Source organism: Blennius ocellaris (assembly GCF_963422515.1).
Source record: "Blennius ocellaris genome assembly, chromosome: 17".
NCBI classification, from domain to species: domain Eukaryota; kingdom Metazoa; phylum Chordata; class Actinopteri; order Blenniiformes; family Blenniidae; genus Blennius; species Blennius ocellaris.
Window position 1 is genome coordinate 3,665,780 of NC_137666.1, and position 141,150 is coordinate 3,806,929.

Genomic DNA, 141,150 nt, shown 5'->3' on the forward strand with positions numbered 1-141,150 from the left:
TGTGTTCCAGGAAACAAATTTAAATTCAAACAAAAAAAAAACAAAAACAATGGAAATGTGAAGAATTATCAGTCAAAAGGTAAAAAAAAACATATTTTTTGTTCACAGCAATTTTCAACTACTACCACCTGTCGCTGTTGCTGACCACCCTGAACTGCGTGGCCGACCCCGCCCTCTACTGCTTCGTGAGTGAAAGCGCACGCCGCGGCCTCTACAGGGCCATCTTCCGACCCATGGCCAGGATACTCTGCTGCTGCTGTCGCCGTGGCAACGCCAGTCCCGGAAACCGGGGCAACGACTCCCACGAGGTGGCCACGGACGAAAACAACGGCCACCCGACGGTGACGTTGCTCACGCACACCAGCACGCTGAACAGTGCCAAGACGGACGGCGTGTGCAAAAACACGATTTTAGTCGTGCAAACCGACGAGAAGACGATCGTACCGCTCATTGTGCCAAACAGCGGACTCTACGGCAAGCAGGTGGACGTTGACGGGCGGCTCGGCTGCGTGACGGCCGCGGGAGGAAAGAGGCAGGCGAAAGGGAGGACTGAGGAGACGGAGAAGTCCACCGGACACAGTCACCGCTCAGGACCCGCTCTGGTGGCGACCACGGGGCAGCGCAGCAAAACTCAAAAAACTGTGCCGAAGTAGAGCGAGAGAGATCGAGACCCAACACACCATGTTTACATTATTACTGTTTATTAGCATTTGATTAAAAAAAAAAAAAAAGGTTTTATTTTTTACTTTTTATCATCTTTGAGATCCAAACTGACATTGCGATTAGCATTAGGGTGGCGATCCCTAAAAGAGACATGGCCGCCTGTGGGCCACATGCAGGTTCCCTTATTTTGATGAACATGAGTTAATTTCCAAGTGAGTATTGGTCAGGTAATGGTTATTTTAAACACACGTCAACCAGCTGAATTTACACAAATGCATGCAGGCATTTAAAGAGGTCACATGATGCAAAATTCACTTTCTAATTATTGTCCAACAGTAATATGCCTCACCGTACCCGGGAATGACGCCCCAAATCTGTCATCTCTCACTGGGTTGATTCAAATTTTAAAAGGTTTGTTGCTCCAACGATCAAATCAGAAATCAAACCCTATATAGTGTCATTGGGGGTTTCAGCCAATCCCAATCAAGGTAGGCTCCTCCCTTTGACTCCTCCCACAATTAGGCAGCTCTGCTCTGGCACATGGCGCCACGAGAGGAAGTACTTCCTCCTTGCCCAAGATGGGCGTGTGTGGGCGGAGCCAGTCCAGCTCACACAGACACAGCAGATTCTGACTGCAGCTCCTATTATCAAATATTCAAATGAAGGAAAAGATGGATTTGGGGCAGTAAACTTTGAATACAACGTTTTTGGACCAATATAATATAATATAGTTTTATAATATAACCTGTTTAAAATCAGAAACGTACAATTTGGTCACAAAACTGATGGTATCATATCTGCAGCGATCACAATAATCAATGTTGCTCCCCTCTGCTCTCGATGGAAACTGTTTGGGAACAACAGCGGGTCTTGTGTTTGTAGTAGTGGGAGAACCTCGGCTGCAGGTTAAGTTTGAGGCAGCCTTGAGCCACTGCATTAACCATTAGGAGTTCATTTGCATTGATCTGAAGGAAATGGTCTCATTACCAAGTGAACGCGACCATTAACTGACAGATGAAGGACTCGTTAAGTATCCAAACTGCTTTGGGTGGATTTGACTTCTCCTTGCCGTTGTTTCTGACGTCATTCTGAAGAGATCGACTCCTTTATCATCAACCAAACTGACTCTTTTTTTTATCTCTGCTTGTTTCATGACTTAGTCAAACTATCACCATTTCAACAAAAAAAACCAACCCAAAACATAAGTTGTTTTGACAAAGTGTTGCTATTCATTAATCAGCATTGGAAAGAAAATGTGTTGTTATGCAGAATGAAGCAGTTTAAAAATCGGCCAATTACTTGATATTTTAATGTTGGTGTCCGTGAATGCAGATTGATTGATGTTTGCATCTTAGAATTTCTTCGTGGGAGGTGGAAATAAGACATGCTTTTATCGAATACGCTTGGTAACAGTTGAATGTGTTGAAGGAAAACTGGTTAAGCTTTGGAGTCTTCCAGTCTGGTAAAAAAAAAGTGAATTTAAATGAAATTCAAAATGCGTTTCAGTAATTAATCGTGACTCAAAGTTTGTGCAAGACAAATGTTGAGCGTAACACTAAAGGGTGCTACAGTCGACCCTTCTGAGGCGACAGCAGCACGTGCCTGCTCTCTCTGTCGTGTCCAGGTCTGCTTCTGTGGCAATAATGCCTTGGGAATGTGCAAGTGATGTGACATGCATGGGAATGCAACGAATTTGTCAAAAAAACTGCATCTAAACTGTGTGCTCTTTTATTATTGATTGGTGATGCTATGCTTTCTACCTATGGCATATTGTCATACCTATTGTAAAGGAGTGTAATTATGGTTGAAACTGAAGGTGTATTGTTTCAATGTTTTCAAGATATACGTTTATTGCAAGTGTAAGCAAGTCTCACGTGGTACAATATTTTTTTTTTTCAGAATATGAATGCACACGGTAAGCATAAGTCAAAGTGGTGGTCTAACTCTTAACGCTATATCCTCACAGTGATGAATGTGATATAGAGTATTTTTTATAAACTCTGAAAACTATACGCTTGAATGGAAGGCCTCTTTCTTGAACGACGTGTGATTGCATTTTGGGTTTTATTATATATATATATATATATATATTTTTTTTTTTTTTTTTTTTTTTTTATTACATTTTGAGGTCAGCACTTTTGTTGCATTATCTACCAGCTATTACATTTGGTTTTATTACATTCGATTTTTTTCAACAATTTGGGTCACGCTTGCATATGTGAAGAGCCTTATCAAAATAACCAACCAAAATCACCCTATTCTCTCAGGGGGGCAACTTATCTAACATACAAAACAGTAAAGTAAACACAAAGTCTTGCCTCCTTGTCTAAAATGACCAAGAGAAAATATTTAACTTTAAGTTTTCCTTCTTATTTTTTACTCTTTTTTTCCTCATATTTTTTATTCTCGAAGAAAAAAGAGGAAGAAAAAGAAAATAAATAAAAAAACAAACAAACATTATTTACTCGACGTAGATTGAGACGCGTTGAAAGATGGCCACGCCCATCGAAACCATTTTGCCACGCGTGACGTCATCCTCCCCTAATTAAGGGCCGTGTACTTGGTGGATTCGGCCAATCAGGCCTTCGGGACGGCACAGCCTGGTTTACATATTTAATTGGCATTGGACATGGAATATAAGTAGAAACGACGGCGGTAATGAAAGTTGACCTGTGCGATCTAAAGACATCGCTGCAGGTAAGATGACGATACTCCTAAGTCTTTTAATTGCTGAGCAGTCTGAAAAATATTAAAAAGTAATGATTGAGGCAAATGTTTGGATAGGTGGCTGTTGAACGTGCTGGGGAACTTGTTTTCATAGTAAAGTGCTTGAACGATTTGGGAGTGTTGTTTCGTTAGGAAATAGGCAGTGTTGGGATTTGTTTAGATTGACAGCAGCATATTAGAATTTTGTGGAATGCTGGAGGAGCTATATAAATATTTACTAAATGTAATCTCATTGCAGTGTAAAATCGTTTTCCTCTGTTGTACTAAATATATTGTTTATTTTATTTTGAGACATATTGAACTCTTAAAAAAGGACAAGATCCCAAAATATAGCCCACATTTCATTAGTTAAACTAACTGGATGTGACTTACTGCACTTTATATTCCAAAACATAAAAACAAAGAGCCTCATGTTGATCAAGAAGTTTTTAGAAACAGGTTTTTAGAAAACTAGATGAAATGAAAAAGTAGAAGAAAAACAAATTTTTATACTCAAGGTTATGGGAATGCATTGCATCAAATCTCTACAAGGACAGAGTCACAGTTTGTGTGTGTGTGTATGTGTGTGTTTATTACGGCTGTGTGAACCTGTTTAAACAGTCTTTCCTGTGAGGATAACCGTTTCTATGACCCATTCATAACTTTAAATAATTAAATGTCATACTGAATACATGGTTTAGGGTGAGGCTGAGGTCTGACACGTGTGTATCTGTCCTTCTCCCCATGTTATCCCTGTGATGGACGACCAGCAGGTCCAGAGTATGAGCTGTGGTGAGTTCAGGCAAAAACGTTAATTCTATTTTCAGGGGAAAAAAACCCAAAACTAATGTCAACATATTGATTGTTCTGACAATGCCCACTGCTCAATAGGCCTTTTGAGAGGCGGTGATGCTCATGATGTCAGTTGCTGCTCAATCAGGATTCGATGAGTCTGTTTCATTCTATTTGACAGAAATTACAGAGAAAAAAGCTGCCATTTTCTAAGAAGGGGAGGGTAACTGAAATACATATACAATATCAAGCCTCCTGGAGACAATACATTGAATTATATTTCCTCATGGCTTTGAATAAATCCAATGGTTTCCTTTAGGGACCACAATTTCTGTCCTGGTGGGTCAACGTGCAACAAAGTTGACGTCTCAAAAAGAACAACAATGCGCACATACCCACATAGCCTCAATTTAGAAACACAGATTTACCCAACATGCATGTTTTTAGAGTGGAATATCTGGTCAACGATGGCAGAGTCAGACCATGCTAATTTATTTATTTTCAAATCAGTATTATTGTGCCTGTCAAGAAGTAATGTGATGCATTTCTTTTCACCATGTCTGCTTGTGTAGAATTTAACATGTGTGATGCCATTTTATGTCACATTAATGCAGAAAACTGGAAGAAAATCAAGTAGTTTCACTGATGGCAAATCAACATCTTACGAGGAAATCTAGTTCAAGAAGAAACAAAATAAGACGAGTCTCTTGATGAATGCAGCAATACGTTTCTGAGGCTCGGTAGCTGCGTTACTACTTCAGCGTCTGGGGAAGCACCGGAATTATGTGACTAGCTGGATGAGTGTTTATTGGTTTTGGGAGTTTAATAATGACAATTTTCAGGTGACTCCAAAGCTGAGAATGAAAACGAGCGTGAGTGGAAAAACCAAAAGTGTTCATCTGTGTGTGAATGTGTTTGTTTTTGTAGCGGAGTCCTTCCTCTGGAGGGGCCTGCGGTGTCAAATGAGAGCGAACAAGTGCAGAGAGAGAGTGTGTGTGTGTGTGTGTGTGTGCGTGCGTGCGTGCGTCAGTGTGTATATTAATCTTGGCAGTATCGGCTGCCGGCCAGCAGGAAGTCGCCTTTAGCTCGTGTCACGTGAGGGTCAAAGGTCACAGTTGAATAAGAGATGAGGGGAGGTGAGAACGACAGCAGGACGTCACAGTAGAAGAAAATCGAGTTAAACTAAAAAAAATCTGTCTTCCATTCTGTCGCTTTTACACATAAAACATTTCCTGGATCTGCGTTTCTTCTGCCTCCCTGAGGGGTTATTAAACTGGAGGAGGATGATGATGATGATGAAGCACCAGCAGCAGCTCATCAATTCTTACATGTCAGTCCTCGTTTTCCTCTTGTGCAAACTGTTGCTCGAGGGCGGTGAATTGAGGAACCGCATTGCAATGGAGCAGAAACCACAGCGGCAGGCCGCCGGCCAACGCTGTGCGGGGGTGGGGCTTAGAGCCACGCATCCCATCATGCACCCTGAGCCTCCCAGGTACCGCCAGCCGACATGTCAGGGCGGCGCCGCCATGCGACGTCGACCTGCTTTATTCTAATGTCACTATACATAGACGCCCCGGCCTAACTGAACCTTCCATGCAGAGTCTGATTAGTTCCTGTTATTGCAGCCACAGTCTAGAAATACTCGGCGTAGTTGATGTTTTGGAGAACGCAGCTCGTCTAAACCACGTCTGGGAAAGGCGACCTCAGTTGTTTACAGCGCCGTCTCTCCTCCAACATTGTCGCATCAGGGTGAATTACAAGTGCCGTAAACCTATAGAGGGAACGAAACGACATTTCATATCTTTTTTTTTCTGGTCCTTTGCAAAAACTCTTTTTCACTGCAGAAGAGTGTTTGTATGAAAAGCAGTGGGGTTATTTTGTAAAGTCATGCAGCGGTTTGCACTGTCGCCTCACCGCGACTCCCTGGTTACTCCCGCGTCTATGAGCTGCACAAGACCCCAGATCGATGGACGGGATAGACGCCATTTAAAACGGGCTCAAGTAAGTCGGCGTCGATTAGAATTCTGCACGCTTAACAAGATCTGTTTGCTGCATCAGCGCTATGCATTTTCATTTAACTTTTAACTGCCAGCAGCTGAGGCTTCGGCAGTTTGACTTAATGCATGAAGAGTTTAGTGTCACTACGACCTGCATCGACATGAATGAACCCTCGTCTGTTAGCGTTAAGATTTAAAATTTAAATGCAATAAAATATAATGGAAAATACCACAATAAATTATTTGAATATTTTACACCATCTCTGGTAATGGTTAAAATAACAATTCCCTGCAGTAGAAATTAACTCTACATGTTGAGGATGAAAAAGAGGTTTTGGTTCTTTCACTGGTTTTCATACAAAACTTAATTAGCCTCTTTCATACTTTATGCTGATTGACAACAAATATTCTTGATTCTCGTCGATGGTCACCGTTAACTTCGATATAAAAACGAGCATGCATCAAATGTTAGTTTTCATTTTTATTAAAATCACAATCTACATTTTCCATGAACTAGTAAAGATTTTGTAAATAATGAAATGTGAGAAGGAGTAGCAGATTTATACAGTCGATCAGATTTCCTTTTCACAAAAATATACTCATCAGAATATTTCATCTGCTTAAAAAAAAAAAAAAAACAGTTCCTAGAAAAAAAAAGCTGAATTATTGGCAAAAGAATTTAATTAACTTTTCAAAAACACAAACTTGAATTCAAGAACAAACCACTGTGTTACGAAATTTAACATAAGCACAATGACGTACCTGTAAGTTATACTTTTGGGAGTTAAATTAAGATTAAGCTGAAATATCAATGCATACCCTCTGGGACCTCTAGAGGGCACTGTACGACAACGGAATCGTGAAAGCAAAATGTTGCAAAAATAAAAAGCTACACAGCAGAATTTGAACTGAATATTATAGAAAGAAATACACTTTGACATGTTGTACGTTGTTAGGTAATTATTACAAAAAATATGCCTATTGCATAGTTTTTCCAAATGACCAACAAGTGAACAACTTATTTTTAATTTAATTCTGTGGAATTGAAAAAGATTTATCTCCTGTGGAAGAAAAAAAAGTGCTATAAAATTAGTTTTTATGCATTATAGTGAAAAGTGTAAAATAAAAGTACAAATGCACCAGCGCTATCTATTTATGATTTTACTTCGTCTTCATAAAACATCAGTTACGATGCAGATTTTTAAGTTTCCATGAAAGGTCTCCAAGACACAATAACAAGGGTTAACCAGGCAATTAATTAGTCAATTAATAACTTACCACTGAGGTAAAACTGTTTGGTTCAATAAATGCCCCTTGACTTTTCACTCTTCACTTCTTCACTCTCCTGTGGGGCGACGGAGTGTGACATGAAAGGAGTTGGAAGCGCCCTCTACTGGATATGTTCCACAATGACATCAGAAAAAAACACCATATTGCCTGTATTTTCTTAGTTAAAAAAAACAAACATTGGCGTTGTGCAGCCGATTATTGATTTTTCTTCAACGGCTATAATCGTCCGATTAAGTCGGTCAGGCCCTACAAGGCAGCCGTGAAAATCTCAGTGCAACACTCATTAACCGAGGACTAGAGTTGAATCATTTCCCAGGATGATCCGATGACTCGTTTGTAAAACACAGAAGAGGCTGGTCTAGGGGCCCGTTGTTGCGTCCAGCAGTCTGGTGATGATGTCGGAGTGAGTGGGGTGAAAGGTCAAGCCGTCCACTTCCATGGCCAGGTGACCCGTCTTCCCACTTCGGATTCCGAAACTCACCAGGGTGGAGAGGAAAGACTCCTCCTGGTGAAGACAAAACCGCACAGACGAGTGTTATACAACTGTTGTTATACACTCGACGGGCATTTTGAGAGGCAGAAAAGGAGGCTGAGGTCGACTGTGGAGTCGAGCTGCAATTTTCTTTAATCACTTCAAGCAACACTTTCCACATCAAACGCAGTCACTGGAACCAAAATGATTGTTTAGTTCAGTGACTCACTGCTGCTTGGAAAAGAGAAGCTGATGTGCTTCTTTTTGGGTTTTCATTTTACAGTCGAAAACTAAATACTCTTTGCTACTTTTGGTATTTTCCCTTTGCTTCTTTGAAAAACTGTTAGTATTACTTGTGTCACACTGGTTTTGCTGTCGTAACTTGTATTGTTTAAACTGTGTGGAGGAGAAGCCATGAAATCTGTGTTCAGCTTTTATATTGGGTTTCACTTTGACAGAGTTCATGTTGCAGTAACATTAGAAACGCTGGTTCCTTTTACTCCTAGATTGTTCCAAAAATATTAAGGCCACGTTTACACATACCAGGTTATTACAAAAACTGAAATTTCCCCCTCTTCATTGTGAAAAAAAAAAAAAACCTCTTCATTGTTGGGGACCTGCACGTTCACCTGGTTCAGAGCTGCTATGAGCAACTGCACCTGCAGGGGGCAGTGTAATGAGATATGTGATAGCTAATCAGAATCTTGGAAAAACAATAACGAAGTCCCAAATTGTGATATAAATATCCGTCTGCCCCCCCCTTTAGATGCAAACGGAGACAGAGTTTTTCTAAAGCTCCACTGTGGCCGGAGTTTTCGGGAATTATCGTTTGTGGTGAGTCGTTGCTGCGTTTATGTGTAAATGCGTGGCCCAAACGCAGAACAATCTCAGTTTTTTTTAAATACCCGGGTACATGTTTTAACTGATCCGAACCAAGACCCATGCAAGTAGAGGGGTGGTGGAAGTGGCTCTGTTACCTTTTCCACAGATGGCAGGTTTGAAGTCCAGTCCTGCAGGTGTTCTTCTGGGGTCTCGCCCTCCGGTCCCAGTCCTCTCTTCACGTAGCGCTGGTGCGACGGACACATTCGGAGCAGGTAGAGCCCACAAGCCACAGCATATCCTCCCCAGTTAGACACACCTGCAGCAAGAAGAAAACGACAAGTTAATTCATTGAAGTTTTTGGTTTTTTAGAAGAACACAAAAAAGATCAAAGGTTCACAAGAGAAACGGATGTAGAAAAACATTCTTCTACATTTTAAAGCAGGCAGCATATCTTCAAATAAATACCTGGAGGTAGTATACAGACCGGCCAGTTGCGGCTGGTTTCGTTGTTTATCTACAGTGTTTGTGGTTTTGTGAGTGGAAGTCTGCTTTATCTTTATCTACAAAGTCGGTTCAAGAGTGAAGGATGTCTGTGTGTGTGTGTGTGTGTGTATTGCTCTGATCATTATCCAGTAATCTGACCTGTTTACATTCACATGTGCACTCAGTGTGGAGTCTGGACGTCCGTACCAGCAGTAATGGCGTAGTCGGCGGGAACATCACAGGCTATGAGGCTCCCTTTGGGCATCAGGCTCACCACTCTATCCTTCACCTTGCCCATCCCCAACTCGTTGCCGCCGTCTCCGATTCCTGCAGGAACGCATAGGACACCTGCTGAGGCAAACTGACGCCATGACAAGGAGGAGGATACAAACTCCCGTTAACGTCAAGAGCGGAGGCCACAGGAAAACAGTGCCCTCTGGTGTTACGAATGGCTTCGTACGACATTTTCAGGAAGGCGTGAACGCAACAGGTAACCTGTAGTGATGATTCCCGGGATGTCCTTGGCAGCGATAAACAGATCATCTATGGGATCCACCAGATGTTTGATGTTCACCGCCCTCATGTTGTAATAATTTCCATCGGCAGCGCGTCCGCTGCGCTCAATCGCCAAAAGGTGGTCGTACCTGTTGGGTCCAAAAAGTCCAACATCGCCACTGAAGCCGCTTCATGTTTAATTATAGACGTTTCCACGAGGAGCACAAGGTTTGAATCCGCTAATCAGCCGACCTGGGTTTGTCCGGGTCTCCGTCGACGCACAGGAAGTGCAGTGCAGATTCTGGACCACTGTCTTCAAAAGTGACCAATGGGATTTGAGATTTCAGCACTCCTGCGGATACAAGGAAAGACGGGTCATATTCCGTATTAACTTGCAGCTCCGGATGCGGGGTCACTGGTTTGTCCCTCACCTGTGGCCACAGCCTGATCGATGAGCGCCTTGTTCATCTCCACCGCTCTGCTGTCTGTCACCATCGTCACCCGTTTCCCCAAAGCCTGCAGCATGGTGGCAATAGCGAGGGCTCCGGGGGGCCCGTCGGTCTCATCGGGGGGACTGAGCCAGACACAAATAACATGATCAGGACATGAAACTGGATTTGTTCAAATTGATTTATTTGGTGGGGGGGGGGAGTGAAAGTGTTCCCAGTCTGCATTGGTCTTTATTGATCGAACTGGTGACGACCTTTTGATGGTCTAAATCATTGTTTTGTGTGTTTATTGAATCAGTTTCTTTTCTTTTATTTAGCTGTGAACCACTTTAAAACATGTAATTTCTGTTGCTATATCAATTTGGTTCATCTCGAGAAGAAATCTCAAGATTCACTTGGAACAAAGCAAATCAATTAATGCATAAAGTAAAAAGATCACTGCTGGGAACTGACGCTACCTTTTCTTTTCCACGTGGATAGTTTCGTCGGTTGATCCCGACCGCAGCCGTTTGGGAACGAAATGCCTTGCGGCGAGATTACAGCCCGCATTCCCATTTACACATATATGAAAATCAGATCACTTCACCGTCTCACTATAACGATGGCAGTCTGTCAACTGTGTGCATCGAATAATGAGATGTTGCACCAGTTCTATTCCTGGTTGCAACTCGGGTTCATAAAAGTTGCCCAGTGTAGGAAGAAGAGATGCATTACAGACCACCCACCACCACCACACCCAGGTACTGAATAATTCACAAGAGCTGCACAATAAATGTGAAAGTACATCTACCGCTGACGGCGTGTTCAGGTGGAAATGTACGCACTTGTGCATGTAGTGCGTGGGAAAACCCGTTGTTATGGCAACAGAGGAGGAGTGCGAGAGGGCCAGGCAGCAGCGCAGAAGTTCGTCCTGAACAAACAAAGCCTTGATTCCTCGTTGACCTGGTGGCGGAAAGAAAACGGAGGCGTTACAACCGCCTCGTGTCGAAGCGGAACTTTAGTCTTAAAAATTTCGATGGCGAATTAAATCAGAAAGCACAGAAATGGAGGTTTGTTCCCCAGAATACGAGTCAGTACAGTGGCAATACGTCTGCAACGTGAAGTCCACAGTATCAACAAAGTAAGATTTAATAACCAGCAGATACTGAAAGCTCAAGATATCAAAAAAGTAGAATGACTTGCCTCCTGCACATTCTAGACATTTCCACCCCTGCGAAATCTTTTTTTCCCTAATTGACAAAAATGCCTTTTTGTGCCTAATCATGCATAGAGACCTTTAATGCGTGTTTACCTGGGTCCTCTATGATGATATTCTCCAGCTGTCTGATCTTCTCCACTGCGAGTTGAGACGCCAGGCTGTAGAGCGACGGACTGCGAGACACCTCGAAGCAGAGCGGCGTGAGCTCCGGCGCCAGTTTGACGCTCAGAACATGCTCGGGCGGAGGAGAGTCTGGGACGTCGGTCAGGAACATACAACCTGGAGAATGACTGAACGCCAGCGACGGCTCTGGAAATGAAAAAAACCCCCAAAAAAGACATGTTAGATTCTCAAAGTGGGGCACTTTAAAGCTCCATCGATTCTAAAACGCGCTTGAAATGAGAACATCGCTGCCTGCTATTATCCAAATACTAAAACCATTTCTGCCAGAGTTTGTGCTTCGGGACAATACGACCATAAGTTGGATACGCGGTAGAGAAGATGGACGGGAGAATCGTGCTGCTCACTGCTGCTGAGAATCGCCTCTATAGCCGTCACGCCACATGCCCAGAAGGCCGGCACGTCACCGGGCTGCAGCTCCACGCTGTCCCCGTACTCCGGTCTGGACAAGTCCTTTATGCCTAAGAAAGCTGCACACAAGCAGTCATGGAGTGTTGCAGACGTCGTTTTCATGCCCTGGTGAGTTATGTGTATTGAGTCACAGTTTACCTGGGTCTCCTATGTGTACAGGAGCTCCATGTGCGAGTGGGTTATGATGCGTCGCCGCCACCGCTACGTCCAGCATGCCGGCTGGGATCGGGAGCATAGTGACCACTAGGGGGCAGCTGAATGCTCCTGCAGGAACACAGCGAACCGCAGTCTGAAAACAAATAAAGATGCTGGGGGATTGCAGGTAAGACACAACGTTGAATGAAAGACAGCAGAGGTGATGGTTTCCCAACATATAATGACTAGATTCATGTTTTGCATGAAAAAAAACACCATGTAATTCTGACTGTTGTTTAAGATCTTTGTCTTACAGTTCTCTGTGTGTACACTGAATCCCCGCTCTGTGATCAACGCAGTAGCTTACACTGAAAAATGCTTCAAAAGAGATCAACAGTCTTTATGAGAAAGAGAGTGTTTAGTTGCTAAGGTGATCTTAGTGCTGCTCAGTGTAAAGTTAAACGGGAGTTTAACAGTGATGGGAATTTGCATCGTACCCTGTACATGCTGACATTTCTGCCTTTCTCCATGTTCCTGATCGGGACTCCGGCCTTCTTCAGCTTCCCTTCGGAGCCAAAGCTGCAGCCCAGATAGAAACACACCATGTCGGACAGAGGACCGGCTCGCTCGTCCTGCTGCTTTGACACGGTCCTGAAAGTAGGGAGGGACGAGAGGATGAAAAATAAGTGGGACCCTGTTAAAAGATTGATCTGAATCACTACTTCTAACTAAACGTACAGAATATTCTTTAAGATTCTTGCTCTTAGATTGTTGGCCCTCATGTGCTACATTTGCCCTCAAATCATACTGACTTTTATTAAATAGAGTTGTATGTTTACAAGAATGTATTTCTGAATGAAAGGACAAGTTCAGCTTCTCAAAGCCCACATGTCTTTATACCCAGGATTCCTTTCAGGAACAATTATAACGGGGAGATGGAACTGCTCAGTGTGTTTACGTACCTCTGATCACTGTCATAACTCAGGAGGCTGGACACGGATTTGACCAGGCGACCCTCCTGGTACACGCAGTACTGTGAGATATCGGTCCTGTTGACACAGAAAACACACTGAGAAGTGCAAAAATATTCAGATTAAACACCAATGAGTGAAACAAAAAAGTATGTAAAGCCAGATTGCTGTGTGTGAGAGAGGGAGAAATTATGGGTTAAAAAAATTCCCACCAAAAACATGAACAGACACGAGTGGAACGGTTGCATAACGGAGGAAAACTAGAAGGCAGCTGAAAGTGAGTTAATAAACAATCTGCAGAAGGAAAACATTTACGAGGCACTAAAAACATTTAAATAATGTTTTACTGATGTTTGTCCCTCAGGTGATTTGATTAAAACCCATTGCTTTTATGAATTGAGGGTTTATTCCAGTATATTAGTTGAAAAAAGTGTTAAAACTGATCTGTGTGTGTGTTGTTCTCCCTCACCTTATGTCGGCACATTCAGCCAGAGGTGGACAGGCGGTCTCTCCCAATTTACTGCGATAGAGGAGCGGCAAGGGCGCCGGGTTACTGCGGCAGAACGCTTCGAAGTCATCGGCCAGGTGATGCGGCAGGACGACGGCGTTGGCCTGTTGGTATCCTGACAAACAGGTTAACGCACATCACAACAGGCAACGTTGCAAACTGTGGAAGGAAAAACAAAACGTCCCGACGGTTTCGGGGGGAACCAGACCGTCTAAATAGAAAATCACACGACGGACGCATGAGGCTCGGAGCTCGACACGCCGTCGTCTCTCACCGTTGGCGAGCCCACTGGTCGTGGTTATCCGGGCGTCCTGTCGCCTGATTAACAGCCTCAGTTGAGCCGGACTCAGGCCGTCTAAATGAAGGGAGCGCTGCATCTCGGCAGCTCAACACTCTAGAGTGAGCTACTCCAACCTGGATGAGCGGGTTAGTCCCGCTGTCGTAGAGGCTGGTCTAACCTGAAGAGTCACCAGGGTTAATGTTTGTCTCAACGCGAGTTTGGAGTGGATTAGTCTTTGAAAAACAGCGGTTGAAATCTGTATGAAAGATGTAAAAGAGAAAAGCAGGGGTACGTGTTCAGCTTTGATTTTCACGCTATTTCTATACACAACCTATGTAGGCGATGACGCATGATCCCTGATGACAACTGTTATTTTCCATCTTGTCCTCGGTGTCAGTGATGCAATGCACGTAATGTGAAAATACACTTTTTCCCCATGTGTATGTTTTTCTTCCCACAGTCCAAACATATATGCATTTGAGGTGAATGCAAGTGTGAGTGTTTGTCTCTCTGTTTGCCCTGTGATTGGCCTGGAGGAATGGAACTGGAGGTGGATGGCAGAAAAACATCTTCATCGCCACCTTGTGGCTCACAACAGTGTGTGCATATATATATATATATATATATATATATCTCATGAACTCTGTCAGAGGATAAACCACAAGTCCAAACTGAAAACATGAACGCTTCAAATAAGTGTTATTTGTTTTTAAGGTGATTACTGATACATTGCTTGATTGTTCAAATGTGTCGCAGCCAAAATTTTAAAGTAGACCCGATTTTGAAGTTGAGACTTTCCATAGGGTCGAGCGTGCAGTGGGAAGAAACAGAAATGTGTCGTCCTTATAAATCTTCTACCTGTGTTTGTGCGTCTCACCTTTCTCCATGGCAGCACTACAGATGCCCCTGAAGAATCTGGGGGAACGTCTGGCAGCTCTTAATGCAGGCAGCATGTGTCACCTGGACGTAAGCACAAAGGGGATTGTTCCCAGCAGTAGAGTGTGGCCGGGGGGGGGGGGAATCTGGAGGATCTGCCAGACTGAAGGTTTACCTGTGAGTTAGTGGAACTGGTGTATGCTGTGTGTTGGTCGCCTTCCTCTTTAGAGATCGGTAAGAGATCCCCTCTCCCGTCACATAGATCAGCTAAACGGGTACAAACAGAAGATATACCTCATGAGATGAATCCAAAAACAAAATCATATAAGTATTTAACAATGGCTGGAGCCCCTACATTAAAAAAAAAAACAACAAACACCAAGGTACAATGAATAAAGCACAATTAATAATAAAAAGTATATTGATAAATAATAGCCAACTATGCTTAAACTTAAAGGCAAATAGCAGTTTCTCTATAAAGCATATTGGGTGAAAGACATATGGTATAGACGTATAGTCTATTAAATATTCCCTTGTCAAATGTACATATTAAATACTGCTTGACCAGCTTTGCTGTTATTTTTCCTTGAGATTCTTGCAGACACATCACAGACATGATTACCATTTCCTGTCACATAATGTGATGAAGCCACGTGAAGAATGAAATAAAAGTTTAGTACTTGAAGGCTTGAAGCTGCTGTTTCCTACATGACTGCAAAACCAGCGAGATCTCAGTCGTACAAACTCGGCGGAAGTCGGGATGAAATATTTAAAAAAATAAAGGCATATGAAAACATAACTATTTTATAGTTTGTGGGTGTCGCACCTGCGACACCCACAAACTATAAACTAATAGTATACTAAAGTATTAGTTTGTGACAGCGGTAATCCCAATGCATTTTAAAAGTTCGATGAGTAAAAAAACAACGAGCAGAAAATCAATGTTTATCAAAAAGAAGAGACGCGACTCTGTAACGGTATTCATCGTCGCTACGCGGTTATTTGCTAGCATGTAGCACGCTAATGACTTTAAACGGTAAGGATTTTAACTCAAACTTTGTGTGTTTGTTATTTGCATACCTTTAAACGGCGTTTTTCTCGGTTTTCAGATTCGCTAACAGCCAATATAGTCAGAACTACAGACGCACGACACGGCGGCGGAAACGTCACACTTCTGGTGAACTTTCAGAGTAAAAGTCCTCAGCCACGTTCTGTATTAAATCTGTAACCACAACCTCTAAAAAGTCTGTAAACACAATCTGTAAACAGTTTCACACAATCTTTACTCAGCCTGTGCACACGATCTGTACATACAGTCTGTAATGCAGTCTGTACACACAATCTGTACGCAGCAGTAGAGAAAACGTAACTTCCGGTTTCACAGTCAAAACAGTCTGCAGGAGAGATATATTAGTGGCACGTGATCGTGACAAATGAATGCTTTGAAAGTGGCAAAGAAAATCTCACTAGAATAAAGACTAGTGTGTTTACATTTTTTTTTTAAATGCTTCGGTTTCAAATGTTCATTTCCTCCTGATGACATTGTCAGAAAATCTTTTTTTTTTTTTTATTGTTATCACACAAATTATTAAAAGAGGGTTCATTTTCATCACCACATTGCTTTATATTTCAAGTTTAAAAAGGGTGTACTGTTAAATCTGCAAACTTGGTCTAGATTTGGAGAAATATGAATTCTAATGTATTGATTTAATTTCTCTGTTCCTATTGAGACTGGATTGACATAATAATTTGAACCCATAAGCCATGTTTACTGTACATGTACTGTAACTTATATGATATTGCCTTTTTAAATTATTTATCAGCATTCAGTACAAAAGATGATTCAGAAGTGCATTTGCAAAAAAAAAAAGAACATACAAAAAAAAACCACCAAAAAAACCGGCCTTAACAGAGTTTGAACTAGCATGACTTGGATGTCTTTTAACTTCTGGTTGTAGACCTTTTTTGTTTACCTTTTGAAACGACCGGTTCTTTTAATGTACAACCAAAGTCCGCCAAAAAAAAAAAAAATCCCAGCATTTGGGTTTGTGAGACAAGAATAACAGTGCCCTACTTTTTGCATGAGAAAATACAATGACTGCTGTAAAACTATTATATTTAAATGTATAATTGTTCATTTTTTTGGACAGGGTGGCTTTGCTTAAAACCTCTACAGTTTTATCATGTGATGCCTTTAGGTGTATTGATCATAAATAAAAACACAGTGGCATTAACAGGCTGCCCTTTAACCTTTACCACAACGGATTTCTGAGAATCCAATCAGGAAAAAGCTGAGGTCGGTCAGGGTTAGGGCTATTTGCATTTCCTATACAAAAATGAAGAAAGAAAACTACAAGCCCCACTCACCGACAGTTGAGTGGCAAGTTGGTCAATAACATTGTTGGTATAGAACAACACAGAGAAGATGTCAAAATGTAAACCGATGTTTAGTCCTTTTTGCACCACTGCACTGTAAAATGAACACAACTATGTGGTGGAAACCACTGAATGGGCAGAGGGACAGGCCTGACACACCTTTATCATTGGACGCGGTTCGTCAAAGCATTCACAGAGGTGAATTGAAACCTTGACGATTATATAAGAAGATGCAGTTTCACTTCGCCCTTTGACCACCCATTTCAAATCAGAGTATCTTGGAGTGAAAGTAAAAGTGTGGGAAGTGTTAGAAGAGTGAACAAGATTAAAAGATATCCAGAAGAACTGCAGAACGAAAATGTCGCATGCTGAAATTACAATGCGAGTACTCTTGATGTTTAAACATACAGTGCAATGATAGTTGTGAAATAAAGGTAGTATACATACTGTACCTAAGCCAGATCTTTATCTTTAGAGTCCATATACACCTGCCAGTATTTACCCTGAATACACTCTGTGACCTATTTTATTCATCGGCGAGTTATCACAGTGACCCACATGGACAGGAAATGTAACCGAAATAAACGTGAACTGTGACACTGTACAGTTAATTATTAAAACAAACTTCACAGGGAAATATTGAAGTAAACGGTGATGCAGAAAGAGGCAGGACTCTCCATTCCGCTGTTTAAAACCAGTGTGGTACAGCCATGAGCGTACAAACAGTGTTGTTGTTCCAGCAAAACAATGTTATTTGCCATGAGATAGCATCTCTTCTCTGCTGCTGCCACCAAACGACTCCATCCATCCATCCATCTGAGCAGAAATACATATGAAACCCAATTTTGCAAAAATACAGTAAACATACGTAACACCTCCACACAATATTTTTACTTTTCTGATGCAGTTATGTGCGCTTGCAGTAAATTCAAACAATAGTGCTGGAGGATGAAAAGATGAAACTACAATTTGACTTGAAGTAGAAAATGCATTAATTTTTGTGATTTAAAAAAAATTTAAATGACTTATTTGCATTGTCGTATGATGGAACTACATATGATGATCTGATTTCTGTATCCACTTGTGCTGAGCGTAGATTACACATCAGGTTGAATCAGTATTTGTATTTTTTTTTTTAAAGAAAGCAATTGTATTTATTCTAATGAAAGCATTTCAATTATTTGATTTGTAATCTTTAATTCTGGTGAGTGTTGACAGCCGATCCCTTCATTCTCCTTGCAGAAGAGTAAAAAAAAAAGAAGCCTTTAGCTCTTGTCAGAGTTTGAACTTTGAAATAACCTCCTGGTCTTCGCTGTGCGTGATGTCACTGGTCCACAGGGGGACACAGAAGAGGGGCTTTATATAAGCTCTGAACGGAGGTGTTCGCTCTGCTTGTTCATCTTGAGAGGACTGGAGATCAGAGGAGAGCGTTCTATATTCTCTTTTTTTTTTCTCTTTTGGCCCGTAATGGGTTACAAGCTGTGTCTGCTTCTGCTGCTGAGCAGCTACACTGTGGCTCGTGAGTAAAACACACACTTTTAATTCTATATTATAAAAAAATCTGCAATAAATCCCTGTGGCATTATTTATAAATGAAGGATCTTCTCTTTCAAAAAAAAAGAAGTTGTAATTAATACTCATGATGCATCAAATGCCTAAAAATATGATGTAAACACGTAACACATGGAATTAATGTTTTCTTTGGTTATTTACACTTAAAGCCCAATATATTAGTAATAATTCAGCTTCGCTTGACATCCTGGTTTACTGTCACTTACTTTGATATTCACATTCAAAGTAATATTTAGAAACTCAGTTTGAGTATGTGTGTTTGCTTATAACGCACTGAAACATATAAATGTGTAAAATACTGGGTGAAATACTGAGGTGTAAATAGATTGATGTTATACGAGCCCATAAGGAACTATGATGGTGCCGCTGCCATGTATCCATTAAATTATCCTGAAAAGTTCCTCATACAGCTTTATTCTTGACTTTTAACTCATGAATTGTTTTTCTTTTGTATATCTTATACACATAGAGATGTTGTATTCAAAATATCCCAAAATGCTGTTGCTGGGTTTTCCACAAGATTCTGCTTCAGGAAGCTTGTCCACAAGACAATATTTGAGATACAAACCATTAAAAAAGTAAACAAATCCCCCCAAAAACAGGATAAAACATTAAAATGTAATATTGCACTCATGTGTCATTATAAAATATGTTGATTTTTATCTCCACAAAATAGACGCACTTCGAGTAAAGTTTGTGAAACACGCTTTGTGCAGTGAACTGTGCTGTTTTGTTCTTTACCACACTGAGTTAATCCTTTATCCCAAAACACTGAGTCCAATCAGACCCACACAACTTGTTTTGTTTGCACAGATAACATGTGCTGCTGCTCCATCAGGCCGACATTTCATCATACAGACCGCCTATCTGTCATGAACCCAACACGAGGAAGTCATTTTACATAGTGATGTGGGCAGAAGACGTCCATCAATGCTGAGCATCAATACAAAAAAAAAAAAAAAAAGATTTTGCTTCATTTATCTTACAAACTGTTTTCTAATTTTTGTAGAAACATCTTCAACTATATATATTAACTCCATGTCTATCGACCATCATCCTGTCTGTTTCTTTGTTTTTCCAGAGGACAGTATTGACAGTGAGCGAACTCCAACATGTGTGTGTAAGTTGTGATTTACTCATCCGCACACCTTTCAGTGTCTGTATAAAAACATCCATCCGAGCATCGTTTAAACATTTTTTTGTTTTTAATGTTTTCTTCAGGTGTTAATCATTTAAACAAAAAAAGTTATTTTCCAGAATGCTTGTAAACAGCGAGGGGAGGGAAGTGATACGCTGCTGCAAACAGACACATTGACCTGCTAACGGATCAATGGTGGCTTCTAAACACATGACCTGTTTTCTGGAGATAACGCCGAGGCCTCGTGGACTCTTGCTCCTTGCTGTTTGTGATTTCGGACAATAGTTAATGCGTCGTATTTAAAAACAAAACAAAAAAAAAAAAAAATCACTTCCCTGCTGTTGTGTCCAAAGTCTGCGGCCAGGTGATGATGTGGAAATTTGATGGTGAACTAAAGACTATGAGAGACTTTAAACACCTTCTATATTGTCAGAAAATAACCAGCTCATAAGTTATTGTGATTATTAAATTGGTTAAAGTGGTTGGCAACCGTTTCTGAAGTTCCAGTGGTGAAAACATTTACAACTGTTGTCTTTCTCCATCCTTCTGACCAAGCCGACTGTTTGCATTACTCTTACTAATTAGTTACTATTTCACTAAACTCTGGAATACCAGGGTCTCATCCTCAATTCATACGCTTAATTGTCGTTATCACACTCAAATTTAAGTTATATTCATTTCATAAGCTCAGTCTGCTCCTGTGTGCAGGCTGGTAGTTTGTTTTCCTTTCATTTATTATTTTCTTTGAAGCACTAAAATCCAGATTATCGAGTTTCTCACCTCGAATTAAGTGTTGTCCAAAAATGATGGAATGCAGGACTTGGTAAAAAAAAAAAAAAAAAATTAGCTATGTGATCGTGCTAATGTGTTGCAGTGGCAGCCAGATTTAAGCCCCATAAGAAATATGTGTACCGGTACACCACGGAGAGTCAGAATGGCGTGGTGGGCACGTCCAACCTAAGAAATGGACCAAAAGTCTCATGTCAGGTATTTTATTATTATTTTTTTTCACAAAATGTTGTCTGTTTACCTAAAAACCACCGGTTATCTCTCTGCTTTCCCCCTGACCGTGCATCCGCCATCATGTGTTTTCAGGTCGAGATCGAAGTCCCGCAGACGTGCCGCTTGGTCCTGCACACGGCGGACTGCTCTCTCGGCGAGGTGTCTGACGTGGATCCCCAGGGCCAGCCGGTCTACAGCCCGGCCCCCACTTCGGACGCCTTCAAGGCTGCCATGGAAAAGTCAGTGTTGACTCCTTTTCTCGCAATTATCTGGTTCACTATTCAGAGAAGAGACTTTAAGTATGTGTGGGAGTACAGTGAGATTTAAAAGCCGTCGGTGTTTTGTTTGATATGTAAGTATTGGGAAAATCCCAAAAATGAAACGATCATCGCTGAGACACGCCGTGAGGCGACAAGCTGATTGTGTGGCTTTTCAGATGCAATGTCTTCTATAGTATTACAGTAGCTGTAGTTGGAAATAAATTCCCAAAATGTAATCAATAGCACTTTTAAAGTGAATAAAGAAGCAATATATAAACACATATCGCCACCCTTTATTGGCTTATAGGTTTTGCCTTCACAATTTTGGGTACTTGACTTGTTTTACATATTCTTGTGACGCTTTTGTCACATCAAAACCAATAAAGCAACACGATGAACCAGACAAGCAGATGATTGGTTGAGTGGAACAAGACAAATTGCTCGACGTTCCGCGATTCACCAATAAATAAGATAGGATCAAGAATAGATAAAGAGAAACCACAATAGAACCTTACAGTGACAAAAAGCAGTCACTAACATAAATCAGGATAAGAGCATTAAATGAAGAGTCGTAATAATAAATGGAGCTAAATGTGGATAAATGTATAGAATAAATACGATAAAGTGCGATGTCACTGGGTCTTGTTCAGTTCAGCGACGGCAAGAGGAACAAAGCTGAAACATAAAGTCACAAACATTTATTTCAACAAAGGACATACAAACTGAATCACTGACTGACAAATAAATAAATAATAAATGTCAACACCAGATGGGTCTGGCAGTATGATTTTTAGTGGGAGTTCCGAAATTAATAGAGCACTTCAAAAACAAATGGGGAAAAAAAAATGCACCAACCAGTATAACAAAGATGTATTTTCATATCCCTTGTGCTTTGAAACCTTCAGGAACACTCTGAAGTTCACAGTGGATGGATTCCCCAGCGTGGACCTTTTCCCCGAGCCGGACGAGCCGGTCAACATCCTCAACATTAAGAGAGGAATCGTTTCTGCCCTGATCGTGCCCATTCTGGAGGAGGAGAGGGAGACACGGCTGGTCAGTGTCTTTTCCTCAACGTGAAACTGGACAAACCACCTGAGAATCTCCGGAGACAACATGAGAGACCGCTTTAATCTTCTCTGCTGAACAGTTCACATTCACGAGGTGGCTTCATGCTTTGTCACTTTTGTCATTCCCCAGGCAACGGTGCATGGGGATTGTTTCACCCACTATTCGTTCGACCGCGCTACCATGGATGTGACGCTGTCGAGGGATCTGTCCAAATGTGACGAGTTTTACGGCAGGGAGCGTCCCAGCAGCCCTCTCGCCCTGGTGCAAAAACTGGTGCGCGTTTCTCCACAATTTAATTTGTGTCCACATGTAGTATTTGTCCGTTCGTACTGTTTTAACAGAAAATAGGTATGTGAACCCTTTCCCGCTTTAAATAATTAAGCATTAAATGGGATCCTCTAAGCCTGTGCAGTCGATTTGGATTTCAACAACTAGGACTTTTCAAATAGTTTGTATAATTTTATTGCTAATCTACTTGGATTTTATGAACGGACGATGAAGTACCTCTGACACACATTTATCAAAAGATCTTATTTCTCATTTCAACCACTTTTCAGATCTTTTTTTTTCTCTTTCTATTATAATTTTAAAAAAAAATGTAAACTCTCAACTCCACTGCTCAGCTGACCAGTACTCACTCCATCTGAAAGCAGATTGTCTTTACCAATCTACATCTGTCAGCGTGGTCAAGTCAGCCTGATATAGTAGTCAAGCCAAAAAAAGCTTTCCATATTTGTTTGCACACTTACATTTATTATTTCAGTTAGCAAATGAACTTAAACGTGTATTTCTTCGTTTGCAGCATGGCCCCTTGATGAAGCTGATTACAAGCTCCCAGGACTGCAAGTATCAGTTCGACATAAAAGGAAAACACATCACCACCGGGAGGTGCACAGAAAAACACCTTTACTTGCCTTTCTCCAATGGGTAAGTCAATATCGAGGTCCATATCGTTATGTTTGGATCATTCGGGACTCTTTTGCATGTTTCCTCTTTCTTCTTTTCAGGGAAAGCGGAATATCATCAGTAGTGACTCAGGAGCTCGTCTTACAGAACTCCAAAAGGATCAGCAACCGAGCCGTTGGTGAGCTCATCTCCTCGAGCCTCCGTATTCGTATGTGGTGTTGCGTCTGATTTTATTTTGGATTTTGTTGCAATTCATGTTACATACAAAAGAGTAGGCTATCTTTGTCAAAGTGTGAGATAGAAAGGTCAACCACCTGTTTCATGACATGATGCAAACTTCAAACTGCTGTAAATTGTGTTATTTGGAAGAGATTCCAAGCTGAGGTATGGTCAAGCATAGAGTTTCTCATATGGTGAAAAGCCGTTTTCAGGAATGGAGGCCTTAAAGAGGCCAAACCCGAGACCTTCTTTCATCAAATAATGAAAATATGTTTCATATATATTAATTTCCGTCATTATCAACTGTGTGTACGCGCAGATGTGAACCCCAACCACAGAAGGCCACTCCACTTTGAAGACCCTGATGACAAAGCTCCACTCCAGACAAAAGAGACGGTTCTGAGCACGTTACGGGAACTTGCAGCTCTGGCCGACACGGAGCAGGGCCAGAAGAGGACCGGCCTGTTCCACAAGCTGGTGTCCAGCATGCGCGTCCTGAAGAACGAGACTCTGAGCTCAACGGTAGCCGAGATGTTTGATACGTCCGGCTGGCTCACCTGGCAGGCCCTCTTCCAGTGTGGCACCTCGGAGTGCACCAGCGCCATGCTCCAGATCATCCGGACCATCGACGGAGTGTCGCTGGAGGTGGACGCGCTGGTCTACGGCCTGGGCCTGCAGGCGGACCCCGATGAGGCGCGTGTCCGCGACATGCTCAGCATGGCTCAGTACAAACAGAGCAAAGCAATCATGTACGCCCTGGCCAACACAGTTGAGAAGTAAGTCAAAGTGCGTACGTTATTTGTTCCCGACATTAAGTCCAACATAACAGCAATAGGCCTACAATCAAGAGCAGTTGGCCTTGGAAGGTAAAGGGAGATGTTCTCCGAATTGGCATTTTTGTCATTACTTCCAAAACATGGCCTTTGACCCATTATAAGATTAAGTGGAAAAACTTTATAGCATGTGCATACTTGTATGTGCATTATCTATTTAAAAAGCTGCCACAACCATGGACAACAAAAACTCAATGCACCTTGGATGAAACCTTTAACACTGAAGTCACAAGAAAAAAAACAAAAACGACCTTTTCTTTTTCTCATCCACAGGTTCCACAATTCAGAAGTCACCCCAGTGGTCACAGACGTGTCAAAGTTTATGGAAACACTCCTGGATGACTGCTCAGGAGAAATCAGAGACACAGATGTTGATTATTACGCCGACCCTGAGGAGACGTACTTCCTCGTTCTCAAGGTACATCAGTCATCATCACACAAGCCTTTCACGGGGATTGAAGTCGAGCGACGCGTCAAGAGTCTGACCTGGTTTGACGACGATTTTTGTCTCCAAATCTCCAGGTTGTTGGTGTCATGGGTCGCGCCATGCAAGATGTCAGCCCCGGCCTGATTAATTCTATTTCACAGTGTGCAAAGAAAACAGATTTGTCATTGGCGACTCAGAAAGCAGCGATAAAGGCCTTCAGGATGATGAACATGAATGATGAGGTGGAACTAAATATCTAAATACTATTCTTCATTGTTTTTCTATTCCAAAATGACTGAATAATTTTATCACCTGGTTGATCACAGATCAAAAATGTTCTCATGGAAGTGTACCGGGACACTAAGAACCCTGCTGAGAAACGCATCGCAGCTTACCTGATTCTCATGAAGAAGCCAGGCGTCGGACTGGTTAGAGACGTGACAAACAACTTTGAGAACGAACCAGACGAACACCTCAAAAGTTTTGTGCTCTCCCACCTAAACAACATCCGTTTGTCAAAAACTCCAGAGTAAGTGATCAGTTGGCACTTTTATCATGTTTCCTGTTCAAATGAAGTACCATCACCTCTGAAATGATTGTTGACATTCAGAATGGCTTTTTGGCGCATTCCCATGCTGACTTGGATGAAAGTTCTGGCACAACCTACATCATTTACTATTTCATATGGAGCAATAATGACAAAATGAAGACATGATTAGCAATTCTATCCTGTTTCTGGAATATTTTTTGTGTGAAATCCAGTAATAATAGTTAGATTACATTTTGTAAAATATGTCAAAGTACATGTAGGAACACTGAAATAGCAAAACAGGAGGCCAATTAAGATCTCAAGCTAAATTACCTTTGCTGAGATAACTGTTATATAACTGCGTTATTAAAGTAAACGGAACGATAGTTGGTCATAGCCACCAAAACTTTACAAAAGAACTGATCAAAACAAACAAAAAAACAAAACAATGAAAAACAGTTAAGTCTAAAGATAATAATGTAAAGGGGTCATATTTTGCAAAAGTCACTTTCTAAAGGTTTTCAAAGAGTAACAACCAGAAGTAAAGAAAGCCTTTTTTCAATTTTAAAATATGTGTTGCTCCAATGAGCCAATCAGAAATCAAACCCTATATAGTGTCATCAGGGGGTTCAGCCAATCCAAATCAAGGTAGACTCTCCCTTTGACATTGCTTTCAATACATTTACTTAATATGCTCAACTATCCATTCCAGTTTGTCTAATCTGCAACTTTATGGCTGATTTCTCATCATCAGGTCATGATATATAAAAAATAAATAAATAAATAAATACAAATGCTGTCTCTGATCAGCATACATTCAATATTTGGATTCCATGAAGATGTTTTTTAATTTTATTCTTAGTATTTTATTTTTTATCACAGTCTGTCACTGTTTACAGAATGTCTCAGTCCCAGAAAGGATTTAACCAAGGACAAAAGTAAACAAATCTACAATATGCCCGTGTGAATTTGCAACTTTTGTTGCTACAAAACCTTTTGACTGCAATAGAAATATTGTTCTTTTCTCGATGTTGTCTCAGTAGAAATGTTCCTCCTCCCTACAGGCTCAGTAGGTTCATTGAGGACGTCTTCATAGAAATGGCAATATCAAATGACTTCCCAAATAAAATGTCAGGCAACTACAAAGTAGACTCCGCATTGGGCTCCATACAGACTAACATTATCTTTGATGACGACACGTTACCTAAGGAGATGATGCTCGGAGGAAATATAAAAGTTTTTGAAGAGGACTATGACATTTTTGAGGTATGATATAAGGTCCTCGCTTAACATAAAAAATTTTTTTTTAAAAACCCTTCACAAATATGTTTATAAATTACTTTAAACTTTCAAATTCTCTCTCTCAAGGTGGGCATGGAAGGCGAAGGATTCAAGCCAACATTTGATGCGCTTTTTGGCAAGAACGGTTTCTTCCGTGAATCCATCTCCAAGATCATGAGCAGAGTTTACCCACAGAAAAACAGAATGAAGAGACAGGTACATCAATTCACTTATTGAGTTACAGTATTTTTTTTTATATGCATCAATGGAATCCACCTGACAGATTGTGCATGAGAACAAACCTAAAACGTATATTGATAATATCATTTCAGGCTCCAGAGAGTCTTTTCAGAGACATCACAAAAGCTTTCCAGAAGCTCTTGGACGATGTGCGTTTGTCATCTTCACCTGAAGCCATCGCCTATCTCCGGCTCCTGGGAAAAGAGATAGGATACATGAAGAGCACAGACATGAGACAAATGCTTCAGACTTTCCTCACGTACCAACATGTCTTCATGAGGCTGCTACCATCCAAGGTCAGTCCTTTAAATTTATGAAGCAATAACAGGAGAAGAAAAAAAAAAACATTTTTGCAGTATGTGACTCAAAAATACTAAAAATCAAAGGGGCATGTAGTGCTGTATTAAGTTATAATGGTGCAATATGTAACAATGTAATACATTTTCAACTCATTATGTAATAATGCTGCATTTTGTAATAAAATACTTGAATGCATTTTCTAACAAACATTACCGCATTTTGTAATAAATTGTTACATATTGCAACAGTTATTACAAAATGTGGGTGTTCCACTTTTTTTTTTTTATGTGATAATTTGGTGCAGTCTCTAAAAAATGTTGCACTTTATTTGTATGGCTGATTCTATTCATGGTTGTCTCAAACTACACACCATACTCTCTCTGAATGTATAATCTATTTCTCCAGAGGCAACTACTTGAATTTATGAAAGTAAGTCAACTTAATGTTACCCTGTATTATTTTCCAAAAGGCCTTTTTGGCCTTAACATCCAGCACTGAAAATCAAGTTTTTGGTCACTACATCTTCATGGAGAACGCCTTCTCTCTACCGACTGCCTCTGGCTTCCCTCTGAAATACTCTCTGGCAGGCGTCTTTGCGCCTGGTGCCAAAGGAGGTCTGCTTCCCTCAGCAAAGGTAAATTAGTGTGTGTTCAATGAAGTACTGCTCTAAGCAAAACTACTCTAAAAAAAAAATTATCCTCTACAGACCGAATTGTCCTTCATGCCTTCGGTCGGGCTGGAGTTCATTACCGAAATGGGAGTGCACCTCCCAGGCTATGTGGACGCCGGGATTGAGATGCACACCACCCTGTTCCATGAGAGCTCCCTCAATGCTAAAGTTACCTTTAACAAGAACCAAGTTAAGCTGTCCATTCCTGCTCCCACCACAAGCACTCAGTTGTTCAGCGTCAGGTAAGTGGCCGCGGCACCCTGGAATGATGCGTAACTCTATCGTTGCATACGTACCGTGGTACTCCCTCACCACTGTTTTTCTCCCTCGATGAAATACAGCAATGAGCTGCTTTCCGTCTCGTCTGGTAAAACGAGACAAGTGCCGTCTGTGGGGGACGACAAGGCCGAGTCGATTGAGTGCCAGCCTCTAGTCAGCGGCCTGAACTTGTGCACTATAGCGCGGTACCCCAACGCCACCTCAGCAGACCAAGCCCCGTATTACCCACTGACGGGAGAATCCAAGTAAGAGGAAGCTTATGAAATCGCATGTTGTCAGATTTCGTAATTTATTTATTGTGTGAAGAATAATGTCCGTGTATATTTACAAACAAATCCTATTGTTACAGTCGGGTTCAGTTCTACAGGGTTACCAAATAAATTGAATTAAAGATGGGATATAGGTGGTGACAGTGGGAAATATTTAGCTGTAGAAACTTGAATCCTTCTGTTTACACGGAGACCCGTGATTTCATATTCTTAGATTATATAATAAGTATGAAAAAAAGTCATTTTCAGGGTTTTCACAAACCACAATCTCAGGTGGAAACAACAGAATACATTGGGTTGGATCAATATCCAAATTAGAACACTCGTAATGCTCTCTCTACTGTGATTTTGTGTCATTAGACAGTTAGAGCTTCATAAGATTTATATGTCCCGATTATAAAGATTATTTATTTTAATACTAAATGATTGATTTTACCAAATTACCATAGTTTTATTTATTTATTTATTTATTTTTAATGACTGTATTTTAATACTACTGACTTCTATTTGCTCAAGCAACTTTTAAAACTATGATCTCTTTCATGATTGTCTAGTGTATAACCCACCCATGCTCTCTTATGTCAAGTTGCTGAATGGCATCATTTTTGCCATCAGAGTTCACTATAAATTGGTTTTATAGCCAGAAGACGTTGACCAAGAGCTTTACTTTCAAATAGAAATGAGATTTTGATACTAGTTCAGTTGCTGGGAACAAAATATTACAATAAAAATAATCCAAATGGGAGTCTTTTCAACTAATATCATGGTTTCGGAGGATCAATTTATAGTTCATCTTTATGGAGCTAATACTTTCTGTAATCAGTTGATACCTCAACTACCCTAAATGAGTCCCAGGTAATGAAACCCTTGTTACTTTCTCAGGTTTGCTGTCGAGATTCGGCCCACAGGGAAGGTTTCTGAATACACTGCCACCATCTCTGATGAAACTCTCAGAGAGGGTAAAAAGGGTCGTCACAAGGTGGAAACTCTGAGGCTGACCCTGAAGGCAGAAGGTACCGTGATCGCGTGTGAAAATGTGTATGAGCACTTTGCATGGCAGCTCTCATCACTGGCGTGTGTGTGAATTAATGTGTACGCAAATAGATGCATGAGACTGACCACATAAAGTGTGTTAATACTGCTCATGCTGTAACATGGTAAAGTCATTTCATTCATATCTTAAACATTCAATATAGTCCTTGCTAAGACGGAAGTCAGAGTATGAAATACTTGAACTGTAGCAGTGCAATATACATTAACTCTCAGCATAGGGCTTATAATGATGTGATGTTTATTTGGGAGCAATATGCATCAGTGGAAATTTCTACATAAAAAAACACTAAGAAGCTTTTCTTCTCGTACCTCAAGGAGACGAATCTACGGAGGCCACCATAGCCTTGAAATATAATCGGAATAAACACATCTTGTCCACTGAGGTCGTCATTCCCGACTATGACGTGGAAGCAGGCATCAAGCTGGCTTTGAGCGACACCAACAGTGATGGACGGAAGATGCGCGGCGTCACCATCGACGTCACAAACAAAAACATCCCCCAGGTGACTGTTGTTGGACGCGCAAGGTACGTGAGTCTGTCAACTGACCTTCGAGTCTTTCTATTGATTGATAACGTTAAAGAACCAGCTTGGCTTTTTAAGTTTTCCACAACGAAATAATGTATTTGCACAGAACTCTCGTGCGATTTTATTAACCTACATGCATTTGTTTTGAAACATAGACTTGACAAAATGAGAGATGCCATGCTGCAACTCCAGATGGTTATCCCGTCACTTAATACGGATGCATCTGTCACTGCAAATCTGAGGAAGGATGACAAAATGCTCATGGACTTTGAAACAGTCGTCCAACTCCCGGAAACATCCTATCAACAAAAGGCTTCCCTAAGATATGGTACCTCAAATCATCAACACAGAAAATCGAGTCATTGCAGTCTCCTTATAGACGAACTGAAAGGTGATTTGGGGATTTTACTCTTCACAGATGACGACAAGTTTGAACTGGAAATGAAATCAAACTTGGATTCAGAGATACAAAAAATGATACCAAATCTGGAAAATCATCACAGGCGGCTCCAACAGCTTATTGATAATATCCTGGACCATAAAGTCGCAAAGACTGACATGAAAGTACGACACATTGTCAACAAAGGAATTGAGGTAGGTTTTTGTTTTTTTCCATCAACAGGTTTTTGTTGTTGTTTTTTTTAACCGTATCTATCTAAACATGGAGACTGTTTTTAAGAAAAAACATTATCTAAACACCATATATTTTCTAAAGTATATTTGCAATGGACTTCATCCTAATAAGAGGTACAAAAATGTCCTTCTGCTTCCACATGCAGTTTCAACATCCCATATTGAGTCAGATTTTGTTCAATCCAATTAATTTCAAATGCTTTATTGTCATAAATACAACAACATTCTGTTAGAGCATCGCAACCCAACATAGTGTGTTGTAAGAAAAAAAAGTGCATTGATTACTCCAAAGTGATAAATAGAAGGAAAACAATATGTAATATGCTTCTTTTCCCCTTGAAATTTGCAAAATTATCTCTTTAACGATTTAGTTTTTTTCTTTTTTGTGGGTAATATGTTCCCTGTGATATAGCTATTACTTTACTTGCAGACGAATTAAGCAAACTGCAAATCATTTGAATAATAAATGTTTTCCTAAGACTCCAGTAAGTAATATAGTAATCATAATGTGAGTGTTCAAAAAAAACAAAAAACTCAATCAATATAGTGCATTCAAGTTCCACTATTACTGCATAATGCATTGTAATTTCTCTTTATGTTCCTCTGAAGGCAGGAAACATTTGGCTGGACAAACTGACAGCAAGCGTCCCCTATCTCACTAATCTTCGAAGTAAGAGGAGCTCATCAGACCTTACTCTGCCCGCCCTGCCTGAAAAGCTGTTTTTGCAGTCGTGAGTGTTTTGAAGTAATCATTAAAAACTCAATCACCTTCAAAATACCACTGAGCATTAACTGTATCCGATGTGTTTGTTTTAACTCAACAGTGACAGCTTGCTCCGATACCAGTTCAACAAGGAGAGAATAGACGTGTCGTTGCCTCTTCCATTCGGAGGCAAAAGGTCAGAGGAGCTGAACATCCCAAACACTCTTTCTGTCCCGGTCATAGATGTACCAGAATTAGGCCTGTACATCCCAGCCAACAGCTACCAGCTACCAACCTTCACCATTCCACCTTCTTTGGATTTTACCGTTCCGCTCCTCGGCTTGGCTGAGGCGTCCGCCAAGATCAACAGCAACTTCTACAGTTGGGAAGGGTCCGTCTCTGGTGGCAACAACACCGTCGATGTCCCCAGCTATGTGGCACACTACAAGATGATGGCTCAAACTCCCTTTTGCCTGTTGTCATACAAGCTTGAAGGTAAAGTCACTTTTAACAATGAAATCGTCAAAGATAAAAAAAAAAAAATGTTTTTTTAATGTTGACACTTAGAGTGATATCCTTTTTTCCCCCCTTTCGTTTCAAGGAACTGGGATGATGTCAGGAAGACCTGATGATAATCTCAAGTATTTAGTGAATAACTCTTTCAGTCATTGCCTCGTTGACACCAGCCTCAGTGTCTTAGAAACAGTAAGGGTAACAGATAAATTGAACGTCAGAGCTAATTACAAGTTTGAAGCGTCGAGTCCCTTAGGCCTGGAAGCTTCTCTCTACTACTCTGCCGAGTCAACTTCCACTCCAAATTCAGATGAGATCTCAGGAGACGGCACTGTGGACGGGTCATTTAAAATAGGCCCGTTCTACGCAAACACATCTTACATAAACAGTTACAATGTGCGTCCATTAGATCGAGTGGGGAGAGGGGAGTCCACCATGCGTTTTGATTCACCAATCATCCAGGTTGACAACACCATCCAAGGGGTTTATGCAAATGACGAGTTGAAAATAGTGTCCAAAACAAATTCCCAAAAAGACATTTTCAAACATGTAGCAGAGCTCAAGTATAAAAACGCACAATTGACCCTAAAGTGCAATGCCATTGCCAAAGCCTTGGGTAAATTGCTGAATAACAAAGTGGAACTTGGTGCGTCCAGTGACATGGCCCTGGTCCGAATTGAGTCGCAGGCAGAAGATAATACAAACAGGGCTTATTCACTCATCACTGGACTCCTGGACTCAAATGGGCTCGAGGTAAACTCTGAGGGTACCGTCATCTTTGACGCTGGTCGTGGATTGCACAAAGCTTCAGTGAACATCGGTAAAAATGGTCTCACCACAAGTGGAACTAACAGCATTCAGTGCAGTCCCATGACGTTGGAGAATATCTTCAGTTGTGGTATGGATAGCAATGGAGCATCCATGTCCTCTACTATGAAAGTATTGGCTGAGGAGGGCAAAGGAGAGATGAAAATTGAGGGTAAAATCACCCCGACCGAAGCCTCTTTTATTGGTGACCTTGAGGGCCACGCATATGACGGATCCACATCGAACAACGTGAATATGGCACTGAACAGAAGAGGACTTACCCTTACAGGCAACAACAGAGGAACAATGAAGCAGATGGAAACTGAGAACAGCCACACTCTAACCCTCACCTTGTGGACGCTCAATTTGCGCTCCAAGACCAGAAACGTCCTCGGTGAGGACGTCTACTACAAACATGATGCCGTGGTTGATATGAAGCCATTTGTTATGGGAGCTGACATGACAAACGACCTGAAGTTATATGACGTCAGTTTGAACAATGAAGGCCACGTGAAGCTCGAACCAGTTAAGGTGGATCTCAGTGGAAGTTTGAAGGCGGCGTATGGAGACGATCACAACATGAAACACACCTATGAACTGACCTATAACGACATGGCCGGTACGGTGAAAAGCAGCACTTCCGGAAACCTAAAGGACACCCAGCTGAGTCACAACTGTGAAGTGGAATTTGCGGGACTCTCTTCAACGTCAAACTGTGAGGCGCGAATAAATTCGGCTCCTCTTCGCTTCGACGGCACTATTCGCACAATGGCGCTGCCTTTCAGCCTCACGGTCGACGCTCTTGTGAACAGCGATGGAGAAATCCGCCTAAACGGGAAGCACACTGGACAATTGTACAGCAAGTTGTTGCTGAAAGCCGAGCCGCTGGCACTCGCTTACTCGCATGACAGCCGAGTATCGGCCACACATGAACTCTCGAACGGCGACACTACCACTAATCTAGACAACAAAATTGAAGGCCTCTTAACTCCGAGCGACCAACATTTGAAGTGGAATGTAAAATCTAAACTCAATGACCACAGTTACCAGCAAGATATAAGCGCTTACAATAATCCCGAGAAGGTTGGGTTGGAGTTTTCAGGCGTATTGTCGACAGGGATTTTAGGCAAATTGATGGAATCCACCCCGGAAATGCAAGAATACAGCATGGCTGGTTTCCTCAAATATGACAAGAACAGTGACTGTCACATAATTCACATTCCCTTCATTGAGAGTTTCCCTGCTGCTTTTGAACACCTCAAAAACACACTTGTACAAGCCTTGGAATCCCTACAGCAGTACATTAACAATTTAGATATGAATCAGCTCATCACTGATTTTAGAGTCAGCTTGGACCAGCTACCGAGGCGAGTGAGTGACCTCATGCAAGCAATGGATTTGGAAAACAAAGTGAATCAAGTAAAGGCCAAACTTGATTACATGATCAATGAATTTGGAATAACGATGGATGACTTGGAGCTTGCAGTGAAAAAGCTGATACAAAACTTGGAAAATGTTCTGAGGCATGTTTTTGCCAACACTCGTAACTTTCTCCTTGACGTCGCAGACTATATCAGAGGAGGACACTTTGCTGACAAGATAACATCCCTATTTGTGAATATTGGGAATCGTCTACAGGACTTTGATGATAAATATAAAATCATTGAGAAAGTCATCAAAATGCTCGATGTTATTGACGATATCATTAAGCAGATTGATTTACAGAAACTCGGAGAAACGAGCGCTGCTTTCCTGCAAAACCTCGATGCGAAATATGGAATTTTAAATGCAATGAGAACTAGACTGCCTGATATAAAGGATGCTATAGAGAATTTTGACATCAACAAGTCTTTACAAAACATCAAAAATCATCTTCTCTCAATTGATTGGGTGACATATGTTGAACAACTAAGAGATGTTGTCCCATCATTAGAAATAGCATCCGTTATGGAATCTATGAATGACGTTATTGTCAACTGGATTGATGAGTATGAAATACCCAACAAGCTAAATGCAGTGTATTCCTACCTCAAAGATTTAGTTTTGAAATACAATCTTGACAATATGTTTAAAGAATTCATGGATCAGGCCGTTGTTCTCGTAAATGACTTTAAGCTTGCGGAGACAGTGAAGTCAATGACTGAAACTTTGAAATCCGTCAATTATGAGTCTATTTATAACAACATAATGCAATTTCTGTATAGTCTCACAGACCAACTCAAAGCGATTGACTTCAAGAAAAGCATTGATGACCTTAACAAGAGTATTTCATCCACACTTAAGGCAATGAAGAGCTTTGACTACAATAACTTTGTTGACGAGGCTAACAACAAAATTGCTGAATTTACTCAATATGTCAATGACCAGATTAAAACATATGAGATTGTGCAGAAAATTGAGGCACTTAGGGATTTCTTCAGGGAAATTCAAAGTTCCCTCTTCACATACTTGGAAGAACTCAAACACACCAAGGTGGCTGATGCTCTAAAGAATCTGAAAAATGTGATTGACACTACATTTTACGATGACTTAAAAATAAAACTGCAGGACATGCTCGAGGATGCGAGGCAGAGAATCTCTGACATGGATGTTCGAGACGAAATTTACAAGTACCTCCGAAGAGCAAGTGAATCGTACAGCAACATCATCGCCTACATTTCTGCACAGTTTGACCAAGTAATGAAAAAGATAAGGACGTTGGACCAGGAAAATGTCCTTTATGGATTAAAACAAGCTGTAGATCGTATTCTGGCCAGGCTGAGAAAAGCTGAGATTGAAATTCCCTCTTTTACCATTCCGCTCACCAACCTTGTCATACCAGCATTTGCAGTGAATCTGAACAAACTCCAGGATATCACCATTCCAGCTAAAATTTCTCTCCCTGAATTCACCATCCTCAACAGATACACAATCCCTGCATTGACTATAGACTTTGAGGAGATCAAAGCTAAGGTAATTGCGTTCATAGATGACATCCGAGACTTTGAGCTCCAGACCCTTGACCCAGAGGACATCTTTGGTGATCTAAAAGTTCTCTACCTGTCCGATCTACCAGATGTCACACTCCCAGAAATAACTCTCTCAGAAATAAAAGTGCCAGTCATCACAATTCCTAAATTAAACCTCAATGACTTCAGAATCACAATGCTTCCAATTCCTGAAATCAAACTTCCCGCAGTTCCAACTGACATTTGCATCCCAGTTTTTGGAAAACTTCATGGAGAATTCAACCTGAACATCCCACAATACACTCTGTTGACCACTGCAAAAATTGAAAACTCGACTACCGATCTGAAGAGCCCACAGTTTACAGCCAGCCTCACGTCACAAGCCAAATCTTCTGTGGAGGCTCTGGAATACATGTTTGATGCCACTGCTCAGGTGGAAGCTCCCCGAATGAAAAAATTGTTGTTCAAGGAGACGGTCAAAGCGACACACGTGGCCTTCTCTTTTGACCACGAAGGATCCTTGTCACTCACTGGACCCTCTGCCGAGGCCTCTGCAAAGACTACTGCCAAAGCTACAATCCCAATGTACAACGCAGACTTGATTAACAATATGGCACTGACGTTATCCGATGGAATCCGTGCAACCATGGACACAACCTACAACCACAACATGAACATCCCATCAATTGAAACCTCAAGTCAGGCATCCATGAAGCAAAACGTAGCAGCTACAATCGAACCGGGCAAAATTACTGTGACTGCCGACACTACCGGTGATGGAAAGTGGACTATTCAAGACTACTCTGATGAGGGTACACATAAAAGCAATGTCGAATTTGACATCAATTCTAGTGTCGCAAAGTTAACTTTTGTCGAGGAAACGGACTCCAAGGCAGTCAAAATGAAGAAAAACCTGAAAGCTGAAGCTGTGAGTTTAAGTCATATGACTCTTGATGCCAGATGTGAAAGTGAACTTCCGTCCATCAAGAAGAGCGTTCTCGTTTTGAATGGGGAAGCTCATATTGGGGATTTAAAAGTTGCAATGACAGCCACTCATGATGCCGAGTTCAATGAAAATGTGATGGGGTCTATGTCTAACTCATTGGACTTCATGGCCCAACCCTTTGAGATTGTCCTCGATGTTAAAAACAAATTAAACTCAAAGATGTTCTTCCCCCTAAAACTCACTGGCAAACTGGATATCGCTCACGATTATGGTCTGGTCCTCAACTCTGACAAACAGCTTGCATTTTGGTTAGCTTCGGCACGGTTCAATCAGTACAAGTACAGTCACAACATCAAAGCTGAAAACAATGAAATGGACATCTTATTCCATGCGTTGGCAAATGGGGAGGCTAATTTGGACTTTTTGACTGTTCCCCTCTCTATACCAGAGACTACCATACCTTTTCTTCAAATCACCACCCCAGAGATTATTGAATTTTCCCTGTGGGAAAATGCCGGTCTCAAAAACTTGCTCGCCACCCCTCAACAGTCCTTTGATATGAACCTGAAGCTTCAGTACTCCAAGAACCCTGACGTGCACAGCTTCGAACTTCATCTCGAACCTTTCTATAATGCTTTCAGTGACAACGTCAACATTATCCAGACTCAGTTTGAAGGCTCCCGAGACAAAATGGTTGCACTTCTGCAAGATTCCTACAACCAAGCAAAGTCCCAGTATATCAAACACAAAATCGACACTTCCAGCATCCCTCCCAGAATCTTCAGAGTCCCAGGATATAAAATACCAATTTTGAATATTGAGGTTTCTGCTTTCAGGGCTGAAATGCCAGCTTTTAACTACTTTGTCCCCAAGGAAGTCAGTACATCAAGCTTCAAAATTCCAGCACTGGGATTCTCTGTGCCATCCTATACCCTTGTGCTACCAACTTTGAAGTTCCCAGTCATCCATGTTCCAGAAACTTTGAGTGATTTAAAACTACCCAGTTTCAGCCTGCCAGTCGTCCAGAACAGCATTGTGATCCCAGCTATGGGTAACATCACGCTTGACTACTCCTTCAAATCCACTGTGATCACCTTGACAGCTAATGCAGGCCTTTACAATCAGTCTGACATCGTTGCTCGGTTCGGTGGTTCGTCAACATCAGTGTTTGACATTCTGAACTCCAAAATCGATGGCACCACAAGTTTGACAAGAAAGAGAGGGCTAAAACTAGCCACAACTGTCTCCTTGGAGCACAATAACATGGAAGCAAGTCATGAATGTGCAATCAGCCTCAACAAAAGGAACATGGAAGCTTCTGTAGCTAACGCTGCAAAAATCAATCTGCCATTCCTCAATCTGGAAATTAATGAGGAGCTTGCTGGAAATACCAAGACCAAGCCAAACCTGTCATCTAAAAATAAAGTAAAGTACATGTTCAATATTCCCCTGATTGATTCAGTAGGCAAAGGGAATCTTGATATGAACTTGGAACTAGAAGCTCTTTCTTCTTATGTGTCTTTAGAGACTTCCACACAAGGGAAGTCAGACATAACATTAATGGACAGTCTCAATCTTGCTGGAGATCTTGAGAATATTGCGAGCTTCTATCTTAATGCCAATGGCCTTCGCTCCACTATGAGGACAACCTTAAACTCCAACACTGACAAGCAGGAGAGGCAAAAACGGAGCTCAAACAACAACATCTTACTGTTCAACGTGAATAAGAACATGGCTCTGGAAGTTTCCCTGCGTCGTATATTTGCAACCCTTGATTACTCAAGCAATAACAACATTGAGTTTTCATCTTTCAACTCGAATGGAAAGCACGTTGTGAAGGGAGAACTTGATTTTGTCCCTTTAACAACGCTCAAGACTAGATTGAACATTGATGCAAGCCAAGCCAGTAGTTTAGGTAACGTTGGACTTTTTCAGAACTTTAACCTTGTCGCCAGCCCTGAGAGGCAGTCTTTCTCCTGGAGCAGTAAGGAACAGCTGGCATCTTTCATCTATGCTTGTGACTTCCTCATGTCAAATGACGAATTTAATACACGAGTGGACATAACTGGATCCGTGGAAGGCCATCTTGCATTTTTGAAGTCAATAAAGCTTCCTGTTTATCAGAAGACTCTCTGGGATGTGCTCAAGTTCGACCAGGTCACGGATATGGACAACTTGCAATTCCTTAATTTCTCGTCGGGTATTGTATACACAAAGAGCATGGATGGTCAGGAGTTTGCGATACCGCTTAAGCTGTTTGAAAATGGTGTAACGTTTAGGGGTCCTGAGATTAGAATTCCAATATCCTCTTGGCAAAAATCAGTTCGAGACTCGTTACGGAACACTGACATGCGAGTTGAAAACTCTTATGTACCTGTTGAACTCAGTCTGCCCCCAGCAATTACAGTTCCGGCATTCGATATTCCTTTTACCACTCTCCATGTTGACGCATTCACGATCGATCCCAAGCATTTTGACATACCCAAGGTGATCACAACCGACGCCTTTGAAATCATGCTGCCTGGCTTGCCAACGTTATCAGTGCCCAGTTACAATATTGACATGGAATATCTGCAGGGTAAAACATCATTCCTTAGATTTAAGATACCACAATATGAAATCACAGTCTCATCCTTCACACTACCAAATTCTTTCACGGTTGGCGAGCATACCTTCAGCCTTAGTGAAATCGCAAACTCCATTTTGAACTTTGAGCTTCCAACCATCGTAATTCCAGAGCAAAAGATTGAAATCCCAGAAGTTGCCCTGAATTTGCCCACAAGTGTGTTCATACCAAACTTTGGAGCTCTCAGCACCACTTTTAAGGTTTCCTCCCCCATTTATAATGTGTCAACAACCGCTGCTGTGGAAAAAAAGGACTCTGATCTCGTAACTTCACTGAATTCTATATGCACGTCGACCCTGATCTTCTTGGAATATGACCTCACAGGTAAGCCTGGCAACACTACCTTTTTTGTGTGAATTGCCACTTCTAAGAGTTTCAGTCAATATTTTATTCTCCCTACTATTTTTACAGCTCTTGCAACTATGCGATATGAAGACGGAGTGATGAATCTGAATGGGAAATGCAACCTGATCCACAATGATCTGAATGTGGACTGGCAGCATGTTTTGGCACACAACCCAAGGTAAGGGGTCACCATGCAAGATAAAATTGTGTTATTAATCAGAAAGCCAAATTTGACCAACCCCCCCCCAAAAAAAAAAAAAAAAGTATGATAAATGGATCTTTAAACTGTGACATCGTCCAAATTTAACATCAAAACAGTGAAAACATTATATGCCTGTACAGCAGCACATAATAACTGAGATAAGGTTTCAGATGTGAAGTTACATAATATTGGTGCATGGGTTGATAGTTACAACCGGATTACGCCTTATTGTGATCATAAAATCTCGTTGCCATTGTTTGTCTCTTTTAGAACAAAGCGCCAAACCTCACCGGCTGAATCAACGTAAGTTCTGTTTTAAACCAAAGACTGGTGTTTTGTTTTTTTCCCCCCAAAATAGTTGGCAAACACAACCAAAACCCGACCAAATGCATTTCACAAAATATTTCTTCGGTGTCTTTATAAAGGGAATCTCTACATACACTCAATGTCGATGTCACAAGTCCAACGTTTGTCGATGGGAACTTCCGCTTTGCCTCGCGCAAAGATGGCATCACGGCATCTGTGTCTTCGCCATCATGTGGCTTTCTTGGATTGCACTTTCTGAAGAGATCTCCTTCGCAGCTTTATGGAAAACTCTTCAGTCGCTATCTGGTAATACAATCCTTACTGTCTTTTATTTGAACGTAGCACCAATCACTTCTTAAGTACATTGTAGATTGACGCACCGTGTCCTATCTCATGATAGTATCTGTTTCTTTTCTGTTTCTTTTCTCTCATTCAGTCTTCACCCGATCGGGATACTGATGTTCTCACGGCCAAAGCGACACTGAAAAACTCAGACAAGCTGACGTTTCAGACGTCGTGGAACTGGGAGGTCTTCAATGATGCGATTGAAGGCACCAAGGTCAAAATCCCCGCGGTGATGGACGCTGTGCTCAAGTTCATCAACAAGTATCACACCTACCACTTTGGTTTTGATGTCAACCGTGGCAGTATGAAGCTGAAAAACACGTTGTCCAATGTTGTAGAGCGAGCCTACCACGAGGCCCCCATGCCCTTTAACGCAGTGCAAGACGCCGTCCACAACCTTGGTGATCAGGGTAGAGATTTGTACAGGAAGGCATCGGACAGCCTGATGTCCACGACCAAGGAGGACGTTCAGGAGGGTGTCGCTTACGCGTTCAGACAAATTCAACGTCATAGTGAGGGGTTATTTATGACTCTGCAATATGGAGTCGATAATTTTTTACGAGACACAACCGTCGCAGTACCAGGGACGGACAAAAAGGTGTCCCTGCAGGAGATGCTCCGAGACACTCGTCGCTCTGTTTTAAGAGCCAGTGACGGAGCACTCAATGGGATCGCAAGTCTCCTTTCCCATATTAATCGACACGTCAGAGAAACCATATCTGGTGCTGATCATATATTCAGGGACATTGATGTGAAAGAACTGAAATCTTTTGGCGAGTCTGTGATGAGACCGATAAACCACTTCGTAGACGCCGTGTTCAATTTTCTTGCAACGGCAATTAAAGGTATTAATCAAGTCATTGAAGAAAATGCAGACGATGTCCTCATCTACCTAAAAGATAAAAACATGAAACTTTCCCCTCAAGTCAATACTATTCATGCCGATGTTCGCCAGTTTGCAAAACAACATTCCGGGGAAGCAAAGAACCTTGCGGCCGAGTATAAAGATCTCATCAAACTACAGATTCAAGACGCCTACAATGCCTTTACTATGGAGCGAGTGATTTATGGAGTCGCAGATCTGATCACTCAATTGCAGGTGCTTTTCATTAACGGATCTACCGAACTTGGAGATTCCATAAGAAAGGCTTCCCAGAGTACCGCTCCATACGTTCGAGTAAGTAATAAGAAAATGGACATTGAAGTTCCTCTACCCTTCTTTTGGAAGTCTTTCAGCGATTGGCCAACGCATTTCAGACAGTGATTAAACTTGGACCCCTCACCAAAGTGGTTGTGTGGAGAGAAAAAAACAGTCTGTGAAAAATAAAATAGTTTTATGCCAATAAAAAGTGCTTCAAAGATATTTTATTGTATGTGAAATATATGTGTTATTGTCATGTGAGATTCATGTAAAAACTATTACCAACCAGTGTTTTCTGGGGTAATTTCCTGTTTCTTTATGGTGTTTAATTAAAAAATTAAATGATAAATACAACTTTTTGTTATTGTGACGTCTCAATAATTGCAATGTGTCAATATAAATAAAGCAAGATCCCAATATCTGGAAAGGAAAAAAAAGCCTTTTTTTAACCTGTACTAGTTAAGCAAAAGACATTTTTCTGTTGTCTGGGCTTCACCTTTTTTTTTCTTTTTTAAATTGTGATTAAATACAGATAGAGATACATGCCTCTATGCAGAAGATTCTGTGACTTAAAACCAAAAACAATATTGCAGATTAAAGGGTGTTGCTGTTTCTGCCCACCTGGAAAAGTAAAACCCAAATCAAAATTTCTATGTTGTGTATATTGAGAAAATAAAAATGTTATGCCTTAAAATATTACTGAAATAATGTGACAGCATTATCACATAGCATACAAGAGGTTTAAAAAAAAAAAACTAAATAAAAGAGGACTTGATCATTAATATGGATTGCCTTTACAAAACTACAATTCAATTAGTGTATGAAATCAAAAGAATATCTCATTTAATCACTTGATTGATGGGTGACCTTTTTCCACGCGTTAGAGTGAGTGAGTATTTCACCTCAAATAACAAGGTTAACAAATAATGCTGCGGAATAAAGAAAAAAAAGTAATCCACTTTCTATCAAGTTGATTGAAAACTTTTTTTGTGTTGTGGCTTTCTGCGTGATAATGTTTTGTACCTAACATATTTTCCCACCGATAAGTGAAGAGAAGACCCTGCCCATGGAAAACGTTTTGTTTTTCATTCAAAACTAACACTAAAAGCAGAACACCGACATGGTGAAGTCGCATCATAAACCTAAACAAACAGATGGCCTTTGTCTGAACTTCTGTGATGGCAGAATGTTTAGACAACCAACACGAAATGGTCTGACTGGAGATTCTTTTCCTCCTCCATCAAATCAAAAGGGAAAAGATTTCAGCCGAGCAATGGCATTAACATAAAAAGACAATATGCTGGTCTTTGGAGAGAGAAAAGGGAAATTTAAGTTGGTTTTGGAAGACATATTATGAACTTCTCTGTGGTTTTTACCACATGACATCACGGTTCAGGGAGAAGGCAGGCTCTGTATTTTAATGATCTTCATGATTTATATTAAAGAATGATGTTCTTTGTCCATACGAGGTGTGGACAGCCATCACAGAGATGCTGTCATGACGAAGCCCAGACTGAACAAAAGGGATACTGTGCAACCTGTCGGAGGAAGTCCACGACCTGCATAAACAACAGGCCTCATGCACGACATGCTCCTGCAAACACTTTTCGCTTTTCACTGTTAAATGTGGGTGATTCAAGACGATTTAATCACTGGCAGATCAAGTCAAGACCAGACTGGGTGCAGAAGGTCAGAAGGTCATATCCTCCGTCCGGCACAGTTCATGTTTTAGAGATAACCGACGCAATTCTCTGTGCATTTACATGTTGAATTTACCGTAAATGTGAGAATAAACGAGCCACTCATGGAACTCAAAGACAGCATTTGAATATAGTTTAATATCAATGCTTATAACTGAATCTAACAATCCTCTTGACTGCAGCAAACTATCATCTCACACACACACACACACACACACACACACACACACACACACACACACACACACACACACACACACACACACACACACACACACACACACACACACACACACACACACACACACCAGCGTAATGTATCTGATACCACATGTTTTTTTGCAGTAGTAAAGAAGCAAATGGTATATATTTTTAGTAGGCCATGGTTGCTATGATTTATCTGCCAACGTTAAAATATGTTCGGTCTATTTTTAATCATGTAATCAAGAATGTAAATATAACAGAAAAAAATGGTTCCTGACTTTTCTGAAAATAAAATACATCATAAATTAATTTTCTATAGTACACTGAACAAAAATGCAAATAATTTAAATGACACACTTTTGGCAAATCGTAAAAATACGTTCATATGTAAATGTATTTCTTGAAAACTTTGATGTTTTGATTAAAGATGGCTGGAAACACTAAAGTCAAATAGTCAACTATTCATTAACACAATATCTTCTATGTTTTTGAATAAAAATGTTGTTTTTACTCCACGGTGACCTTTGTCATAATTAAAAAGTCTGCAGACTGTGGCATGCAGGTGTCATCGCCACCTTTCGGTTGTATCCTATTAGTCGAAATGTCATGTGTGTTTTTCTCTCTCTCTCTAATCCCTGGTGAACATCCTTTCTTTGTCACCACCTGCAGAAGTTCACCTGCTGACTTTCCACCAGAAACCAGTCCGCAATAGTACAGTGCACAATTATTTCACTAAAGGTCAGTCAAGCAGGCCGCAAGAAAGTGATTCTCAAGCCCACTCACATTCTCCTCGTTCACCACCTGAAGAGAGAAGTAAACACTGCCCCTCTTTTTGGTGTTTTGCGAAGTGAACCAATGATGACAAGAGTTTGGGCTCCCTTTCAGATGAGGGGGACAGAAGACATCCAAAATATAATAATATGTGTCACTTTTACATTGTTTTGTTATTTTACATCTGTTGTTTGGGGTCACATAAAAATTTCCTTTTGCGGCTTTTCCCAAAGTGTACGGAAATAGGTGGCAAAACAACTTTTAGTTCCAATGCCCCTAACCTGTGGAACAAATACCCTAAACACCCGAGGACTGCTGACACACACTTAATTTTTTCACTTTAAACACGAGTATTTGTTTGGGCTTTCCAATGAACAATAGGTTTTACTTATTTTATTACCTTTGTCTAAAAAAGCTTTTACATTTCCTATTCTTCCTTTTATGTCTTTCTTGCATGCTTTGTTTTTAATTTATTTCATATTGTTAGTAGCTTAATAGAGCTTATATATTAGTTTAATAGCTTATTCTTGTTCTTATTCTTATTCTTATTATTCACTAAACTGACAAATTAAGAATATATGATATAACAATATGACTATTTCATATTAAATCCTTATTATATGAGCAAGTATCCAGAGTTAAAAGGTAGGACTAGATACGTTTACACTTCCTCCAGCTGGAAGAAGATAAAGGAAGATTAAGGACTAACCTTTTGAGCGTATGAAAACACATATTATCATTGTTTCCTGTTTGTGTTGCATGTTTATTTTTATTCTTAAATTCATGGTTGAATTAGATAAATACATTTTTTTCAAAAAGCTTTGGAGGACATAACCATGTTTCTGTTGAGTTTCATAGCCTTACTATACAACTACACTTCTGAACACCAGGGGGCAGTGATGAACAATTTAAATGACGTAATCACGCTTTACGCGCAGCTGACCAATCAGAGTGCAGCAGGAAGCAGCAGGCGTTTCTTACACAGAGGAACTGTCAATGGGGAGGATAAACTTCATCTTTTGACGTGTTTTTATAAGGTAAACGATACTTTGACGAGCTTCACTCCCGCCTGTTTTCACCAAAAATACCTGCTACGGGTTTGAAAGCTAACGTCAGCCGCGACCTGGTTCGTTTTAACGAGTTTAAAGCCCGTGTTTGTGCTAATGTTGCTCACATGTCTGGAGATAAGATGCTGCATTGAGGATTCATACTGTAAATCTGAGCACCGACATATGTGGTATCAAGGCTGTTTGCATGGATTTAAAATGGTATACTAGGCCTGTTTTTACCAACAATTGTGTCCTAAGTAGTATAAACAACACTGGTGGATGTTTTAAAAGATTTAAATTGAATTTAAAAAAAAAAGATTTGATTTCAGTATCAGTTCACTATTGAGATTAGCTGGAATAGAGTTTTTTTTTTTTTTTTAAACAGAGCAGACTTTTTAACCTTTTGCCTCGATAACATGCATCACCTTTGGACCCTGCTGATAAACAGTACCACATCATTCATGTTATTTTATGGCCTAAGGATTATCACTACTGGAAAAGTCCACACAGATCCCAACTGGCCACATTGGATTAAATTATTGTGCCACAAATAAGTCATCAAATTGTTTAAAATTATAAATGGAGGATTACACAAAGTTTTATGTGCTTTAGTTCCTGAGAGGGTCGTAATATGTTAAAGTGCCATTACTCGTGTAGGACTGATACATGTGGTCATTTTGAAATTGCTGACTTTGGCAACATCTTTTAAGCAATATTTGTTTTTGTGAGTTTGCGTTTGAACCGAAATATCTCAGAACTGAAAGAAGGTATCATGTGAAAGTGCTACGTACTCGTTATTTAGGATATTTACAAGATTTATTTGAAATCTGTTGAAAGAATTTTCTGAAATCGAAAGAAGTGACTTGGAACAACTCACATGTAAGAAGTGTTTGATGGCTGTGTGTCCCTTAATTCTGGACATTACTTTAAGGAAAATGCTGAATCTAAAGTCTCAGTCGTTGTTTTCTCTCGTTTGTCGACAGCTAAGAGATGGACAGCGTGATGACAGACAGGAGGGATGCGCCGCACACAGACTTCATTTACTGCCGTGGAGCCGCCACAGAAGTCCTTAAATTTGGCTCCTGCCGCTTACACTCACAACGCAAGGTGCTCTTTCTCATCATTCCAGGTGAGATGTGAAAATCTTCTGTTATAAGGCAAGGCAAGATCATTTGTGTAGGACCGTTCATACACCAGGCTACAAAGCTAATAGAAATGCATTTTGAACGTAAATATGACTGAAAAAACCTTCACAATAGTCAATTTTCTCTTTCATATTCATTTGGGATTTACTGGAGATCCATTCTCTACCCCTCAGTTTTTTGTTTTGTTTTTTTTAATAGACCACAAATTAAATAATAAAAGTTTGTTTTCAGCCTTTAAAATAAGGCTGAATCTTCTTGGTCCAGCTGCAGTCACCGTAGATGCACAGGTGGACCTTGTGCAACATTGTGAAACATGCTATTCTTTCTGTCGTGTCGCGTAACAGGTAACCCAGGTGTTGTCGGTTTCTACAGAACCTTCATGCAGACGCTTCACAGCATGTTTGGATACAGCCACCCAGTGTGGGCTGTCAGCCATGCTGGCCACTGCGTGCCCCCAGTCTCCATGGACATGGTAGAAGGTGTGGATCCTCATTTTCCCACTGATTCACACAAATGGGAAGAAAATGTTCCACTCATGGGGGAGGGGGGGGAAATGTTGAGGTTTTTTTTTGATCGGCTGACTTTTTTGTTGGTTTTTTTTTTTTCAAACGCAGACGCCTCCTCGGCAGCCGAGAGCGACGTGTTCGGTCTGAACGGGCAGATCGAGCACAAGCTGGCATTCATCATGAAACACGTGCCCGCAGAAACCAGCCTGGTTTTGGTGGGACACTCCATCGGTTGTTACATTATTCTGGAAATAATGAAGAGAAATCCTGAACTCAAGGTGAACCTGATATTTTTTTTTGTGTGTGTGTGTGGGTGTCAACAAAATGGCAAATTTAGTTGTTGCTCATTTCGTGTCTTCATTCGATCGGACTCACAAACAGCAGAGCCTCGACTTCCTCTCACGTCGCATTATGTTTGAAGCAGGCCGATCAAATAACGTGAAAATCCCTTTTTATATATTCAGGGAGTTTCCCTCCAAATCTCCGAGCGAATATTTGCCCTCCTTTGTTGTCTGTCGCCCTGATTGTTGCTCTCTTTTTCTTTCTTGCCTTTGAATGAAGGTCCTGAAGGCCGTCATGCTGTTTCCCACAATCGAGCGCATGGCCCAGACCCCTCAGGGGAAGGTCATGACCCCCGTGCTGTGTCACATGCGCTACGTGGCCTACCTGCCCCTGTTCCTGCTCTCGCTGCTGCCCGAGAGCCTCAAAGCCGGTTTGATCAAACTGGTGTTTGGCGGCATTCGCTCCCTGGACCATTTTGTCCTCCAGCCCACTGTGGGCCTGCTCAGTGGGGACAGCGCAGGTGAGTGGTGTGTTGTTTTTCCCCACTCCACTGGCTCGTTGTGTCGCTGGTTAGTGCGGCGGCCGCCAAATGAAAAACATACTCGCATACTTTTTCAGATTAGGTTAGTCGACCCCGTGCTCTCTGTGGGCCCAGTCCACTCAAACTCATGAGAGCCAAATAGTGGCCCTAAAGCAAAAATATGGAACTCGGCCAATTTGACTGAATGTAGAAATGGGGATATAATTTCCAGAAACTCTCAAATTTGTGTCCTAATTTATTTTTGGAGAACAAGGTGATTAAATATGTGTATTTTCTTTCCTGCTTACAGCCAATGCCATGTACATGGGGGCTCAGGAAATGAGGGAAGTCCTGGAACGAGATAATAAAACCATCAAGGACAATCTGACCAAAGTAAGAAAACAGGAATACTGACTATAAGCACGTTTCGTGTTTGTTGAATGGAAGAAACGAGCAGTAAACTCTTGTTTATGGTTGCAGCTTATATTTTACTATGGAGCCACAGATCACTGGTGCCCAGTGCAGTATTATCACGACATCAAGCGGGCCTTCCCCCACGGAGACTTCAGACTGTGTGAAAACGGTTTCCGACACGCCTTCGTTCTGGATTCGGGGCGGCAAGTCGCCAAAATGGTGGCGGAGTGGATCCGAGGCGACGTGAGGACATGAGTTTGAGCTTCAAGCGTCTGTCACACGACAGCCAAACCTCCCCACAACGACCACGGAGTCTATTCACAATGATGGCTTAAGTGTTTGAGTACTGTCAAGAATAATTTATATACCTCATTTGTAAAAACGACACGTATTAGTTTAGAGGCAGTGCAAATCTTAAATGCATCTGTCATGGTAACCGTGGAGCAAAACTTTTTATTTAAGAGAAAATAATAAACTCTAAACAATCTTTTGTAAACAGCATCAGCCTCTAAACTGAAGGCAGAAACTGGAAAGCACTTTAATAAAATAAAATAAAATTAATAAAAATAAAAATAAAGAAACAAATTGTGGAGGCTCATCTGGAACACCTGGTTAGTTTTTCTTTCTTTTTTTTGAAAATGCCCCTGCTTTTGCATATTTGTCACGTTAAGTCTGTTTACCAGAATTTGTCTTTGCAGTAAAAGTTTTTTGCGATTCAGAAATTAATTTACAGACTTTCTGAGAGCCATTGTAAGTCCAAAAGGTTGGGAAACACTCTCAAAGGACAAAATAGCAGCCGGAAAACAATGAAAGAAAATGAAAATAATTGTTCTAGCTAAGACACAATATTCAATGAAAATACAAAATTTAAGCAATCATTATTGTATTTCCTGTTTTCAAATATTTTAGTGTCTTTTCTCACAGAGATAGTAAAAAAAAAAAAAAAAGAAGATACATTTTCCTTCAAACAGACCTGAAGTGTATGTAAGTTTACTTTCTGAGTCGCCCCTCCAGGAGTCGAACCTCAAACTCTAAATACCACTTCTCTAATTCTATTCATTCCTTTGTTCTTGTCTAGCATCTTTATCTATAATGTCTTTACTGGTGCCACGAAAAACCAGAGCTACCTCTTGTTATATACAGAGAATGAAATAAAAACACATGTACATTCCATGGACATACTTGCCTCTTTTTATTTTTTAAGCCTGTTTAGGCATATGATTTGAAACAGGATGTGTACATAAAGGTAAAGAAGCCACAAGAATAATTAGCTTTTTCTGTTATTTATTGAAAACTTTTATACAAAATGTTCTTGGTACAAGCATGTAGACCCTTGGCCTTAAGACAATAATGTATCTCCTTTCATTTAATCTTTATTTATGAGCCATTTTCATGCACAATGTGTTGTAAACAGAGCCCATTCCACAGACGTCCTCCCATCCCATCGTCCCCATGTAAACAGACACCAAAGCTGAAGTTTCCAAAATGTGTTTTCCAGTGTTGTGTTCATTACATTAACATTTCTAATTACATTTCAACATAAAGGTCAACATTTTCAGTTCAAGACTCATAATTGCAGTAAACATACTGATATATTTTTTAATGTTACTATACCAGTCTGTTGATATAAATAATATAATGAAAAATATTAAGTTAATAATATATATATATATATTTTTTTTAAGTTTGTGGGTGTGTATATACACACACACACACACACACACAATATAACAAAGGCACAATGGTAGTGGAAATATTTTCAGTGCATTTAATTATTACATTTGACTAATTCAGCTTTTCTTTTTCCAAATCAACTTGACAATCTTCACAATTCCGCCTATATTTGCTTCATTTTGACATTATTCCTAATAAATCAAATTAATTCTTACCCTTTTGGACTATTTTTGACGTTTTCGTTCTTTTCCCTAATGAGCTGTCGATTTGATCCAAGTAGAATGAACAAATATGGAATTTTCCCTGAAATTGTGGTTGGATCAAATAATACGAGGATATATCGAACATCTAAAGACCGTGGAAAAGTATCACCACGTTTAAAATCGGCGTCCTACGTCGTGATTGTCCGTGCTACCAGCATCCGCAGCTCTCCACCACCATGTCCTCGTACTGCTTGTAGACCACGTTGCTCCCCGAGTCGATGTAGAGGATGCTGATGGGACTGAGCTTGGAGGGAACGCAGCAGCTGGGCGGGCTGATGTCGGGGTCGATGGAGTTCATGAGGGTCTGTATGACGGCGTGGTTGGTGGGCTCCAGGTGGGCTCGCAAGGGGAAGTCGCACACCCCCTCGCAGTAGTGCGCCTCGTAGTCCAGGGGGGCAATGATCCAGTCGTCCCAGCCCAGATCTTTAAAGTCCACGCGGAGGGGTTTTCGGCCGCAGCGGGTCCTCCTGCGGCCGGATCTCCTCCCAGCTGCTCCTCTTCTCCCGGACGACGCGCCGAACGACCGCTTGGACATGGCTCTGTGGCCGTGGCCCCGCTTCTTCTTTTCGCGCGTCGGGGCAGGTTTCTGGGGTATCGGGAGCCTCTTCTCCATGATCTCGGTGAACAGATTCCCACTGGTGTCCGTGTGAAGGAAGGTCACCAGCAAGGCTTTCTCCTGCGGCAGCCGAGCGTGCCGGCCAAGCCCCAGGAGCAGCGGGTCGGCCACTTCGTTGGTAAGTTCAGACGTGGCCAGGAGGTGGAAGCAGGCCTGCGGCGGATCGGTGGGATTCCTTAAACGGACCTTCATGCTGGACCACGCGTCAAACACCTCCCACCTCGGGAGGCCGCCGTCCAGAACCTCCACGGTTCTCGAGTCCAGTAGCTGTCCCTCCGACGTGCCCTCCGGAGAGCAGGAGTACAGGCGGATGTTGTAAAGGTTTCCCCCGGTCGTGAGGGCAGTCAGGAGGTCGGTCGGGGGCTTCCTGAGGATTCTCAGCTCGGCCTCCACCAGCTCCTCCACCCTCACCAGGCTGGACAAGTCAAAGATGTACCGCTGACCACTCTCCCAAGATGGGAGATCTGCAAATGAAAGGGAGAAACCATAAAGGCTCTGGATTCATTAGCATTTAAACCATCCACCTGTCTTCTTTAGCCGCCTCATCCACGGAGGGGCTCCATCCACCTCCCATGTACCGGGGACCCGCTAGTCAGGGACTGAAACACTCAGAACTTCAGCCAATCCAGAGATCCAAATGATTACAAAGGATTTGTAGTATAAATTCTAAACTTAACTGTCCTCTTTTTGAAGACACACTTGAAGAAACGGTCCTCTCACCTTTCCCTTGGTCCACGAAGCTCGTCACCGTGTTGGCAAAGCCCGCGCCACCTGCAGCGTGCGCGTCCGTGGGCAGCAGCGTGGAAAGCGTCCGGTACAGGAACATCATGTAGTCGTGGAGAAACGCGGTGCCGTTGGCCGCGCGGTCTCGCCTCCCCGCGCCGGTGCGCGCGGCTCCGCTCCAGTGCGCCATGACGCACAGCGCGACGCAGAGCAGAGGGGCCGCGGTCCGCGCCGCCGTCTGACGCGCAGTCATCGCGTCAGGTGCGAAGCCACAGGTGGGACTGCGAGATCCGAGGATCCCGGTGAGATAAACTGGCTGACACGATGACCATCCTCATCGTGACGCTCTTCATAGGCCGGCCGACCTGTGGACAGGTGCACGTGCGCACAGCGCCCTCCCCGCGCCACCCGACACGAAACTCGATTTGGATGATTTTTTTCTCTCTCTCTCTACTTCTCACAAATAGGGCAACCACAAATCACATCTTTGATGCATTCTTGATTAAATACAGCTGCGTGATTTTAAACCAGAAATAACTACTTTCAAATAAATGGCCTTTAAGAATTAAATAAATTCCTGCGATGCCTCAGGTGAGAAGTAATATTTAGGCTGCGACCTGAACGTCTCGACCGCTGCAAGTCGTTGACACAGTAATAACAAAAACGTTTCATTTCGTTTTAATTAGAGCACTCATTTGTAGTCGAGAACTAACAGAGAACAACACTACAATAGTTGATGCTCGCCTCCGATTGTTGGTGAAATGACTCAGGATTATGATGTTTCTTCTTTATTTGGCTCACCGGGGTCATACAGACAGATTGTCTATTAAATATTCTGGTTTGCTTATATGTTGAGTCCTATAACAAGAAGGCCACAAATATTGAACCAATAAACCAGAGAATTAAAGGAACAAAATTGCATTCAGAACATCTTAAACCAATTCGGGATACAACATCAAATAAGTGACTTAGCTCTACCAAGTCAACAGTGACACCTGCTGGATTTTAAGTTAAACAACACGAGTCCCTTGGATAAATGTCAGTTGACAAGTGTTAACATAAAATACATTAATTTATGCTATTTGAAGACACACCTTTCTCACGTGGCCCCATTTGTTATTACAGTGACTCCAGTTTTGCTGCCAGTAGGTGGCGCACCAACACCACCAAATGATCATCTGCTAAATGACCGACAGTGTCGGTGGTTGCCGGTTTTTTTTCTTCAGCAATACTTTAGTCAATCTGTCTCCTCTGGAGTCGTTGGTATAATAATGAATGATAACATTGTTTATATTCCACTGTTACTTCGGTCCTGCGCATATTCCTAACATGATTATGCTTTTTACTAAAATATTTCGCATAAGACTAACTATAAAGTATTGTTATAATGTAAAGCGCAATTAAAAAGATTAAACTGTAAACAAAACATGTATCACAAGAAATATATTTGGGTGACACTCCTACTTCCTCCCAACTGAAATATGTCCACGTTCAGCTCTGCAGCCAGGAGCATGCGCACCTGTCCAGGACCTGTTGGCAGCTTTATTAGACCCCACAGAAATATGAATGAAGCCACTGGAGAAGAATGATAATTACCAAGGTGTCTTTATTGTTATACAGTAAAATATAAGCATCTGATTACACTTGATTATTAATGTGATAAGACCCCATGCATAAAATATGTGAATGATAAATGAGTACTCTTAATACTTGATTCTATTTTGGGGTAAAAAAAAAAAAAAAAGGAAAAAAAAGCGTTGCTTAAAACTAAAGTATTCATTAACAAGTGAGAGAAATCATCAAAATCTGAATAATTACTGTTGTAGATCCTCTATGTGTTCACATGAAAGCAATAAACATCCACCAGGGCTCAGAAAACAACTCACCGTCTCTTTAACCAAACTAACAACATAACCAACAAAACAAAAATCTACTTTTGTTACATGACTGCTTAAAAATGTCAACTGTATACTGAGAACAAAGAAAAACTGATTGCAAAATGAACAGCGTCTGGTTGTACAACCTCAATGACCACTAGAGGTCAGTGAAGACTTTGATAATATAAATCTGATTATTAGGCTGGTATTGCTGTTTCATTGATTGTCACCTGCCGTCAACATCACTTGCAAAAAGTGTTTGACATTACACTAATACATAACGTCATTGTTGTAACATACGAGTAGCCCTTACCATTACATACAGTCCACACAGATATTCAGCTCATACTCTTGTGTTCCACTCAGAATTAACTTCTATTTAATCAGCTCAGAGAAACAGGAGTGAACACGACTTTGACATGTGACACAGAATCACACTTCAGTGTTTTTTTGAACGGCCTTTTCAAACACTTTCTGAGCATCGTCAGCAATCAGGTCGAGCAAAAAATTCAGAATTCTGTATGTGGTATAACCAGAGAGGCACATTGCTGCTGGGATCCCAATGAAAAGGAAGAATCTGGAAGCTTCCTCTGCAGCCACTAATGCTGCTTCCATTGCAAGTGTGCTCAACACCTTCTTGATGAGGTCAGGGGTGATTTTTGTTGCTCCCAGTTGTGAAGTCATGACAGAAACCAGGTCGGCATATGGTACACCTGAGGAGTCAGCAAGCCTCTTCAGTGACTTTTCATCAAGCCCAAACCCGACTACATATTGCCGAACAATGTGCACCACCAACAACAGATCGACAGCAGTAGAAAGTCCAGGGATCGGTACGGCTGCTACAGCTGAAGAAATAGCAGCCTGATACTTGATTTGTGCTTGGTAAGCATCTTTCTTCTTCTTGATTATCTCCATGCTGACATTGGGCATTGCATAGAGAAATGCATTCCTCTTGTGTCGAGGAAGTTCTCGCTCTAATGTCTCCTGCAACAAGTGGAAATCAAAGAGGTGGAGATCAAAGCTGGACACCAGGAAGACCTGTGGCGCCTCAATGCCTTGAGCACGAAGACCTGCAGGTGTCAAAGAAACAGAAAAAACCACAAAGAGATAAAGTAATCAATTTGCAAACAGACAAGTATTTTGGATCGGGGTTGGGGGACTGATTAACATGTTGTGGAATTTAGTGAGACAGAACCAACAAAGAAATCATTTGAGTATTTCTATTAGCCTCTATTCAAAGTCTTGGCCCATTGTGGAGCAGGACATGTACAACAGGTTTGGGCATGGTGAGATGCTGTCAATCATTCGTTTACCTCAGTACTTTTGTATTCATCGAGAATGGGAGGAGGATTTTTTTTTTTTATCTCGTGGAATACGAGTGTGGCTTTGATTAAAAAAAAACTGGTTGTGTGTACAATGTGTACCACAAAGTGAAAGCATTTCAACTCTCGGTAAGGAAAAATGCTTTCTGGATTACAGTTCAGTCCATATCCTGATTCACTCCAGTGTAAATCTGAGTTATTGTTTCTCAAATGGACAAAACTCCTCTTATCCTCTTCAAAAAAAAAAAATCCTCTGGTGAAACATGAACACAATACACTCCATTAGTCATTTCAAAAGAATACATACCATCAATGCAGTCTTCTTTGATGACTTTGAGAGTCGTCTCTCTGTTGAAACTACTCTTCTGTTTTCTTTCCTCACTGTATAAATCGCTGTCGATCTTTGAGCGGAGAAAGTAGAACTTTTTGCCCATCCTCTTGATCTCCAGAGCGAGTTTCACGTCGTTTTCTTTGAAGCGAGTGGCTGAGATGATGATGAAGAAGTCAAACTTCTCAAATCCAACCATCTCCAAGTATTTAGCAGCTGGGAAGTTGGTTGTGCCAACACCAGGGAGATCCCATAATGTGACGTTGGGGTGGCTCGGATGAGGATAACCTTTAACCTCTCTGGTGGTTTCGACAACTCCAGTTGGGGCGGCTTCTTCATCGCTGTCTTCTAAACCTCTGAAAGCATTAATGAAGCTGGATTTCCCAGAGCCAGATTCTCCAGTGATGGCAATGTTTAGCGGAGTGTTCTTCTGCTTATCTAAATAAGCATTGATCAGTGCAACTCCTTGAGCAGGACTTTCCGTCATTGCTTCTTTAATTTCCCCGAGTTCTTCACTCGTAATAATTTCCCATTGATCACACATGGCTGTCCTAGAAGCTGAGAAAAACATGATCATCACTGTTTCAAGTTAAAGAAAGAAAGATATACAGTTTTGATTTGAACGATTTGACAAAGTGAAGTCTTGCACCTTGATAGATTCAGGACAAACATTTCTACAGGCTGATGTAACTCAATTATGTCTTTCATGCATTGTAACAAAAATGTAAACGCTTTAAATCATTTGAACGGACATTAAGTTTCTCGGATTTTACTATTTAAAAAAATAAGAAATTGGTGTATGGATCGCATTTTCAGGTAGGCCTATCTTCAAACTGAAATATCATTGGAAACATTGTGGTGGTGGCTGCACTACATTAAAACATTTTACAAATATTGAAACCTTATTTGATCTTTGAAATTCCAAGCCATTTTACTGAATGTGGTCTCATTTCCCACTGCAATTTCCTGCTACTGGATAAAACTTCTATGAGTGCCGACTTACTGGAGGTTCCTAAGTTTTCGAGAAGTAGAATGGGAAGCAGAGCCTTCAGCTCTCAGGCTCCTCTTATGTGGAACCAGATCCCAGTTTCAGTTAGTGAGGCTGACAGTCTCTACTTTTAAAGGCCAGACTCAAGACTTTGTCTATTTACTAAAGCTTCCAGTTATGGCTGTACTACTCACCCCCCCCCCCCCCCCCTCCTCTATACCTCCCCTACGAGAACAATCTGTCCTTTGCCCTCTTCTATCCTCTCTTCCCCACCTCTCTCTATACCCCCCCTCCCCCATCTCTCTCCATACCTGCCCTACCCAAACCAGGTTCCGTTTCTCGCTGACGACCCAAACCAAGGTTTGTAACCCCCTTAATCCATCTCTCCGTCTATCCTATCCTTTTCTCTCCTCTATTCCCCCACCCCACCCAGTCAGCAGAAAAGCCGCCACCTCCAAGTCTGGTTTCTGCAAAGGTTTCTTCCTACTAAAAGGGAGCGTTTCCTTTCCACAGTCACATTAAATCCTCTTGCTCATGTGGATTCTTTGGGTTTATCTCTGTTAAAAGCACCGAGAAATGACTGTGTTGTATTTGGTGTTATCTAAATAAAGTTGACTTGAATTGAAGTCCTGCGCACCTCTATGGGCAGTATGAGATCGTCTGAAGGCAATAAATCATTCGATAATGAGAAATGAACATTGCACATTTCTAAATACCCATATTTGTTTTTAAAAGAATAAAACGCTTTGAATGTTAACTTTAAGTTTTGGAACAACAAATACGGGGTGTATGTAAATTATTCCGAGCAGGCTGGAAGCAGTAAGACGAGTACAACTTTTTTTTATTTTTACAGGAAATAGCGAAAGAAAACTATTTTCTGCAGATTTCTCAAAGGAGAATGAGAATCGAAGCAATGAAGAACTCATGAAATTCTTCGTCTTCTCAGGCCTGTTTAGGAATGTTGCTGACATCAATTGTGATACATTCACATTCCTTTGTGGACTGGACAAACGGTTTGAGAGCGAAAGAGATCCACTCATAGGGAATGTGAGCTGGACTGAGACCGTCGTGAGACAGGTTAGTTTTACCCTACTGATGATGTGTTATTGCAATAGTAATCAGACTGACTGACTAACAATCTGTTTGATAAATTCAAAATGAGACTGAATATTACTTACTTGGATTTCCTCCACAGAGCAGAAGCTGGAGCAGAAGCTGGAGCAGAAGCACTGTACTGACGGAATGTTGATGAAGTTCGATGAGACCCGGAGGACAATGAGTTTTAGAATAGTTAGGAAGGAAGCAAGCTGCTCTGTATAACCACACACTGAGGAGACTTTTAGTTTCACTTTGACAATCTGGCTTTGTTCTACAGTTACACCCAGTCAGTGGCCAGCCTATCGCTATGGAAAGAACCAAACATTTGGTAAACAATATGATATAACGGTTGCTTACGTGGCTGTAACCATTCAACACTGTTATGTCCCCTTCAGTGGAAACGAATGTAACATGACAAAACAATTGAAAGGAGTCAAAGTGGTGTGACAAAAGAAAAAGTGATTTATGAATGATTGCAAACTAATACCTTGACTTTGATATCTTTCACTTCAAAACAAACAAAGCTTAAAAAAAAGAAGCTTGGCTGACCTCTGAGTGAAAAGTGTTCAGGGTACAATTTATGCAAGTTCCCAACTCATGTTACGCCACACCACAAACTTGCAAAACACTAGGGGACGTTCTCAGAGGGATCAGTTCTCCACACACACGCCCGACAAAGACAAACTAAAGACGAGACCCTCTTCCCTGCTGGAGCTTTTATAAGGACAGTTACTGGACATAATGGGCCAGTGCGGGAGACACAACACGAGCCACTGGTGCAGGCGACGAGACTGATCACACCTGAGAACAGACAGGGGAGGAGGGAGAGAAAAGTGCATGAGGGAAAATAACCCCCCCCCCCCCACAAACCAAGCTTAACTACTACATGCTGGGCGTGTAACAAATACAATCAGTACAATGTATATCAATGAGAGGGTAAACCTTTCTACACATTCTATAAAGGGACTGGAAGTCAAAGTAAAAAAAAAATCAGCACGACAGCCACCAACATATTGTACTTTCCAGAGATTAAAAAATAAATAAATAAATTGGAAAACTGATCCCAGCTTGTAGGATGGTGTAATAGTGCTGATTCGCGTCGCCAACATGCAGCAGCATGCTGACAGTGTTTCACCGTTATAACGTGTCAGAGGAATGTTTGTTGAACTGCGTCCTTCAAGTGTCAATAGCAGAAATTCAAGCACAAACGCTGTTTCCTGAAATCAAACCTTGAATTTCCAGGATGTTTCAGATTGTCTGGGCCGAGCTCGGTGAATGACACTGAGACGTCCTGTCACATTTACAGAACAGGAGATAATTTCATGGTCTGCCGACACGGTGTTTGAGGATCAAATCCTAAGTGACTATGTCCAGCTTTTCTTCATTCTCATCACTATTCACGGGTTTCAAACAGGACAGACGTTGCAAAGTGTTTTGAAAAATCAAATACTTAATTAAAGAAACATTTTATATTCAAGAAACGAGACAAAGCTGAAACAACTGCAATAATTACACTGTGAATAAAATTAATACATTAATGTACAGATATGTTATCGAAGATAAATACTCGTTAATGCATACTGAAATTCATCATGGAGTTCCACAAGGTTCAATGTTACTTCTGTCTATGATCACATTAGGTAAATTCCAGACACTCTTCTGTCAGCTGTATGATATCAATCAAATCGGGACTATATTAACTTAGAAGCTCGAGTCCATGCATTTTGACCTTAAGACTGAACATTTTTAATCCATATTCAGGATGTCCCAAAAAAGCATGAAAGATTGGACTCCTCTTATATTATTATTCTTTGCAATTTTCTCAATTTAAAGTACAAAATCGAACTTGAACCTATCGTCTTAATGAACAAAGACTAAAATGAACACTACCATTATGTCTGACAGAGGTGATAATCCTATATTATCCCAATATGAGCCAATCGCAGTATCGTTACGTGTCTTTAGACTATGAAGTTTAAGAAACTACTACTAAGTGCAGCGCCCCCTTGCTCCTGACATGAAACTCGATTTGGCTGATTGTTTTTTGTCTCTCTCTCCACTTCTCACAAATAGAGCAACCACAAATCACATGTCGCAACTTTTATTCATTCTTGATTCAATACAGCTGCGTGATTTTAAACCATAAATAACTTCTTTCAAAAAAACAGCCTTAGGAATAAAATAATTTCCTGCGAGGTGAGAAGTAATATTTGGACTGCGACCTGAACGTCTCGACCGCTGCAAGTCGTTGATACAGTAATAACAAAAACGTTTCATTTCGTTTTAATTAGAGCACTCATTTGTAGTCGAGAACTAACAGAGAACAACACTACAATAGTTGATGCTCGCCTCCGATTGTTGGTCAAATGACTCAGGATTATGATGTTTCTTCTTTATTTGGCTCACCGGGGTCATACAGACAGATTGTCTATTAAATATTCTGGTTTGCTTATATGTTGAGTCCTATAACAAGAAGGCCACACATATTGAACCAATAAACCAGAGAATTAAAGGAACAAAATTGCATGCAGAACATCTTAAACCAATTCGGGATACAACATCAAATAAGTGAATTAACTCTACCAAGTCAACAGTGACACCTGCTGGATTTTAAGTTAAACAACACGAGTCCCTTGGATAAATGTCAGTTGACAAGTGTTAACATAAAATACATGAATTTATGCTATTTGAAGACACACCTTTCTCACGTGGCCCCATTTGTTATTACAGTGACTCCAGTTTTGCTGCCAGTAGGTGGCGCACCAACACCACCAAATGATCATCTGCTAAATGACCGACAGTGTCGGTGGTTGCCGGTTTTTTTTCTTCAGCAATACTTTAGTCAATCTGTCTCTCTGGAGTCGTTGGTATAATAATGAATGATAATATTGTTTATATTCCACTGTTGCTTCGATCCTGTGCATGTTCCTAACATGATTGTGCTTTTTACTAAAAGATTTTGCATAAGACTAACTATAAAGTATTGTTATAATGTAAAGCACAATTAAAAAGATTAAACTGTAAACAAAACATGTATCACAAGAAATATATTTGGGTGACACTCCTACTTCCTCCCAACTGAAATATGTCCACGTTCAGCTCTGCAGCCAGGCGCATGCTCACCTGTCCAGGACCTGTTGGCAGCTTTATTAGACCCCACAGAAATATGAATGAAGCCACTGGAGAAGACTGATAATTACCAAGGTGTCTTTATTGTTATACAGTAAAATATAAGCATCTGATTACACTTGATTATTAATGTGATAAGGCTTCATGCATAAAATATGTGAATGATAAATGAGTACTCTTAATACTTGATTCTATTTTGGGGTAAAAAAAAACATTGCTTAAAACTAAAGTATTCATTAACAAGTAAGAGAAATCATCAAAATCTGAATGATTACTGTTGTAGATCCTCTATGTGTTCACATGAAAGCAATAAACATCCAGTTTAACATTGACATTACACAAATACATAACGTCATTGTTGTAACATACGAGTAGCCCTTACTATCACATACAGTCCACACAGATATTCAGCTCATTCTCTTGTGTTCCACTCAGAATTAACTTCTATTTAATCAGCTCAGAGAAACAGGAGTGAACACGACTTTGACATGTGACACAGAATCACACTTCAGTGTTTTTTTGAACGGCCTTTTCAAACACTTTCTGAGCATCGTCAGCAATCAGGTCGAGCAAAAAATTCAGAATTCTGTATGTGGCATAACCAGAGAGGCACATTGCTGCTGGGATCCCAATGACAAGGAAGAATCTGGAAGCTTCCTCTGCAGCCATTGATGCTGCTACCGTTGCAAGAGGGCTCAACACCTTCATGATGAGGTCAGGGGTGATTTTTGTTGCTCCCAGTTGTGAAGTCATGACAGAAACCAGGTCGGCGTATGGTACACCTGAGGAGTCAGCAAGCCTCTCCAGTGACTTTTTATCAAGCCCAAACCCGAGTATATATTGCCCAACAACGCCCGCCACCAACGACACATCGACAGCAGTAGAAAGTCCAGGGATCGGTACGGCTGCTACAGCTAAAGAAAGAGCAGAAAAATACTTGATTTGTGCTTGGTAAGCATCTTTCTTCTTCTTGATTATCTCCCTGCTGACATTGGGCATTGCATACAGAAATGCATTCCTCTTGTGTCGAGGAAGTTCTCTCTCTAATGTCTCCTGCAACAAGTGGAAATCAAAGAGGTGGAGGTCAAAGTTGGACACCAGGAAGACCTGTGGCGCCTCAATGCCTTGAGCACGAAGACCTGCAGGTGTCAAAGAAACAGAAAAAACCACAAAGAGATAAAGTAATCCATTACACTCCATTAGTAATTTCAAAAGAATACATACCATCAATGCAGTCTTCTTTGATGACTTTGAGAGTCGTCTCTCTGTTGAAACTACTCTTCTGTTTTCTTTCCTCACTGTATAAATCGCTGTCAATCTTTGAGCGGAGAAAGTAGAACTTTTTGCCCATCCTCTTGATCTCCAGAGCGAGTTTCACATCGTTTTCTTTGAAGCGAGTGGCTGAGATGATGATGAAGAAGTCAAACCTCTCAAATCCAACCATCTCCAAGTATTTAGCAGCTGGGAAGTTAGTTGTGCCAACACCAGGGAGATCCCATAATGTGACGTTGGGGTGGCTCGGATGAGGATAACCTTTAACCTCTCTGGTGGTTTCGACAACTCCAGTTGGGGCGGCTGCTTCATCTGTGTCTTTTACGCCTCTGAAAGCATTAACGAAGCTGGATTTCCCAGTGCCACATTCTCCAGTGATGGCAATGTTAAGTGGCGTGTTCTTCTGCTTATCTAAAAAAGCATTGATCAGTGCAACTCCTTGAGCAGGACTTTTCGTCATTGCTTCTTTAATTTCCCCGAGTTCTTCACTCGTAATAATTTCCCATTGATCACACATGGCTGTCCTAGAAGCTGAGAAAAACATGATCATCACTGTTTCAAGTTAAAGAAAGAAAGATATACATTTTGATTTGAACGATTTGACAAAGTGAAGTCTTGCACCTTGATAGATTCAGGACAAACATTTCTACAGGCTGATGTAACTCAATTATGTCTTTCATGCATTGTAACAAAAATGTAAACGCTTTAAATCATTTGAACGGACATTAAGTTTCTCGGATTTTACTATTTAAAAAAATAAGAAATTGGTGTATGGATCGCATATTCAGGTAGGCCTATCTTCAAAATGAAATATCATTGGAAACATTGTGGTGGTGGCTGCACTACATTAAAACATTTTACAAATATTGAAACCTTATTTGATCTTTGAAATTCCAAGCCATTTTACTGAATGTGGTCTCATTTCCCACTGCAATTTCCTGCTTCTGGATAAAACTTCTCAGAGTGCCGACTTACTGGAGGTTCCTAAGTTTTCGAGAAGTAGAATGGGAAGCAGAGCCTTCAGCTCTCAGGCTCCTCTTATGTGGAACCAGATCCCAGTTTCAGTTAGTGAGGCTGACAGTCTCTACTTTTAAAGGCCAGACTCAAGACTTTGTCTATTTACTAAAGCTTCCAGTTATGGCTGTACTACTCACCCCCCCCCCCCCCCCCCCCCTCTATACCTCCCCTACGAGAACAATCTGTCCTTTGCCCTCTTCTATCCTCTCTTCCCCACCTCTCTCTATACCTCCCCTCCCCCATCTCTCTCCATACCTGCCCTACCCAAACCAAGACTTTTTCTATTTACTAAAGCTTACAGTTATGGCTGTACCACCCTGTACCACCATAAAAAGGTTTCTTCCTATTAGGTTTCTTCCTATTAGCTTTTCCTTTCCACAGTCACATTAAATCCGCATTTTTCTCTGTTAAAAGCACCTATAAATGACTGTGTTGTATTTGGTGTTATATAAATAAAGTTGAATTGAAGTCCTGCACCTCTATGGGCAGTATGAGATCGTCTGAAGGTAATAAATCATTCGATAATGAGAAATGAACATCGCAAATTTCTAAATACTCATATTTGTTTTTAAAAGAATAAAACGCTTTGAATGTTAACTTTAAGTTTTGGAACAACAAATACGGGGTGTATGTAAATCATCCAGAGCAGGCTGGAAGCAGTAAGACGAGTACAACTTTTTTTTTATTTTTACAGGAAATAGCGAAAGAAAACTATTTTCTGCAGATTTTCAAAGGAGAATGAGAATCAAAGCAATGAAGAACTCATGAAATTCTTCGTCTTCTCAGGCCTGTTTAGGAATGTTGCTGACATCAATTGTGATACATTCACATTCCTTTGTGGACTGGACAAACGGTTTGAGAGCGAAAGAGATCCACTCATAGGGAATGTGAGCTGGACTGAGACCGTCGTGAGACAGGTTAGTTTTACCCTACTGATGATGTGTTATTGCAATAGTAATCAGGCTGACTGACTAACAATCTGTTTGATAAATTCAAAATGAGACTGAACATTACTCACTTGGATTTCCTCCACAGAGCAGAAGCTGGAGCAGAAGCTGGAGCAGAAGCACTGTACTGACGGAATGTTGATAAAGTTCGATGAGACCCGGAGGACAATGAGTTTTAGAATAGTTAGGATGGAAGGAAGCTGCTCTGTATAACCACGCACTGAGGAGACTTTTAGTTTCACTTTGACAATCTGGCTTTGTACCACAGTTACACCCAGTCAGTGGCCAGCCTATCGCCATGGAAAGAACCAAACATTTGATCAACAACATGATATAACCGTTGCTTACGTGGCTGTAACCATTCAACACTGTTTTGTCCCCTTCAGTGGAAACGAATGTAACGTGACAAAACAATTGAAAGGAGTCAAAGTGGTGTGACAAAAGAAAAAGTGATTTATTAATGATTGCAAACTAATACCTTGGCTTTGATATCTTTCACCTAAATCAAACAAAACTTAAAAAAATAAATAAAAAAAAGCTTGGCTGACCTCTGAGTGAAAAGTGTTCAGGGTATAACATATGCAAGTTCCCAACTCATGTTACGCCACACCACAAACTTACAAAACACTAGAGGAAGTTCTCAGAGGGGTCAGTTCTCCACACACACGCCCGACAAAGAAACTAAAGACGAGACCCTCTTCCCTGCTGGAGCTTTTATAAGGACAGTTGCTGGACATAATGGGCCAGTGCGGGAGACACAACACGAGCCACTGGTGCAGGCGACGAGACTGATCACACCTGAGAACAGACAGGGGAGGAGGGAGAGAAAAGTGCATGAGGGAAAATAACCCCCCCCCACAAACCAAGCTTAACTACTACATGCTGGGCGTGTAACAAATACAATCAGTACAATGTATATCAATGAGAGGGTAAACCTTTCTACACATTCTATAAAGGGACTGGAAGTCAAAGTAAAAAAAAAATCAGCACGACAGCCACCAACATATTGTACTTTCCAGAGATTAAAAAAAATAATAATAAATTGGAAAACTGATCCCAGCTTGTAGGATGGTGTAATAGTGCTGATTCGCGTCGCCAACATGCAGCAGCATGCTGACAGTGTTTCACCATCAGAGGAGTGTTTGTTGAACTGCGTCCTTCAAGGGTCAATAGCAGAAATTCAAGCACAAACTCTTGTTTCCTGAAATCAATCCCTGAATTTCCAGGATGTTTCAGATCGTCTGGGCCGAGCTCGGTGAATGACACTGAGACGTCCTGTAACATTTACAGAACAGGAGATAATTTCATGGTCTGCCGACACGGTGTTTGAGGATCAAATCCTAAGTGACTATGTCCAGCTTTTCTTCATTCTCATCACTAGTCATGTTATGCTTTGCTAAAACCTCTTTGCACCCCTAGATCACTGTGAGGAAAAGACAATATTCTTTCCTGGTAAGAATCATGGATGGTGTTCTTGGGCAGTGAGATCGGGTGTAGTTTGGTTTTTGCACCAGTTACCACTTTCAGCATCAGGAAGCAGCGATTAGAAGAGTTTGACCTTTTCACCAAGAAAGAACTCATCAGTTTCGATTGTTCGAACAGTTATTGTGCAAATTGGTGACAGTTGTACGGAGAATCTAAAAGGCAACTGAACACAAAATCCAGCACCATCAGGCCAATATGAAACAAGGAGTCAGGGGAGGAAAGGGGTTTCAAACAGGACAGACATTGCAAAGTGTTTTGCGAAATCAAATACTTAATTTAAAAAGAATGTAATATTCAAGAAATGAGACAAATCTGAAACAACTGTAATAATTACACTGTGAATAAAATGAATACATTAATGTACAGATATGACGTCATCAAAGAAAAATACTCGTCAATGCACACCGAAATTCATCATGGAGTTCCACAAGGTTCAGTGTTACTTCTGTCTATGATCACATTAAGTAAATTCCAAAGACACTCTTCTGTCAGCTGTATGATATCAGTCCATGCATTTTGACCTTCAGACTGACATTTTTGAATCCACATTCAGGATGTCCCAAAAAAGCATGAAAGATTGGACTCCTCCTATATTATTATTCTTTATAATTTTCTCAATTTAAAGTACAAAATCGAACTTGAACCTATCGTCTTAATGAACAAAGACTAAAATGAACAATACTATTATGTCTGACAGAGGTGATAATCCTATATTATCCCAATATGAGCCAATCGCAGTATCATTACGTGTCTTTAGTTTATGACGTTTAAGAGGCTACTACTAAGTGCAGCGCCCCCTTGCTCCTGTACAGGGAGCCTCCTGGCTGACCTTCACTTCTAATGTGACCACAGGCGTTGCTGACGGTGACTTTCAGTCGGACAGACGGAAGCAATGAACTAAATCGGAGTGCAACCCGGTGTGACTTTAAGCGTAAAGCAAAGACGCACAAGGAGGAAACTGAGCGTAAAAGGTGACCATGCCCCTCAAGTGCTGATATAAACATTTATTTAAGGGCTGAAGCCTCAAGCTGCTTAGCAATTCCCTGACAGTTGCATTATAAATGTACAGGTGCCAGTGGAAATAATCGTACTATGGCCCACCACCAGCCCAACAGTAGAGACGACGTATCTGTTGGCATCCTTTGGAGGGCAGCTCGGACATTTGGTTTTCATTGATCGGCACATTCTTATCTGTGGGGGGGGGGGGGGGCACAGCTCGTACAAACTGTCAATGAAGGGGACTGCGGCAATGGGGGGGGGGGGGGGGGATTAAAACAACAGCACGGATCAGTGCATGAATGTAACACAAAAACTCTGCTCAAGATTAAAACCACAAATAAAGACTGTTGGATAATTCTCCTGTTTAAAGACTTTCGATACTCGCCGCAGGATTGAATTGTGCACTCAGCACCTGCTGCGGTTTTTTATTGATTCTTTACCCAGTCACATTGATGCAGGAGTCATTACATTGATGCACGCAGCATGATGACGACTCGCACCGGATTAAACATCGAAACGGACTTTGAAACTAGATACAACTGAGACATGACTATTAATAGCAGGAAATGACTCCGGCTGCAGCATGGGGAAGGAGTACAACGTTGGAAGCACTATTAAAAACGTATCGCTGCGTCATCTATAAGGTGGTTGAGTGGCTACGAAATTAGTAGAATTCCTGGTCCGTTTGTTCCGGTAGCACCAGTTTGGTTGAAGTTTAATGACTTGATTGCAGTATCCTTTTAAATGTTGAGCCCAGTTGCACATTTCTGCAGACCATGCACACGTTCAGCGTTTACAACTAAAGGCTGCTGTCTTCCATTCATATCCATTTGATTCTCCTAACCTCTTTTGGACAAAGCACTCATATAGAAAGACATGCAACAAGGTTAAAAAGGTATTACTAAAGATTTTCATCTTGGAAACTGTAGCTCATATGGAGGTTAAAGTATGCAAACCTCCATAACTGTACAATTACTGCTATTTAGTTTGGCTTAATAAAGTTACTTCTACAGGCATGAAAAAACTGCAGTTGATTTTCTCTCTCTGCCAAGCTAATGAGCCATGAGTGGTGAAGCTGCACGGCCAAAATTGAGCCCAAAACACCTGCATAACCAAGTAATTTACGGATCGCTGTCAATCATGTCATATGTTATTACCAAATTAGAACAGACCAGAAATAAGGACACTAATATGTAAAATGGCATCATCTTCACACAGAAGTAAAAAAAAAAATCTTACTTGCACTTTAAATATCTAATTTTGCTTGTGTCTAATGTGCAAATATGCCAGGGGGCAGATCTAACGACCTATTTTATGAGGAGGCGTTCAGTGATATTTATATAGTTGAGGGTGTTAAACTGGTCCATCATGAAACTTTATAAGAGTCTTGAAGCTTCACATTTCTTCAAAACGTGAGGTATCGTCAACATCGACGACAGCAATCGTGTAAATGTGATAAATATTTCACAACGGGCCCCTTTTGAGTCACGTTTGCGGTTTATTTGGCAGCTTGTACAATTTTTCTGAACGTGCGGGGTTGTGAGTCTCGATGTGTCCTGGTTTTCATTTCAATCAGCCGTACTTGGTGGCTCACTTCAAGCTTTGCTTGAGTTCTAAGTGTCTCCGCTTCTGGTAAAACTTGGAGAACTTATTAAAGATGTTCGTGATGGGCAGCGCAACAATCAGCAGCCCGCAGATGATGCACAGAGTTCCTATCAGCTTCCCCGCCAACGTCACGGGAAACGTGTCCCCGTAGCCCACTGTGGTCATGCTGATGGTGGCCCACCACCAGCCAATGGGGATAGTCTGCAGCTCCGACTCTTGGGATTCCTTCTCCGCACAGTAAATGAGGGCGGAAAACACGGAGATGCCCACGGACAGGAAAAGCACGAGGAGCCCCACTTCGCGGGTGCTGTGTTGCAGCGTGGCGCCGAGGGAGCGGAGGCCCGCCGAGTGACGGGCCAATTTAAAGATCCGAAACACTCGCATCAGCCTCAGGATCTGCACCACTTTGCCCACGTTCTCCAGCTCCGTGCTGTCGTCCTCCATCAGCGCGTCGCAGGTCATCGTGACAAAGAAGGGTACGATCGACAGCAAGTCGATGACATTGAGAGGGCTGCACATGAACCGTCGGGCAGACGGTGCCACGAGCAAACGTACAACAAATTCCACGGAGAAGAACAGGATGCACAAGTACTCGAAGAAAGCCAGCGCTGGATTTTCAATCTCTTTTTCATCAGGATCCACTCCGTGGAAATCTGGCATGCTGTGCACGCACATGGCCACGATGGAGGCGATGACCACGCTCATGGAGGCGACGGCCAGCGCCTTGGCGGAGGTGGAGAAGCCGGGGTTCTCCAGGCGAAGCCAAACGCCCCTGCGGACGTCGCCGCACCAGGAGCCTTCGAACATTTCCTCGCCGTCCTCCGAAGACGACAGCTCTTCGACAGACGAGCCCGAGCTGTGAAGCTGCACTTCGTCGCTCCTCTGATCCCAGCACTTGTCCTCAGCCAGTTGCATCAGTTCGTGGAACTTGCCGCTGCAGCAGCAGTCCAGGTGACCGTTCCTGATGCCCCAGTACTCGATCTCCTGGCAGAACGAAACCACGCACAACCCTTCGACCAGGTGGATTTTCCCCGTGAGGTAGAAGTTGAGGACGTAGCGGAAGAAGCGCGGGTTGCGGTCGAAGTAGTACTCCATCTCGGACGGGCTGAAGTCGTCGCAGAGCTCCAGGACGGCTTCCCTGGAGCTGCAGCAGAGGAGGCGGCCGAGGCGGGTCTGCGGGAATCGTTGCAGAACGGCGTGGCCCAGCCGTTGCTTGAAACCTCCGACGTTAACGTTAATGAAGCAGTCGCGGGGTGGATGCAGTGCCTGACCGTACACCATGTTGAGGCCGTCGCCGCAGGCTGCGCTCTTGCGCCCGGTGAAAATCACAGAGGCGGTGCTGCCTGTGTACACAAACACAGTGACATTAGCACCCCTCACTGCTATGAAGTATCGGGTTGCATGTGGGTTTCTGTGACACCTTGCAGGCTAATGAAAAGGTGGAAGTGTCAACATCGCTTCCGGGTGATCACTTTAAACTAGGTTGTGGAGATGCAGTGTCTGCACCAGGTGTGACTTACACATTTGCTTACATTTGTGCAGCAAATTGTTTGTGAACAGTACACACTTAATATATTTATACATAATTAGCAATACTATTAACTTGGTCAACATGAGGCACATGCATAATGAAGTAAATCGTCCCAAATTTCTTTCAAAATAATTCAAGAGTATTACGTCAAATATCTACTTAAACTAAATCAGAAATAAATATGAGTTTGGTGACTCATTTCACTTCTGCACCTGCCACACAAAATGTCAATTTACCTGATTTTGCACTGCTGCACGCATTTTTAAGACACTGTGGAGTTAAACGATTAAAATCTGATGCCTCTTACGTTAAAAATCAAACAGCACTGACTTCCTTTGGTTTATGTTACGCACTGTAATAGAGCGTTTCAAACTGTAGTCAGAGTCGAGCCAAGGTCAGATTTTAAACAATTCTGCATAAACTCAAACTGCTGCACATTAAAACAAAACAATGCCAAACGACAAATAGCACGACTTATAGACTATAAATAAAGTAATATTCTAAATAAAACATGACAGAAAGAAGCACCTGTCCCAAATATTTTGCAAACGAAATAACGACCCAGTAAAGTAAAATGCGCCCCGTTTGCACGTGTTGTTGACCCAGATGCGTGCAGCGACTTACCTGGCCTCGCGCTCTTGATGCTGCGTCCGATCCCCCTACTGCTTTGACTTTTGCTGCTCAGCCGTTCCAGGGCGCGCACACACACAGCCTTGCACCGCGCGGTCCCGCGGAGGTCCTGGAGAGGCGCGCGCACGGCACTTGGCCGGCCGGGACTCACCGTCCGTCCGTGCGTCCGTCAGGTGCGCAGGTTCATGCAAACTGTGCAGTGTTTATCAGCGTAAATATTTTATCATTTCCTCCGGTTGAGTGCACACATCACTCTTTCTGGGGCTGATTGTGGGTTTTAATTGGTTTTCTTTAGAAAAATGAGCCGCAGCAGCTGAATATATAAAAGTAGGTGTAGGTATATCTGGTATATACCTACACCTGCTTTTATATATTCAGCTGCTATTCACTTTCTCTTATGCATAATGTTTTTTTGTTTTCTCTTATGCATAATGGGAAAGTGTCTTTTATAATCCAAGAGAAGTGGAACTTTTCAACTCTCATAATTCTAGTTAATTTTGCTTACACCTCTACTTTACGCTCTCTTTTCTCTGTCCCTTCCTGCAGGATCTCTCACTTGATTTGACATTCCCACCCCAATAAAGTCTGATGTATGTTGATGTAAACTTGTTAGTTCCACTTGATCTTTTACCCTCCTCTGAGCTGAATTGCCTGTTTTTTTGTTGTTGTTTTTAAAAGAGTTTTCCCTTTCTATTGTCACAAATACTAATGTTTCTAATATGAATGTACACATTTTTCAATGCAAATGTGCCATGATATGGCAGCGCTATTGGTGGTATCTTAATGAGACTCCAGTGATGAAAGCAGGAAGGCACACGAGTTTTGTTTCAGACAACTCATGGGTGAAATTTTAAGCTGTCTTATTTGGTATTGGAGGCAGTTTCTTTCATTATTCAATACATTATTAGTAGCAGGTTTACGTGTCATTTAACAAGGAGATGCAGAGAATTTGTTTTGTATTCCCTTTTATAGGATTCAACCAATTCTTATTATAATTTGTACAGTAGATCAACTTTTTTTTTTCATTGCTTCGCATTAAGAAAAGTGCTCTGTAAAAAAAAAAAAGTACTCGTAGCTGTTGTAGTTTTTTACGTGAATACTTGGACATAATAAATGCTGTTCAGCAGGTTTTTCCTGAAGCAATCAGAGTTGGAATAAGCTGCAGGCTCTCTCCCGGGTGAAGCGTGTCCTTTTCAAAGAAATAAACCCACAGTTTGAATCAGTGACTCCTTTTTATCCACATCCTCATTAAGTACCACACTGACCTCATGAGAGGTTGGCGTGAGGGATTTCATCTGCCCCGAGGGGCTTCGCAGCTCCAACAAATGGTCGATTTGCTTGTTAGTCAATATCCTCAAGTAAAGTGATGCCGGCAGTAAACACTGCTGATGGTGCAGGGTATCGATCGCCGCCTCCAAATGGACCCATTGGTGTAAAATGGGCTGAGAATCACGCGGTCAGTTGTGTAATGGTTGTTTTCTAAGTCATATAAAACGGACGCACAAAAGATCTGCAAGTGAGCTGGATATCATCCGCATCTGCCCCCCTCGTTAATTCCAGTGATGAGGGATGATGGCAGAAATGAGGGGGACCAGAGAGGGGAGGCAGAATTTGAGCAGATGTTTGGGGAGGAGGGGGGGGGTCTAGTTAACAGTTGGATGGTTTGAATTCTTGGGTGACTTCTGTGATTTCTGAGAGAGTTGGGAGCTGGAAGGAAGAGAACAAGTGTGATGATGTCGTTAAAGTGTCATGAATGTTTGTTCCAAGGCGATTTTGTGGAGTTTATTAGTGAAAAAAGACATTATGGCATCACAGAACGACGTTGTGTACAAATGAGGAGGGAGAGTCTTTGTTCAGATGACATCACCCAGCAGGATTATGTTGGGTGAGGGAGAGGAGAGATGGGTGAGGAAACCAGCAATTCAAAAAGTCCCTGTTCGGATTAGGAGGGGGTGGTAGACGGAATTGTGGGAGTGGGAACTGGACCGCCGACAGACGATGGACTCAAACAATCCAGAGACGGGGTCCAGACAGCGACGAGACTTTCCAGGATCACATGTCGAGATGCTCTTGAAGAGCAGAAATTGTCTGGTGGAACCGCATCGCTCAGCCCACAGGAGCGTGGCACAGGGGGCAGCAGTTGTATTTGCTGATCTCCTGCTCCGAGGCGCAGTGTTTGCAGGTGCCGCACATCCAGAGCTTGTAGTCCTGGATCGGCAGGCCCGTCACGACGCACGTTGGTAGTTTTCCCTCGGTCCTACAAGGAGAAAAAAAGAAAAAGAAAAGTTAAATCGATTTTTACAAATAGTTTCAAATAAAATCCTAATTTTAAAGTTAAATGGAAATCTAATTTTGCATCCAACTGGTCAAATGTACAGTGAAAGTCCCTGGCAAGATAACGGCCACTGAAATTCAACCAGACATTTCTGTTAGAAAGGCAGAAATTTGACTCCAACTGAAGACTTGCCACAGAAACTCAAATAAATGTAACAATGCATAAAAATGTGTTGACTAAATCTAAATCTCTCCTCATCGATTTACATCAAAACAAAATATAACATTGATCACAATCTAGTTTTGAACCCGGCGACTGGATGTCATGTGTGCTTCAAGGTATTTCTGGGGAAGCGTGCTGCCCTCTTCATGTGGTTTTGAAAAAAAAAAAAAAAAAAGGAACACATCTCCTTTCAGTATTTGAGGTGTGAATTCGACGTGGACTCGGCGGTTTCCTCACCCCTCCACCGAGCTCTCCAGCTCGAACATGCGACTGTCCCTCGGGGTGTGCTTGGTGAAGATCTCCAGGGCCAGGGTCTCGTAGAGCTGCCGCTGCTCCGGGTCCAGACTCTCCAGGGACTCCAGCTTGATGAAGGCCTGGGAGCACGTGCCGAAGGCGCGGCTGGCGGTGGCGCAGAGGGCGAGCAGGGAGTAGATCTCCACGGCCGGGATCACGTCCTCGTACTCCCGCAGGTGGAGCGCTTCAAATATCGGAGATAAACAGTGCAGACACATGTCAGGACCAACTCTCTGCAGTTCAAAAGGACCAAGTTAAAACATGTAAGGATTAATAAAAGAAGTGAAAATCATTGACAAACAAACAGTGGCCGTTTCACAATATAGGACAAAGGGAAGAGCGGCTTCTCAGATGTCAGCCACTGCCAGTGCAGACTGAAGCTGAGGCGGTGGGTGTCGTATTCAGCAGGGAGATCCACTGATACTAATGCAGCAATCGCATGAGAGCGTTACGAGCAGGGTCCTGGCTCAGAGATATTAGGTGTGTCACAATGGAACGTCGTAGGATGGACAACTTCAGTACAATACAAAAAGAATGAGGAGTCCTAATCCGTGTCTTTGGCTGCTTTTTTTTTTTTTTTTTCAAACATATGATATGTTGTGTTATACGGTGGAAAACATTCAGAGAATGGTCATTGAGTCTTCACACTCAACACTAACCTTGTGACACATATGCTGAACCGTCAGTGGCCTTCTCCATTACAAACATACTAATATGAACTCCAGAGTTAGAAGAAGAAAAGTGAGCAGACCTTGAATGCAGCTTGTTTCCGTGCTGTAGCCTGCTCACACACTAGATGGCAGTAAAGTCCTGCAAAGACATCTTTCCTCGGTTTTGTTCACACAATTCCTCCTTTAAGAGCAGTTTGTGTCTCAAAGAGACATAGACAAACTATTTAAAACACAGCTGTGTGAGGTACGTGTCAAAAGAACTGGTGTGAGATAATATTTCCTATGTTACTCCAGGTATTTTTAGGTTTCTATTTATCCTACATGCAGACATTTTATTCTCTCTCTCTCGTACATTTTGCAAGGTAACCAATTTATCTTGATTGTTATTGTATTGTATTGTACGTGTATATATACATACAACACACACACACACACACACACACACACACACACACACACACACACACACACACACACACACACACACACACGTGTATATATATATATATATATATATATATATATATATATATATATATATATATATATAATATCTCAGTTAGAGAATTTAGAGGATATCATGTCTGAACAAACACACAATCTGAACACTGTTCTGTCTCACTTGATATCCAAAAGATTCACTTGTACAGCAGCTTATCTCTCAAAAGGACCAATCAAAGAGTCCTTCCCTTTTTTTCCTCATAGAAAAACTACATGAATTACTACGGTTATGGAACTTCCTCATCAGTCATCTGACCGGTGAGTTCAAGCTGAGGCTGTGCTGAGGTGTACCTGTGCGCATGGCGTTCTCCGTGTAGCCTCCGAACAGCTGCCTCTGGGCCAGCAGGAAGAAGTGGTAGGCTTCCGCTCCACGCCAGGCGTTGTCCACAATACGACTGTCTGCGGGGGATGCGTCTTCCTCCAGCAGCCCAGCGAGAGCAAATGTGGCCTGTTTTGGCCAAAAGACGCAAAAAGACAACGACGCCCAGTCGCTTATTTCATATAAAGTGCAAGAATCTTACTTTCAAAACCAAATTACATCGATGCAGCCCGATCACTAAGCCTTGTTGCTCATCCTGCAAATGCATGTTATTAACCAATCCAGCACAATACAAAATACAAAAATTAAAGCTTTTTGAAAAATGAATACCTTCCCATATACATATTTCCTTATTCCTTTAGTGCTATATTTGTATTTAGAGCACAGCCTACACAAGTATAATGTGAGTGTGATGTATATTACCTCAGACTTCTTTTCCTTGGCTTTGCTCTGCTGTGACATCTTCACCTGCTCGTGGTAATTTTCCACCAGATGCGCTGCCAGCACATAGAGCTTCTTCACCCTCAGAGGTCGGGTTCTTTTCCTCGCCTCCTCATCTGCGATCTGCACTCAGTAGTTAAAAGTTCACGCTCCGCCGACTAATGAAACAGTCGTGTTCCCTCCTTAAGCTACACTCTGGAACCCATAATAACTGCATAAAACCTGTGTTTAGAAAAACTGTTACAGAGTCACTCAATTGAATAAAAGGGGATAAAAAAGAAGGAATCTCACAGTTCAGACCCAGATTACTGGAGTCTACAGAAGTAGAACCGGAGGCAGAGCTCTCAGCGATCAGGCTCCTCTCTTGTGCTACAAACTGTCCTGTTCAATAAGGTTTCGGCTTTTTTCAGGCCATGCAGGACCAGTTAGACCGGAGCAGCGTCGGGTTAACAACAAAGGCTCACATTATGATCACTGTTCACAGGTGAAGTGAAATTTGTCATCTAGTTGGCGGAAGATATTAGGCAGAAAATGAACATTTTGTGTGTTTCGAGATGGGAAAATCCTGTATGGAGAACAGTCTGAGTCTGAGCATCTCCAAATATGAAGATGAGTACCCATGCAGACCCCCACCCCACACCTCAACAAGGTTTTTTTCTCTCTCTCAAGATGAAAGTAAACACAACCTACCTTAAACATGAGTTTAGCTGCGTCCAGGAAATGGTGAGCTTTCCGGTAGAGTTCTACCGCCTCCAAAATCTTATTCTTCTCCAGAAGATGCGACGCATATTTGGAAAGAAGCGATTTGATCTCCTTCATGTTGAGGGTCCTGGCAAGTTCCACTGCTTTGTTCCACTGCAGAGGAGAACATCAGTATCAATACAAAGAAGGTGTTAATATAATTTTAATATGATAGCCTTTTTCATTTATTGTTGTTGCTTCATTTATATGATATCTGGTCAATGCAATTGAAATGACCATGAAAAAAAATACTTTTTAAAACGGTTCAGATCTCAATAAACATATAAAAACGGAATAATGTAAAACAATTATTGGAACATTCATTAAGCATTTATGATCCAGGTTAAAAGGAATAAGTTCAAAGTAGAAACTTTAGGTTAAAAAACAACAACAACAAAACAGCAGGATCTCATCTGCAAAAAGCAATAAACTCACTCTCTCATTCTATCAGTGCATTTGGCGGATGTGCAATTTTTCTTTAACTTATATAATTATGGAATACAAGTGATTATACCCCCCCCAAAAAAAAAAAAAAAAAAAAAGTTGAATTGCTTTTTTTCTAGAGCCAAATGTCAACATTCATGTTGGAGCAGCAGCAGCGTTCACACTGCAGAGTGAAATTTCCCTCAGGAAGAGGGCGGCAGTGGCGTCTCAAGCTATCAGTGAGGGTGGTGTATCGCGGCGTCGCCCGGGTTACCTCGGTGCCGCGGGCTTTTCTCGTCTGCCTCTCACCTGGTTCAGATGAACGCACGTGTCCACGGCGGCTTTGGGTTGGTTGCACTTCAGATAGGCTTTGACGGCCTGCTCGCACATGCCGACTGTTGCAAACATCTGTCCGATCTCCTGCGAGACGCAACACGGGTTCAGAGGGGGACGCCGCGGGTGGGGGGTGGGGGGGTTTGCAACACCGACGTTCTCAACTCTTCACGCACAGACCGAATGTGTCGCTCACCGGTAAAAGTTTGTGATTCTCCGGCAGAGTCGAGGTCAGCCTCTCCAGGCCGTCGTAGTCCTCCAACATGTAGTAGCTTTCTGCTAATCTCTCCTGGTTACGACCCTGCAGGTAGTACTGCACTGCGTTCACCCTGGAAACAGAAGCGTAACGTCAGCTTTTGTACCCACCGTTCCTGTGATCCATCAGCAGCCTTATAGTAGACAAGTTATCTTCCTTTCATAGAATGGGTGTTTGCCGCTGGCGGCGTGTTGTTGGTTTCTCAATGGCGTTCTTCTCGTCGTCATTAGTTTGATCAATGTTCAGCACAGATCACGGAACCTATTTCTCGAACAGCTCAGTTAATGTGTCACAGTAAAACTAATGTAGTTGAAAATACATTTTCCATTTACAGAAATTTAGGGAAGTAGCTTCACCATATTTTTAAGACAAAACTATGCGACGTATATAGCCTCGAAGTTATGTTCAGACTTGCATTAAGAACAAGTCATGAACATTATAGCCAAATCTAGTTTTGGCAGCGAGTGGGATGATAATCTCTGGCATGTGATTCAAAGTCAGAGGTGTTTTGCCACAATAATGGTCAATGTGTCTATTAAAGACCAAAAACAAACAGGAAACAAACTTTGTACAGACTCCAGTGCATGGCGGAGGAATAGTTCTGCTTTATCTCATTGCATGATGCTGTACATTTTGTATCAGATCCAGTGTGAGGCGTGGAAGCGCAGATTTCATACCATTTCTGTCTGTCAGCAAAGTAGTCTCCGATTGCATTGTAAGCTTGTTCAAGCAGAGCGTCGTCAGAGTCCCCGGAGCCCGTTTTCAGCAGGTGGAGCACCTTGAACCAGTCACCCAACTTGATCCTGAGGCTGATGGCGAGATCCCTGCAGGGAGAGCAGGCGTGGACCATCCATCATGTCTGAAATAAGCACTTTGAGACCACAGCATGTCACGCTGACTCGCCATACCTGCGATCCATGTCCAAGTACATGCGATCGGCTTCCTCGAACCTGCCGAAGTAAGCCGCCACCTCCGCCTGTTTCATGGGCTCGCTCTGCAGGTGGCCGAGGCGCTTCACAAACTCGATGCCCTGGTAGTCATTGCAGCGGACGAAGGCCTGCTCGGCTGTCTTCAGATCCAGCTTCTCAAGGGCCGCCTCAGCCAGCAGACGCCTGGAGAAAATAAACTATTAAATATATCTTTGATTTCTGTATCAAAACGAAGCGAGAGGAAGCAGCCTGTAGTTTCCATGCTCTTCAATTATAGAACAGCCATTTTAAAAAGGGGCGTCAAACTCATCAGCGATTGGTGGAATCATACCTGAAGCACTTTTATGTTTACTGGACTGCTTTTTTACATTTATGTCCTGTTGTTTCCTTTTAAAATTCTACTTCCGTTTCATATTACCAGGCACTTGTCTTTCTTTTATCCTTGCAAAGATCTCAAATAGCTTTTTGATGTTCTGTTTTGTATTTTGAATTTTACAGCACCTTGTTTTGCCTAAATGGTGCTTTATAATTGAACTTCCTTTGCCGCTACGATGTCATTTGGATTTTGACAAGAATGGAGATAAATGGCTACAAAAAGCAACGTACATGTGAATAAACTTCAGAGGCTGTTTGATATCTTAATAACTTTCTGAAGGTGGTGTAAAGACTGTCTTCATGTCACGCTTACTGTAACTGACTACTCGAGTCAGAAGGACTATTTTGTTGCTGTTGCCAGTTTTTGGAAGACCCTGCAAAAAGTGACACATCAGCCAGAGAACACACAAACGCAACAGTGATCGCATTGCGGTTTTAAGACATAAATCTCAAGGCCTCCTTCAGTATCCTCCCTTCATCAACACAACGTATGTCTGTACACGCTCAGACAGAAAGTAAAAGCTTCCCGTTAGTAACTGTTGCAGACTTCATAAATACAGTAAAACACAAACCCACAGTGGACGAAACAGATCTGAAGAGGCTTTGCAGGAGGAGACGGAGGTTTACCAGAGTCTCGGATGAGGGTTGTCTTCGATGAACTGAGACGCGTCTTCAATCCCCACTTTTTCGATCAGCGTGCGACTGTCTCTCAGGGAGCGGATTTCAAAATTCATGAGGTTGTCTTTGTTCGGCCTCTCGGGATCCTGAAAGGAAAACATCTCGCTTGCAGTGATTTATTCAAGGAGGAAAAACGATGCCTCAATTCAAACCACAAGAGGAGAAAAAAAAAACACGTTTTTTGCAAATAAAGTTGTTGTGAAACTTAAAGACGATTAAAAAAAAAGTGAGATTTATTGTCAAACGTAGAAAATAAACAATTGTCCCCCAAAAAATCCCTACGTATAGCAACCTGAAAACTCCATTGAAGTAAAATGGCACAAGAATAACACTATAGCAAAAACAATAATAATAATAATGACTATGATATACTTAAATTTTCTAATCAGCTCTTAGACAAAAAGACAACAGAAATCCTCGACACTATAGGAAAATTTTGTAACAAATTATGAAACGGAAAGAATGTGATCAAAATGTGATCCAGAAATAAACAAAAAGCTTGACGGTTTACCTTCATGATTTCATCCAGCAAGACAGACTTGATTTCCAGATCCTCAAAGTTGCAGATGTAACCAGATGTTTGGATGGGCTCCTGTTTGAAGTGAAATTAAGAGAAGGTTCTAGTAGTGAGTAATTTTGTTATTTATCAATACGATGAAGAGGCAGTTCAAGTTTTGGCTGTAAAGCAGCGACTATTCCGCGCTCACCTCCGGGTCCAGGTTCCTGAAGACATACATCCTTGTCTTTTCCATCATGGCAAACAGATCAGGGTTGTCGTTCGCCCACTTCATGTCCCAAACATCTTTGCGCTCGAACTTGGACGGATCTCCCGCAGAAGCCTGGTTCCCCGCGCCGTCGTCCGCGGAGACGCCGACGTCCAAGTCCAGCAGAGACAGGACGCCGGCGCTGTTGATCAAGGCCAGGCGACTGGGGACAGCAGAGATCGCTTGTCATGGGACAGTGACTGATGAACTCAAACCACACCATCAAATTTGAAAGAAAAAGAAAAAAAGCATTTAAATACGTATTATTTCACTCCGTAACAACGAATAGCTCAGTTGTTGTTTACCTGGAGTTACAGTTCAAAGAGAGATAATAGGCTCTGCTGTTCAAAGAGTATTTCTGGATGAGAACAACATTGGGAAGGCTGTATCTGTGGATGGTGCCCGACTCACGGCCCTAAAAAAACAACAACAAAAAAACACACATTTATTCCAAACTGTATTTCACAGTATGACTCCAGACTCTCCTTTAAATGCAGGTGTGTACCCACCACTATCAGGGTCTTGTCGGTTGCTGTAATGCTGCAGATGGGATCTCGGGTTGCCTGAAATACAACACAAGTGAAAAACAAAATTCTCATTTTGTAAAGAAATGATGTAAAATCGTGTTTTCCTTGCATGTAATTTGATGGATGAAGTGCTCTGTATGTCCAAATGTTCAGTGCTCATCAAACAAGAGATTGAAATAATTCTCACAGGGAAGGCTTTCGCAATGTCTGGACCGCTGTCACTGGCTCCGGATGGGCTACTGTCGATGTGATAGACCCTGAAGGAGCAGTGAGCGAGAACACGTGAGGAAGAAGCAGACGGACAGACAGTAGCCAGCTCCCCTGAGGTGACCTTGTGGTGCAGGTGCGAGGAAAGCCCTGGCAGAACATTAGGTCAGCCTGTCTGGAACCGCTCAGAGCTATTTGATTCAGATGAATAAATCCTTTTCACTGCCCCGTTAATACCAACACTTCACATTGTAGCAGCGAGGTAACAAACCCGAGGTTCCATCCACCGGCTCACAGAACCGAACGCCGTCGATCGGTTCACCCGGGAACTTTCCACAAGCAGCGTGACACATCCTGAGCCCAAACCTTCCACCACAATGCTTCGTGACATCCGGCTTAAATGAAGAGTCATTCTCTTTTCCTATAAGAACTCAAAAGCAAAGTCTTCACCTTTCCCTTCCCTCCTTCTTCGTTCTGTTCACTTGGTTGATCTCCAGCGCAGTCAGTTTCTTTGCCACTCGGTACTGCCACAAGTAGAAAGCGTCTTTGGATGCAGCGATAACGTGGGTCTTGGTCATGGTGACAAAGAGCGGATCTGGGCCGAGACACATGACACCTTTCAGTACACATTCAGGAGGGAAAAAAAGTACGCCAATGAACAATTCTGTCTCTGGATGGATGGATGGATGGTGCAAACTTTTGCTACTATAATAGCCCCACAGATAAGAGTGCTAACCACTACACCACCTTGTGGCCTCTTTGGGGTGGTGAAATGTATAATAAAATAAATAAATATATATAAATAAATACATTTAAGTGCTTGTTGCTTGTAGGCATAGGCAACTCTCTGGGTTACAGTGTTTTACGTCCCCCTGAAGTCAAAATTCAGGGCGCAATATGGTCCCAAGAGTGAAACAACCTGATCGACATCCTGGAGTAAAAGAATAGAATTTCGCCACCGTCGCCAATCACCACAACACAGTATTGAACAAAGTGGAAGCTCTCGCTTTCCTGCATATAACCTGCTGCTAAGGTTTCACACTATAGACGATGTTACATGCAAATTTTTGTTCATCATATTTACATTATATTCAGTTCTAAAAACATTCTATTCGCTAAAAAAATATGAGATCACTTTCATAATTTTTTTCACAAAAAAAAAGACTATTGCAAAAAAGAAAGATGTTGTATGTGATCCTGCTAGGACATCCATCCATCCATCCATCCATCCATCCATCCATCCATCCATCCATCCATCCATCCATCCTCTAAAAGCAGAAGGCTTGAATATCTGTGAGATATAAAAATGGCCGCTGTGCTCGCTGCAAACTCCCCGTCGGGGCAAAGAGGCAGCATGCCAGCTTCCATGTCTATGCGATCTCTCACACAGGACTGAAGAAATACACCAACCCGATGCTGCTCCACAATTTGACCGTTTCACTTCTGCGAGCACGCGAGTTAGCCGAGCCTGAAAAATCCCCATTTGGTAATAAAGTTGTGATATTTGACTCACCAATGTCAATGTGTTTTGTGTCCAGTGGAGTTCCGATGGAGTTGCACAGAATCAGGACGTACTGCAAAACACACGGCAGAGGCGCATTATTCTACAGTTTGAGGTTTAAGTTTTTGTTTCAAGCAAGACAAATAGTCCACTTTTAGGGTTAAAGTCATACATTACCCTTGAATGAATCCCAGACTCTACCTCAGCATCCTCCTTCGTTGCAACAAATTAGAGAAACAGGCAAGACAACAGAGAAACAATCGTAACGCCGTTTCTCTCATGCTACTCGGCAGAGTCAGTTCAGCACAGAGCTCCTCAGGGGACGAGAAAAAGACTTTTCTTTATCTCACTTGGCAGAGCGAATGAGCAGTCGGTGTTTGTACCTGAGGTTGGGTGTCATCCGCCTTGCTGGCCAGAATACAGAAATCCCCAGAGGTCGTGATGGACATCAGGCTCTTGACATATTTGACAAACTTCTCGTTGTTCTTGGTGTCCCAGAATACCACGCAGTGCTCTTGGCGCTCCGGCTTTGTGAAGGCATACACCACTGTGCTGCAACAGTAGCCCCACTGTGAAGAGACACGGACGAGGCAGGCGACCATCAACAATCCAAAAGGGAAGAGGGCTTGAACAGAGCAACCCCTCGACTTACTTCATCATAGCTTCAGCAATATTCCAAGCAGTTGCCATGGAAGCAAGTACTTATTTCCAGTAGTTTGCACAACCCCGAATATATCCTAACCACCACGCAAACGCACACATACGTAATGTTCCAGCGTTATTTACCTAATAAATACTTTTTTTTTTTTTTTTTACCACGAACAAAAGTGTGTCAGTAGAAAACTATATGGGTTTCATGAGTGGTGTTGTCGCTGTTCACCTTATAATCTGGCCTTATGTTGGCAAAGTAAATGTGGGAATCCACGGCCAGGCCAATTCGCAGCCCTCCTCCCTCCCAGGCGACTCCGGTCATCTGCTTCCCGGGCACTTTCAGAGTTCTCAGATGCTGTGTGAACACCAAAAGGGTTTTTATTTATTTATTTATTTCACTTTTGCAATGTCACTAGGTTTTAAAGGCAAACTGGGGTTAATGTGGGATTTTGGGTATTTTGGGATGAAGGACGTAATTAATATCACTAACATTGCTATTATGACAAATCATATGGCAGAATATTTTCTGACTGCAGTTGCTTTTGTCTTAGGAATCAATTTTGCACAGCAACATTTCGCATAAATCTAACTTTCTGAAACCTTTGGCCCTCACCTCCCCGAATGGCGTGTAGAACTGCACCACATTGAATTCTTTCTCCACGTTCGAGGCTCGAAGACATCCCGCCACGGCCAGCACGCTGCCGCAGTGGTTCCACTGGATGCTGACCACAGTCATCATGGTGTCGATGCACACTGGGTCTGCAGGGGAAGGACGCGGCGTCTCATTGAGGTGAAAACATCTGAACACGCCAACGTGGGTTAGACATCGGCGGTCACCGCTTACTTTCATCATTCTCATAGCGCATGATCTGACACCGTCCGTTGCCGAAGCAGATGGCAAGGCACGGGCAGTCTGGCTCGACATAGCCGCCGGACCCCGCATACCAGTGGATCCCGGCGATGCTGAGTGCTCCGGTCACATTGGTGTGACAGCTGATGGTCATTTTCATCTGCAAAAACAACGCAGGCTGAAATGTGTCGGCAGAGTGATCGTGCTCTTTTCCGTGTGGAGGAAATATAGTCTGTGCTGTGACACGTTATCTAAGACCGAGGGTCAAAGGTTTTTGTGGGATCGAACAGATATATTCTCCTGTATATGTCCTGTAAGTCTTGAAATAATCGAAATGATACAAAGATACTGTATTCTGTTTTAATGAACCAAAAATAGTGGAATTTCTCACCACTTCGTGTTCACCAGGCACCTTCTGCTATACGTTTTAAAACCTTCTCATTTGGATTAGTTTTCCCTTTAAACTGTTGTCTTGTTTTTAGTTTTACTGTTTTTATTGTATTTATTTTGAACTGGATTTTTATCTGGATTATAATCTCATTTTATTTTAGTCTACTTTTAAAGTTTTTTCCCCTCATAATATTGATGTGGTGTTAATTTGGTTTTTTAATCTTTTTAAATTGTGAATCACTTTGAGCTGCCTTTTATGTGTGAAAAGTGCTATAATGATGAAGTTAAAAATAATAACTATTTATTAGTTCTATAAAGAAGCTGGTTGTATTGTGTGGATAAATGATTGTTGATTGAGTAAAACAATTTAGAAGTCTGTAATTCTTGAGCTGCAGCTACTTGGCCGACCTTTAGAAAGGCCTGGAAAAACTTTGAGGAAGAAACATAACTTTTTATATGTCTGCTGCTGGATGCAATGAATCTAAATCTAAAAAGGTAATTTTAGCAGAATGAAATCTGCTGATTGACCTCTACTTTAACAGAGCTCGCGCACTCACTATGAAGTTTCCTTGATTGTCGTAGATTTGCACGTCCCCATTGGCCATGCCGAAGAGTAGGATCTTGCCGTCTGGCGACCAGGCCACATGCGCGAGCTGGTTTCCCTTCAGCTCCTTCCCCCAAATCCTGTTACCTAAAAGATGAATTCAATTATTTCACTGCACGCGATGCTGCTGCCCTTGTTGGAATTTTACCACGATCACTCTCAACGGCACTTTACCATCGACAGACCCAACGATGACCGCCCCGTCTTCATACACGATGCAGATCTTTTGGCCGTCGGCGTTCCAGCTCATGCTCCTCACCACCGACTTGTTCCTGTTGTTGATCATCTCCTCGTACCACGCACCTGGAAGTGGAGGGCAAAAAAGACAACGACGCCCGTAAAAGACAAGACCACTGAGGAAATAACACGTTGCGTTTACGACGGATCGCGATCGACACCTTTGTAAATCATCCACACAATGATGAGTCCATTCTGGTCGCTGGTTGTCAGCTTTTCGTGCTGTTCGTTCCAGGCGACCACCTGCACCGCACCTGCACGTGTGAAAGAACAAGTACGAGGACATAGTTTACTTGTTTGGCTTGAGTCATTTGTTGGATAGGATTTGGGTGAAAATTGTTTAAAAAAAAAAACAAACAAACTGCTTCTTCCAAAGTAATTCAATACGTCTTTACCCTTAAATATTTAGGTCTAGCTGCTGGAACGTTTCAGGGAATTTCTGACATGATTAAATAACTATTTCAAGACGCACGGCTGCATATTCATAGTTATGACATTCTGAAAGCCGGAATAAAACAACTTGAAGATTCTAAAGGTCAAAGTAAAACATAAATACATAAAATGTTAATAAAGCACTAAACATTTAGGGGGGAAAAGTAATTTCTATTAACTGACCCTACAAAAAAGTGTAGAAGTTCTCACCTTTATTGATTCGAGGATCTATGAGGAGTTTCCATGTTCTCCCTTTTATTTTGTCTGGGTACTTTTAGAAAATGACTTTTTTATAAGATTAATTGGTGAACTCCAAATTGCCTTTTGTTATTCATTTGAGTTACTATCTTGGTTTCTCAATCTGTCCAGGCGAGATGGATGAAAGAATATTTCTGAACTCCTTCCAAATATTCATCTAACACCTTTGTCAGATAACTTCAAAATGGAGTGAACATACTTGACAGAAGTTTGTAAATCCTAAATCCAACTTACCACTGTGTCCCTCCAGAGTCTGGTTCATTGACAGATTATTAGGGGCGGCTAGACCTTTAAGTTTGGCATCATCTGTTGAAAAATCAAAGAAAAAACAATGCAAAGACAAGACAACACAAATTGATCAACATTTCACACCACGATAACGTAACTTATTACCCAGAGTAAAATCAAAAGCTAAAAGATGCATTTCTATAGAAATAAACGTGTGAAATATGATTTCAGAGCCCCTCTGAGGGAGAAATGTGTGCATCTTACTTGTCTGAGTTTCGAGCTTGAGAACTTTCAGCAGGCCATCATCTCCCCCACATGCTATAAAGCCTTGGTCTTTGTTCCAGGAGACACATTTTAGATTGATATTGTTGGGAATAGCGATCTATAAGACAGAAAAATGACAACAATAAGCTGTGCTCTGTCTCAACTGTGGTTAGTGATGTGACGTGTGGTAAACACTCACCTTCTTACTGAGGTAGATAAACATGATGCTGCTGGTGTTAGACGCTCAGAGACATCTGTCGATCCAAAAAACCTTGATGGAAAACATTCATTTAAATGTATTTATTGGTGACTGACCCCGAGCGCTAAAACAGTTTCAACATGCTGAATTAGTTCTTAGCGGAGACTGTTACGTTAGCTCGGCTAGCTACTAGCATGCCACGCTAATCAAGATTAATTCGTGCTAAAAGCGCGAAGAATTTCGGAAATTCACAAAATGTAAAAGCCGGAACTATATGGAGCAAATGTAAGCGCGGCCTCAAGAATCAGAAAACGACTTAGATTCGACGTTGTAGTAACTGAGTTGGCAGATCTCAGCACTCAGAGGCTGGAGCTTCCCTCCGTCTCCCGTGGTAACCGTAAACCGGAAGTTGTGAAGACTGAGCCTTATGGGAGTTGTAGTTTTTTTGTTTTTGTTTAAAAAAAAAATGTTCCTACTTGTAAATCTTTTCATAGACTCGCTTTTCTTTGGATTGATTGAAATTGGCTGTTTTTCCAAAAGCTCTGCTAAACCGTTTTAGGAAGCAACTCAAGTTTAATCCTGTTTTATTTCCATTTGAGAAACATTGGGAGATACTCTTGTGTTTAAGTGTTGTTGATGGTATTGTTATATGTTTGTGAACTTTGCACAGTGTTACCTCGGCCGGTTTATAACTCCAAACCATAGTTAGGAGACACGGTTTATTAATGTGCTCGAAATGTCTTTCATTATACATAGTTTGACTTTATCATCTCAATTATGTAATCATGGTTTTTTTATTTTTATTTTTTTTTTCAAATTTGGGGGGTTTATTCATAAAATGATTAAGACTCGGATAACATTTTTGCTTTGATGTGTGTAATAGTCTCTCTCTCTTGTCTTATATAAGTCAATTTAATAGTAAAATGAATCCAAAGAATAAATTATTTTAGACTTCATATGCCTGTGTTGGTAATTATGAGTGCAATCACAAGATCCACTTTTTTTTAAATAAATCTTTATTTTCCAACTACAGCAATAAAAAATACACAAACTTTTTTTTCTATGACAAAAGCATCAAAATATTTCATACACGTGTGTTTGCACAAAACCTGCATGCTTACAGCAGAATGAAATACAGTACATGAGATTTTGTGTGTGTGTGTGTGTGTGTGTGTGTGTGTGTGTGTGTGTGTGTGTGTGTGTGTGTGTGTGTGTGTGTGTGTGTGAGAAAATGTGCTGACAGTGTTCCAAATATTAGGAATCGAAAGTCATTCTTTGTGCCCGAGAATGCTGCAAGAAAAAAGTAGTGCGAGATCTGCCTCAAACGATTGTAGCAATTCAGTCATCCTTTAATTCCATATATTATCTATCTACTTAAAACAAATCTATATATTTGTTATCAACGTTACGCATTAAAGTCACAGACACACTTTAAGTATTAAAAGCATACATATTTTCACTGTAATGGAACATGTCTGGAGCTAGGGGTAATTTGTTTGTATGATGCTACAATTAGACAGACAACAATAACACTTGTAGAAAAACACTTGATTGTCATGCAAAGAGGCTTTCCATTCACGTTATCATGCTTGACAATTCCAAAAAGCCCTCACAATGAAAGGACAGAATGCATTTTTTGCATAGTTTCAGATTTTAGCGCATGAATTGAAGCTCAATGATTTACATTTAAGAGCCTATTTGGTATTATATGTAAACATCTCTATAAATTCTACCTCACATGAGGAAGGGAACCACAGACTGCATACGGTGAATACAAAAATGTAGTTTTAGATTAGAAAGTGCTATCAACAATACAGCTAATGAGACAACACCATGTGCATTTTTTAAATCAAGCACTGAGAGATGTTCGCGGTTCCAGTTGAACGTCGACCGGCGAAGAAATGTAGACGACCTCCTGGAAAATCTGATGACCTGTTGCCTCCTAATAGTGCTGAGGACCTTCAAACAGGTTCACTTTGTCTGAGAGCTCGTCGAGTGAACATGCAGTCAAGGAAATGGACTTAAATTGGGGACACAAAACAGCATCTCCTCAAACATTCATATAATCCAGATAGTTTACCAATATAGGTGCAAGATTAACCAGCATCATTTGTGTGCAGGGCTGGGGAAAGGATATGCTTTCTGCTCAGCTCCTGAATTGTTGACTGTACTTTTTTCTGGAACACAATCTGAGCTTCACACATGCACGCATCTTGAGTGATTTCACCTCTCATCTCCTCTGAAAGAATCGCCAGAAATATAAAAATGGGAAATAAAAAAGCAACACGCATGGACCCAAACACAGAGAGGCTATTGATAAAAACACAGACAGAAGCACATTGTGGTAAAAAAAAAAAAGAAAGAAAAGTCATTCGGCAATAACAAATCTTCAAGCTGAAATGTATGGGACGGGACAGGATTGTTGTTTAGCAAGAATTTCTGCAAAAACACATCCTGCCATCCATATTTCTACCACTTTATCCACCTCAGGGTGACTGGTGATAGGAGTGAAGGAATGCGTCACCCTGGACAGACTTTCAGTTCAACAAAGTCAGAAAATCACTCGCATTTGAAACCTACAGAAAAAATTTAAAACCTTGATGCCTGAACATAGTACAGTGAATTAGGGCCAGAATGATGAGTTGTGGTTTGGGTTAGAACTGGACATTGATGGCACAAAAACACTTGACAATTATTTACACTATAACACCAACTGGAGACCAACTAGAACGTGATCTCGGACAAACGGTCTGTGTTCATTTTTCTCCAGCTGGATTTGACTCCTGTTCGTGGAATACAAAAAGAGAATCCATTGTTCTTGCTGAGGCATGGGGTTAAGGTTAAGGTTAGACGTTAGGATCCATAAGTCGCATGCAGGTCCCAGTCTGACTGGTCCATTGAGAAACGAATGATTGGAAAAGGTTCCTAGGTATGTATTGAACACGCACACATCAGCGTTGGGCGGGATATATCCAATATCTCGGCTGCAATTTGAACGCGAGCAGTATGTTGCAAATGTGAGACAACAGGCATCAAGGGGTAAAAGTCACTAATTAACTTTAAACACGTGTTTTTCTCGGATGACAGGATCAAGCGGGAGTACTGGGGGAGGGATATTTTAATGATGAGATGAGAGTGTTAACAACTGGGTCACAGAGGAGACTGTCTCTCATTACTCCCATAGTTTTAATTACAGCACCTGTTCCACCACTACAATGAAGAATATTTTCTCTATACAGCCCTGGATTAGTCAATGCACTTCTTGCTGACGCCCTACTTTAAGTGGCGGGCAAGTCATAACCGAAGAATGCAGGATAAAACTGATTGCAACCCTCATCTGACTGTTGTTCAAACAAATGAGACTGGCCGTCGTTTAACTGGACACAAGCATCAGAATGAAGACAGAGTAAACTAACTCTCTTGGTAAGCCAAGTCTTGAAATCAGGAGGTTTCTTACGTGAGCAGGTTTTCTTATCCACGTTCAGCACGTATCCCGTTCGACATTTGCAGGTATACGATTTCCCACTGCTGACACAAATGTGCTGGCAGTCATGTCCCTGGGAGCATGGATCAGAAACTGAACCTGAAAAGCAAAGCTTTCACCTCAGTGACATGAAACAGCAGAAATGATCAGTTCGGTCACGGAGCCCCTTTTAGATGGGATCCCACAGTGACAAGGCTTTTGCCTTCCAGCATGCCCTGTGCCCAAGTTTTCTACTCCTCAGTACAAACAGGACAAAACTGTTGACGAATTTGTCTCGTGGAAATGCTTTGAAATGGTGAATCACACCATGCCACAGACACCGAGTGCAATATTTTACACTGACGCTTGTGAATACGGACCAAATTTGCCAGCACCAATCCATCGATTCACCCACACACAGTCAGAACGTGTGTGTGTATCATAGGAAGAGAAACACCCTGAGAATCGAACCAGGGACTTCGCGGTAAAAGCTTAACCACTGCCCCACCGTCGTGGGGTCCTCTACAGCAAACCAAACCTGGAACCACGATGTGTTAGTTATTAAATGAGGCGCAGGCGACGACTTCATGGTCATTCTGATCTTGAGGCGAGAAAAAAAGGGGATGATTGAAACCAGGTTTGAAGCCAGTGTTTGTTTGCTGTTTTCAGGTTGAAGAGTCCCTTCTATCAGCAGTTTTGCCGAGGAGCAAGCTTACATGATTCCTCAAACTCAATTGAGATGGCATAAAATACATTTATGAATCATTTAAAAACTAAATACAAGCTGATCGAGCCACATGTAAACACATATTATCAAAGCTTTAGACCAGGCGTAAGTTCGTAAATCTGTGAATGTCAGGAAGTTTCTAGAATGATCATGATTCATTACCGTCAGACATTTGGCCCAGGAAACAACACTATAATGATTTCTAATAGAGCGAGAGAATGAAATAAAAAATAAATAAATAAATAAATATCCAAGTCCTTACGTGAACATGTTTTCTTATCTGGATTCAATACATATCCCACTTGACATTTGCAGGTGAACGAGTTTCCACTGCTGACACATATGTGCTGGCAATCGTGTCCTCGGCCACATGAATCAGAACCTGAAAGGAAAGACTTTTACATCTGCCTGGCTCATATAAAAGGAGTGTTTACTGGGGAAGAAGAAAGAGCCGGGTTCCTACATGAACATGATTTTGATAGGGCTCTTTGAGGAAAAAAAAAAGAAAAAGGGTTGTAACTAATGTACAGAGGCACTTTTAAAGAAAAGGTCCAGGTTCTTACGTGAGCAGGTTTGCCTATCGAGATTTAACACAAATCCGTCTCGACATTTACAGACATACGAGTTTCCGCTGTTGACACATATGTGTTGGCACTCATGTTTCTGGGAGCATGCATCTAAACCAAGAGCCGAACCTGAAAAAAACAGACTTCATGTTTAACAATCGTTAAGGTAGATCCATGATCCAGCGCTTCCAATATCAACCTGGACCACATCCGAAAGAAAGAGCCGAGTTCTTACGAGAGCATGTTTTCTCATCCCGATTCAGCACATATCCCGCTCGACACTTGCAGGTGTAAGAGTTACCACTGTTGACACACGTGTGCTGGCAATCATTTCCCCGTCCGCACGCATCTGAACCTGAACCTGAAACTGAAAAGCATAACTGCCACATCTTACCGACGTCCGTTTACATCCATCAGGCAACTCTTGGCAACAGAACATGACAGATTCAGACGTAGAGCCACGTTGTTGTGTCTAAAAGAAGTCCAGACGCTTACGTGAACATGTTTTCTTATCTGGATTCAATATGTATCCCACTCGACAGTTACAAGTGTATGAGTCATCACTCTTTACACAAATGTGCTGACAATCATGTCGAGAATCACACGGATCAGAACCTGAAAAGAAACAACATGTGATGTAGAATCTCATATCGTCAGTCAAGAAGTTTCTGGGCTATTTGATGTAATAGACTCAGTGCCTCAACTTGCTGCCCTTTGAAAATTAAACTTACTGTTAAGTACTCAATTTAATGAGTCTTTTTAAACTCTGTAAATAAATACTACATCAGACTGTAATCTGTTTTACTGTTTTAATCAGCATTTTATATAAGTTATTCCACTTCTGAACTGTCATAATCCCTTTGCAAAACATCTAAAGAACCCTTAAAAATGCAATGCATATCAAAGACAGTTCCTATGTTATCATTAAACACAAATACCACAGATTATAAGCAGGTTATGAATTCTAATCAATTTCAATGTGCTTCTGATCACTGATTTTATTCTCGACTAATAGACCAAACGTTGAGGCAACAGCAACAGAAAACAAAAACATTCCCCTCAAGAATCAACTATATCAACTTCTTTTTTCTTTTATCAACAATCCTGATACATGTTCTCATATCCACATGAAGGATTTGAGCAATCGCCGCAACCTAAATGAATATTCGCATTCTTACGTGAGCATGTTTTCTGATCTGAATTCAACGTGTATCCCTTGTAACACTCGCAGATGGGAGAGTCTCCATTTCTGACACAAATATGTTGGCAGTCATGCCCCTGAGCACATGAATCCAAATCTGAGAAGAGACATGTCTACATGTGAGCAGATTTCAACAACTCGCAACAGCATAAACTATCAGGCCAGCTGGGAAATAGTCTCCGCCATATAGTTCTTCCGGAATGCTAAAAGTCCAATAATATGTATAATACATAAGCTGAATGTTTATGATAGGGTTCAAAATATCAAGCCTACCCAAAATATCGAGGTTTTCACTTGAGCATGTTTTCAGATCTGCATTCAAAACATATCCTGGCCAGCATTTGCAGATGTATGAACCATCAGTGCTGACACAAATGTGTTGGCACTCGTCATCCTGTCCACATGTGTTTGAACCTGAAACAAAAGACTTTCACATCCACCCAGATCCATTGGCATCGATCAGAGATAAGATATGTAGTGGCGATCGTAATGACAGGCCTCCAAGCGGTCCTTACGTGAACATGTTTTCTTATCTGCATTCAACACGTATCCAACTCGACATCTGCATATGTACGAATCATCGCTGTTCACACAAATGTGCTGGCATTCGTGTCCCTGTCTGCATGCATCTAAACCTGAACCTGAATCTGAAACTGAAAAGAGAAACTTCAAATAGTAGATTATACATTTAACATATCTGGGGGGAAAAGGGGGGGGGGGGCATATCCTTACATGAGCAAGTTTTCTTATCCGGATTTAAAACATATCCCTCATGACACCTGCAGCTGTATGAGCCGTCACTGTTTATACAAATGTGCTGGCATTCATGTTCCTGGGCACATGCATCTGAACCTGCATCCGAAACTGAAAAGAGAGACTTTCACAACGATGTGACACAGTTTACATCAAAAAGAGAACTCTTCATCAGAAAGTCTAAACAAAAAAAAACAAAAAAAAACAATCACTGCAAGTTCTGCAATCTTCAAATGAAGGACTCTGATGTACACATGTGACACATCTGAAGGAACAGTCCAGGTTCTTACGTGAGCATGTTTTCTTATCCGGATTTAACACAAATCCCTCTCGGCACATGCAGTCGTACCAGTGTCCACTGCTGACACATATGTGCTGGCAATCGTTTCCCTGGGCGCACACATCTAAACCTGAACTTGAACCTGCAAAGAAACACTTTTACATCTACCTGGGTGAGACTCTTGGTAAGGAACATAACACGCAATGGGTCATTATCATAGAGCACTGAAAACAAAGGTTAAGACCTATGGCAGTGGTTCCCAAACTTTTTCCAGTTGGGTCTAACAAAGGTTTTGTCTTTTGTTTTTTTCCTTTTCGTTTTCACCCCTGAAGCATATTTGTCAGTGCTTCATCTTCTGCTTTGCATGTTCGTGAGAGCCCAGTCAAAAACCTGTCCTTCATGCTTGCAGTGTCCAAGCATTCTTTTTTTTTTTTTTTTCATTCGTTCATATTGCACTACCCACTTTGGGAACCACCGACCGATGGCATATTTTTTTAGAAACGCCCGGGGTTCTTACGTGAACACGTTTTCTTATCTGGATTCAACACAAATCCCACGCGACATTTGCAAATGTACGCGTCGTCGCTGTTTTCACAAACGTGCTGGCAATCATGTCCCTGGGAACAAGCATCTGAACCTGAACCTGCAAGTAAAATAAAAACAAAACAATGTTTCCACACCTATCCAGTTCAGTTCACATCAGTCAGAGAACCCTTGACGATTACACAATTTACTTGTGCTCATTATGTCGGAGCACTTAAAATACTGGAATTTACAATGAACCTCAGCCGCACTGTATCTACAAGAAGCAGGAGCTTACGTGAACATGTTTTCCTATCTGGTTTCAAAATATATCCCACTCGACATTTGCAGATGTACGATTCATCAGCGTTTACACAAATGTGTTGGCAATCGTGTCCAGAGCCACAAGGGTCAGAGCCTGAAAAGAAACCACATGTGATGCAGTACCTCACGTCGCCAGTGGAGAACAGACGACTGACCCACTGGAAAGTCGTTTCAATGCTTCGAGGGAATGGTCGCACACAGAGGTTGAATTCACCCAAAAATGACAAAAGGATTTGTGCACCGATGCAACAGACATGAACATATAGACGGAGGCGGGGATTCTTACGTGAGCACGTCTTCTTGTCCGGGTTCAAGACGTAGCCCGGACGGCACTGACAGTTGTAAGAGTTGCCGTCGTTGACGCAAATGTGCTGACAATTGTGTCCCATGGCGCATGGATCCACACCTAACAAGAGAAACAATCCAGTGTTTGATTGATTAATTTTTTTTGTGAAGCGATTTCATTTCTTATTTATATTGTGGCAAGTCCATATTATGCACCGAGTCATCTGCCACATGCAGGTTAGTTTGCTTGATCTCTCTACTTCAGCTTCACTCGACTGTAAACTATGAAATAATCTCTTAAACTTCATAGTTGAAAAAGGAAAACATAATGTTATTATTGAGACACAACTATACTTTAAGACAACTGTGATGTTAAGCAAACTAATTAGGAGAAAAGGGAGAAGCTTCGCTGGATCAAGCATTACAACAGCACTTATGTTTGTTTGTTGGGCAGAAGTAGTAGTAGTTGCAGTATATTATGTATTAAGCAGAAGATAGTACAGCAAAGATATATATTAACATCGATCCACATGTCCTGTTTGCTCTATCTTTATATTTGAACAAAATTAATCCTCCAAAGGTTTGCTATTAAATTCTTCATCTCAAACTCTTTCTAGTCAGATATAAAATTAGCTTTTTAATTTCTGCCTTGTTTCGAGTCCCTGTCTGGAAATGTTCTGTCAGGGTTTGCAGAAGCTACCGGAAAGCTACCAGCTTAGCATGCCGTCAAGTAGAGCGGGGCCATGAGGCGCAAACTACGCGATGCACAGCTTGCAGAGCAGCACGCTTCCCGTGAAAATGACAAACAGCACCATGGAGGGCGTCAAGCCATTTTAAAGTACTTCGGTAAGTAGATTTTGAATCAACTAGTGGTCATAGGATTTGTCTTCTTCTTTCAGGTAGTTAGTAGACAATTGCTCGTACGTGTTTTGTGTTTCCTGTGATTAGACGCCTCAGTGTTGCCACCACGTGCACCGGCAACAGTATGTGAGAACTTTTTATACGTAGAAAATCCAAATGAAACAAGTGGCTGTAGCTCGCTGGTTACTGCGCCCTGTTTCTTCAGAACAAAGAAGAGGACCAGGGGCTTTAGAATGGAGACTCCCTCTATGGTGCTGCCCGTGCCATCACAGGTGGCGATACAAAGGACGGCTCTGACGTACCGTTGGTTCCTTTATCGTCACTCTCATTTTTTTTCCCTTTAGCCTTCTTCCTGCCACCTAGGCCTAGTCCGAAATCATCCCCTCCGCCATCTACTGGAATATCTCCGCTGCCATTCTCATCATCCTTACCACACAAGGTTTCCCTAAATTTGGAAGTGAGCTTCTCAATCACACCGTAGGTCTCCGCATAGAAGACGTGCTCCTCATGCGGAGGGCTGGCCATGAGCCGGAGGGACGACAAGTCGGCCCTGTCTACCCCCACGGCGTAGATCTCAATCCCGGAAGCGCGCGCCGCCGCCGCCACATCCTCCACCCTGTCCTGCGGCCTCCCGTCCGTCACGACGATGGCCACCTTGGCGATGTTCATTGAGCCACTTCGGGCCCCTGCTTCGGCGGTGAAAGCGCTCTCCATGGCGGTCTTGATGGCCAGGCCTGTCATGGTGCCCGAGGCGAGGGGCTCCACGCGGGCCAGCGCCTGCTTCAGGGACGACTTGTCGCCGTAGGTCTTGAGGAGGAACTCGATCTTTACCGTGCTGGCGTAGTTGACGAGGCCGACTCGAGTGGCGTCGGAGCCGATTGCCAGACTGTCCACCGTGTCCTGCAGGAACTCCTTGGCCTTTTCGAACTCGGCGGGGCGGACGCTGCGGGAGCTGTCTACGATGAAGACCAGGTCTATCGGACGGTTTTTGCACTTGGATGTTGTCGCTGTAAAGACATTTAAAAAAGGTTTGCGAATGTATTTAAGCATTGTTGTTTTTACGGATGAATGTTCAATGTTAATCCTATGTACACTTTAAATAGAGTCATTAAAGTATGATTTACTTTGTCCAGAATCTACAGAACGTTCTTGCTTTAACACTGGTGACCGCATCAATTTGAACCACCTTCAAATCAGTAACTACTTGTACCTTTTTGGATGGTGTCATACATAACATTCTCGAAAAAATGTCCTTGTAGGATGTTAAAACGGGGGAAATAGACAATATCCACATACGAGTAAATGGAAGAGAAAAATAAGTTCACTCTGTAACGCAGTTGGATGTGGTCCCACACCTGCACTAGTTCTGACGGATGACTCTGAGCCGCTTGAGCCCCGACTGGCCTGCCAGGAGGCCGATTGTTCAACATTGTGCTGACGTGGTGAGACAGGGGGGCTTCGTTGTGGCGGCTTCTGATGTGAGCCCTGAAAACCATGAGCCCTGGAACCAGCGGCACCAGCTTTGTCAGGGGAGAGAGGGGGCAAACAGTCATTTATTTGGCGACTGGCACATGTGATGTTCAATGAGACTTTTAGTTTTGTTCTTGAAGGTTTCTTGTCGTCTGTGCAGTAAAAACAACTCAAGACTTTCAAATATGCAATAAAGGAAGGAAAGTAATTTGGCGATATTAAGCAAACTTTAAACAGGATGATTTTAGCTTTTCCCCCAATAACAAATCAGTTTAAATAAAAACAGTGTGTAAAAGGCATTAAACTGACTCCCAGATTTTTCCCAGGTGCATGAAAACCTCCAATTCAAGGGGAAGAAACTAAAGAATATAGTTAGATCTCTATTAATCTCTTTGATCGCTTCCAGAGACTTGGTAAAGAACGTTTTGTGGCTTTACAAATGCATGATTCTGTATATAATATGAGCTTAATAATTCCAGATTGTGTTATTATGTAGTTTGCATCTATATTGTTTGCATAAATGACATTTTGTTAGACATGTGTTGCTTCAAGGGACTATTCAAGAAGTGTCCAGTGTAGAAAGCGATTAGAAAATGCGCACACACCTGCACTGTCCCTCCTCCGTGCGTCCTGCAGCAGGTTGTCCCCCGGTCGGTTCCCTAGTCGGTCCCCCGCTCGATCCACTCGCCTCTGCTGCTGCCGCAGGCCTCGGATGCTGTGGTCGTCGCGCTGCGCCCTCTGGAAACTCTCCGCGCTCTGGAACTCGTCCGAACTTTGCTCAGTAGATCCGAAATCATCGACGCGCCGGTAGAACCGGGACGGGTCGCGGGGGGTGACAGGGGGGTCCAGAGGCCCGGCTGAGGGGATGTGCTGCGGCTCAGGCTGGAGGAGAGATCCGAGAGATCCCTGGAGCAGGATGCCGGTGACGCACAGCAGCACCGGGGTCATGATGCTGATCGGTGCGCTTCATCCGAGTGTCTCCTCAGGCTCACTGCGCCTTTTTATACGGACAACACAGAGGCGTGGACAGCCTGGTGGGCGGCCAGGGGTCCAACCGGAGGCTTTCGGGGGGGATATGAAGGAGATCTGTCCGCTGGGGTGCGTAAATCAGCGCTGACGCGTTAGCCTTGGTTCGAATCCCAACCATGACCTCCACTGTTTATTTTTTTAATGATCAATCTCTGTTTGTGCCCCATTTTTGGACACAGTAAATTAAACACAAAAAGCTCGCCCTTTATGGTGGTTAAGCATACCAAAATGCATACATGAATGCATTATTCCTGGTCATAATTCAATACATTGAAAATAAAAACACCGACAAATAGCTACCGTTCACATTAACTGACCAACAGACTGAAGCTAGTGGCTTATTTACGAATAGAATAGAACTTACAGCAATCCAACACAGCAAAACCAACAACAATTGAAATAAAAACAGATGGAAAGATTTGAAGAACATGAAATACATGATTATTATTATTTCCTCATCTTGAGTCTGCACTCTAGCCATTATTAATTATTATTTTGTTTAATTTACATTAAATCCTCCCTTATATTCAAGAAAGAAACAACTGCTGTGTTCAACATCTCCCACAATGTGATACATTATTGAGTAGACCAACCATGATATTAAAACTAATCTAAATAGATTAGTAATCCATGTTTGGATTACTTGCTAGACATCTTGCCTGTCCTGAAATCAGGTATGTTTTTGAAGCACAAAATCGAATACTTTCTTCTCAATACTTTGGTGATGAAAAAAATAGATATTTACCTGAGAAAATAATTGTGTTTAAGGATAATTTCTTTCAGATACCAATAAAGTGTTAACTATAAACTGGACATTGCCCTCTCGTGGTAAATTGTGTGAGTTGCATCTTTGCAGTTTTGGCCTACGAGTATTTTCCACATCTATGTAAGCGTTAAGTGATAGCTTTAGGTTAAGTTTATAGTTGGTTTTCTTTAGATAGATAGATAGATAGATAGATAACTTTATTAATCCCCAAAGGGAAATTGTTTTGTTGCAGCATTCTGGTTTATAAAATTATTAGTTGGACAACTAGCAGAATCCAATGTAATAGTATGTCTTGTGTAAAACATCTTTGCGTGTATTCCAGCATCTGGTGATCACATCTGTCTGACAGTGTCCCGTGTTCGTAATGCGCACGGAGTTGCTCATTTATAATGTTGCTGTGATACATTGGCTGAGCTGCAAGTCTCATGACTGATTCATCTGATAACCAGCTGAAGCTACATTAGTTAGTTGGAGGAAGATGCTCTGAATTCATGAGAGACTTGAGTAAAAAGGAGTTTAGTGAAATAGTATCCGTCAACACAATTGCTACAGCTTTAGTGAAAGTCAGGATAGACACACAGGAGTGAAAAACAGATGTAAACAAAAACATTTTAAAAAAGCATTTACAAAATGCTGGATCCTCTCCAAGAGACATTTCTTTGTTTTTGGAAGGCGTGTGATTATGAATGACTTCTTTTGTATGACAGGATCAACATACAGTCGATTAGAATCTCACATACAAAATCTCTCTCCTTGAATGCAAATGATACATAAAGAGGAAGTTTTCTATGAGCTGTTGACAGGGAAGCAGTTTATATTCCGGGGGCGATGAGCAGATGTATGCATACAGGCTGTACCAGAGCGCAGTAACAATGTCTGTCTTGTGGGTGTGTGTCAGCGTCCTCTATGTGTTTCACTCTTGTAAAGGAGAAACCAGACATGTATATTCTCCTGGCGACATCGTTATTGGAGGACTTTTCCACACTCACCTCAAAACCAACAGAAGTGTAAATTCTGGACCACTCGTCTGTCACGAGTAAGTACTGAGTGAAATGATTCCATTCAAACGCATTATCACAAACTAACCGTCTCCTGGCACCTTTTTTCTGTTTGTTTGGTTGTAGCTTTGACATCAGGGGTTTCCTGCTCTCTCAAGTGATGATTTACACCATCAGGGAAATAAACCAGCGCACGCCAAGAGTTCTGCCCAACTTCACCATTGGGTATGATATCTACGACACCTGTTCAGACGTTGGCCTCGCCATAAGCGCGACGCTTCGGCTGCTGGAGACGAGGTCAGACAACCAGAGCTGTGGACGGATTGGTCACGGTGAGCCTGCAACAAAGGTCGTGGTTGGTGAAGCATCTTCTGAGACGTCGATCGCAGTGGCACGAATCGTCTCTCTGACATCAGTAGCTCAGGTTTGTCTCATTTCTCGGTGGTACGGCTGACTACCAACTCTCTGTCTTTAGATTTACACTCATGAATATTAGGTGTAAAAGTCATTTTTTTGTTTCTTTTTATTGTATTTTTGAAGATTTCATACCCATTCAGAAACTGGTGTATACTCCAGTAGCAGGACATATTGTCCATGAGTATTTTCAATCATTTCTTAATATAAATGTATTTATCTTTATTAATAAAAATGGAATTCTAACAATGTTTACATTATGTTGAATACAAGAATTTATGTACAACCCTTCTTTCAGGTTAAAATCTAACCCACTGTCTACAATGTTAGTTTGGGTTTTTTCAGAACTTCTAAAATAATGCCAAAGTCATCAAGTCAGCTTGTCCAGTTATGCTGGACAAAAAAAACTGGCATTATTATTGTTAAAATCCACAGTACTTTGTTAAAGCTTTAAGAAGAGGTAGACAAACATTGCAAAGCAAGAATTGATTGCAAGAATGTATGTAACTGGCTTGTTTTCATCAAATAAGCAAATAGAATTTGAAAGCAGGAAAGAAAATTCAAATGGAATCTATATTTGCATGGCTGTTCTTCAAATGTGGAACTATTGTAACGTATATGTTTTCCTCTTTGCTGCAGATTAGTTATTCAGCGACCAGTGAACTGCTCAGCAGGAAATACAAGTTCCCCACTTTTCTCCGCACCGTATCAAGTGATGCACATCAGACAAAGGGCATTAGTGAGCTGGTGAGAAAGTTCAACTGGAAAGCAGTGGCCATTGTGGGGAGTGATGATGAATATGGGAGGTACGGCAGCGATAGTCTCAGTGACCACTTCTCAGCCAAGGGTGTCTGCGTTGAATTCATGAAAATCCTCCCCGGTTACTTCAACCTTAAATCCAACAAAAGCAGCAGACTGCTGGTTGAACTGGTGAAGCGTCTCACTAACTCCTCAGCAGAGGCAATCATTTTGTTCACCAAGAGCACCAATGCAGAGATAATCATGATGGAAGCTATTAAATACAAGCTCAACAGAACCTGGATCGCAAGCGACGCGTGGTCCACCTCCACAAAGATAGCTAAACTTCCGGACATCAAGTTGGCCGGCCAGGTTTTCGGATTCACCTTCCAGGGAAGAGAAGTGCCGGGTTTCAAAAACTACATCCTGACATCACAGTTCGACAAGAAACAATACGCCTTGATGGGAGACTATCGCTTTTGCACGAATCAATCCAGCGAGAACATGTCAAAGGACTGCCTGCTGGCAGACGACCAACATCAGCCCAAGAAGTGTCTGGACTCACGGTGCTTGATAGATTTCATCGACAAGGCTTTCTCTTATAGCATCTACTTGGCTGTCGAGGTCATTGCCGACAGTCTGAGACGCTTAATGAAATGTGACAGCCAACAGTGTGAACGGACGTCCAATTTCACAGCATTGGAGGTGCAGTACCAAAACCTAATATAAGGCCCCGTTTACACGACAATGTTTCATGGGTTTAATTTAATCTGTTAAGAAAACGAAAAAAGTGTTGCATTCATACTGCAGCAGCGGACACATTGACGGTGTAGTTAGAATGCCTGGCCATGGGGGGGTGCTGTTGCTTGTTATTGTAATGAAACCACACAGACTTGTGTGCAGAGAACAATACGCTATAAAAGTGAAGGAAATCGAGAGAACCTGACATCCATATGGACAGATGATGAATCTGATGCTCATCTGAGTCTCAATATTGATATGGACAATAAAACTTGAATACGGACCGCAAGTCATACTACTGCGGATCCGCCATGTTTGCTTACAAGCGCATGAGCAGAATGAGCTATTTTCAACAATAAATATTTTCACATTTATTCTTTTTTTTGGGAATTTTAATATTTGTATCTCTGATACGACTGCTTACCTGTAATATTATTCCAAAATGATTTCTTTTAATAATTAAAAAAAAACCAAGATCTGATGACTGGGATCCAGTATAAAAAACCTCACAGATCCGCACACCGGTGTCGTGGAACGGACACCCCCAAAAAGGGAAGAAAGTTTTGCGGATACACTCGTATTCGTTGTCGTGTAAGCAGGGCCTAAACTGTATTCTTATTGGATGCATGTTATGTGACCAGAGACACCATGAGGTTAGAGGTGGGCTAGTATTACAAAATATAACTTACATTTGCAAAAATTTTGAAAGTATGAGACGGAATTGGCCAAGTTTCAAGTCCCAAGTGTCAGGCTAAGAAAAAGTCTTGCACCCCAAAACACTTTTGTATTTCTTCTTGAAAATGAATGATTGCGAAATCTAAACTGGTCCTGAAGTTTTACATCATGTTCTTCCCGAGTTTCTAATAAAAACACAGCCCCATCAATGACTTTGAGAAACTCTAAATATCATACATTCCTACTCAACATTACTGCACTTTTTTTTGTCTTGCAGCTTCTTGAGGAAATTAAAAAAACCAATTGCACAGTGAACACCACGGTCATATCCTTCGATGAGAACGGGGACCCCAATTTAGCATACAACATTGTGTACTGGAACAGTTCTGACGCCAAAAGGGGCACCGTTATCAAAACCATTGGAGGATACTGGCCAAACGGATCCATTAAACTCCCCGACGAGCTTGAAAAAGCCATGGCTGCTGTTGAGGTGAGACGACCACGACGGTATGTGTTCATTGATCGGAGTGGTTTATAAACGGCATGTACTGATTCTGTTCTGATCTGTTGGTCAAAGGTGACTGTTTACAACTGCTCTAAAACGTGCAAACCGGGACTGGAGTTAAAAACGCCACACGAGACGTGTTGTGCTTATTGTGCTCCCTGTGCGGAGAGAGAATTCTCCCCCGGAAACGGTAGGCGCTGCATTAGACACATCCAACAACACCAGCCGACATGTAGATGACGTCCGTGGAAGTGATTATTTAATTGGGTCAATGTTTTTTAATGATTTCAGTGCATTGGTCATAAAAGTCTCAACATTTCCCCTTTATCCTATTTATTATACGTGTTGATCAAACCTGTAATTGTGTCGTTACGTACAGGTTGTTAGCACTTCCAGTAAAGACAGTAAAGCAAATAACAAGATCACTTCCCCTTCTTGATAATAAACCTGCCATGTGCTCATTTCCCGGTCTGCCACACATGCAATGTCGAGAAATCGTTCACTGAAAGTACATAGTACTACAGATATAAGCTACTTGCAGTGTTCGCTTGTGGTGTTGCACTATTAATCTCAATTACGATTGCATCTCATTTAAAATGTGCTTTACTTTCCACATATTCCTCTTTTTTTTTTTTCATCTCATCACAGTTTTGAATTAAATCTGAAAAGAAGGCATGCTGGGAACACTCCCCGACACCCCACTTTTCAGCCACTTCAGAATTCTGTATTTAGAAATATCTCGCTTGGTTCCTGTGTGAGAATGCGCTTCATCACATTTGAATGTTTTTTCCTCTACAGGTACTGCGTGCCAGTCCTGTAACGACACGCAGTATTCCAAAGAAGGACATAGAGACAAATGTTTCCCCATCACTGACCAGTACCTCCGCTGGAAATGTTCCTTCTCCATTGTCCTGAGCTGCTTCGCCATCTCGGGGATAATCATCACCATATTGTGCGCCATTCTCTTCACCGTCTATCGGGGAACTCCCATCGTGAAGGCTGTTGGCGGGTGCCTGTGTCTCCTGGAGCTTCTTTCCCTGCTGGCCTGCTTCTGCCTCACGTTCACCTTTCACGGCAAACCCACGCGGGATTCCTGTCGCCTTGGCCTGCCTCTCTTCGGCGTCGCGTTTTCCCTCTGCATATCGTGCATTCTCGCCAACCTGCTCCAGATCTTGGTGAGTTTTGACTTCAACATAAAGGTGGCGTCCTGGATGAAGAAGCTGAATCAACCGTGTGCCGTGGTGACCGTGGTCTCGGGCATCCAGCTGATCCTGTCGGTGTTGTGGATGGTCTTTGAGCCACCAGTCCCCTATGTGGACGCAATCGATACGGAGAGTGTGCACAAGTGTAAGCTGCTCTCGGTGAGGTTCTTCGCGGCCACGATCGGCTACCTCACCTTCTGGGCCTTCATTTGTTTCCTGTTTGCCGTCAAAGGCAAAAAGTTGCCGGATTTGTACAAAAACGCAGCTTTAATCAGCGTCAGCATGCTGCTGTTTATAATCATATGGATCATCTTCATCCCGCTCTTTCTCACGATGAAGGGGAAGAACAAAGCAGCCGTGGAGATCGTGGCCATTCTCATCTCCAGCTACAGCATTCTGGGCTTTCACTTGGCCCCAAAGTGCTACATCATGTTGTTCAGGAAGGAGCTCAATAATGAGAACGCCATAACCTCGTACATCAAAAAATATTATGAGCAGCAAGGAAGAGCAGTGATTAAATCCTAACAGAATGACCACAGACAGAGAGTGACTGAAAAAACAACTAAAGTGACAGAAAGATGCAAAACTTTCACAAACAGGTGAAAAATTACAAACACAAAATTAGACAGTTACAGTAAAGCAACTCAGATGTATGATAGGTATAGATCTGCCAAAATTTGACGGAAATGACCACAGAAACACACAAAACATCAAAGAAGAACCACCTGAAGTGAGAAAGAATTTAGCTGAAAAAAAAAAAGTAAACATCAAACAACCAAACATTGAGAAATATTTCAACAAAAAGAGTTGTGAAACAACCACTAATCATCAGGTTTCCTTAATAAGAGACTGAAATGACCACGAATACTGCAGAGGGAGTTGAAAAAATTAAATACTTTCACAAAAATCTGCACTCGGGGCCTAATCATTTCATAATCCGCTCCTGACTGTAAATATTTTTGTTTGCTGGTTTATGTAAGCAGACAAATGGAATATATATGAAGGAATTTTACTATAAAGCATTTAGATACTTTTTTTGTGCATTTACTATATTGCATTTTAGATTAAACTTTAAAAGATATTGTCAGATACATATAGTTTGCATTATTTGTATCTCTTATGTATGTAGCTTTGTCTTTTGTTTGCTTCTTGCTGAGATAGACATTTAGAAAAATATAATGCAATATAAATGGCTGTTTACTTTGAATCAAATAATTGTCCTTATGAAACCTTCCACTTCAATGAAGGACATGCTTGGGTTTTTTTTTGCACCAGATTGGACCACTAAAACGAGGACCAGTCTTTTATAACTTAACCTAATGCACTAATGCCAGAATGCTAACCACTACATTACATTTCACCTTTGTTAATCAACTGTTGTCTTCAATAAAACTACCAAAATGTTGAATTGGTGTGTCAGTCTCTTCAGTACTAAATGAAGCTGAAACTTGTGATTGTGGGGATGATTTCTCTCGCTCTCTCTTTTGAGACTTCAGTCGCACATCTCAAAACATCATACATCAAGAAGTGTTAAATTATCGATGCTGTCACTTTTTATTCGTGTGAAGCTTCTGTGGTCTTCACTAGTCGGCCAAATGAGGGGAAAAGAGACAAACAACTAAAAAAAAAAAGATTGGAATGAAAGGTAAAATAACACATACAGATTGTGAAAGAAATTGGTGTAATTTAAGGGCTTATTATCCATTTAAAAAGGGACAAAATCAAAAATAAAATTTGAACTGTTGTACCATATTTGTGGGACAGTTGTTAAAAATAAATCATTGGTTCATTAAGTCCTTAAAAGTATGAGCAGGCCTCCCCTGGGGGGCGCCAGAGAGGTGACGCAGTCTGCAGCTGTAGAAATTTGGGGACCAGAAATACCTTTTCATAGGCTAAAATAATAAAGCTTTAAGTTGTATTTGTATAAAAAACACAAGAGTAACTCGGCCCTCAAACATTTTATTGATTAAAAAAAAAAAAAAAATACAAAAATTCAGAAAAGTTTCCATAGGAACGCAATGTGAATCTGCAATCCCGTCTCTTTCATATCCATTTTACAAATGTGAATAAAACACTGCTGATTTATATCAATGGCAGAGTTGCTGCTTTTTTTTTTTTTACAAGTTACAAAACAAAGCAAGAACAATACATCAGCGGAGAAGAGGAGAGGTGCAGTCTGCTTCTTGAGTCCCTGTGATTTCAGTGTTAATCTTTAAGAGTTGCCTGCGGAGAGTAGGAACGATGCCCTCCTGCAGCTGCACCAGCACAGACTACAGACAGAGAGCGCTGTTGTGCCGACTACGGTTAAGAGTGCAACTTGACCGACAATGTTGATAAACACACCGACGGGTCAGTCACTAAAATATAGAATATTAAGTTTGGCATGATAGGATCTTGATGATTAACACTTTTTAGGATTCTGTACTGAAGTGGAGATCATGGAAAAGATAAATATGAATATAGCAGCCATCTTTGAGGAATACAAATCAGCATTTCCGACTACTCCTTCGTGGGCCTTGAGAGGGCGAGCCGGCATCGCCGGGAGTGATTCAGTCAAGTAGTGTATTTTGTTTTAATGTAACGGTTACTCCCGCTGCAACGCAACCAAGCCCATGTGACGCTCCATAAAGGCCGCTACACACCGCGCGATTTTTGGGGAAAGAAATAAGTTAATTCACCTACGCTGGCTAACCAACCGATAGTAACAAAAAAAACAATAAATTTAATACACTGGCGCCTATATCCAAATACATGCGGTGTGGTGACTCCCTAAAAAAAGTATGTCTTGTGTAAACAAAGTAGAGCTGTGTTTGTTTTTGTGGATGGACGTATGTCGTAGGCTGTGATTCAGCCCGAGTTTTCGTCGCGCAGTCCAACAATCCGTGAACTGCTCAGACTGTTAAAATCGCACCGTCTGTAGCGGGCTTTACACCCACAAAAGAAAATCGGGAGTGTGATTTGGCCTCATTCCATTGAGGGTTTGATCCCCAGCCTCGGTACAGAACGCAGCATTATGTGCAACGACGTGTCCCTCTCATTCTCCTGTCAAGTAACTGGCCTTTAAAAAAGTTGTTTTTCTTTCGTTTACACATTTGCAAAAAAAAAAAAAAAGGGAACCTGCTTCGACTACTTGAGATGCTAAGGACTGATGGCAGGGTGTTCACACTACGTGGGTCTGGCACGGCTTCGGGGGCACGTCCAAGTTGCTCTCACGGCCGCAGCCGGCTGGCATTTCAGAGGCGCAAGCCGCCTCCGGAGGAGGAGCAGGCAGGTCCCCGCTGCTGATGTGCTGCAAATATTGCCTGGAGAAGGAAAGATTAAGAAAAAGGGGGAATGAGATTTATAATCAGGCTATATGCACGCAAGCCTCTTAAGATGGATATAATGCAATTTAATAACAAAAACGAGACATAAAATGTATTTCCGCTAAAAGGAATGAAACACGTTGCCGACTCACCATGCGGGGCGCGACATGACGTAGCTGACCTCCGGCGCCTGGAAGCCGTTGAAGGTGGAGGCTGCAGCTACGGTGTAGGCCCCCATGTTGTCAAAGAGCAGCCAGTCGCCCACCTGCAGGTCCGGCAGCTTACACTGCTCCACGATGCGGTCAAGACCGTCGCACGTCGGCCCCCAGATGCTGCAGGGGTACAAGACCTCATCTGGCTTTGGCTTCTGTTAAAATAACGAGAACATTTTCTTATTATTATTATTATTAACCAAGCCGCCTTCCAAGTCGCTTTTGCAGCGATTTTCTGCCTTTGACTTTCTCTTGCCTTGTGCAGCGTCGGCAAGCAGTGAGCGTGGTCGAACAGTATGCAGTTAAAGGATCCGTACATCCCGTCATTAATGTAGTACATAAGGGTCCGGTCACCGGTCCCTTCGTCCTCCTCTGTGAGAGAGAAAATAAAAATAAAGTTACATTTGATGAAAACAGACATTGTGGATTCCCTCTGACAGTTTAGTTCCAAGGCTCGTACCGTCAGAGGCAGAGTCCTCATCCAAAATGACTTTCTTGGCAATGATGTTGACCACCAGTGTGTAAGCAGAAGCCACGTAGTAGCGTCCTGGCTCGGCGATGATGTTAATGCCAGCGTCAGCGGGGAAGTACTTGTCCAGGGCTGGATTGATTACTGCTACGATCTGAAACAGACGGGCCCACTGGTCAGCATCCAATGCAAGTGCAGGAAATTAATTACAGTAGAGAGGAGGGGGGGATCATACCTCCTCGAACTTTAGCTCAACGTCATCCGAGCCGGGGAACCCTCCTCCGATGTCGAGCAGATCCATGTTGAAGCCCAGCTCAGCCTACAGGTCACACGGGTGAGATTTAGAGGATGCCGCCATGTGCAAAACAATGGCTGCGAGAGAATTCGCTCCCGACTTACCCCCAAGTCGAAGACGTAGCGGGCATCTGCAATGGCCTGGGTGAAGGCCTTGGGGTCGGTGCAGCCGCTGCCGACATGGAAGCTGACGCCGATCACGTTCAGCTGGAGTTTCTTTGCGCGCTCCAGGAGACCCCGGCAGGCTTTGAGAGAGGCCCCGAACTTCATGCTTAATCGACACACTGACTTGGAGTCATCTGTGGCAATGCGCAGCACCAGCCTGCAAACGATGAGGGAGAATGAATTAAAAAATGATGCAAAAAAGGATTTACAGGAAGTTTAGCATTCTTATTATGCGTTTGAAGAAATCTTACTTGGCATTGCTGTGGAAGTTGGCCACTTTCACGAGTTCTGCCTCACTGTCAAAGGTCATCGTCTGAACCCCGTGGTTTGACGCATACTTTATCTGGGACACTTGCTTGCAGGGGTTGGCATAGATGATTCTGCTCTGGTCCACTCCCAAAGACTGAACCAGCTCAATCTCCACCTGGAGGGGAAACGGGGATCAAACTAAACGTCAGTCGTTTGCGCTGTTATTCCATGAGACGCCAGAATTAATCGGAACATTTAGAAGCGCACCTTGCTTGCACAGTCAAAGCCGGTTCCCACGGATGCGAGGGTCGCGACCACGGCGCGGCTGCTGTTGCACTTGACGGCGTAGAAAGGGGTGACGCGAGGCAGCAGCCTGACCCAGCGCAGGTGCTTCTTCAGTACGTCCCCCAGGTCACACACAAAGAAGGCATCCCGGTCATCCTGTGAAAAGGAACAGAAACTCCAGCTCTTATTACACAGTAATAAACTAAATTACGTTACATGTGAGGTAGCATGAAAAGACTTCTTGCACTACAGAGTAGCTTAAAATGCGTGCCAAATTGCCATGACATGAAGCAACAGGCTTTCTGTTGATAATTTGTACACGGCTCTGATTTAAACAAAAGGAGCTCATTCGTGATGCTTACCGTGATGGACGCCTCGTTTATCTTCTGCTCAAGAATATCCCGAGCAGAGAAGCCTTCCTCCAGGTAAGAGAACTCAGAGCTTTTGAGCGCAGTTGTGTTCATGGTGACAGCAGGTCTTTTTGAAGTCACGAGTAAACTGGACATCAATAAAGAAGAGAGGAACATGATCATCAATCATATAATGACGCTGCTATCTGTAATATTAGATAACACACAAGACAAGTGGCAAACTCCAGATAGTGAGGCACTTACATGGATATGAAAGAGATAGAATTTGGCGGAGCGGTTTCTCAGGTGCAGAGAAGCCAAGGAGGTTCACCAGTGAAATTGAACCCTTTCAAATAAGACTCAAGGCCGGGGCCTGCCGAGTAGCCAGTGTGCGATTTCCTAGAGAGTGATTTCTGGAACGGAGATAAGAAGTTCATTGTACTCAACAAGGCAAATACTGGAAAACAAACTGTTTTGGAGTCTGATTCAAAATGCTGCTGTGAAGGACTAATCTTAAGCTTTATTTAGCAAATATATATATATATTTTTTAATACTCGAGCTGGATTGAAAAACGTGTGCGGGGATCGTGATACCCACGTTTCCCGGCCCCGCTCCATTTCGTAACTGTCATGACAACCCGACACCGACTGCAGTCATTCAAAGAATCGGGCGGCTACGGCCCGCCCACTCCCCCGCCCCAACCAATCACAAAGGAGATACGCCCGCCGACGTGTCTAAGGGATATCGGAATTGACCAATCGCAGGCTCGGGAATAACGCCGACGTCAACTCACCGGTTCCGCTCCGGCTTCCTTCACGCCATGCGGCGACTACGCGTTTCATATTACCGGTAACGTGGTTTTTTTTAATAAAACCAGAGTCACTTCACTCGTAAAACGTTTGCAGTTAACGCAACCGCGGCGATTTAACGTATCACTGCAAAGCCACGGCTGAAGAAGTGCACAATGAAATAATGGCGGACCGGCTCAGTGTAAAAGTGTAAAACCGGGCGAGTATTACGTTCGGCCACACCGCAAACCTTTTCAATTATTTATTAATACGAAGTCACGGCTACTTTTAAGCATCTAGACTGCCGGAAGTCATAAAAACATCACCTTTCTTTGTTTCTTTCAAAAGCCGCCATGATCGGAAAGGACTACAGTATAACGGTATTACTACAACGCAGCGGGAAGTGGAGGGGGGGAGAATGAAGAAGAAGCGCCCACTCACCTTAAAAAGCATTTACAAAGTGTTTGTCCATGAGACCCAAACTCTGGGGTGATAAAAGTTCAGTTCTCCTTCTCGGTGGAGTCTGCTGGCGGAGGAGGGTTTGACTCGCGGTGCGGGCTGAAGTTGAAGTGAGACTGTGAGCTCGAGGATGGCTCGTTTTTATAGGGCGCGCGTTACCGCGGAAACGCAGCCAGCTGAAACCGGCCTCCCTTCCACGTAGGAACCGGTTTAAACTCGTCACGCGCGCGCGTGCGTGCAGACGCGCAACACGCACGCACGCACACACACACACACACACACCTATATATTGATTTATCCGGACTTTTTTGGACAGACTTGGATGAAAAACAAACAATTTAAAAAAAAAAAAAAAACGTAAATAATATTAGTCCAGTCTGGCTTTCAAATACAACCATACACGCTCATACTCCCCAATCAGGTTCTATAGTGGTTTTTATTTTTAGAAAACTGTGAGTTGTGAGGACCAAACAAACACTGTTGGGTGTTTAAATGGGCAATGTCACTTTTCAAGCCCTTCTCATTCACAAAACTACACACCCTCACGGCGAATAGCATATAATGAAATTAGATCCTTCTTTTTTGTGCCTTTTGCGGCTACGTTATTGTTTTCTTTTTCTGGGTGACATCATGTGATGTGGTTTGTTTTTGTGATTAAAAATAAATCTTTGTCATAGTAGATGCATACACTGCAAGTTTGCACAAATTAATCTGCACAGATCACTCTTCTTGAGGTGGGGTTGAGCCATCCTTGGTTAAAATGTGCAGATTAAGTTGCTGTGGGCGGTGGTGTGTTGGACACCCAAAGCTTTTTTGGGTGTCCATTTAAAAAAAAAAATTTTCAGTACATATTTCTTGCACTCATCAAAATCCCTGGTTGTTATGTGTGAAATTGTGGAAAATAAATGAAAAAAAAAAAGAAATATCATCAACTTTTGATCTCATTTCATCTCTTCTCATCTCCTCCACGAGATGCCTCTCCCATCCACTTTGTCTGGGATTTTTTTTATTTTAAAGGTTTTTTGTGATTTGTTTTCAGAAATGGTGAGTCGAATTGTTAAAAAAAAAAAAAAAAAAATACATAGCACACACTATTCCTGAACTTTCTGCATGTTTTGATGTGCTTTTTGGTAAAGACGTCTGTAATTAAAATGGTATCATAAATCAACCAAATGCAACTGGACATTAAAAGAAATGAGGGATGACTTTCTTGAATCAATTTAAAGCGCAGACCGAGTTTCCTCTTGTATTATCTTCTGTTAAACAACTGTTTAATGATGAAAAACATAAGCCATCATTGCAAAGAAAAATAATGTAATCTTTTATATAAAACTTTCTTTTGAAATCAGAGCTGTATAATTATTTTTGTCGTTTACATGCTTTGTGTTGGCTCAGTAATTAAGCTGTGAAATTATGCACCTTATGAATTCATATAATTGTAACCAAATTTAAAGGACATATTATGTCTGATATTGATCGCAGGACCATATCTTGAATTACAATGATGAGGCAATATGGTATTTATGTGGCAAAACTACATTACGCCCTTTCTACTGGTTTGACAATGCCAGATTTGCTAAACTGTTGAGGTTAGCAGGAATGAAAATCCCTTACTTAAAGATGGGGAATAGAAATATTTATCACTATAAGGCATGCATTCTATTTAAAGAAACATTATATTGAGCCGTGGCATTGGCTTTGCTGCATTTCTCTATGAATAAGGAAATACGAACACCAGAATTGGTAGCTACGGACCACAATGGTGCTTCAAGGTTTCAAACCAGTTGCCATCTGCCCAAATTTAAAAATATAAATGCAATCTTTGTTTTTACGAACAGTCATTATAGTTTCCACACACAAGTAATCTTGGTTTATTGACCAGTTGTGTCTAATCTTTTCTCAACAAAGAGCGCCATGCTTGTTGTGAGCAGAAAAACCTTCTGTCACTAAAAAACATCCACCCACCCGTACTTACATGGAGGCTCTTATATTATAGAGCAATTAATTATTTTACCATTTTCACCTTTACACTGAAACTATGGAATTATGAATCTAACAACATTAACTGTATGAATGTCAAATAAAAAAATAAGTAAACATTAATATGAATTAAACATGCTGTACAGTACTGGGAATGCCGCCCAGTGCTGCTTTGAAAAGAGTCGTGTTAAGGTTTATGTTTTGCCATCTCAATATTAGTTGTGATAACTAATGATAACTAATGAGTCAATGATGAGTGAAGCCAACGCAGTGTACAAACAAAACCAAATGATTTTGTCGTTCATGCATGCAGCTGTGGCTGTGTGCATGCTTTAGTGCAGGTATAGAGGGAGAGGCAATAATCGCTTTTGAAGCGCCCGTGAAAAGTGCCGTTAAGTGGATTATGGCAAGCGTAAAGTTGCACGTGGTGGTAAGACTATGTGGTGCAGTTCAGTTGATGAGGGGGAATTCTTAGAGTGGGATATGACGGTGGTGATATTTCATAACTTCGAGAACAGTACCTTGAACGTTCCTCCTCGAGGGAAAGGGTGCCAGGATAGTAGAGTCGATGCATGCTTAGACCTGCTTTACGATGGGCAAAAGGCAGGGGTACAACCTGGACAGGTTGCCAGTCCATTCGAACAAGCGAAGAGTCAAACAAGCACGCAATCTCTCTTTTACACACACTGTTACTTTAGAGCCACCAATACCAACTGTTTTGGGACTGTGGGTAGAAAATGGAGTTCTCTGAGAAATCTCCAGCTGAGGTGAAAACATGGAAACTCCCCACAGAAAGGACTGAATCCGAATCATTCCATTGATATTCAGGAGAAATCAGTAGAGAGGACTGTCGAGGGTCAAAAGTAGAATCCCTAAAATCCTGAAAACTTTGGGAGCTACGGAGCCAAACACACAGAGAGGACAACACACCAACACCAGGGAGGGTGCATACGTCTAGCAGAGCAGCACATAGGATGAGGTCAGATGATCACCTCGAATGAGAGGATTCTGTATTTAAGAATTTGATATAAAATCGTTTTATTAGACGCCGCATTCTTAGGCTGTGTGATGTCTTGCTGCGATAAAGCGGAGCAACCCTCAGTAATTACATCACGCCGAAGTAGACTTGACTGTCGAAAGGCGCGACGGACCAAACCTGCGCCGCATTAATCCGCAGGGTGCTCACTCACGGTAGCAGACAGCAGCCGTCTGTTCACTTTGACCCGGTTTGCGGCGCTGTCTGGTTGACGTGACCCGGCTTCACAGTGGTCTGCTTAGCGTTGCTCTCTCACTTCCTGACCTACCTCATTAGATTAAAGGAGCTCAGGGGTTTTGACTTACAAACGGCAAGAGGAACAGCGCCGGCACGTATGCCTCTCGTCGCTTTTTTAAGCTGCTCCCATTTACAGGGCAGTCACCACCACCACGGCAAGCCATTACAACTTGCACGGCGGACTTTGTCATTTTCATGCCAGGTGGCCTACCTGCTGCAACTGGGATCTAAATGCAGATAAAGATGGTTGGCTCACCGTCCATACCTGCTTTAAGGACACGCAAGATAATGACTAAACCCAATGGGCCGCCAGGGGTATGATATATCACATGATGTAAAGTTAAATTAATGTTTTTATATTCATGTTCAGGCATACACACACACACACACACACAAACACAAAATCCATGCTTAATGGTTGCAAATGGTGAAGAGACTAGAGCTACATTCTTGATTGCAAAATAAATAGGACTTATCTGATGATCATGTCTTAAGTTGAGTGACAAATTAAAGTAAAATTGCCCCCCAAATTAGCATTTTGGTTGGGTAAATTAAGCCTCCTCACTTTAAAGGGGTCATATTATGCAAAATTCACTTTTTAATGGGTTTCCAACAGTAATCTGGGAATACCTGGGAATGACTCCCCGGAAGTAAGGAAAATTTGCCATCTCTCTTCCTGGCTTGTTTGGATTTTTAAATAATGTGTTGCTCCAATGAGCCAATCAGAACTCAAACCCTATATAGTGTCATCAGGGGTTTAGCCAATCCCAATCAAAGTAGGCCCTCCCTTTGACTCCTCCCACAATTAGGCAGCCCTGCACTGGCACATGGCACCACGAGAGGAAGTACTTCCTCCTCTTCCCATGATGGGCGTGTGTGGGCGGAGCCAGTCCAGCTCACATAGACACAGCAGATTCTGAATGCAGCTCATATGATTCAAATGGCTGAAAATCAAGTAAAAGCTAGATTTGGGGCAATAAACTTTGAATACAACATTCTTGGACCAACAAGACCATGTGAAAGTGTTGAAAAGCTGGATAATATGATCCCTTTTAAGTTTTGCTGGACATTAAATACTGGTTATAAAAAAAATGGAACAACTAAACAATTGTGATGAGATTTGGAAATCCAATTCTGCCATTAAGTTCCCAGCCACCACATCCCTGCTGTAGAATATCTGTAGACTGTAGTCTTCAGGAGCATCTTTTAATGGAGTGTGTGTGTGTGTTTTTGTCTTGTCAAATTCATACTATTCCATCACTGGTGGCAGATAGTTGAACATTTCTCCCACCGTCTGCATGTTATAATTGGTTCCTGGTGTCTCATGCCACTGATGTAGCCCCGGGGACTTGGCATGACTGATGGTGGTGCTTCCTGAATAACTGGAACCATTTGCAAATTAAAAATATAAAACCATTATGTGTTGAAAATAAGTTATTTCAAAGAACTAAGCAGCATTTAACAATTTTTAAATAGAATTACTAAAAGTAAAAAAAAAAAAAAACAAATGGCTTCTGGAAAGCGACATTTTTGGAAATGCTCTTCTCTCCGTTTCCGTCACCTTTATGAAACACGTGCATTACTGTCGTAGCTCTCATTCTACAGATTTTAACTGTGTTTCTCCAATACAAAGTACATACAGAGAGGCTCAAACACACGCCAGAGAAAAACCCATGCATGGACGGGGAGAACATGCAAACTTCACACAGAAAAGCCTCTCACTGGAGTCAAACCGGCAATACTCTCACCAAGCAGCCAAAGCCAAGCAATACAATGCTTTTCCAACCAGATTCCAGACGTTTTCCCCCTCAGTGCAGAAGCTAATCAGTTCAAAGGTTGCCATGGTGTACATTTGGTTTGCACACAGACATGACAAATTAGCGGAGAATGCGGAGGTTGGTTAAAGTGACCCAATGGTACATGTGGAAATGTAGGAAAGGAATCAGTTTCCGGAGGCCAAGAGGAAGTTTCAGGGCTTCAAGGAGGACCACATATCTGTGGGTTGTGTGCTTTAATATCTTTTCCAGGTCTCCAGGCCACAATCAAGACGGCATTCTACTCTCTGCACGACGGGGTTTCCAGTGAAGTCATCGCTTTTCCAAGTGCTTTTCCTCAGAAACTCAAGAGGTGCAATAATCGTTCACCATGTGAGAAAGTTCAATTGAGCTCCAGCGACTCTTATATGGTGATATAAACCTACGATTATTTCTGTATGCGGCACTTTCTGGTCACAGTCGTGCCCCGAAGTTGAACTTGCAGCAGACAAGCTCCTCTGCAGAGCCGTGCCCGTCAGGCAGGAAGTGAGCCTGCGCTCGGAGGGCTAATTTATTTTCCGGAGATGTTTATCGGCTTGTCCAACATCACAAGATCAGAAGACACTAAAAGAAAAAAAAGAAATACATGACGGCAAACTTTTTTCTCTCTGCTTCAACTTTTCTTTCGCAGATGGTCTCCGTCTCCGCGCTGTCCTTCACCAAGCTCTATCGTCTCTTCTTGTACCGTCTGTCTATGTGAGGAATTTCTGTTATCGTTCAACTGTGAGCCATTGTGAGCAAACCCCCCCACATCGGCAAGGCCTCACAAGAAAAAAAAAGAAAAAAAAACAAGGATGGTGATTGTTGGTGGCCTCCCACATGATGCAGTACAGTGTTCTGGGCTGTTGTGGCTGGGAGTGTATAGCTGCTAATTCCTTTGATAACACACAATGCCATTTGGCACAAATGTCACAAACAACTTCAGTGTTTCTCTAAAATGATGCATGACTATTATCTAAGTTTTTCTGTGTTCGCTTTCTGCTCTCCAAAATGTATTTTTTTTATTGGAAATAATGAGATTATATCTATAAGCGTGTGTGCTTTTCAAATTATGTATTTTACAACCTGCAGCAAACATAACTTCCAGTGCTGAGTTGTGTTTTGATGCGTGAACCATTAGAGTTTACAACAAGGGACCTTTCAGGGGTACAAATTTACAATAGCTAATATAGCAATTTCCCACTGCTCTATATTTTATCTTACTTTATCTTATTTCATTTCTCTCAGATGTGTATTTTAATACTGTTTTGTTGCCATTTTATTGCAGAATTTATTGCTTTTATTCATTTTTATGTTCGCTTTTAAGTTCTAATGCACTTTGCTTACATTTTGATTGATTGGTTATCACTCTAAATGATGCAGCTGCCGTGAGAGGTGCTCAATCCCTTCACTGGGAGCAGTTTGGGGTTCAGTGTCTCGCTCAAGGACACTTTGACATGGAGAAGAATTGAACCTGCAACTTTCCAGTTGAGAGACAACTCCAAACCGAGCCACAGCTACTTTGGTTGGGGTGGAGACATGTGACCTGGATGTAAAAGTCAGTAATGGTAACTTTTTTCCCTTTTCAGGAGTTTTATTTGATATATATTAGGGTTTTTCTTTTCACCACTTGAACTAACCTAACATGATTTATGTTTAAGGATACTCCTTGATTATCTCATAGTAGCTTAGGACATAAAGTCTCCTGTAAATATGAAGCAGATAACTTAAAACTTAAAGGAGATAAAACTTTTAACAACTTTCCCATATTGGAATGGATCATTCCGAGTTGGTCTGTTGGTAGAGTGGGTCGTTTCTCGGTTGCAGATTCGCTCCCCCAGTCTCCATATGTTGAAATGTCGAGTCAGACGCTGGTCTAATTGGGGGGAAATGGGTGAAGTCAGTGTCTTGTTATGGTGACGGCCTGCCAGCTGCCACTAATTGATGTGTGAGTGTGTGAATGGGCAAATTAATAAAAAATTACTTTATGGGCCACTAAAGCAATAAACAAGGACTATAAGATTGATATCTATTGACCATTCATTTGTCTTAAATAAGATCAGGCGGAGAGAAAACATTAGTGTGTGTGGGACGTGATTATAATCGGCTGTCTCTTTGTATGATATACTCTGTGAACGCTGAAGACAAAGTACGACTAGATAATGCCTTTAATAGTAACTAGTTAGTTGTGAGGTGTTTCCTTTTCCATTGTTCTATTATTCTTCTCGCAACTTTTTTGAATCCGGTTGCAGGGAACACATCGAAAAAGATTCATATTTAACACCAAAAATATATCTCTATTGCAACTTGTGATAAATTACTTTGCAGTTACAACGGCTGCATGTTTGAGGCTCTTTTGGCCCAAACAAGAAACACAAAGAGGGTAATCTATCTTAATGGTTGGCCAGTACCGAACATGGAAATCCAATACGTTGTTTGTTTGGATCCTGTTGAACATTTTTATAATACTCTGGTTGGTTGAAATGGATCGAACCGCGCAGGTGTTTAAATACCCTCAGTGAATTCCTAGAATACTCTCTGTTGGACGCACCATTTCACAATTTTGTTGCATTTTCTTGCTCACCCCAATATAAATCAGGTTTGTTCCTGAAAAACACAAGATCATACTGTTCAAATGCGACATATGACTGCAAAATAGTCAAATTGCTATCATTAGAAATGCAATGCTTGATGCATGTGTACGTACTGTATGTCTGGTTCAAATACAGTTTGTATGTACCGGTATGTACAATTAGTACACGTCGGCAGAAGAGAAGAGAATATAAACTGCAATTGCATTTTGCCTTCAGGTCAATACTACTTAACAACGTAAAATGGAGGCAGGCAGAGTTAAAAATGTCTCTCCTCTGCACGTTCATATGTTGTTTTTATTTCATGAGTTCCATTAGTCTGTGGCCTCGTCGCCAAGATGAGAAACAAACTAATATATATCACATTATTTAACAATTTCTTTGCATTGTGAGTAAAACGGCCAGAGGACTATTTACAGTGGTTAGCACCAGTTGCTTCACAAGTTAGAACTTCTGCTTGGAATTTGTATTTTCCTCTTTTTGTGTGTGTTGAGTTTACGCATTAAAATAAATGCAATGTTAACTGTAAGTTGTGAGTGTGATTGTCCGTCTCTCTGCGTTTTAACCTGCAATGATAGGGGAGTCGTTATCCAAAATATACGTTCTAATTTTACATCCCGAAAGCCTAATTGGTATAAAGTAATGACCCTCTGACCATGCGGCTGCCCCAGTTGCCCACTTGTCAGCTCTGTTCCTGGAGTGATGAGAGGAGAGTTGTTTAATCTGGCTCTCTGCTGACTCATCATATCTTCTTCTTTCAAGGTTGAGTTCCCCAGAGTGTGTCCGCTCGCCGGTGTGGAGAACACGGCCCGGGGGGGGGGGGGGGGGGGGGGGGGGGGGGAGAGAGAGAGAGAGAGAGAGAGAGAGAGAGAGAGAGAGAGAGAGAGAGAGAGAGAGAGAGAGAGAGAGAGAGAGAGAGAATGGGGGGGAGTGATCATATTTTCACTGGAACATCTTTGGTGCTTCCAGGGTTGGCCTGAAGCTCGGTGCACAAGCTGCATCAGCACATTTCATCCCTTTGATCCTTTTTGTACAAAAAGTCACAGGCTGAAGAGAAGAGTTCACAGCTTTACAGTCTAGGTGCCATGGTGCTGCCGTGAAAGACAGAGAAGCAAAAGTTCCGATTAAAAAAAAAAAGGTCATCAGTGGTCTTTAGTGTTAAAGTGAATTTGCTTCCATGTGCCAAAACATATGGGATTATTTGATGTTTCAATCAGCGCCTTCAGCATGAAGTGGCTGCCATCATCTGCCAGCTATCATGTGACCAAAGTGGCATTTTAAGGTGCCTCGTGTACCTGCAGTCACCATGAAGGACCCAGTGCAGAAAGGCAATATATCCCGATTTTCAAAGATACTACATATCTATTTTAACTCAGAATGCTAACGTTTAATGCAGCTAAACGAACTGCGGCGCTGCCGTTGTGCAAATAAAGCATATATTTTATATTAAAATGTTCATTTTTGTTTCTCAAAACAGGCAAACAGCAACTGTAATCTGTCAGCCTGTATTACCATGGTGGTGAGGGGAAAACAGAAATGCATATTTTCACTGAAAATTAATATAAAAAAAAAATATATAAATACAAGTAAACAGGAACTGTATGGGCTCTGATTTCTGTAATGAAACGTGACGAAATGTCATCTCACTTTACAAGCTGCATGCATAGTTTCTCTTCATTAACCGATTTCCATAAAAAGAAAAAGTGCAGACATTCAGGCTATAGAGCATTTTTCTCCAACGTAACGGACAAATCGCCATCAGTCTGATCCTCAGAGTGACGGCTGAGCCAATCAGTCACAACAACACTACATTAATGTGACCATGTGCTTTTAGACATCCTCATTACGGGAATCCAATCCATCTTTATTCATCAAACACCTTAAAACAACCACACGGAGCCAAAGTGCTTTGCACAAGATAAATAATAAAATTTTTAAAAGAATGTTAATGAGCTTACTTTTCTGTTGGTCAAGGTTAAATGGACTCCAGAAAATTGAAAGAAGCAAGAAAGAAAATATTTACTGTTTTAAAAGACCTTGCACCATTACTGACTATTTGCAATCGTTTTGACCTTGATCCAAAACAAATGTGCAAAAACACAGTGAACCACAGGAGTGCATCTCTCCTAACAAGCTTTCCAAAGGCAAAAATAGTCCTCATCTATCAACGATTCTGCATGTGGTCGTTACTGCAGGATTGATAATAGGCACAATTTTTTATTATCTCACTAAAACCTTTTCTAAATTGCAAAACTGTCAAAAAAAAATAGATATTTGAAGCGTGCACCATTTCAGCCTCAAAATAAATTTTATGGTTGTCACATGGGCTTTGCTTTCCCAGCAGTTAAATAAAAATATCTATTGTTTCTTTGCCGCAGGCAACAACAGATCTGTTCCCATGCTCAATTTATTGTGATAATTTGAGGTGGTTAAAAGTCCTTGAAATCTTAAGATTGAACTATTTTCATCTTTGGTCCACTTGTATTTGTTTATTTATATTTATTTATAGGCTGCTGCCTAAGGTGAAGAAGGAAGTGACTCTCAAGTGGATGGAGGAGGGCGGTGAAGAAGCCTTGTGAAGAAGGGCAAGGCAAGAAGTACGATTATAAGATGTGCTCCACATGTAACTTTGAAACTTGTTTACAGAATGGGGTTATGACTAAAAAACTATTCAAGTCATTGTGGCGCCCATCCCAGATAGGGGAGGACACCGTGTTCAGTGCTCACAATAACAAGTTGGCAGGTGTGATAGAAATTTCAACGTGTCATTGAGATGAAATGAACAAACAAACAAACAATTGTTAACCTAAGAGTACCTCCATTACTTAATAGTAAGATGACCCCCCCTTTACTTTTAATTATTCCCCACTTGGAAAATAGATATTGCGCACTTTAATGAAACGTAACTTACCTAAAGAAACTTTGTTCTTATAGCTCATCGTGCGGTTCTTGTCACTTCCTGGTTGCACTAGTTCAGGTCTTTGCAACCAAAAGAACCAATATTGTGGTTGTCGACCAAATTAAATTCACCTGGAGCCACAAAACCCGTTTAACATTTAAAATGAGGCTAAAGCGGCTTCTAAAGTTTCACGTTCACAGCGGTTCTGAAACATGTACAAAAACTGTATCTTACGTTGCATTTATGAACTTTCAGTTACAATTTAAGCGAGAATAGACTAGAATAGAATAGAAATACTTTATTAAGTGTTGCTCCACACAGGATAAATTGAAAGAAAGTTGAATATCAAATAAGGCAGGATAAAAATGTAAAAAGTAATTTCAAATATTAATATGTACAAGGCTAATGTAAGCACAAAAAGTACAAAATTAACTTAAATGCAGCATAATACTACTTACAGAGAGGAATTATAGTCTTCCTTTCTAAGCAGTTGTGTTTCACTTTAGTATTTTGTTCTCCCATTATAGTGGCTTTTTTCCCCCAAAGCTCCTTTTTTAGTCCAAGAGATAAAAAGTAATGTTAAAATGACTCAGGAGTGTCCAGTAAATAAATACGTTTAAAAAAAACCAACAACTTTTGTTTCCTTTTTTGGGGAGAATACATTAAAAACTGTTCCTTGTTTTGTCAATATTCCTTTGGGAAGTTTTGTTTTTCGAAAAAAAAAAAAGTTTAAAAAAAGAAAAAAAACCCACTTTTGTTTAAGTATTGTTTAGTGAAAGCTAAATTAAGAAGGCAAGTGCAACCATTTTAAAACTATTTCCCGGATTATTATTTTCCATTTGTATTTTGATCATGTATTTTCACTTCCAAAAAAAAAAAAAAAAAAGATCAGTCATCAGCACAGATTTTTCAAGTGTCATATTGGTGTCTCCCACCATGTGTCCAAATATGATTTTATAAAAGTCCACATGATTACTTCTTCCTGTTGCTCTGCCTGTGGCCTGGTGTCATCTTAAATTCAGTTCCTTTCTCTTATTCTTTGCACCACCTTTAGCTGACCCACTTCCTGTGGCCTCGTTTTGGTTGCCATGGCGAAGTTGAAAGCCTTGTGAAGTTGTTGGGATTTAGTTGGAATTGTACCCATTGACATTTAACTAAACGACTGTTATTTGTGGAGGTGTGTGTGTGTGTGTGTGTGTGTGTGTGTTGGGGGGGGGGTCACTGGTGTTCCAAACACAAAGAGTGAACTGGGCTGAAGCTTTGTCACCGAGGCCGAGTCACACACTGTACTGATGACAATCTCAACGAACCCTGAAGCTTCTTGTTCAAGGCTTTCCGACAGTTTCTGTTCACACCGGGGGCAGAGCTATTCATAACGGGGATGGGAATAAATGAGTGGCGATTGTCCCCGGCCACTTCCGAGACGCACGCAGTCAGAGGTGTCGTAACGGTGTCGACAAATAGCTGGAAGCTGGAAGTCGACCACGAGAACTTGTTTACTGAAATATTGTTGAATGGAAAAAGTGGCTATTCTGTTGTCGGGCTCCACGCTAAATCATGCATTTGTCGTTATTTTTAGAGCAACATGTGGATCGTTCCACGTACACGTGGCTCTTCAGCCCCTCCGTAGCGGCTTCCCCGGATCGTTCAGAATATGTAATGTAAATGAACGTTCTTTGTTTCCACTTGATTTGCATTTCACACTGATTTTCAAACATCGTCTAACCTCTCGGATGAAAACGGCTGAATAGGCAAAAAAAAAAAAAGCCAGAGCTTTGAGGAAAACAAAAAAGGGGGAAAAAGAAGAAAAAGGGAAAAAAGAAGAAAAAGGTAAATAAAAAGTAGGAAAAGAAAAGACAGACATGAACATAGGGGAAAAAAGAAAAATGATCAAAAAAACAAAAAGAAGAAAAGAAAAAGTGGATAAAATAAGAAACAAGGGAACAAAGAAAAAGAACAATAAATAAAGAACACAAATGTGGTAAAAAAAAAAAATGCTACTTCAGCGTACAGCGGGAAGAAACAGCAAGAGGCTAAAATAGCCAAGATGTTTAAAATACCCTTTAAAAATAGCCACAACAGACAAAAATGCAATAAAATATTTATAACTTGTACCTGTGACGCTTCATTAATGCAACTTTAATCTTTTTAAATACTGTAGTCTACAGCAGAATGTTTTTTTTCCTTATTTCAGATCATTTGCATGCTTTGCAGTTCCAGGTAAATATGGTGGGAAATTGTGGTCATAAAGTTTGCCGACCCCTTTACTGTGTGTTTAAATTCTGTAAATTCAGAATGAATTTTGAGATATGTTATTGGGGGGGGGGTCTCAAAATACACTGGGTGTTTTACAGCGCACATTTCCTGTTTTATATCAAAAGTCTCACTCTGTTTCAGGCTGTCCGTCTTTCCCTCCTCGTGTTTGATTGCTGCTCCCTGACCTGATGTGTTTCCATCGCCAGTCCATCTGTGTTTCTTGTGCCAGTTGCATTCTGTTCTTAGTTCCACGTTTTTGACATTTCTCTAATTAGTACTGTTGTCTTGCCTTTTTACGAGAGTCGGATCCCTGATTAGACAGTTCTCAAGTAAATTACACGTCTGCTGACCTTTCTTTCAATCTCTGTTAGACATTGGATGGTAGGTCACAACTAAACATGTATCCTCTGGAAATACATAAGCACGCAATTAAAGTCATGTAACTGTAGGATATGTAGAAGCAGACTGACTGTGTGGCAATGCTAATGCGTTGAATAGCTGCGTAAAAGTTATACATCCAAATTGTTCAAAGAAAAGTGGTAGGAATGGTTATTTTTCTCTCTCTTTTTTTTTTTCTAAAATTGAAACTGGACACGTTTGAAAAATACCCAAATGAATTTAACAATAACCTGTTAATTCACAGTTGTTATAAAGATGTAATCTGCTGAAAATGACTCCGACTTGAGTTTAACCAAATCCCAACTTATTTTCTCCGCATTGAGTCAGAAGCTTTATTCCAGGTCTTCAGTCTCTACAGACGTTTCCCTTCACTACCATCTTTAACCCACTGTTACTTCTGTTGCTGTGGCGATACTCCAGGGCAAATGTGCATGATTAAAGTTCGAAACGCACCGTCTTCATTGTCTTTATTAGTGTGCCGTTAAAAGGTGAAGGTGTGTCCGAGGAACTGGTTTGTTTTGGAGACATTCCCAGGCTTGCTCTAAAAGCAGACAGATGGTGGCGAAAAAGCAGAATGGCATCAAATGAGTTCAAATGAACCTAGGGGCCAGGGTCAGCATGTTGGGTGGCGGAGGAGGTGGTGGTGGTGGTGGTGGTGAGGGGTCGACGCGGCCTCCCCTCTGCATTTGAAAAACCTGCCAATGACGGAGCGGAGCGCATAAAGCGGGGGTGGGGGTTGGCAGGGCTTTTCAGACCGACCTGTTTCTAAGAACTGCAGTTGCTGGCAGGGAGAAAAAGTGTGGGGGGTTGTTCTCCCGGCCTCCTCAGCTCACATTTTTTTTTTTTTTGGTGCCGACTCAAACTCTTGACCGGAGCTGGTACATTATCTGCTCGCCTTCTGGTGAGATTTAGGTGAATGAGGCGAACAAAACTCACTTCCAGGAAAGTTACGTCGCTGCTCGAATGGTGACATCATAGGGTGTTAAAAGTCTTTAGACAAAGAGCGATAAGGAGTGATTAACCACTCAAGTTTGAGGTTGACAAGCTCATATTCACTCATATAAATGTAATGTTACTTCAGCATAACATTACTCAGGTCAGAGTAAGTTGTATGTATGCAAATGATTACTTATGTAAGCCTGATAAAGTACCTACTCAAACTATTTGCGACTTAATTACAGTAAAAAACATAGTAAGAAACTGATTCAGAACATTATTTCTCCAATGAGACTAATTATTTGGTTATTTTTGTTCATTTCTATACAAAAGACAAAATATATTTTTATCATTCATGTTACAAAAAAAAAAGCAATTACATACACTCACAGCCTTTGCCATGAAGCTCAGCTGCATCCTGTTGCAACAGATAATCCTTGAGATGTTTCTGGGGCTGAGCCTGTGGTGAAATGTTGATTGAACACATTCTGGGCACTCACCCGACTGTCGAAGGTCCCCGGGCGTCACGTTTATGGGAAACCAGGCGCCGCTCATCGCCAGGTAAAAATACCATGCCGACCGCGAAGCATGGTGGCGGCAGCATCGTGCGGTCAGGGAGGCTTTTCAGTGGCAGGGACTGGGACAGTAGATGGAGGAAAAGATGGATGCAGCAACACACACAGACATCCTGGATTAAAAAAACAAAAAAACAAAAACAAACCTCTGCTCCAGAGCGGTTTTGACTTCAGACTGAGGTGGAGGTTCATCTCATATATGAAATATGAGATGGAAACATGTTCATTTTCTGCCAAAGTCCAAATTTGGACAAAATGGACTCAGGTTGTTATTAACAAACTCTGCAAATATCAACCATAACTCCAGTAAAACATGCAAAGAGAGTCCAAATTAACTGTCAGACATCATGTCCATTTGGAGGAATGTTTCCTCTTATTCTGGTTGTTTGGGTGCAAAGAACATATTTTTACTTTTAATCAAATCACATTTTTCTTTTGAAATTCAGAAGAAAAAAAAGGCTTTTTAAAAATTTTAATGTAAAGAACTTAAATACGGACTGATTGCTGAATCAATCTGCTTTATTATTTTCATTTTATCTTATTTTAAACCTGTTTATTCCTTTTTTGATTTTCCAGTGAGCTTCACTTGCCCTATTCTACATAGTCCGCATATTTTTTTTTCCTTTTAGCAAATCTGCAAACATTAAAAATGAACTAAAATTGTCTTTATGGGGTTTTGCAAGTAGAGTCCTGGGATACCTTTTTTAAATCTATTTTGGAATAAAGCTGTAACATAACATGTGGGAAAAGTGAAGCACTGTGAATGTTTAAAATAAACCCCAAAAATATAGTTTTAGACATATTAACACAAGTTGAATCATTTCCGAAGGAAGTTGTCTGAAAGTAATTTGATCCTATTCTGTTCACAAACTAAACTTTCATTACTCAGTGCAGAATCTTTAAAAAAAAAAGTTGCCTTAATTAAATATGTGACAAAATAAATGATCTGGCAAAAGGCTGAACATAAACACCAGATGTCCGTGTTTTGACTGAACTGAATCATTTCATGGAAAAAAGTCAATTAAAACTCCAAAATAAAAACTACATCCCAGAAATACCACCAACTTTCCCATGTTAGTTTCAATATTTACACCAAACTAAAACAAAAGCATTTCGAAAGTTTTGGTCTGTCATAATAAGATCTAAAACAAGCAGGAAAACACCTGATGAGATTAAAAATATTTGTGACGTATTTTTCATTTTCATGACTCGTGAAGTAAAATTGAGGGACGTGAATCATCTGCGATTCTGCTCTCACTGGAGGTTTCTTGATTAAAAAAAAAAAAGTGCTTTAAAATACGAAACACTACAAAAACCACCTGGCACATTGTGTATATGTGATTTCTACCTCAAACTTTCGTATAATTAAATTCTTAAAAACTCATTTAAAATACTACACACATTCTATTAGGACTTTTTTTTTAGGAGGATTGTTGTAAAGAAAAATAAGACAGGTTTGAATCAATTAAAATATATTGTACAAATGTTCCTAATACAGCATTTTCCTAACACTGTACAGTTGCATCAAATATAAAATAGAACACGTTGCCGTGATACACGTTAGCCGAGTGAAAGACGTCACACCGAGAGATCATATAGAGTCCAGTGGGTTTCAATGTCGCGCTGTTTTATATTTAACCGGGCACTGACGTATACATATGCTGTGAATTTGCAGCCGGGAGGATCGGCCGCGTCAATGAGTAGCGTTTCCCACCTTCCTCGCCACTGATTACAGTTAAAACCGTCTCCGTTCTGGAGCTCAGAGAAAGGAAACGACAAGGACTCGGCGGCTGCAGCTGTCAGGGTGCCGGGACGAGGACTCAGCGGCGGCCTCTTCCCCTTCCTCTTCCTCTGCCGGCCCCGCCTCTCCCGCGGCTGCTGCTCAGGTGTCCGGCGGAGCGCCGCAGCTTCTTCCTCTCCTGGTGGTGATCTCGCTCGGCCTGCTGCTGCTTCCTCTGCTGCTCCGACTGCACCGGACGACAAGATACGGGTGTGTCAGCAAAGGGACTTTTAGAGGAGCCTGTGAATATTAACGTGCTGTGTCCGGATTGGTCAGTCTATTGTGTTTCTAAATATTGTAATTCTTCACTGATCCCCTTTAAGGATGGAATTGAATGATCGTATGTGTGACAGTTCAAGGTTGTATAGTTGGAAAACACATGAAAAAAATGCAATGCCACACAAAATGGTAGGAAAACATCAAACAATACAAGAGGACATGATACAATACTACAATGCAATCTAATAAAATATGATAATTTAGCAAATGATAATATGATATAATAGAAAGGGGATATAATGCGACAACGTCTATTGAATTACTTTATATGATGCTCAAAGATACGATAATAGAAATATAACACGTAAAATAACATGGGAAGTAATGATATGCTGAAATTAATTATGGTACTATAGGAACAGGCATGCAACTCAAAATGACATATATTGATTCGAATAAAGCAGTTTTATAGGAAACTACTAAACAATATTAGACGCTACAATAGCATCTCAGGACAAAATGACATTAGATTATGATGACACGTGAAAGAATATGGAAAGCTCATGTATGTTGATAATAATTAAGACACGATGCAAAGCAAGGCAATGATTACATTACAGGATGCTGCACTGTAGGAAACGACGTCGAAACGACGACGGGGGGGGGGGGATGGGAGGACACAAAACAATACGACGGAAAACACACTGTGATGTATTTTTGTTCACGTCAAAAATAACTCCCATTATCTCTACGCAAACAGCCGTGCACACAGATGATAAAAAAGCAAAGCGCCACCATCTCCGCACCTTTTTGAGAGTGAAGGTCAGCTGCTTGCTGCCCACGGCCGTGTCGGCCGCACCGCTGGCTCCCGAGAGCTCCTCCACCTTCAGGCGGTCCTCCAGAGAGGCGCTAGAAGAACAGACAAAAAAAGTGTGAGGAGGAGGAGGCTCAGAGCACCTTTCACAATAAAACGCTGTCAAGTTTCTGCTTGGAAGAGCTGATGTTGGATTAATGCGGACGCCTGCTGACCTCGAGTAAAAGACTTTAGTGAGCTCGTTTGAGTTGCATAAACATGACAAGCTTTTAATGTGCAGTAAAAAGTTGTTTTTTCTTCTTCTTTTTGTATGACACTCCTTGTTTAAGACGTACTTCTGAAGTTTCTGCTTGCGGGTCACGTCGTTAAAACTCCTGAACTCCTCGCCGGCTTTGAGCTGATAAAACCGAGGCTGCGTCGCCGCCGCCGCCTTGCCGCCGGCCGCGTCCGCCGTCGCCTCGCCGCCGTTCTGCGTCTTGTCCAGCAGGACGGTGTTGCGGTCGGCCTCCTTCTTCCTCTCCTGCCGCCGCCGCTCCTTGCCCTCCAGCCACAGCAGCCGCCGCTGCTCCCGCACCTCCTCCACCCAGCTCTTGTCGTCGTCGTCGGAGCTCTCCTCCTCGGAGCTGCCTCGGCCCTCCGGCTCTTCCTCGTCGCCTTCAGCCGCCTGGGATATGGGGAAAAGAGGGGGTGGGGGGTTCACACAAAGGCAAGAAAACTTCAGTAAAGGCAACAGAGTCTTTGTTTGGGACGAGGGGAGAATGTGTGACCGTGTCTGGAGGGAGCCGGAGAGAGAAAAGTCGCCATTTGACGAGGCTTCTCACCTCTGGCACAAACCACTTGAAAGACTTTACTATCGTCTGCGAGAGCAGCTGAATCGCTGCTATTTCAAGGCCGAGCTTCTGTAAATATTAGCATTTCCAAAAGCGTGGAAATGGAGGGTTGGAGGGTGTGGGGTGGGGGGGTGGGTGAAACTTGAGATTACAGTCCAGCGCAAGTCTCACACAGCAACAAACCTGTTGGGAAGCCTGCTGAGCCAGCAGACGCAGCTTCTTCTTCCTCTTCTGTCCGACCCTGGAGATGATGGGGTTGAGCAGGCGGAAGTCCTCGCTCTGCTCGTCCACCTGGTAGTCCGGGTTTTCAAACATCACCTTGAATCGGTCGTCTCCGAGGATGGTGGGAAGGGCCTGCGGAAACCAGATGGGGGTGGTGAAAATGGAGCCGTGGTCTCTAAATTTAAAGCTCAAATGCTCTTTTGGTTTCATTTCTAGCCGCTTCATCATCCGACGAGCCTCTTGCTCCCTGAAAAATGTATTGTTGTATGTGATTAACTGTGTTAAAGCGCTCAGGCAGTTGAAAAGCTCTATATTAGTAGAATCCAGTTAACATTTCTCCTTTTATTTTTTTCCAAAACTGTCCCTTTAAGAAAACGTTATTTTTAAACTTTGTGTGATTTACGTCACTTCTCACAAATGGTTATTATACATGAATGCAATTTAATAATGTTTATATTTACTATAAGGTCTTAAACTTTTAACGTATCATTCAACAAAAGTTTTTTAAATAGTTATAGAGATATATATTTTTCGGGGGGGTATATTGATATGTTCCCTATCCAGGGTAAACATTAGATTTGATTAGTTTTGACGTGTGTCACACTGTGTTACCGCACCTTAAAAAAAATATTATATTCAAAGAAATCCTAATTCCATTCCAAGAAAAGGGTCTTGCTTTCTCACCTTGCCCTTCTTCTTCCTCGCGGTCTCCTCTACTTCGTCGTCGCCCTCCTCCATGAGCTTGAGAGCCAGTTCCTTGTTGACCTTAGGCAGGGCCTGTCCAGGAAAAAAATATAAATGCAATTGCATGTTAGGTTCACTTTAAATACACAATCCAGTTTGAAAGGTTTGTATCTCTCGGATGGGATCGATGTATTAGTCCCTCATTGTACGATAAAAATCAAGACGTGGACTCATCATGGAGAAAAAAAAAAAAAAAATGCATGAATTGAATCCTGTAAGTGGGGATCCCTCACCTTAACCTGCACTCTGTTGGTCCTGGACTCCTCGATCTTTTGGCGGATCTTATCCTTTCGAAACTCCTCATAGGCGAAGGGATTGGCCATGGTCTTGACCTGCGGTCACATCAAACGACAAAACGTTCACACTTCTGCTTCTGGGGAAGCTTGAAGGGATCCGCTGGAGAAGGTAAACAACAAGCACCTTGTGATAAAGTCTCATGTCCATGAAGTAGCCGTGCATGTAGGCGCGCAGGAGGGAAGATCCCACCAGGTGAGACAGGCCTGAAATGAATGAGAGAAAAAAAAAGTATAAAAACATGAGAAAATTAAGGAAAACAAAAAAAAAAAAGTTTGTAAAGAAAATCTTTGCAAACATGTCCAGTGTTTAATCTGCAGGTCAATGAAAAGCTGCTTCTATTTAAGATGAAAGACGTCTGCTCCTACTGTACAAACAATCATACTTAAGTCTTTAATTTGGCCTGGTTTCTGCGGTTGTCTACTACAAAGTTACTTTTACTTTGTTTTATTTACCTTTTCTTTATTAGTACAACTCCATCATTCAGTAGTTAGAATACGAACAACCTGGTACATGCGTTCAAAATTCCAAGACGATGGACTTTTCTTTTTCCTCTGCACTCTTTTCACTTCAGTTTTTTCCCCCCCAACAATCATTGAAGCTCTGCTATAATTATTTAGTGGAATGTCACAAAATCTGGTAGATTTGTGGTTTCAGAGGATCAATTAAAAACTGCTGCCGAGCTCTGCTCTTTAAACTCTACCACCTAAAACGGATCAAAGGTTATACAGTCAGTGAAATCATGACATTTGGGTGCAAAAACCCAACACTTGAGTCACCGGCTCTTTTTTGTTTTTGGGCAAAATTACTCATCACATCTTCAAGAAGAGCAATATGCGAGCATGTAATCGGGAGAAAATGCCAAGGGGGTTGTGCTGAAATCGGGATCTCCTGAACATTGCCACGCTGTGATTACTGTCTCATGCACAGGGCCTGGGGGGGTGGGGGGTGGGGTGGGGGTCCATATTGTTAGAAATCCTATTTGGCATGTTGAACCCTGCAAGAGTGCAAGAATATGGAGACGCAGGGTTCCGGGGGCGCAGCGTGGCGTCTGAAACTCCTCGGAGGAACTTCTGCCGATGTGTTGCACCCGATTTACCCGGGCGGCCTTGCCGTTATGTAACAGGGCTGCATTACGTGGCTCCTGTAAATCAACACTGCTCTTGCCTCGCCTGCCCCCTTGGCTCCTTTTCTACTCCCCGCCAGCCAATCCCTTCTCTGGGTCTTGTCACTTGATCTTTTTACTGCTGAGCCTGCATTCCTATGTTCATTCAACCCCTCGCGTGTCCACTCCCTCAAGCCCCCCCTCCCCACCTCCCACACTACTTTTCTTACCTAAAGCCACTCAATCACTCCCCAGGCCTCTACTTAAGAGAGTCTCGCCGCTTGAGCTAACGCTGCAGGCGACACCGCGGCTCACACTGATTCATGGTCTTGGGGAGAGACTCGGGAGGCTCCGGATTAAAGAAGATAGTCTCAAGATATTCCCCCTTTGTGAAGTGAGCTCTTGAGCCCCCTCGTCTCTTCCTGGAGCCGCCGGGGCAATTTTTGAGGCGACTTGCTCCGCGAGTCGAGGGGAAAAGTTCGGCGGCGTCTCACTCACCCAGATTTTCCAAGTCTTTCCGAGTGACGAACTTGTAGTCGTCGTACACGGTGCTCTCTGGGCTCTCCTCCAGCTCTTCAGTCAGGTTGTCGAGGAAGGAGCACCATCGAGGCGCTGGGCCCAGAGCCTGAGCACACAGTTTCCCACGGCGTTACTCACATGTCCACTCGTTGATGTGAAGCATTTGCTTGCATCTAATCTCTGAGCTTCAAACAAACACTTCTATCTACAGTCAAGGCCTCAAACAATATTTGTTTTTTTAGCCCTTCTGTGGCGGCTCCCTGAAGCCTTCAAAGAACATGAATGAAATCATTATTTCTCATGCAGTCTGTTTGATTAATCGAGGGAATTCTGAGAAGTCAGAAGTCATGTTTGTATAACAAATAATGTACAACATGTTTTGACTTTTGCCAGTTCAACGAGAATAAAATGACACGAAAAGCACTAGACTAAAAGGCCAAAAATGGCTCCAAGTCAAAACGATTACTCAGTTCTCTCCATTTTATCCTAAATACCTAGAGAAAATCTTTTTTTTTTTTTTTAATCTGACTGTGTAATAATGTGTAATTGTACAAACTGTGTCTGGGGCGTTATATTAAGTTTTACACTGTACATGTAGAGAAATATAATGTAATTTCATTTGTTGCATCACAACAAAACCAAGATGTTTCCGTTTACTCACAGGAATGTAGAATGTGTTCATCTTGGGGTCTTCATTGGCAGTGAACAGCATACCTGGTGACGGGAAAGACAATCCGTTAGTACTTCATGTCTTTATCTCTCGTCTGAATGCAGATGAACCGAAGCATTTGTACCAGACCACACATCACATCTGACACCGGTGCCTTCCTGCAGCAGATCCGCTATTGATTTCGCTGCTTTGTGTGGATTACGACACTATTTTTGTCCTAAAACTATGGAGCACATCACATCACATATCAATGCCACCCCGGCCCAAGAAATAGCTCCTTTAATTGCAATAATAAACATTAATTTAACAAACTGCAGCACCATTTAATTACATTACAGTAAAAACACCTCTGCGGCCTCAAAGAGTGGAAATGTAAATTGCAATGTTTAGCTCAAATTCATGTTTTTCTTTTTTGTGCAAAACCAATCCAATAGTCATCTGAGGTGGAACTGTTTTACTTTCTTTGACTTACCTTTTAATTATTTCTCTGTCGCGCTTTGAGATTGTAAATGTAAAATGCATTATAAATAAAATGTATCATTATTATTATTGAAGCACGGGAAAAACTTCAAAGAATTACTTTACAATTGTTTTGAAAGGCTTTTAGTCGCTGCTAGACGACAGAATTTCTGATGAATAACATTGAAAAGTGGTTAACGATGGCTTTTATTATAAAATATCAACACTAAACTACTTTAATGAAAACTTCAGAGTTTACCAAGGTTTGTGTCTCTGTCGTTCTGACCGGTGCAGATGTGAAGGTACAGAAACATGAAGCACATTGAAATTGGTGGTATTATTATTATATCCACATTTGAAGCAGACTTCAATTTGAACTGTTTTGTACTTTATCTATTACTTCATGTACTTCCTATAAAAACAAAAGCAACAATGTTGATTGAATAGATCCAACTGTATGAGTCTAAATTAGAGGTGTAACGGTATTTGAGTTCGTCCCCTGCCTTCACGTTGTGTGGGTGTCGTGGTTCAGTGAATATTAACTAAAAGAAGAAGAAGAAGCAGTTACAAAAAACAGATGAAGAAGAAAAGTAATGGTGAATGTGGAGCCAGAAGAGTTGCTGGCATTCAAATGATTGAATGGTATAAGAGCCCTCCTAATACATGTTTTGTTTTATTCTATTAATTTTCACTTTTTTTTATAAAAGGAGATGGTATTTAGTTTTGCAGAACCATGACTTGTGTGTACTGTTACACCCCTAGTCTAACTGAATTGTTTTTGTTCAATTTATAGGCACTATCCTGATGTGCTTGGTCACAATTTGAGCCTCTAGAAGGTGATAGTAGCTTTACTGTAGGATGGCGCCACCTCATGGTGAAAGGAGGAAAATTACACTTTTGATCTCCTGCCTTGAGTCTCCCTTTAGTGACGGGACACGAAAAATATCTGTACTATCAAAAACACTTCAGATTTGGAATCAATATCACCTTTCTTTAATTTGTCTCAATGTCAGTGTGAATTAATTCTTCTTATAGACTATTTTAAGCTTTGTATCCCTAAAAATAATGATATAGACTTTCAAAAATAGCATGAACACTTGTGTTTGTCTCCAAGCTGGTGGATGAATGAAAAACAGCAGTTATTTTTTATGTTTCTGTATTTATAAACGATCCATTATAATAATCGGTTCTACTGTGTGGCAGTAGCTGGTAATAAGGAGAAATAAATAACTTTCATGCAGTTAGTTAAGCCTGTAAGTATTGAGACACAGGAATGAAAGATAATCCAGTCATCTACACCAGTATGAAGTGATTTTTCTTTCACTACACTGTGTACATTGACTCGTTTGTAAAAAGTTGCTGTTGTGTTTCCACTTCACTCGAGTCGTCCTCACCTGAATTGGGATACATGCAAACATCGTTGACGTTGGCCTGAGGCTCAATGGAGGAGAACAACTTGCCCTGTGGTGAAGACACGAGGACGGTAACAGAAAAACATCATTGCCAGAATTTATCACCACTTCAAGAAGGTTCAGGTGGCGATTTCTAAAACAGCAGAGGTACAGCGTCGGTCACTCACCGTGTCCTTGTTCCACATTTTTATTATCTTTGAGTCCGAGGACACGACCAGGTTCAGCTGATCGTGGAAGTTGAGCGATTTGATTGGCAGGTTGTAAAAATGGTCTTTAACCAGAAGTGGCTGGTTGGAGCGCAGGTCATAGAGCAGCACCTTTAACGGGAACAGCGAGTGTCGATGAGCAGAGAGACACAGTCACATTTTTTAATTTCTATGATCAGTCATGTCGCAGTGAGGACTTTCTTCACCGTCCAAAACCAGGTATTGAACATGAACTTGTGCCAATAAATTAAAGTCATTTGAATGTGTGTGTGTGTGCTTCTGTCCAGGTTGCACCCTGACTTCCACCCACTGTCAGCTGGGATCGACTCAGGGTCATGACCCGGTGACCCTGGTCTGGATAAAGTGGTACGGAGGATGAACAGACCAACTAAAGCATGTGGGATTTCTTTTGTGTGCTTTTTTTTAAAGAAAAAGAATTAGCAAATGACAACATCATCCAGTCAGTGATGAGGAGGCTCACCTGTCCCGTGCTGGTACCCACCGCCATGGTGAGCGAGCCATTGAACTTGAGTGCGCTGACAGAAGGCAAACTTTGAACCCTGGAGGCCAAAGAGAGAAACAAATTTGACCCGAGTCCCTTTGTGACAAGTCGGAATCAGATGGAAGTTCTTCTGTTGCTTGTCTTGATGACACACAGCTTGCAGGTTGTTGCTTAGTCAAGACGCTGGCAGAAGAGAAAAGTGCTATGTTGCATGTGCTGGTATACTTACTCTGCCCCTACAGTAAGGCTGCTCAGGGCACAGTCCAGCTTGCCCACTCGGTTTCGGACTCGAGGGTCCCAGCATTCCACCCTGCCCTGGTTACAGCACAGAGAGGGGGAAACTTCAGCCGCTCGGACATCAGGAGAGCAAAAATAAAAGAATGCAAATCAAATCAAAAACACGTCATTCAGGTACCCTAAATTCTACCCGTTTATCATTATATTGCTAAAGCTGCCAGTTTGGACACAAAGGAGACTGTATCCAGTGCCTCACGTCACACTGAGCCTGCGATGGCACTTACCTCGGAGGATCCTGCAGCGAACAAATGATGGACGGGGTTGATGTCACACACATTGTTCTCCCTGGTCGGCAAGTCACGAAAAAAATAAAATGGCGTGAACGTCGGCCGAGATCAACCTACAATTTCATAGTACAACTGCAGGGGAAGACTTACACAGCGTCAGTCTGAAGGGAGTTTAGGAAGCGCCCTTGTTCCAGGTTCAGTCTGTACACCTCTGAACTGAGAGGAAAACAGCAAATAAATTAATTAATTAATAATTGCAACAAAAAAGATACAAAACAATTCATAAAATACACCCAAATAAAGATGGTGTCAGATGCAATCATATCGTCACCTTGTTCCCACAAAAAACAGGTCACATGAAGGGTAGTGGTAAGAAAAGTCCCGTCCAAACTTGGGTATCCGCGTCTTGTAGTAGTGTCCGTGTTGGGAGTGGAATTCGACGTAGCGGTCGCAGTGCAGGAACACCAACTGCACAAACACAGAAAGGAAGGGTGAAATGATCAGACCCAAGAGTTAAGGATCAGACAGAGCGTGTTCTCACATGGGCGTAATACCAAGACAGCCGAGTTAGGTACAGTTACACATCTTTCAATTCTGTTAATACATCTCCCAAGTGTTCTACTTCACGCAACTCAAACACAACAAAAAAACATTTAACTAATTGCTGCTAGTTTAATATTCTACTGTTGATGTAAATGTGAGTGCTTTCAATGCCTTTACATGAAATAAAACATTTCAAGGCACATTATTAAGCCGTTGAGAACTGAACCTTTCAGACTCTCACCTTCGAGTAGTCATCAGACAGGACATCAAACGTCACGACTGTGAGAGAGAAGAAACAAAGTTTTTTAGGTTCAGTGAGGCGCTTAATAGAGGGCAAGCAACAAATGAATGTCTGCATCTCACCATCCGAGTCCAGACAGCGTTCAAACTTGAGAGACAGCTGATAGGTGTCGTAACATCGAATTCTCGGCTTGTAAGTGCCTGGAAACAAAGACATGATGATGAAATGAGACACCTACCAACTACCTTATTGACCGCAATATCGCTAAACTGTCCACAGATCTGCAGGGAATCTTTGGCCTGAACCACAGATGAACTAAAAATCCCCTTATAGAAGTAACTGAGCTTCATTATATCTTAGAGGCTGACAGCTTTCATGCCACAATGCACAGACACAGAAAGTCAAGTATAGAAAGCATAAATGAATACATTTTTAATGACTTTTCTGTACCATTAGTCCATTCTTGGCAAGCCTCATAAAATATTTAAATATTGTCAGAGGCTGTAAGCTAGAATAAGAAAAAGTCTTAACATAACAAAAAAAAAAAAAAAAGCCTGGAATATTTAAGTTGAAATATATAATACATAAATGTGAATAAACGTGCGTAATAAAGAAAATCCTTTTGATATCGTCTGTAATTCAATCTTCTGACAGACACGCACACCATCTGGTAGAAGAGGTCATGGGTTTGAATACTGGCCAGGCCTTTATGTAAAGAATTTTCATGTTTGTTCATTCATCTTCTATATCACTTTATCCCGTTCAGGTTCAAGTGGCACTGGAGCTAAATATAGATGAGAGGAGGGTACACCCTGGACGGATCTCCAGTCCATCACAGAACAAACAGAGCCAGACAACCACACATGCATGTTGGTGGCCCTAAAATACCCATAGGTGTGTGTGGTTGTTCTGTGATGGACTGGTGACCTGTCCAGAGAGGACTACACTTCTTTGACAGTGACCATTTTTATGGTGATGATCCGTCATTCTCAAGTGTAGGCTGAAACTCTCCTGTGTGCAGTACTGAGGCTTTGAAACATTGTTATTGGTTTTTAATGTGTGCAGAGATTGCCTGAAGACATAGGCGACAATGCTGAGTCGACAATGCATCCTCAGTTCTCGGGGTAAAAATGTGTAATTTCTCACATTTAGAGGGAAAACCTAGGTGAAACACAGACGCTGACAGACCCCGTCCTACCTGCTGCCAGGACGAACTGACCGTCCCTGGTCACCTTGATGGAGGTGCACACTGTGGGCATCTCGAAGTCCTGGATGAGCTCGATCCTGCGCTGGATGTCTGAGGGGGAGAGAAAAAAGGTCACGATGAACGTCAATGTCGTGGAAACCAGTCTCCGATGCTGCATGTATGACTGTAGACTCACCAACATCTTGCTTTTGCAGCTGCCTTCTCTTCCGATCCGACAACCACTGCAACGACACACGAGTGATCAGGATATGGTACAACAGTGAGGCACAAAAATACCTCAGAGCAAATATAAATGCCACACGAGCTATATCAACATTTATATTAAGAGTAATTATTAAGTATGAGCTTAAAACATTTGGTAAAACATGTTATGTTGGGGAGATATTTGTTAGCTGGCTAGGCTAAAAGTAAGCAGCAACTGTTGAATTTACTACATTTAACTACGTGTTAAGGACAAGTTGGACTTTTGTACCTCCGGGAGAGACTTTCCGTGACTTAAATTGTAAATCTTCACATCGTTCACACTGGATATCTGCATTTTGGAGACTGAATAGTACTCCAACCACACATAACACAGCTCTTATTCCCACACCGGCTGGAAACACGTTTTTGCCCGGAGTAACAACAGGAAGAAGGAGCTCCAGCAAATAGATCCGGCGAGAAACAGTTTCCGGAAAATTAAAGTGTCCGGGTCGGTATGAAATACTTGTAAAACTAATCGAACTGTTTATTTTATGCGCAACCTTTTACAAACTACTTCAAATCAGGTTTCATGATATTCGTTCCAAATTAAAAAAAAAAAAGTCTATAAGTGCATCAAGAAAATAGACTTTGTATGAACTTCTATCCATCCATCCATCCATCCACCCATCCATCAATTCTAAACACTTTCAGTGGTAATAAAGAAAAAAGTCATTTTTCTCCATTTAGTAATTGGTGATATATATATCGTAGTCACTGAAGTTTTGAAGTCAACCAAATTCGTCCTACAATAATGTGTAATAATTTAAATAATTTAAAAAATATATATGTTTACTACTTTAATAAGGTTGATAAATTACTTTTTGAGCACAACAAAACAAAGAAACAATTTTGAATGTGAATCCAACTATGCAGCGTGACTGCATCGGCGTGTATATATAAAGATAAACATTTGTGTTTGTTTTACTCACCTGGAGTGATGTAAGAGCTCCAGGTGACACAGGGCTGGATGTCAGTCAGCCAGTTTCCAGTGGAGCGGCTGCTTACACTCTCCCAGAGGGACTGACAGGCGGCAGATGGTCTTGAAGATAACCTGAAGGTAAGCATCTGATTTCAGATGATATTCCTTTTTTGTTGTTGTTGTTGTAAATTTTGTGTGGCCAATATGCCCCAAAATAGCTCTGAACAAATATCATCAAGAAATAGGACAAATAATGTGAAGAGACACAGACCAGCATCAAATTGTTCATGATTTTAAAGATAGTTATATACTAACTTAATGTTTTGGGTTTTTTTCAATCTAGATCACAGCCTGTTTGATGATTCTTTTTGACTAATGGCCTCAGGGAGTCATGTCCGAGTTTTTGTTGATATCCGTCCCCTTGGACAAGACCAGTTTAACTAGTGTGGAAAAACTGAAACACACTGTAGCCAAAACCAACCTGGCCTCCTGCTGCAAATTCTTCATTCCAGATCTCAAGGTGAGCTCATGCATCATTTTTCCTACAGACGACAGTGAAGTAAATAATGCTGGGCAAATGTACTTTTGTCTGTACTTCACAAAGACACTGTCAAATATTGAGAAACCGCATTGTGTTTAGTTTGTATCGCCGTGTTTATAGCAGTACAGTAGGGTGTAGTTGAGGAGAGTGATGGTGTTTGGTGTCCTTCTCTGGTGAAGGGATGGAGGCTCAAGTTGCTCTCTACAGTTTGAGGCAAAATTTCCATCTGACCCATTTCACTCAACGTGATCAATGCTTCTCCTGCTTACTGGTGCCTGCATTTTAACTCCCATTGTCCCTTATTCCAACAAGTATAATGTACACAAACGTTTGTAGTAGAATAAATACTTAAACGAAAATAACATTTAAATCTAAGAGTGTTAATGGATATTTTAATACTTTAAGACTATGAAATCAGCTCAAATAAAAACCATTTAGGGCATCTACGTATAACAAAGTCAATAAAAAATTGCCAAACAAACTAAAATTACACATATATCAACATGTCCAGCTGAATATTCTAAGCTGAATACATTTCACACAAGATTCAAATATATTTGTTGAATTTCCACAAATAACAAAATTAAGGAGGGCGCCTTTCATTTTTGGCGGGAAGAACGGATCATTTTATAGCAGTTCAGTTTCTTACAATCACACGAATGTGTTCCAATCATTTTGTTGGTGGTCTTTGAAATAAGAAAAAAAAAAACCCATCATAGATCAAGTGCAGCACTGATAGTTTTATTTGCCGCTATGAAAAACACAAAATACATTAAGTTGATGTTAGTGAAGCAGTATCGTGTTGTGTCAAAAGTTTGGAGAAATTCCAGGAACACAAATAAACAAAACAATAGACTCTTCAGTCATATTTTCTGTAATTGTGATTGTGAATCTGTGAAGCAGGTTCGGGCCGCCACTGAATGCATGTGCGGTGTTGTTGCTCAGGTTTCTTCAATTTTGTTTTTTTGCTGCGTTCAGATGGACGACATGTCACAGTAACATTAACTGTGCTGTCTGTGCTGTGACCTCAGGTGGGAATTCTGGACAGTCTGCTCAGTGTCTCCGATCATTTCTCAAAGCTCGATACGCTGACTGAAAGGTAAAAAAAAAAGAAGAAGTCCCATCAAAGAGAGTGGAACACATCACTCTTGCTCTGCTTGCATGTGTCAGTATGATTGTTGAGCATTTGTAGCCTCAAGTGCATCTTTGTCTTTCACTGAGACAGTGCTTGTGTGCGCTCAGTGATTCATGACTAATTGATGGTCACTGCTGACCTTCCCTCCTGATTTTAAAATCATTCTTAGTTTGTCCAAACTGCTCTGTGGTAAATAGTTACAGATTTTTGGCATCATATGAACAATTCTTTTTGGTATAACGGTCCTCAGGTGACTCCCTCAGCTTCACCTTTCTCACCCTCACTTATTAATTATGTTAACTTCTTTTGTGCAAACAATTTCGAAAGTTATATTGAAGCAGCTGCGCTCCAACTTCAGAATCAGAATAATCGAAAACAGAATTCCTCTTTTTATTTTCACAATGCAATATTTTAACCACTCAAACGTATTGTGTGTATTATTTTGTGCAAAAGCAACAAAAATATCAAGAAATTTACCAAAATAATCAAGCACACAAGTGAACAGCTGCCCAGTGAATCTTGTAATAATACTTGGTGCCACAAGATGGTGCACTGAGTCACTTTTCAACTCTTCCTGCATTCGCCAAGAAGAATAAGAAGCAAAAGATTATGACATGAGCAATAACAAAGTATTTAATGCAGACTGGTGCATTTCACAACAGCTAACTGATATAACAACGAGGAATAGTGACTCACTCCTGCCACCCAGTGTTGAAAAGTGGCATCACTTAAATCTCACATAATGTACCTTTAACAGGGTTAGTGAGATTGTTATGTTTATTAAGTCCTACTTCTGATCTGGCAGTCTAATTCAATGATCCTATAACTTAAAATATCAGACCAGTTTTAAAATGTTCTTGCATTAACTTTACTGAAATGTTTTCTTCATTGAAACGTAAAAGGACCACTCTCTCACTTTCAATTTCATCACATTAGTTTATATATATATAAACTAATGTAAAACCAGTTTGTGAGCTGTCACAATGTATAAATAGCCCAAACTCCTGTTGTTTCCCCCTGTGGCACGCAGTGTGATCAAAAAAACATGCCAGTGTATGAAGGAGGTGATGGAGACGTCCAGCGACAAAGTGCTGGAAAACGCCTTCGCCAATGGAGGTGAGTCACACCCGGTGTTAATTACATCGTATTGAAACCCATTAAGTAAGTGTGTGGAAGACCACAGGCCGCAAGCACCCACATGCACAAAAACACCCGCTGATCCTTTGACAGCAGCAGAGGGGAACAGCTGCCGGACAGGACCTGGACTAAACCACGTCTCTGGCCACTCTCCTCCCTCAGATCACAGCGTGAATCAGAAAGCCGTCCTGTCACCGCTGAAAGCTTGCCTCAAGTCTCTGAGGGGTACTGTAGCTACTTGCAGTGTGCTATCTGAGCTAGAGTGCAGTGCAGTGTGGCATTTGTGTCGTGCTCTTGTTGTTTGCTTTGTGGTTTGGTGCGTGTTTATGGTGGCATTACTCAGGGTTGTGTTCTTGAAGGATGATGGGGGTTTTTTTCCCCCTCAGTGGACCTGGTGACCAACGTGACCAAGTTTCAGTGGGACAAAGCCAAGTATTCAACAGCTCTGCCTCTCTCCAGCCTGGCAGACATTATAAATAAGGTAAAAAATTATTATAAAAAAAAAAGACTTATTATAAAAATTACTTGAAGATTATTGCAGAGTTACAACATCACGTACTTGTAATTTGACCCCAGCCTCATCACAGAGAAGAAAACACGAGTTAACAAGAGTAACGTCAACTCATTGCTTTCCCAATTAAAAATGGGATTTCCCCCACTTCCCAGTTACTCATAGAGGCATCACTACATATATAAAAGTTTTTTTTTTAAACCATGTCATGAATGTCATCAGTATACAATTCCAAAGTTTATGTTTTTAAGAGGAGTGTTGACAAAAAAAAAGAAAAAATTCTGAGTCTGTTTTCAGTGTTTCACGAATTTCACACCCAATTGAATCAGACAGGAATGTTTTGGGGACATGAAAAGCCTTTTAACATCCACCTTTAGAAAACAAGCTGCGTTTTTGACAAGCTGACATGAACAAAAAGACAACGTTTTCCCACAATTTACTTGCTGCATGTGGCTGCAAATACAATATGATTGTGTGTGTGTGTGTGTGTGTGTGTGTGTGTGTGTGTGTGTGTGTGTGTGTGTGTGTGTGTGTGTGTGTGTGTGTGTGTGTGTGTGTGTGTGTGTGTGTGTTTTCCAGGAAGTTTCCCAAGTGGAGACCGAATTGAAATCCCGTGCTGCAGCTTACAACAGTGTGAGAGCAAGCCTGCAAAGCCTCGAGCACAAACTGGAGTGAGTGACAACAATCACACATGAAGAAAATACACAGAATTACACA

At 41.7% G+C, this 141,150-nt stretch overlaps 14 protein-coding genes across 18 annotated transcripts in view; 5 read left to right on the plus strand and 9 right to left on the minus strand.

Moving 5' to 3' along the window:
- Positions 1-653, plus strand: part of gpr68 (G protein-coupled receptor 68) — a gene marked incomplete at both ends in the record, with an annotated part of 2,763 nt that extends 2,110 nt beyond the window's left edge. The window contains one exon of the mRNA XM_080512596.1: positions 109-653. Coding sequence (XP_080368722.1) covers positions 109-653 — 545 coding nt within the window. The remainder of the gene's footprint in view (positions 1-108) is intronic.
- Positions 654-6,626: 5,973 nt separating this feature from the next.
- dglucy (D-glutamate cyclase) lies at positions 6,627-15,879 on the minus strand. 3 transcript variants are annotated; one of them, XM_080512905.1, is made up of 16 exons: positions 15,809-15,879; positions 14,904-14,995; positions 14,730-14,812; positions 13,534-13,687; positions 13,056-13,142; positions 12,591-12,744; positions 12,097-12,247; positions 11,895-12,017; positions 11,461-11,676; positions 10,994-11,111; positions 10,152-10,294; positions 9,973-10,072; positions 9,721-9,869; positions 9,433-9,552; positions 8,898-9,058; positions 6,627-7,953 (listed from the first exon to the last, which is right to left on the minus strand). In XM_080512905.1, the coding sequence occupies exons 3-16, from the start codon at positions 14,803-14,805 to the stop codon at positions 7,807-7,809; spliced, it is 1,899 nt and encodes a 632-aa protein (XP_080369031.1). In that variant the 5' UTR covers positions 14,806-14,812; positions 14,904-14,995; positions 15,809-15,879; the 3' UTR covers positions 6,627-7,806. The 3 variants fall into 3 exon arrangements, 2 of the variants coding, with proteins under 2 accessions (XP_080369031.1, XP_080369030.1); XM_080512904.1 differs by lacking the exons at positions 14,730-14,812; positions 14,904-14,995; positions 15,809-15,879 and adding an exon at positions 13,847-13,981; XR_013937002.1 differs by lacking the exons at positions 6,627-7,953; positions 14,730-14,812; positions 14,904-14,995; positions 15,809-15,879 and adding an exon at positions 13,847-13,981 and having other exon boundaries at positions 8,924-9,058; positions 9,433-9,586.
- Positions 15,880-18,571: 2,692 nt separating this feature from the next.
- On the plus strand, positions 18,572-41,493 carry apoba (apolipoprotein Ba; the record flags this gene model as incomplete). The annotated part of the gene is made up of 28 exons (XM_080512597.1): positions 18,572-18,623; positions 20,689-20,801; positions 20,910-21,055; positions 21,982-22,129; positions 22,274-22,417; positions 22,947-23,071; positions 23,152-23,228; positions 23,589-24,045; positions 24,376-24,520; positions 24,625-24,771; positions 24,856-25,058; positions 26,123-26,324; positions 26,427-26,555; positions 26,672-26,875; positions 27,349-27,513; positions 27,586-27,791; positions 27,891-28,073; positions 28,980-29,110; positions 29,466-29,676; positions 29,833-30,005; positions 30,096-30,271; positions 30,920-31,041; positions 31,135-31,508; positions 31,615-39,177; positions 39,265-39,376; positions 39,671-39,703; positions 39,826-40,012; positions 40,143-41,493. 28 exons carry the CDS (start codon positions 18,572-18,574, stop codon positions 41,313-41,315), a joined length of 13,101 nt encoding a protein of 4,366 aa, XP_080368723.1. The 3' UTR covers positions 41,316-41,493.
- Positions 41,494-44,858: 3,365 nt separating this feature from the next.
- Positions 44,859-48,038, plus strand: ldah (lipid droplet associated hydrolase; the record flags this gene model as incomplete). Its single annotated transcript, XM_080512911.1, has 7 exons — positions 44,859-44,904; positions 45,900-46,045; positions 46,406-46,540; positions 46,676-46,845; positions 47,129-47,369; positions 47,680-47,762; positions 47,850-48,038. The coding sequence occupies exons 2-7, from the start codon at positions 45,907-45,909 to the stop codon at positions 48,036-48,038; spliced, it is 957 nt and encodes a 318-aa protein (XP_080369037.1). The 5' UTR covers positions 44,859-44,904; positions 45,900-45,906.
- A 1,830-nt stretch (positions 48,039-49,868) lies between these two features.
- On the minus strand, positions 49,869-51,312 carry gdf7 (growth differentiation factor 7; the record flags this gene model as incomplete). The annotated part of the gene is made up of 2 exons (XM_080512598.1): positions 49,869-50,800; positions 51,057-51,312. 2 exons carry the CDS (start codon positions 51,310-51,312, stop codon positions 49,869-49,871), a joined length of 1,188 nt encoding a protein of 395 aa, XP_080368724.1.
- A 1,328-nt stretch (positions 51,313-52,640) lies between these two features.
- On the minus strand, positions 52,641-56,886 carry LOC308142473 (interferon-inducible GTPase 5-like). Its single transcript, XM_080512910.1, has 3 exons — positions 56,753-56,886; positions 54,566-55,144; positions 52,641-54,006 (listed from the first exon to the last, which is right to left on the minus strand). Exons 2-3 carry the CDS (start codon positions 55,128-55,130, stop codon positions 53,369-53,371), a joined length of 1,203 nt encoding a protein of 400 aa, XP_080369036.1. The 5' UTR covers positions 55,131-55,144; positions 56,753-56,886; the 3' UTR covers positions 52,641-53,368.
- A 2,976-nt stretch (positions 56,887-59,862) lies between these two features.
- LOC308142472 (interferon-inducible GTPase 5-like) lies at positions 59,863-63,266 on the minus strand. 3 transcript variants are annotated; one of them, XM_080512907.1, is made up of 3 exons: positions 63,109-63,266; positions 61,026-61,604; positions 59,863-60,940 (listed from the first exon to the last, which is right to left on the minus strand). In XM_080512907.1, the coding sequence occupies exons 2-3, from the start codon at positions 61,588-61,590 to the stop codon at positions 60,303-60,305; spliced, it is 1,203 nt and encodes a 400-aa protein (XP_080369033.1). In that variant the 5' UTR covers positions 61,591-61,604; positions 63,109-63,266; the 3' UTR covers positions 59,863-60,302. The 3 variants fall into 3 exon arrangements, with proteins under 3 accessions (XP_080369033.1, XP_080369034.1, XP_080369035.1); XM_080512908.1 differs by having other exon boundaries at positions 61,026-61,597; positions 63,109-63,264; XM_080512909.1 differs by having other exon boundaries at positions 61,026-61,402; positions 63,109-63,261.
- A 3,845-nt stretch (positions 63,267-67,111) lies between these two features.
- LOC308142251 (delayed-rectifier potassium channel regulatory subunit KCNS3-like) lies at positions 67,112-69,321 on the minus strand (the record flags this gene model as incomplete). Its single annotated transcript, XM_080512599.1, has 2 exons — positions 69,282-69,321; positions 67,112-68,469 (listed from the first exon to the last, which is right to left on the minus strand). The coding sequence occupies exon 2, from the start codon at positions 68,405-68,407 to the stop codon at positions 67,112-67,114; it is 1,296 nt and encodes a 431-aa protein (XP_080368725.1). The 5' UTR covers positions 68,408-68,469; positions 69,282-69,321.
- A 1,777-nt stretch (positions 69,322-71,098) lies between these two features.
- On the minus strand, positions 71,099-85,209 carry wdr35 (WD repeat domain 35). The gene is made up of 27 exons (XM_080512902.1): positions 84,858-85,209; positions 84,659-84,776; positions 84,401-84,472; positions 83,638-83,730; positions 83,414-83,542; positions 83,193-83,326; positions 82,240-82,405; positions 82,009-82,154; positions 81,625-81,750; positions 81,128-81,313; positions 80,757-80,817; positions 79,694-79,838; positions 79,224-79,293; positions 79,019-79,072; positions 78,815-78,924; positions 78,453-78,672; positions 78,257-78,337; positions 77,695-77,831; positions 76,672-76,875; positions 76,441-76,587; positions 75,704-75,836; positions 75,484-75,594; positions 74,701-74,865; positions 73,993-74,133; positions 73,542-73,698; positions 72,022-72,262; positions 71,099-71,544 (listed from the first exon to the last, which is right to left on the minus strand). Exons 1-27 carry the CDS (start codon positions 84,879-84,881, stop codon positions 71,394-71,396), a joined length of 3,522 nt encoding a protein of 1,173 aa, XP_080369028.1. The 5' UTR covers positions 84,882-85,209; the 3' UTR covers positions 71,099-71,393.
- A 1,590-nt stretch (positions 85,210-86,799) lies between these two features.
- On the minus strand, positions 86,800-96,257 carry LOC308142252 (uncharacterized protein; the record flags this gene model as incomplete). Its single annotated transcript, XM_080512600.1, has 15 exons — positions 86,800-86,852; positions 86,995-87,096; positions 88,315-88,440; positions 89,611-89,742; positions 89,849-89,968; positions 90,109-90,228; positions 90,792-90,911; positions 91,330-91,449; positions 91,547-91,678; positions 91,858-91,977; positions 92,365-92,484; positions 92,668-92,787; positions 92,980-93,099; positions 94,142-94,846; positions 95,915-96,257. The coding sequence occupies 15 exons, from the start codon at positions 96,255-96,257 to the stop codon at positions 86,800-86,802; spliced, it is 2,553 nt and encodes an 850-aa protein (XP_080368726.1).
- A 1,719-nt stretch (positions 96,258-97,976) lies between these two features.
- On the plus strand, positions 97,977-102,902 carry LOC308142253 (G-protein coupled receptor family C group 6 member A-like; the record flags this gene model as incomplete). The annotated part of the gene is made up of 6 exons (XM_080512601.1): positions 97,977-98,140; positions 98,229-98,526; positions 99,156-99,959; positions 100,948-101,160; positions 101,248-101,365; positions 101,974-102,902. The coding sequence occupies 6 exons, from the start codon at positions 97,977-97,979 to the stop codon at positions 102,900-102,902; spliced, it is 2,526 nt and encodes an 841-aa protein (XP_080368727.1).
- A 1,418-nt stretch (positions 102,903-104,320) lies between these two features.
- Positions 104,321-109,064, minus strand: odc1 (ornithine decarboxylase 1). The gene is made up of 11 exons (XM_080512906.1): positions 108,937-109,064; positions 107,971-108,119; positions 107,719-107,854; positions 107,339-107,512; positions 107,074-107,246; positions 106,763-106,979; positions 106,599-106,682; positions 106,355-106,517; positions 106,151-106,266; positions 105,835-106,049; positions 104,321-105,679 (listed from the first exon to the last, which is right to left on the minus strand). Exons 3-11 carry the CDS (start codon positions 107,818-107,820, stop codon positions 105,538-105,540), a joined length of 1,386 nt encoding a protein of 461 aa, XP_080369032.1. The 5' UTR covers positions 107,821-107,854; positions 107,971-108,119; positions 108,937-109,064; the 3' UTR covers positions 104,321-105,537.
- Positions 109,065-125,120: 16,056 nt separating this feature from the next.
- Positions 125,121-136,537, minus strand: nol10 (nucleolar protein 10). Its single transcript, XM_080512903.1, has 21 exons — positions 136,420-136,537; positions 136,123-136,168; positions 135,939-136,037; positions 134,863-134,940; positions 134,741-134,778; positions 134,288-134,424; positions 134,107-134,172; positions 133,954-134,014; positions 133,662-133,747; positions 133,412-133,490; positions 132,892-133,041; positions 132,707-132,773; positions 130,845-130,897; positions 130,163-130,289; positions 128,686-128,765; positions 128,499-128,597; positions 128,206-128,298; positions 127,483-127,653; positions 126,805-127,133; positions 126,462-126,564; positions 125,121-125,623 (listed from the first exon to the last, which is right to left on the minus strand). The coding sequence occupies exons 1-21, from the start codon at positions 136,483-136,485 to the stop codon at positions 125,477-125,479; spliced, it is 2,175 nt and encodes a 724-aa protein (XP_080369029.1). The 5' UTR covers positions 136,486-136,537; the 3' UTR covers positions 125,121-125,476.
- A 963-nt stretch (positions 136,538-137,500) lies between these two features.
- Positions 137,501-141,150, plus strand: part of atp6v1c2 (ATPase H+ transporting V1 subunit C2) — a gene marked incomplete at both ends in the record, with an annotated part of 8,042 nt that continues 4,392 nt past the window's right edge. Inside the window, 6 exons of the mRNA XM_080512602.1 lie at positions 137,501-137,629; positions 138,682-138,749; positions 139,816-139,901; positions 140,085-140,147; positions 140,309-140,403; positions 141,013-141,104. Coding sequence (XP_080368728.1) covers positions 137,501-137,629; positions 138,682-138,749; positions 139,816-139,901; positions 140,085-140,147; positions 140,309-140,403; positions 141,013-141,104 — 533 coding nt within the window. The remainder of the gene's footprint in view (positions 137,630-138,681; positions 138,750-139,815; positions 139,902-140,084; positions 140,148-140,308; positions 140,404-141,012; positions 141,105-141,150) is intronic.

Excerpts from the sequence above, each read along its gene's own strand:
- odc1 (XM_080512906.1), bottom strand. The coding sequence starts at position 107,820 with ATGAACACAACTGCGCTCAAAAGCTCTGAGTTCTCTTACCTGGAGGAA. Across the intron at positions 106,980-107,073 it reads AACTTCCACAGCAATGCCAA|GCTGGTGCTGCGCATTGCCA; the intron begins GTAAGATTTCTT and ends CATCGTTTGCAG. Across the intron at positions 106,050-106,150 it reads GCTTGCCGACGCTGCACAAG|AAGCCAAAGCCAGATGAGGT; the intron begins GCAAGAGAAAGT and ends TTATTTTAACAG.
- LOC308142472 (XM_080512907.1), bottom strand. The coding sequence starts at position 61,590 with ATGTGTGATCAATGGGAAATTATTACGAGTGAAGAACTCGGGGAAATT. Across the intron at positions 60,941-61,025 it reads CAAAGAAGACTGCATTGATG|GTCTTCGTGCTCAAGGCATT; the intron begins GTATGTATTCTT and ends TGACACCTGCAG.
- dglucy (XM_080512904.1), bottom strand. The coding sequence starts at position 13,949 with ATGCAGCGCTCCCTTCATTTAGACGGCCTGAGTCCGGCTCAACTGAGG. Across the intron at positions 13,143-13,533 it reads GCTGAATGTGCCGACATAAG|GACCGATATCTCACAGTACT; the intron begins GTGAGGGAGAAC and ends CTGTGTCAACAG. Across the intron at positions 9,059-9,432 it reads CGACTACGCCATTACTGCTG|GTGTGTCTAACTGGGGAGGA; the intron begins GTACGGACGTCC and ends TTCTTGCTGCAG.
- nol10 (XM_080512903.1), bottom strand. The coding sequence starts at position 136,485 with ATGCAGATATCCAGTGTGAACGATGTGAAGATTTACAATTTAAGTCAC. Across the intron at positions 134,941-135,938 it reads TCAGTTCGTCCTGGCAGCAG|GCACTTACAAGCCGAGAATT; the intron begins GTAGGACGGGGT and ends CTTTGTTTCCAG. Across the intron at positions 132,774-132,891 it reads AAATGTGGAACAAGGACACG|GGCAAGTTGTTCTCCTCCAT; the intron begins GTGAGTGACCGA and ends TCTTCACCACAG.
- LOC308142473 (XM_080512910.1), bottom strand. The coding sequence starts at position 55,130 with ATGTGTGATCAATGGGAAATTATTACGAGTGAAGAACTCGGGGAAATT. Across the intron at positions 54,007-54,565 it reads CAAAGAAGACTGCATTGATG|GTCTTCGTGCTCAAGGCATT; the intron begins GTATGTATTCTT and ends TGACACCTGCAG.
- wdr35 (XM_080512902.1), bottom strand. The coding sequence starts at position 84,881 with ATGTTTATCTACCTCAGTAAGAAG. Across the intron at positions 79,073-79,223 it reads ACATTGCGAAAGCCTTCCCT|GCAACCCGAGATCCCATCTG; the intron begins GTGAGAATTATT and ends GTTGTATTTCAG. Across the intron at positions 78,925-79,018 it reads CCGACAAGACCCTGATAGTG|GGCCGTGAGTCGGGCACCAT; the intron begins GTGGGTACACAC and ends TTGTTTTTTTAG.